Source organism: Gymnoscopelus braueri, assembly GCF_963280865.1.
Source record: "Gymnoscopelus braueri genome assembly, chromosome: 1".
Classification (NCBI taxonomy): domain Eukaryota; kingdom Metazoa; phylum Chordata; class Actinopteri; order Myctophiformes; family Myctophidae; genus Gymnoscopelus; species Gymnoscopelus braueri.
The window spans coordinates 57785150-57929328 of record NC_137603.1 but is presented as its reverse complement, the minus strand read 5'-3'; the positions used below and the strand labels follow the sequence as shown (position 1 = coordinate 57929328).

The 144179-nt window shown below is 40.9% G+C and overlaps 5 protein-coding genes across 6 annotated transcripts; 4 read left to right on the top strand and 1 right to left on the bottom strand.

Moving 5' to 3' along the window:
* The first annotated feature begins 1386 nt into the window (after positions 1–1386).
* On the top strand, positions 1387–49079 carry LOC308083061 (aminopeptidase N-like). The gene is made up of 22 exons (XM_080425189.1): positions 1387–1571; positions 2548–2644; positions 21775–22709; positions 23360–23502; positions 29441–29580; positions 30421–30547; positions 31038–31192; positions 35048–35161; positions 35650–35793; positions 36554–36619; positions 37334–37399; positions 37602–37777; positions 38120–38196; positions 40872–41008; positions 42193–42248; positions 42459–42606; positions 43402–43493; positions 44813–44923; positions 45589–45756; positions 46547–46687; positions 47620–47701; positions 48533–49079. Exons 3-22 carry the CDS (start codon positions 22087–22089, stop codon positions 48683–48685), a joined length of 2919 nt encoding a protein of 972 aa, XP_080281315.1. The 5' UTR covers positions 1387–1571; positions 2548–2644; positions 21775–22086; the 3' UTR covers positions 48686–49079.
* Positions 49080–57997: 8918 nt separating this feature from the next.
* Positions 57998–111196, top strand: LOC308083051 (aminopeptidase N-like). 2 transcript variants are annotated; one of them, XM_080425172.1, is made up of 20 exons: positions 57998–59458; positions 65971–66113; positions 67412–67551; positions 68773–68899; positions 69828–69982; positions 70895–71008; positions 72192–72335; positions 72685–72750; positions 72977–73042; positions 74217–74395; positions 75180–75259; positions 76065–76201; positions 77015–77070; positions 77438–77585; positions 78339–78430; positions 79021–79131; positions 79267–79434; positions 79980–80120; positions 81701–81782; positions 111035–111196. In XM_080425172.1, exons 1-20 carry the CDS (start codon positions 58839–58841, stop codon positions 111188–111190), a joined length of 2925 nt encoding a protein of 974 aa, XP_080281298.1. In that variant the 5' UTR covers positions 57998–58838; the 3' UTR covers positions 111191–111196. The 2 variants fall into 2 exon arrangements, with proteins under 2 accessions (XP_080281298.1, XP_080281299.1); XM_080425173.1 differs by lacking the exon at positions 111035–111196 and adding an exon at positions 82460–82764.
* On the top strand, positions 86101–109182 carry LOC308081813 (aminopeptidase Ey-like; the record flags this gene model as incomplete). Its single annotated transcript, XM_080423437.1, has 14 exons — positions 86101–86696; positions 89688–89830; positions 92502–92641; positions 93508–93634; positions 94893–95044; positions 97067–97180; positions 98811–98954; positions 99357–99422; positions 100389–100567; positions 101442–101521; positions 102412–102530; positions 107650–107705; positions 108648–108795; positions 109162–109182. The coding sequence occupies 14 exons, from the start codon at positions 86101–86103 to the stop codon at positions 109180–109182; spliced, it is 2085 nt and encodes a 694-aa protein (XP_080279563.1).
* Positions 104269–105184, top strand: LOC308083070 (beta-1,3-galactosyltransferase 4-like; the record flags this gene model as incomplete). The annotated part of the gene is made up of 1 exon (XM_080425200.1): positions 104269–105184. Exon 1 carries the CDS (start codon positions 104387–104389, stop codon positions 105182–105184), a length of 798 nt encoding a protein of 265 aa, XP_080281326.1. The 5' UTR covers positions 104269–104386.
* A 1375-nt stretch (positions 111197–112571) lies between the features above and the next one.
* On the bottom strand, positions 112572–128318 carry khk (ketohexokinase). The gene is made up of 8 exons (XM_080424501.1): positions 128138–128318; positions 127283–127399; positions 125196–125330; positions 120079–120151; positions 115378–115524; positions 114212–114300; positions 113617–113774; positions 112572–112931 (listed from the first exon to the last, which is right to left on the bottom strand). The coding sequence occupies exons 1-8, from the start codon at positions 128227–128229 to the stop codon at positions 112828–112830; spliced, it is 915 nt and encodes a 304-aa protein (XP_080280627.1). The 5' UTR covers positions 128230–128318; the 3' UTR covers positions 112572–112827.
* Positions 128319–144179: the final 15861 nt, after the last annotated feature.

Genomic DNA, 144179 nt, shown 5'->3' with positions numbered 1-144179 from the left:
AGAAATGAGCGTCAAAGTGTCAAAGACATTCCTTGGTCATTTATAACTTAATAAAGTTTTTAGAATTGAGTTTGATATACTATACATTTGTACTATAAGAGTACAAAGACTTGAAACAGGCCTGTGTCACGAGTTATTGGAAAGCTTATATAAACACGGTAATAAGCTTTACAATCCTCACTTATACATTATTTTCCTTTGAGACAGAATGTTCTCAAAGCTGAGAGGGAGAAAGACCATAGGAAACTAAGAGGGAGAGTGCTTAACGTGTTTAAAATACAAATTTACATTGATTTTGACTATGGTTGGCTATATGGTATATCATGCAATTTGTGTCACTATACAATATATCTTAAGTATCATAGATGACAGTCAAAAAGTGCCCAGACATTCACCCATGCAATGTGAAAAAGGACAACCAAAAATAATGACACTGTCATTTTTGGATTTGTGGCCATATTATCAACTTTTCTCCTCTCTTTGACCAGTGGTTCTTAACTGGTTTCACACTGATGGGATGTGGACTTGGCCTTGACCATGGGACCACAATATCAAGTAAGTCACCGTATAGTCAGTTCCTCTCTTTGTCCTTGAGTCTTGAGTCAGTGTCAGATCATCTTGTGACCCACCTTTGGGACATAAAAAGCTGTGTACAATGAAGAGAAACAGACTAAACCCTCCTTATAAGCAAAACAAATGGAACACAATAAGTGAGCAGGACTCCTTGTGGTGTCGGCTGGTGTTTGGTCATGCTTTGTTGTCCTGTAACATTGTATTAGCAAAAGTTGTGTCAGCGATGGGACTGACCTCATGCAGGCCTGAGCCACTTGGCCACCACCGGTCAGCTGGTCATTCCCTGTGAAGCCCTGTTACTGTACTGTCATATTTAATATGTAGGTGTCTGTCTGTCTGTCTGTCTCTCTATCTGACCGACATGATCCTTCTGTACATTCTGTACCATTAAGCATCTTCTCCTGTGAGCTCTCCCTTCACTCACAATGAGTTCACTGCTGTGTTGATACAGCCACATTCTTTCAATGACCTCTAAAACACACACACACGCACGCACGCACGCACGCACGCACGCACGCACGCACGCACGCACGCACGCACGCATGCATGCACACACGCACACGCACACTCCCCCATCCACCCCTCCTACAGCTGAAGTTCAAGGAAGGTTTAATTTTGTGTGAAATAGAGAGGATTTTTATTCTTCACTCCCCATGTCACATCCTTCACTCATACACTGCTCCCTCCCTCCCTCCCTCCATCGGGAGGAGAAACCTGCGGTAGCCCCACCACCACTCTCCTCCTCCGCCCTTCATCTCCTTCTCTCTCCCCGCCCTCCCTCCCTGCTTAGCAGATGGAAAACTGTGTGTTTCACATCAGCTGGGATCATTACAGGGCTCCGAACCTGAGCCCGCTCTGCTCACACACACACACACACACACACACACACACACACACACACACACACACACACACACACACTCATACACACACGCCTCTCACTCACACACACGCCTTTGTACGAACCACTGCATTGGACTTCCATCTCCAAAGACTCGGTATGTACACTTTCCTGTCTTTGTGAATACAAAAAAAAGAGTTTGCCACGGGGGAGAATGAAAAAGAAAGCCACCTCATCACAGGAAAAGTTGAAGTAGAGCTGGAGACATGAGTATGTACTGTAGACGTTTAGGGTTTATAACCCCTTTTTAGGCTAACTATGGAAAATATAACAGTTACCAAGTTACAGGCTTTCCATAATTATTGCTTGTGTTGATGTGTAACTGTAAGTCCACTGTGGGAATTCTATATATATACGGTAGCGTATATGAATTGGAGCCTCACTGCGTTGCATGCTTCTTTTTGTTGTGCAGTTTGTGGTTTCCTGCTGAGAGTTGATTTGAGTCAGTCAGCTAGCTTTTAACCCATTTAGACCGGGAAAGAATCTGTGTCATTTTTAGATTTCTTTGGGCTATTCAAAAATAGCAGATCTGCCGCGCTATGAGCTTGTAGATCTGCTATTTATTTATTTTTTAATCTTGAAAATGTGTGCAAATCTTTGATTATATACATACATTTTTAACTCAAATCTTTGCGTCTGGGGGTCCCTGGAACAAAATATTTTCAGATGGGGGTCCGCGGCCAAATACATATCATTTTGGGAGGTCCTTGACATGAAAAAGTTTAAGAACCACTGATATTTGGTAACAATATTTAGTAAAAAAAGAAAAAAAGTTAGGATTTAGAAGCCATTTGTATAATCCCCAGAAGCAATAAGATTTGAGTTACAAATGTTCGCTTAAAAATATATATATTGAAAGATTTGCACACATTTTCAAAAATAGCAGATCTACAAGCTCGTAGCGCGGCACCGAGTGCCGTGCTACGAGCTTGTAGATCTGCTATTTTTGAATAGCCAAAGGAATCTAAAAATGACACACAGATGCGTTCCCCGGTCTTAATGGGTTAAAGGTTTGGTATGTTGAGTGGGTCATTTTACGTTTGTTTGTTTGTTGTTTTGTTTTACCGTGAAAGGGACAATGGCATCACTGGCAAGTTGCATGACTCAAGTTGACGGACATCCTGATGTACAAGGATGATGTACTTGATGTGACATCTGCAGAGGTTTAAGGTATGTCGTCTTTTTCCTGTTATGCCATTTGATACCTCTAACAATGTGATTTTAGTGTGGAAAAGTAACAAGCACTGTCATCCAGTTGCATACCTCTCCTTTATTTGGCATTCAATCAGAGTGGAACTGATGTGTGCCAGACAGACTGCTGCTGCAAAAGGTTCAATGTATAACCATTCCCTGAGTATTACTTGATGTCAGTGCCAGTGGTGTAAAGTAACTAAGTACATTTACTCAAGTACTGTACTTAGGTACACTTTTGAGGCAGTTTTACTTTACTGGAGTATTTACATTTTTCTGTATTTTATACTTCCACTCCGTTACATTTCAGAGGACAATATTGTACTTTTTACTCGACTACATTATTTGAAAACTTTAGTTTCTAGTTACTTTGATTTTGATTATTATTACAAAACATACATTAACCACTTCAGCCTTAATTTATACTTCGGCTATTTGAAAATAGCCGACCTACAAGCCACAACATGTCACATCGCGACACGTTGTGGGCTTGTAGATCTGTTATTTTCAAAAGATTTGTAGGCCTATGCATTTTGAAAACTTGTGAAATGGGACATTCTGCAGCACAATTAGTACTTTTACTTTTGGTACTTTAAGTACATTTTGATGCCAATACGTTTGTTCTTTTACTTAAGTAAATCTTGAAAACCGAACTTTTACTTGTAACAGACAATCTTTAAATGTTGTGGTATTGAGACTTTTACGTAAGTAAAAAATGTAAGTACTTCTTCCATCACTGCTTGATGTGAGTGAGTGAGTCAGTCAGTCAGTCAGTCAGTCAGTCAGTCAGTCAGTCAGTCAGCTGCAGATGAGTGATAACTGACGGCAGGAAGTGAAACTTCCCTTATATTTGATTAGGAGTGTATCCTCATTACTTGCCAAGACACATGCCTCATGTTGGAGTTCCTGTTTCCCCCTCTGGGCAGTCTTTTGTGATCAGTTGTTTTCCTTTATTGACATTCAGCAAAACATAAATGAATAACATTGTCAGTGTCCATTACGGACACATAATGGTGTTATGATTCTACGGTATCTGGCGTGACCTGCTTAACCTTATCTGTACATGTGTTGATTCTCTGTCATCTGCCTGTACAGATGCTTGAGATGTCATGGTCACTGATTTATCACAGTATGATAGATACGACATGCAGCTGTTGAAGAACAACCTCGTCTACATAGTAAAAACATCATGATCCACTCAATCCTTATCTGTTTCAATGGTGCATCATGATTCACTACATAAAGGCTGAACAGATCATAACAAAATGGTTACAAAAAGGAAGAAAGGAAAGGGGAAAAAGGGAGAAAATCACACAAAAAACAGCCATCCCACTTAAAATCCCTGCCACAAACGTTCCCTGGGATCCAGGCCCACTACCTGACAGGCAATAATTCTAAAATGCATTTAAGGTTAAGCTGTTAAAACAGGGAAAGCATCTGTGCCATTTTAGATTTTAGCTATACAATATATGAGTGTGTGTGTGTCAGGATTGTTAAAAAATAGCAGATATTCGTGCCGCACTATGAGCTTGCAGATCTGCTATTTTTGAAAAATCGTGAAGATTTGTGCAAATCTTTGAATATATATATATTTTTTACTTTTTTTCCCTTGCTTCTGGGGGTCCCTGGAACAACATATTTTGAGATGGGGGAGGGGTCCGCTGCCAAATACATATCATTTTGGGGGTCCTTGACATGAAAAAGTTTGAGCACCACTGATATAACAAGTTTATCAAGTAACTGTTAGGATTCATCTCTATCATTGACTCCTTCACCCCCCTTGTGGGTGTGGGTGCGAGAACATTTTTGACATGGTACACCAAGGCCTGGAGCACCATGGCAACACCATGGCACTGACCATAAAAAAAGGTCTTTCTTGTGCAATCGAAGGCCTTCAGTTACAGTACATTGTAACGAAAGAACTGTGGCTTGAGAATTTCAGATTTTGGGCACTATCTGAGATTCAAGCAGCCTCCTTACGTTGTTTGAGAACAGCCTGGATTTGATGGAGCCCGTCTTATCGCTATGCACTAGTTTCCTCATGTGGCCCCTATTCATATGGAGTGTCTTTATAATAGGCTATATATACAGCAGCCATATTGGAAGGAAATTGGGCCTCTTCCTTACTTCCTTCACAGGTGTTACCAATGATACTAATGAAGGCTCTGTTCCATTTTGTGTAGCACAGTGGTTCTCAAACGTTTTAATTGCAAGGACGCCCATAACACTGAGAGTGTACACACCCGTAAGGGGCCATTTGGAACCCCCTCAAGGAACCATGAGGGTCCCTGGACCACACTTTGAGACCCACTGGTGTTTCCAGTGAGCCAACATGCACAACATCAGCCCCCTGACTCTGTTTGACCAGAATGGAACAGAGCCTTAATTAGTATTATTGGTAACACCTGTTAAGAAGTAAGAAGAGGCCTGATTTCTTTCCAATATGGCTGCTGTGCATAGAGCCTCTGTATGGCAGGGGTCGGGAAGTAAGTTTGACCTCTGGCCTAAGCCATTAGATCACCGTTTCCCAATCAGTGGGTCGGGACCAAATTGTGGGTCGCTCGCGGATCCATTTTTGTGGGTCGCGAGTGAATAAAACTTAAAGGTGTGTGGTGTAACTACAGATAGAAATGTGTGTGTAATCAAATGTTACAGGTGCAGATAGAAATGCTTGTGCAATAATTTTGTTCAGGTCCCATTTTATGTGGCACTTTGAGGATATTTATTTAATCAAAAAAGTTCAAGAAGAAAATTGTATCTGGAGACAGTCAGTCATACTAGTTTTTTTCATGGTTCAAGGTCTCTTCTTAGAACAGAGAGAAACAGTGTCTTTGTTTAAGGCATGTGTTGAAACACAGTTTTGGTTTGTTGACTCTAAGGAGGAATGTTGACAGTGAAAACATTCATAGAAGAATGGAAAGAGAACTGTATGTCCATCCTACCCGGTTTCATCATTTGCCGGGCCAGATATGGCGGGCCACTTCTGGCCCACGGGCCGCCTGTTGCCTACCACTGCTTATGGTAAACATGAATGCACCTATTAAACTACAGTGTATGAAATTGAGAAACCCGCTATAGGGACATGTACAATGCATGGGTAAATCACCAGGCCCAGATGGAATTCCACCCGAGTGACCCAGCAAAGTGTGCTAGTAATAGGCTCTCACTCCTAAATTAGTCCATGAGCCAGAGCCCCAAAATTGAGCAATGATTATCGATAGAGTGGGCAAAACCAAACCTATATGAAATTGTTCATAGGGTCAATACGAGTAAATAAATATATGATAACCTTTCCACAGGAGCAGCTTTTTCATGGTTATCACACATTTTGTTATTTTCCCCATACGTACATGACAGGTGAAAAAATGACAAAATTAAAAGAATAGTTATCATAATGAAACTTCCCCAGTTGATTACTTACATGAAGACAATGATTTATTGTATTACAAGTTTTCTGAAATTGTATATTTAAATATGCAAATTAGGCATTTAGTCCATGAGCCAGAGCCCCAAAATTGAGCCAGATATTGAATATTCCCTCGTTAAAAACCTTTGACTCCAACATCTTAACAAAATGAAATAAGAATGTTGACTCTGGCTTTGTCCAATGTTCCAATGTTGATTCTGGAAAGTTATGCAAATTCAGGCATATTTTCCTAATGCCTAATTTGCATATTTAAATATACAATTTCAGAAAACTTGTAATACGATAAATCATTGTCTTCGTGTAAGTAATCAACTCAGTTTCATTATGATAACTCTTTTTTAAATTTTGAATTTTTTTCACCTGTCATGTACGTATGGGAAAAATAACAAAATGTGTGATAACCATGAAAAAGCTGCTCCTGTGGAGAGGTTATCATATATTTATTTACTCGTATTGACCCTATGAACAATTTAATATAGGTATGGTTTTGCCCACTCTTTCGATAATGAAATCTTGTCTGGCTCATGGACTAAATGCAGACTCAGAGCTTTTTGCTTGTGAGGGGTGTTTGTGATTCAAGTTACTAATGTCATGGATGTCAATTGTTTAAAAGCTAAATAAATGACAATGGTACTGGAGCCACCCGTTAAAACATCCATCTTCCTCTACATCCTCTACAGAGTTTAAGTGCCTCAGTTTGCCAACTGCAAATGTTCGCTATGTACTGATCCACTTTTTATAACATTGGACTATGAACAACATTGCTGCCTGCATTACATTTTGCATATATGGGTATACCAGTTACCCAGCTGGGCTGGGTAAAGGTTTTGTGTGTACTGTTTACATTCACATCTGTGCATGAGTTTCTAAAGAGTTAGAGAAGCAACATCACTGCCAATTTGGAAGGTTGTCAGAGCTAAGCCTGGAGCATGCAGTCCCGAGAGGAAATGTCCCTTGTAGCATGTTGGCAATAAATGATGATGGACTAGACCAGGGGTAGTATAGGCAACACAGGTGCCAACATTGGCACAGGGAACCGTGATCACTGGCACACTGGCATAAGTGTGAGAGAGAGGTTTTTTATATTAAACTTTCAAAAAAAGTTTAGTCAGTTAAATTAAGTCCCCTTGCATGCATACATACAGTATAGTCTGAGTGGGGAGGGACTAGGGAGATAGGTGGGTTATTGCTCTGAGTCTAATGATCATTACATCCTGATGTGAAAGAAAATATTCCATGTATATGGACAATCAAAATCAGTTGGAAATATTCAACTTTGATGTCGTGTCATAATGACATTTAATGTTGACATGGCATGGCACTCTGACGATCAAGAAAATGAAAACACAGCATTTCATGTAAAAAAAAGGATGCCGACCCCTGGACTAGACTTTGTCTGGATGTGCTGATGTTAGTGTAGCCTCGGTCCCAGCCTTTACTCATCTCCGAGGAGAAAAGCCTTTTCTAAGTGATCCTGGGCGCTACACTCCCCTCACCAGCCTAGGGAGCCCAGGGCCGAGCTCATGCCTCCTTAAATGCATGAGAGCCAACTGACCTTCTTGTCACCTGACAGGGGGGGGAAGTTTCACTGCATAATGAGTAAAAATACTCTTTATGCAGAAAGTCCCATTTCACAAGTTTTCAAATGTATGAAATGAATAAAAATCCTTAGAAAATAGCAGATCTACAAGCTCAAAACGCGTCGCTTTGTGACGAGTTGTGAGCTTGTAGATCGGCTATTTTCAAATTGCCAAAGTATAGAGGTCTGAAGTGGTTTGTAATAATAATCAAAATCTACAAAGTAACTAAAGTTTTCAAATAATTATAGTGGAGTAAAAGTACAATATTTACCTCTGAGATGTAGTGGAGTAGAAGTAAAATTATTGAAAATTGGAAATACTCCAGTAAAGTACACCTCAAAAGTCTACTTACATATAAGTAGAGTACATGTACTTAGTTACTTTCCACCACTGATTGTGTGTCATTTTACATACAGTACAAGTTGTTGAATGAATGCAAATTGGCAGAAATGTATTCTACATCTGTTGCTAACCATCCCCCAACTTATTTTATTTATGTATTTCTTCTGGGGAGACATTTCTCAGAACGTGTGTGTGTGTGACCGATCCATGGCTGTGTGGTTTCTGTAGAGTTGCCTGGGAAAGGGATGCGGTTTAGTCCGATTTATTTTGGTTACAGTACATCAGTTCATCCTGGACACACAGTGTTATTGCTTAGAAACAGGGGTCTTCAACGTTTTTCCAGGCCAAGGACCCCCTAGCTGAGAGCGAGAGATGAAGCAGGGACCCCTACTACATGTTGTATAAGATGGCGTTGCAGATTAAACTTTTTCATAGATTGGACAACGCTGGACAGCGCTCCACATGTCCAAGACTCTTCTCCCTCTTCCTCTCCTCTCCTGGTAGAGGAAGTCTGTCTGTCTGTCTGTCTGTCTGTCTGTCTGTCTGTCTGTGTCTCTCTCTCAGTACAGTGACTCAGTATTTTTGCTATCTTCCTGATTCCTTTACCTCTCTCCTACATCGTACCCCTTAATTTTCCCCTTTACTGTCCATCCCCTCCCCCTCAAATCTTTCATTCTCCTCCTACTCCTTTCTCTCCCTTTGCTCTCATACGTTTCCCTCCATCTTTTCCTCCTACCCATTATCCTTTATCTCTCTTCTATCTTTCTTTCCTTCCTCTCCTCTCACTCCTCTCCCATCCCCTTGTGTTTTAACGCATGTCAACCAGTAAAGTAGAAATACCTCCACAATAGTATTGATTTTGACAGCAAATTTTGATTCAGTTTTAGTCTTTTGAATACAATTCCATTTAGTTTTAGTCACATTTTAGTCATCTGAAATGTTTTAGTGTTAGTCTTAGTCGACTAAATACCATAAGATTATAGTCGACTAAATCTAGAGTTGATTTAGTCGACTAAAATGTATTTTGGCGGTGCCTTGATGGCGTCGTAATGGCTGATTTTGCACTTGGTTGCATGCTGAAAATAGACAATCTACAAGCTCCGAGCTACGAGCTCGTAGATCTGCTATTTTCAGAGCGCAACACACGAGAGCAACCATACATAAAATGACTTGTCTTTTAGTTCTACTGGATCTCTTCTCCACTCGTCCCTGTCTAACATTTTAGTCTAGTTTTTATTTGTTTAAGAAATTGTCAATATATTTAATCTTAGTTTTAGTCATCATAGCTTAGTTTATATGTAGTTTTTATTTAGTTTTCGTCAGTGAAAAAGGTTAGTCGCCGAAAATTTTTCGGCATAGTTTGCTCAGTGTCTCCACAAGAGCATGGAAATCGCTAGTAATCACTTTTATCAGAGGCATATGGATACTGGATCAGGAGCAGTGCGATGCATTGGGGAGCGCGGAAGTCATTACTCCTGTTCTCAACTCCCAGTTTGACCGTTACTGAGTTCTTGGCTCCGCATGGTCCATTAATATGTCACTCTTATTCCTGGAACTGCTCCACATCCATCGGGCGTGGGATACATTTCTCCCTGGAAAAGACGAAGAACTGACACTGCTTTCTGTGTGTTTTAAAGAGCATGGATCATGATTATTGTCTTTTTTATGGCGTGGCTCTGCAGTAGGCTACTTTAACCATAGAAGAGGGTTAACCAGGGTTTCTCAAACATTTTCTTGTCATGAACCCCCAAATTAATATGCATTTATCCCCTAACCCCCATCTGACAATGTTTAGTGCCATGGATCCCGTACCAGATTTGCGTTGTTAGAATGTTTAAAAAATATTCCAAATATTCCACATTTTATTTCAAGATTTTTTGGAAAATAGCCGATCTACAAGCTCACAACGCGTCACATTGCGACAAGGTGTGATGTATACAGTATATATGTTTAAAGTGCTCATGTGGCCTATAGTCGCTTCTTTTGGGCTTGTTTTACTAGACCTGGTTGCTTATTTCTCTCACAGAATCTGGCAACACTACAGGCATAGCCACATCAAGTCTGAGGTCATGCCGTTCCCATGTGGAATTCAGATATTCCACAATTCTTATTGTTTTATTTTTAGTGAACCGTAAATGGTTCTGAATGACGTATGATCTATTTCAGCACTAGCAACACGTTTTGCCAGATAGGAGGAGACACATAAAATTGATTTGAAGCCATTTGTGTCAACAATACACATGTTCTGCTTTTTGAAGGTCAAGGTACTGTATAGGGCCGAGCCAGAGTGCAAAGAAAGGTCATCAGAATTCATGACACGGAGGGGCATACAGTACCAGTAGCTGACTAGTCTGGGAGACTTCGCCTCAGATCCTGGACAGCAGGGGCGCGGCCACTGCGTTCTGATTCAAATCAACAGCCAATGAAGAAAAGGGGGCGGGATCCACATGCAGTGGGTGTTGCATGTAAATAGGAGCGACAGGAAGCAATTTCTCCTTGAGAAATTGCGGCCGCCATTGTTGTGTACTGCTGTTTGCCTCTCGTCGGACTGTTTAGACGAGTTGCACAGCTTTCAGACCGGTAAGAGGCGTGTCCGCTCAGATTCTGAGCGTAAGTTACATCCCGCGCGCAAATACCAGGGCTCTGGCCCAGAAGTATGCGAGAGCTGGCGAAAACTTCTGGGAACTCAGATTAGTAGCTGACTGGATAATGCACAGACCCAATGTCCCTCCCTGGTTCATTTATACACAAAAAATGCCTAAAAATATGAATTGCTATAGAGTACCGAAGTCCTGACGTCACTCCCACTACCAGCAAATCTTAGATCAGGTCATATAAGAACTGTGTTACAAAAATAAACAAACCACCCCGGCGATTTTGTCTGGTATGTGACTCTGTGTTGAACGTATGATATTGAACGTCTGTGTTTGGAGAATTAGAATCAGAATCTTTGGATAAATTAGTACTTTTTGACTGTCAATTAATGCTGGGGTGGTTTGTTCATTTTTGGAACATTGTTCTTATATGACGCGATCTAAGATTCCCCCTATGGGAATTCCTATACAAAGAACAACGCAGTGACCCAGGGGTATAGCGCCCTCTAGCGGCAGTGATATCAGTTTTCGGTGCTATTGATATCTGCCTCTGAACTGTAATACTTTTGTCAGGACAGGAGAAGCTCAGTTTCATTACTTCGGTTTGGCTTTGTAGGACAGACTGGCTGGCAGTGGTGGAAAAAGTACTCAAATGTTTTACTTAAATAAAAGTACCAATACTGCAAAATAGAAATACTCTGTAACAAGTAAAAGTCCAGAATAAAAAAAATACGTGAGTAAAAGTACAAAAGTATTGGCAATTTTGGCATCAAAACAGCCTAGGTAAAAAATAGGGCTAAAGTGGTTAATGTATGTTTCATAATATCATAATTTATATCTGAAAAGTAACTAGTAACTAAAGTTTTCAAATAATTGTAGTGGAGTAAAAGTACAATATTTGCCTCTGAGATGTAGCGGAGTAGAAGTAAAAGTATAGACAATGGGAAATACTCCAGTAAAGTAAAAAGTAAAGTAGCCTACAGTACTTAGTTACTTTACACCACCGCTAGCTGGGAACTTTTTTCTCCCGTCAGTTGAGCCCACGTACTTACATTCAGCTCACAGATTAAGTAGAGTTATTATTACACCAACAACACAAGATTGATTTATTCCGCAGTGTAAACAGTTTATTGTTTGAGAATGGATGAACCTTGGGACGACTGTTCTTTTACAGCACATTCATGCCAATAATCACTGTCCATAAACATAGTTGTGCTTCATTAATCCTTTCAGATAAACAGTTCTATATTATCTCCAGGGGTCCCCTGGAGATAATATACAAGCTCATAGCTTGTCACTTTGTGCCGCTACGAGCTTGTAGATCTGCTATTTTTTTTAAATCGTATAAAAAAAATCTAATCTTTGAATATATTTATACATTTTTTGATGCAAACATTTTTTACTCAAATCTTTGCTTCTGGGTGTCCCTGGAACATGTTTTGAGATGGGGGGTCCGTGGCTAAAATGGTAACGCCAGGTTAGGTCCAATCTGGTGCATATGCTAATGTTCCATGGTGCTATATCATGAGTTATTGCTTATAATGGACTCCTTATAGAATGTATTTTGTGAGTGAAGTGTCCCTTTAACGTGCACAGTGTTGTGCTGGTAATGGTTACAGAAGAGCTGTGATAGTGAAGTTCACAGATAGTGGTTCCTGTACGGTACGGATAGAAGGCCACAGGTTCATATTCCTCACGTTTATGACCCACACGTGTGAGTGATTACACACAAACCCCAAGGCTTTTCACATAGTGATCGTTGTCCTGTGTCAGAATGACGTCTTCTTAAGTCTGCCACACCAGTGGTTCTCAAACTTTTTCTGGTTGCAGATGCCCATCTCAATATATTTTGTGCCAGGAATCTCTAGAAGCAAAGATTTGAGTTTAAAATATATATTCAAAGATTTGCACACATTTTCACGATAAAAAAAAAATAGCAGAGCTTGTACATGTGCTATTTTTGAATTGCACATGTACAAAAAAGTATAAAAAATGGTTAAACTTATGCAGATGCTGGGGACCCCCTGGAACGTCCCCAAGGACCCCTGGGAGTTCCCGGACCCCACTTTGAGAACCAATGTGCTACATTTCACACAAAATATTTGTCCGGAGAATCTAACAGTGACTACAACCGTAGAATGGGCTTCAAACACAAGATTAAAATATAGCTGCAAGCAGCAATAAGCGGTTTCGAGGGATAAGGCAGAGGCAGGAAGAGGCAGGCAGAGAGAGAGAGAGCGAGAGAGAGAGAGAGAGTGAGAGAGAGTGAGAGAGAGAGAGAGAGAGAGAGAGAGAGAGAGAGAGAGAGAGAGAGAGAGAGAGAGAGGGGCAGTGAGAGGCAGTGACAGAGAGAGAGAGAGAGAGAGAGAGTGAGAGAGAGAGAGAGAGAGAGAGAGAGAGAGAGTGAGAGAGAGAGAGAGAGAGAGAGAGTGAGAGGCAGTGACAGAGAGAGAGAGAGAGAGAGAGAGAGAGAGAGAGAGGCAGAGAGAGAGAGAGAGGCAGTTAGAGAGAGAGAGGCAGAGAGAGGGAGAAGAAGTGTACATGCATTAATTAACAAAGTCATGTATGTAAAGGATATGGATAATTCCTTTAACGGTCCATTCATGAAAAGTTTCCAATGAGGGCCTGTAAGCAATTAGAGGTTAAGAGTCTTGCTCACGGACAAATTTCATTTCATTGACACATTTGCTGGCCTGGCCTGGAATCGTACCTGGGGCAACCAGGGCCTCTGGCTCCCTAGGCGGGCTCACTAACCACTCAGCTATGGCCGCAGTACTGACTGAGCCATTGGATAGACAGAATTGGATTTCATGTGTGGTAAGTTATCATACAGCATGGGTTGCTTATTATATACATACAAGCTCATAACTGCATATGAGTAATCTGGTTCCCAGGTGTATAGATGGTTGTTACAGGTATAGACTCATTTGTTTGTTAATGTTGCTACCCTTTAAATGGCCATGGCCAATAGCGTGGTAAAACTAAACATTATTTCAAAGAAAAAGCCACCAGGCCACTAATGAGTTGTGAGTGAAGACAGGTGTGATTGGTGATGAGTGAGAGCAGGTGAGAGGGGTGGATCCAATCCATGGGAATAGAGAAGAAGTGAACATGCATTAATTAACAAAGTCATGATTTTTGTTCAGTAAATTATATTTGGACTGGTTAAATTGGGGTTTGAACCAGGGACCTACAGACTTGCGGGTAGACAGTGTAAAGGATAATTCCTTTAACAGGTCTGTTCATGAAAGTCCTTGCGGTCTTGTTTCCAATGAGGGCCTGTGAGCAATTAGGGGTTAAGAGTCTTGCTCAGGGACAAATTTCATTTCATTGACACATTTGCTGGCCTGGCTTGGAATCGTACCTGGGGCAACCAGGGCCTCTGGCTCCCTAGGCGGGCTCACTAACCACTCAGCTAAAGCTATGGCCATACTGACTGAGCCATTGGATTGACAGAATTCGATTTCATATGTGGTAAGTTATCATACAGCATGGGTTGCTTATTATATACATACAAGCTCATAACGCGTGACATTGTAGATCGACTGTATGTGGTTACTGTAGGTGTTGTATTAATAATTACATCTGCAAAGTAACAAGTAACTAAAGCTGTCATCTGCTGTAATTGTAGTAGAGTAGAAGTAACACAAATGGAAAGTAAAGTAAAAGTACCTAAAAATTGTACTGTGCATTGTAAGCACTGGCAATGGTACTTGAGTAAATGTACATAGTTACTTTTCACCACCATTGAGGAGCCAATGACTGACAGGCTAGGTATCACCAGGTGCACTGATTGCTAGAGTGCAGAGGAACATGGGTTGATATTAATGGTGTTAACTCAAAATGTATATATCACACAGCTTAGATTTTTTTATTAAATCGGAGAGTGATGTAAAAAAAATCTGTAGTGTAAAAGTTGCACGTTCATCAAATGTCAATGTATAAATTTTCTTGTGTCTGGGTAGCTCAGTTGGAAGAGCTCTTGACTGTGAACCGCAAGGTCATGGGATCGAATCCTGGCAAAAGCGATACTGTTTCGCTAACTGCTGTAGATCACTGGTTCACAAAACATTTACCAATAAAGTTTTTTTTTGTCTCCTCGGAATGGAAACTAGTGAAAATAGTCGATCTACAAGCTCACAACACATTGCTATCTGAAAAGTTGTGAGATTGTAGATCGGCTACAAGAAAGTATGTCATACATAAAAAACAACTACTCTCAAAAAAGCATTTCATGTTATTGTTTAAAAATTGCACATGTCTGAATTAACAGGGTCATGTTTTGTACAATGCAATTTAAATGTAAACTCTAATGAGTGAGGTTTGAACCGGGGACCTTCGGCACATGAGGCTCACACTCTACTGATCAAGCTATTCAATCCACAGCCTCAGACAGTGAGAAAGGAGAATCCAACAAAACAAAAGGGCGAATGAAGTACGTCATACATTGAAAATAACTACTTTCAAATAAGCATTTCCTGTTATCTTTAACAATTGCACATGTATTCATTGATCCAGTCATGTTGTGTGCAATGCAACTATAATGAAGTCTACATGAGGTGGGATTTGAACCGGCAACCCCGTGGTTTCAAGGCAGATGATTAAGCCATTGGACCAACAGACCTGAACTGGTGAAAAGGGAGTTCACACAGATGACACACTTTCACGCAAATTGCAAATTGCAAATTGCAAAAACTGCTCAAAATTGCAGACAATCTAAGGGCGGAGCTTACTGGTCAACGTGATAGATGTGTTCCTCATGAGTCAAGGCACATGTGTAAGCAGGTTTAATGGCTGTCGGCCAAACGAGGCATGACTTTTGCCTGTTTAAAGTTTGCATTTTCAAAAAATTGCTATAGCGCCCCCCTTTGACCAATTGGAGTAAGATTGGTTTCAGTGATACTTGGAATGACCCTCTACATTATTGCAAAGTTTCAAACAAATATGAGTCTGCATGAACGTGTTAGGGGCAGACAAATAATTGTCATAAAACTGCAATATTAATTGGCTCATAAAAGCTTAATGTTTTCACTTAGAAAAAAATCCAAACCATGTTTTTGTCGGCATAGGTCCAAAGTACATGTGTAGACAGTTTCGTGCAGATTGCTCAAAAATCCCAGGAGGAGATAGATTTTAACTGCTTTTCATATAATTCAAAATGGTGGGAGATCTAAAGGTCAAAGGTCAAAATGTGAAAGTTGTTAGGCATGAGGAGACGCATGTGTGTATCGAAGTTTCATGGCTGTAGGTCAAACAGGGCATGAGTTGTACCTGTTCAAAGTTGGCATATTTCAATTGAGTGCTACAGCGCCACCCTTTGGCCAATGGTTGTCAGTTTCGGGTCTTCGCCGTTTGGCATAGCCCTCTACCATATTGCCGAGTTTCGTAAAAAGCGACCACGCGGTTGGGCCAGAACTGAAAAAACGGCGGAAGAAACGGTAGAGTTTCAATAAGGCTTCGAGCCTGATAGGCCTCGAAACCTTAAAAAAGGATATACTGTATATATTAAAAGAACCAATATTAAGGAATTATTAGAGTCAGAGCCATAGTGGACAGACATTCCTGTGATCCTACAAGGATCATGAAAGTAAATAGTCATAGTACTTGAGACCTCTGTCTCTGGACCCACGTGTAGGTTTTGCAGACCCTGGGGAGTAATTCCACCCAAGCCTCAAATGTTGTATGTGTAACACAGTTCTTATGAGGGAGGCCTCGTTCACGGCCTCCCTCTCAATGAAATAAAGATGCTCCCAGTACTCTCCTTTCTTTTGAACGCAAAAACACTCTCCGTACAACAGGGAAAGTCACCTGGGCCCCCTTGGTGTAATCTTTTCTACCAGAAATATGTGACTTATTGCGGCCCCCCAAGAATAACATTCCCACACAGAAGTTGATCTGGCTTTCTGCTGGCGCAGCACTGCGGGACACTCCTCTGTGTTGTATTGTCTTGCCTTCTTCACCTCTCTGTCCTGTCATGTCGATCATAGCAGAAAGTCGTAGGCCTCCCTCACACAGTTAAAACACTTGTTTTATGGCTGCCTTATCTATGCCTTACGTGAGGCATAAGGCCATTTCAATTAATTCCCTATGGAAGTCACATGGTTTGATAAAACTGACTAGCCTCACGGCTCTATCGCTCTACCCCCGCCCTCCCCTAAGGCAAGTCAGTTTTATCAAACCATGTGACTTCCATAGGGAATTAATTGAAATGGCCTTATGCCTCACGTAAGGCATAAGGCAGCCACAAAACACTTGTTTTAACTGTGTGAGGGAGGCCTGAGACAGCATTGTGTAGTTGTTGTTAGGGAAACAGCTTCTCTTGCTATCATTGCCTTTCTTCACCACAATTACATTCACATTACACACACAGTATTTGGCAATTAACTGTTTTGTAGAGTCACATCAAGCCTAGTAGCTTGTACGTTTTGTTTCACCTCTGTTGAGGCTCCGAGTGTGATCTATGTTCCCTGGGTTCTATGTTCCCCGCTTACCTAACCCTAAGGTAAGTGGGGAACATAGAGCATAGGGATGACCGACCCCGATACGAAAAGGTGACATATCTCCATGTGGGTTTTGGAGGTCCCAGAAGTCAATACACTCTAGCTGCTAGAATCTAGCAAGATACAGTAACAAACAACACTGATCATAGGATACCTTTTTGGACTTCCTAACACTCCAGAACGTTTTAATTTTTTTATTGATCATAGGACATTTGTGAGATCTGATGTTCACGTGGAGAGACTGCGCCCGCCCCCTTAGGTGACCATGTGTGTGGGTGGGCGAGCCGTGGAATTTGCTAATTTGCTCTTTAAGCACTCCTCACACTTGGCTGGAGTCCAAACTAACTGGACTCTGAGCTGGGTGTTACTGCACACCAGAGATCTCTCTCTCTCTCTCTCTCTCTCTCTCTCTCTCTCTCTCTCTCTCTCTCTCTCTCTCTCTCTCTCTCTCTCTCTCTCTCGTCGATTCACAACAACGTATTACAACATGTAAAAAATTACAGTTTTAGTATCTATTCAGCATGCCAATGGTTCAGTGTAAATGTGGAAAGGCTAGCCGACGGCACAAGGCTCCAAAGAGTAGAAAATACCCAAGCAAGTACATGTTTGGGTATTTTATTACCTCAAAATTCATCAGGCAGTGCATGGTGACAAATACAAAAAATAACACTGTCCAAAAATGAAGTTACAAAATAGGACATAGGGAATAAAATAACCACTTGAAAGCTACATTTAAGTGAAGCAACAAATCAGGAACTCAAGAAACTTCTAACAGGCTACACCTTCCATGAAGGTCCTGGCAAGCTCTCCCCTTGCTGTTGACCCTTAACTAGCCTCAAGCCAACTGAACCCCTTCACCTGTAGCATGCCTGCCTCTTAAACAGGTTGGATGTACTGTACTTAACTACACTTTGGAGGATTTTTTTTTACTTTACTGGAGTATTTCCCATTGCCTATACTTTTACTTCTACTCAGCTACATCTGAGATGCCTCTTAAATCAGTAAGTGGTAACCAATTAACTCAAACCTGGCTAACTAAGGCCCAAGAGTTATCTTACACACATTATTATTATTCATAAAGTCAACTGTTTCCCCGGCGCCAATTCACAAAGTAAAAAATAAGACAAAGCCATAATACAAACATATTAACAAACACCCCTCCTCCTCTTCAGTGCTTGGCCCCTTCCAATCAACAGGATTGCCAGAACTGCAGAGGAGAGACAGGTGACCATCAAACGATTCAATTTACTTCACACAGTGACAATGAACAAACATGTTAAAACCCCTTTCAGTCCTTGTGTGTTACTTAAAAATGTCATTTGTACAAATATATGAAACATGCAACACAATTGCAATTAGTCATTTGACTCAGCTGGTGGTGTACTGTATGTGCAAGGTCCTTGATTGTGTGTACAGTGCACGGCTGCCCCGTGACAGTAAACACTTATTCCATGTATCTATGTATTTATATCTACAGCAGATGTCATAGAAGTAGTTTGAAACACCCCCAGGCTCCTACATACTAGATGGTACAGTATCTTCTTGATAGGATATGGCATATTCTAGGTAAGGGGATTTCAACAGGGGGTCCATGACCCCTAGGGGGTCCTCAGAGATACTGCAGGGGGGCCGCCAAATCTTTGTGTGATAGGGACTTTATTTTCTTATTTTTACATTAACCACTTGAACCCTCGCATCCCTATTCTGGGGGGAACATTAGCCGAAAAGAGCAGATCTACAAGCTCACAACGCGTCGCAGACACGTTGTGAGCTTGTAGATTGGCTATTTTCAGCGAGGAGGTTTGGTGTACAGGGAAAAAAGAGCAGACCCAGTACAGAGCCAAAGGTCAAGTTTACTAAGTATTGAGGGTTTAAGTCGTTAAATGTCTGAAAACACACATTTAACATGAATCCAATATGAAGTGGGGGTCCCTGCTTCATCTGTTTCTCAGCTAAGGGGTCCTGGGCCTGAAAAACGTTGAAGACCCCTATAGGTAGTTACCTGCAGCAGGGACCTAGGTTGCCAGGTAGGCCTACAGTAGTCTATAGCCTTATACAGGTTGTTGTAGACAGTAGGTGTTGGTTATAGCATGTAAATAAGATCACGAATGGTGAAATACATTCCTCTTATCTCATGTTTTCTCATTGTGATAACTCCAGTCATTGTAAAGTGCTTATTTCCAAGCAGCTGATTCATTTTTTATCAGTAGTACTTGATAGGGAAGTGTGACATTTAAAACAATAAATCTGTTGCCTCTCCGTCTTCTCATTACTGTACATGCACTGTGGATTACCAACTATAAAATTCATTGACGTAGCTTTATTGATTCCGCTTTAAAGTTTTATCACTGTAGATATGATTCACATATTCCAGTACATCCTATCTACCTTTATACAGGCAGAGGGAAATTCACTTGAAATAAAGTTAATAAATACTGATATCTCTAAGATACTTGACTTATAGACTCCGTTATAGAGTTTATTCCAGGTGACTCACTAGCATCATTGATCAACGCTCTTCTGTGAGCATGTGAGCTTCTATCAGCATTTCAAACAAACCTAAAAGTTGGTTTCGTCCCTCTTCTCTGCTTGCCAAAGAGCTGTCACTGGCATCTTTAGGGCCCGAAGCGAGCAGCACCAACGTTGCAAAGCCCTATTGTAATGTAAGGAATTATTATTTGCAAAATTAGTTGTATTTTTGTGGGGCTAAAGGCGCTTGAAAAGGTGTGAAACTTTTTCACACAAATCAGAAGTGGTGAAAACAAATATTGTATGGGTTTTCTTGACATGGGTGTGGAAAAATTACTTGATAGTGCCCCCTAAAAATGTCAAAAAGTAAGCTCCTCATTACGATTTCACTTGGATGTACCAAATTCAGTAGGCACATGTACTGCAAGTGGAAACCATATGTCCAAAACTGTTACTTTTCACTTTCACTTAAAACTATTCATGACAAACTCTCTGACCACCCGAAAGGGCTCAACAATGAATTATTACTGAATGGAATGCTATAATTGACATTCCAAAGAAAAATGTGTCCTTCCATGTTTTTCTCCTTCTTGGCCTATTCTGTGCGTGTTAGTACCAAATTAATTCAGTGCTTTTAATTGTATTTTCCACTCTGACAAACATTGGGAGTAGGACAGACATAGTGACGGTTGTCTCTTAACAATTGTATTTGTATTTGTATTGTATTGTTCACTTTCTTGTATTTATGTGGCATGAATCCCCCCCCCCCCTACATTATTGTTATTTTGTATTTTCAATGATGCATTAGGACAGTGGTTCTCAAACCTTTGAATTTCAAGGACTCCCCTTAACTCTGACAGTGTACAAATGGAACCAAATGGACCCGTGGACCCTAACAGGTCCATTTGGTTCCATTTGTACACTGTCAGAGTTACAGACTTGTAAGGGTCCATTTAGAACCCCTTCAAAGAACCCTGAGAGTCCCTGGACCCCACTTTGAGAATCACTGCATTAGGATATCAGAGGCACTTGTGTATGTACCTGTCCTTTAAGGTCACGTGACCATTGTCAGCACAAGCTGTTTCCTATTTTGATTATCACATAGTGGTTTCTGATTGGATGTCTATACCTGTCTGAAATGTATTTAGTGATGTTGTCAGCCTAATTGAATCATGCCTGAGGATGGTCTACGCGACCGAAACGTTGTTGTTGCATCAATAAAACTTCTCTTGAACGTGCAAGTGACAGTGTGTGCGGGTATATCTCTCCTAGATTAATCTCATACTGTTTTTCGCTTACGCACGTCTGCTCTGAAACTGTCTGTCTTTTTCACTTAAAACAATTCAAAAATAGCACATCTACAAGCTCACAACGCGTCACATGTGAGCTTGTAGATCAGCAATTTTTGCTACTTTTGTGTGACACTAAAGTATGACAAGTCACCGGCTTCGAATGCTATCAATGCATTGAATGTTGAACGTTTTATCAGACCATTGAATGGGCGAGTAGGCGACGAGTAGGCGCTATACGGACCTACCCGCGATTTGTCAGACCATTCATTGGGTGTAATCAGGAGCTACTGACCTACTTGGAGGCGGAGCAGTCCCCACAACAAGATTTACGATTCTGTGCCTATCGGTACCTAACTCCAACGGCGCTGAGTAGTAGGCTCAGGCGAATGTCACACCGTTCAGGACGGCAACTCGGTCGCTTTAGCTCCCTCAGTGGTCCTTCACGGGGTTCCAGTTCGCCTGAGACTGCGCGCCTCCGTCATGGTCCGAAACCAAAACCAAAACCGAAACTGAACTATTTAAGTCATCTCCGTTGGTAGGTCAGTATGTCTTGATAACACCCAATGAATGGTCTGATAAATCGCGGGTAGGTCAGTATGTCGCCTACTTCGCCCATTCAATGGTCTAATAATAGGTGATAATGTCCCATTCAATGCATTGATCAGGTGGACAAGTAGGGCATTCATTTACGAAAAAAAAATGAAATATGGAGATACAAGGTTTCTGCCCGACAGCAATTATCCACCTCAGATGCACTTGTATCCACATGTGAGTGTAGTCATGCATTTTATTCTGTTCTGCTTACGGAAACATAAAGGATTGTTGCTTTCTTTACACTGAAGTAGATGAAAGGTTCCGGGTTTCTCCGGCTGACTGAAGTCTCCTCTCTTTCCATCTGTTCCCAGGTATCATGGGAAACGATGGTCTGCCATGCAAGCTCAGCCATCATCAATACGCCTCCAGAAACTAATTTCTGCTTAGCTGAACCCGAGGATCAAATGCCAGCAGTCCCTCCCCTCTAGGGTCTCCCTCTCAGCGTTCTAAAAGTCTAAAATAACAACAAAAAAACACAGAGTAGACTTCTCACCCAGTCTTAAATAATAACTCACCAATTAACTGAGGAGAGAGAGAGAGAGAGAGAGAAGAGACCATCAGTATCTTGGCTGTCCTGCAGTCCCTTCTTCAGCTTTCGGCACTAACCTTCTCCTCTAGCTGCCATGGGGATGGGGTACTATGTCAGCAAAAGCATGGCAATGGCACTACTGCTGTTGGCGGCCATTGCCGTGGTCGTGATCATGGCGCTGTCGGCGGTCTACGACCGAGAGAGAGGCAGGAACGCAGCGCTTGAAGCAGCGGTAGGGGGCAACAGCGTTCCTACAGCCACCACTTCAACCGCGTCCGCTGCCTCCACCGCCTCCTCCGGCCCCAAGGAACCCTGGGAGCTGTACCGACTTCCGATCGCCCTGTCTCCAGTCTCCTACAACGTGACCCTGTGGCCTCGCCTGGAGCCCGACCCCGAGGGCATGTACGTCTTCAGCGGCCGCTCCACGGTGCTCTTCACCTGCCTGAGAGAGACCGACCTCATCCTCATCCACTCCAACAAGCTCAACCTCACGGACTTCCAGGGACTCCCGGCGAGGCTGACCGGCGTCAACGGAACCTCGGCGCCGATCATCCTGAGGTCCTGGCTGGTGGCGAAGACGGAGTACCTGGTGATCCAGCTGGACGGCGGGCTGCGGGCCGGGAGGTCGTACGTTCTCCACACGGAGTTCAGGGGAGAGTTGGCCGACGACCTGGCAGGGTTCTACAGGAGTGAGTACGTGGAGGACGGCGTTAAGAAGTAAGTACTGGGATGGTGACCAGAAACGGCTTGACATAATGACACAGTTACTGTGATCCATGATGTGACCCATGATCTTGTTGCATTTAGTTTAGTTCCATCTCCTTTTTTATTATTATGTTGTTGTTGTATTTTTGCTTTGTTTAGACCCTCCAGAAAAACATGATTATGCGATCGCATAATTTACCGCATAATCAGCAAAATGGCGCATAGTTATGCAGGGGTAATTTATTTTCAAAAAGGCTGCATCACATCGCATCGCATTATATGCGCATCGCATCGCATAATATGCTCATCGCATCCCATAGCATCACATAATATATGCATCGCATCGCATAGCATCGCATAATATGCGCATCGCAACGCATACATACGCATACAACGCAACTTTCCGCATCTTCACCTTCACGGAATTTCACCGCATAAAATCACATAAAAACCCTGCATATTTCATCGCAAAATCTAAGATTTTAGCCCGCATAATCAAGGATTTTAGCCCGCGTTTTTCTGGAGGGTCATTTGTTGTGTTATTTGTTGACATATTTTGTTGTTATGGTTTGTTTTGTGTTCTGAAAAAAAACAACTAAAGAACAATGGGTGACACTATATGTTATCTAACTGGTTCAAAATGGTTTTGTTTTTTTCTTCAGAGTTGTCGCCACTTCTCAGATGCAGGCAACATATGCCAGGAAGGCCTTCCCCTGCTTTGATGAGCCGGCCATGAAAGCTGTGTTTAACGTGGTCCTCATTCACGACCGTGGTACTGTGGCTCTCTCCAACAGCATGGACATAGGTTGGTTCCTCAGTGCCTTATAGGTTCACAGGTTCGGGATTTGTAGTGTTCCCCCCCATCCAGTTATTACACTGGCCCGGGGCTCAGTCCGAAGATAGAGAAAAGACGTAGGCAAGAGAAAAACATAGGACAAGACAAAGAAGACTCAGTCACACTGTCAGTCAGTCACAACAGGAGGGAGTAGTGGCTAAACGCACGCACACGCACGCACGCGCACGCACACGCACGCACACGCACACGCACACACGCACACACACACACACACACACACACACACACACACACACACACACACACACACACACACACACAAAACAACAAGTGAACCTTGGAGTCCTCTACAGTGCAGAGTCGGGTCTTAAGCATGTTTTTTAAAGTCCCAAAAGCTGGGGGCAGCTTTGATCCTCATAGGGTGTTTGTTCCACAACTTAGGTGCCAACACAACAAAGGCACGGTCGCCCGTTCTTACTGTGCTAGACCGTGGAGTCTTCCTGTACAGCTGACTGTCAGATCATCTGAGTGACCTGGTACTGTGAGATTGGTCTATGAGTTCCGCAACACACACACACACACACACACACACACACACACACACACACACACACACACACACACACACACACACACACACACACACACACACACACACACAAAACAACAAGTGAACCTTGGAGTCCTCTACAGTGCAAAGTCGGGTCTTAAGCATGTTTTTTAAAGTCCCAAAAGCTGGGGGCAGCTTTGATCCTCATAGGGAGTTTGTTCCACAACTTAGGTGCCAACACAACAAAGGCACGGTCGCCCGTTCTTACTGTGCTAGACCGTGGAGTCTTCCTGTACAGCTGACTGTCAGATCATCTGAGTGACCTGGTACTGTGAGATTGGTCTATGAGTTCCGCAATATAGGGAGGTACAAGACCGTTACGGGCTTTGAACACAAACAAGAGTCTTAAACGTCACTCTACTTTCTCTACTTTTCCCTAGAGGGAAGGGGTGTTTTTCATTAGCCCAATTCCAATACCAGAATCTCTGCTCACTCCACACTCGGTCCTCCAGCTTAACCTGGAAATAGTTTTGTCCCAATTTGACATTTGCTTTTGGAGGAGGCGAGACCGGAGAACGAGTGAGCTCTCCAAGCTGCTTGGAGCATCAAACAGCGAGTGTAGGCTTCAGCCTGTTCTCATCATAGACATACAAAGGTAGACGCCTCCTCCGGCTCTGAGGCGTCTGTATCTCGGGCGCGCACCAGCTTCCGCCCTCCCTCGGGAAGTTTCTGCTTGCGTCACAGAAGGGGACGTTCGGTAGGCCAATCAGAGGCCTACCGAACATCCCCTTCTGTGACACGCGCGGAAACTTCCCGAGGGAGGGCGGAAGCAATACAAGGTATTGCGATACGTAGGTCGTTCCAATGAACTGCAGAGGCCAATGAGGTATATTCTATATCTATGGTTCTCATCCTCTCGCCGGAAGTGTTGACAATCTGTTCTGTTATTGGATGGACCGTCTCCTTGGGCTATGGGAGGGAAACCATGTCTGGGGAGATGGGGTCTAAAAAAAAGCAAAGCAGTTGCTGTGTCTTAGACTTCAAAGGGATGTTTTAGAGACGGCGAAACTTTGTTCTGCGTGCTCATATAGTAAAGTGTAAACATAACGTGCAGAGACACTGAGGTACATGTATATATATCATTCAGAAACAGTGATGTCAGTGATCAAAGCTACTGAAGTAACAAATTCAATAATGAGTTCATCTTTATTTATACAATCGTGCTGTTTGTTGTGCATTGTGTGGGAGAATTCATGTCAAACACCTCATAAGAGAAATACAGCTCGCATCTAATATACAACATGACATGCAGGAGTAGCGAGTGATTGAGTGAGTGAGCAAGAATTGGAATGTGGCTGTCAGTCCAGCCGGCTTGATTCCTCCGGACTCGCATCTAATCCTCTCCTCTAACTTCCTTCACAGGTGTTACCAATGACACTAATGAAGGCTCTGTTCCATTTAAGGCAGGTACAGACTGCAAGAGCTTTAAGTGGTCGGGGGGTCATCTGATCGTTAAGCATTACACACTGCAGGAGTTTATTTCTTGAAATCGGCTGTCATAATATCGTTGTGGTCTTAACAACAGGATTGATCCCCGACAAGGGCTGACACACTGTAGGATAGTTCACTAGAATGCTATCTCCAGAGTCAGACCCAATACATACATTTGAGTTTATTCCAATTCATTTTAATCGACGTATCCCGTGATATGCCTCTCTCCCTCTCCCTCTCCCCCCTCTCTCGCTCTTTCTCTCTCTCTCTCTCTCCCTCTCTCTCTCGCACGTAAAGTGCGCAGTAGCCGTCAGTGACAGCGTTGCCATGTCCGCTTATTATAAGCGACTTTGGGCTTGTTTTTCTGTAGAGTTGCTTGTAAATATTGGTTGTTGCGGGGTGCATTTTTTGGGCTTATTTGTGTAGTTGCTTATTTGGCCTTGTTTCCTAATGTTGTTTAAACCAGTGGTTTTAACAACACATAATATGTATTTGTCCACAGACCCCCCTTCTGTAAATATGTTGTGCCATCATAGATCCCCATACAAGATTTGTGTGGATTTGGAAAATATTCCACAATTTTCTCAAGATTTTTATTTGCGACGCGTTGTGAGCTTGTAGATCGGCTATTTTCAAATATCCAATGTATTTGTAAATAGGTTTAAAGTGCTCAAGTGGCATTTTCTTGGGCTTGTTTTCATAGACCTGGTTGCTTATTTCTCTCGCAACATCTGGCAACGCTGTTCATAACAGCGTGCACATGCTGCACACGCACACACACACACACACACAGAGCTCGCTCTTGCTCCCACTCTCTGTCTGTCTCTCTCTCTCTCTCTCTCTCTCTCTGTACAATTCCTCTAAAATAAACAGCCCACCAGGCTCGCCCACTCTCTCATTTTGTTTTATAATGTTAACTTAATACAGGACTGGACGGTAATATTGCGGTAGGGACTGTTTGTTGTGGTCAGATCCAGCGACGCTCCCCTGGCCACGGTGGCTGTAATGTGCTCTCATTGGCTGTAGCGTGGATCTTCTCGCAGACCCTTTCATAATGTATGATACTGTCCGATCTCCTGTCTGGGACAGAGCTGAATATCTAACATGGTAGTTATCTGAAAACGGTCGGAAAGCCGTCGCAGAGCGGATAATCGCGGCCACATCGTCTCGCGGAACCTTTCACACAGAGCGAGCATTATCTCGCAGATCAAAGGCCGATCTGCGTCAGATCGGGAGGTTTTGTCGCCGAGCGCCAAAAAATGTCGGCGACAGCAATATCGGACCCAATCTCCTGCAATGTGTACGGGCCCTTAGTGTAGCACAGTGGTTCTTTTTAAATTGAAGGACCCCCATAACTCTTACTCTTAGAACGTACAAGTGTGTGTGTGTGTGTGTGTGTGTGTGTGTGTGTGTGTGTGTGTGCGTGTGTGTGTGTGTGGTCTGAAATTCTTTATTAGGAATAACCCCTCCCCTTGAGATGAACCATCTCGTTTTCAAAGGGGTCCGCACATACAAAATACACTGTGTGTGTGTGTGTGTGTGTGTGTGTGTGTGTGTGTGTGTGTGTGTGTGTGTGTGTGTGTGTGTGTGTGTGTGTGCGTGCGTGCGTGCGTGCGTGCGTGCGTGCGTGTGTGTGTGTGCGTGTGCGTGCACATATTGGTCAAAAACACTAGATAAAAAGTAGCTCAAAAAGTGTGACATGAGAGATTGTACAACCAGGTGCAGTTAAATAATTAATAGTTAATAGTTAATAGTTAAAAGACTTGCCCAAAACCTACAGTAGCATATGGCTGGACAGAGTGTGAAACACTGGAGAGCTTTTAATTTGAGACGGAGACGAGAAGCCTTTTTTCAGGTTTTTTATGTTATCTCTGTAGAGCAAGAGTGTCAAACATATTTTAGGTTGTGGTACTTTACGTATTGGTCAAAATGCGACTTTGTGCAGGTCGGGTCACTTTTGTGTGTGCGTGCATGTTCCCAACAGTGAAGGCATGAAGGCTGTCATAGTATTCGTGCACAGCATAAAAAAAACATGGGTAACATTCGTAGGCTACTTATTTCAGGTTTAGGACTTTAGCATGAATGTGTTCTACAATATATTACATTTTTATGTCATACTTTCTGAGGTGTGTACAGTAGCTTTCCACCATCAGTATCCTGTTATGTTAATATGTTATAATAATAATTAGATGCCTGATGTTTGTCATCAAGACATTTTATACAAATTGGACAATTCCCAGTAGAAACCATGCCAGCTTAATACCTTCCCGGCCGAACACACATACATTTTAATTATAGCCTGCCAAAGAACACATTCAGATGAGAAAATAACATTTCTTGTGGAAACGTTCTTAAATACACTTTTAAGGTGATATCATAATATGCATGCTCAGTGATTAATGAATTAATTAATGAGGTTGAATGTGTGGGTGTAGGATGGTTGATGGCTGATGAGTATTCACACCTGGCAAGAGTCAAACTAATTATAGACTCAAAGAAGCTAGGTGTGACTGCACAGCTCACACACCTACTGCAGTACAAAATCAGCCATCTCCTCCACACAATGACAGAGCAGGGGCCTATGTCATGACTTGTCACGTTAATTAGTTAGGCCAGGTGTGACTGCTTAAATGAGCCCTCACCCACCCTACGTAAGATAGAAAACTTGTAATGACAGAGGCTCTCTCTGTGTGTGTCATTAGCTCGAAGCACAATACGTGTGTAGTATTAGTGACACAAGAGGGCTTTGTGATTCATAGCTCTGAGTCTAATTAGTTTGACTGAGGCCAGGTGTCACTGCTTGAATCATTTCGCCCTGCAGTGAGCGTTGCTGCTGTTAATTAATACTCCTGCTGCACGTCTAATGTAGTGGTAGTATGTGCCAGTGAGTCACTATATCCAACTTTGAAAGAAACCCAGGTGACAGTTTCATACCGTCGTAGGCTATACCTAGATTTACTAGTAAGTGGTGGTACGTAATTATAAGTAGAAAAAAAGCCAAGTAAAGTTGTTACATAAAGTCACAACTTTATGTCATCCAAGAATAGTCAAGATTTCCGCTCTTTGCTAATTGGGGGGCGTGCTCAAACGTCTACAACGTTTGAGCACGCGACCAAGTAGCACAACCACCGGTATCAGTTATTAGCCTAGAGGGCTGTGGGCCCTGTATTGTTAGGCCACCTGGCTGACCAATGGTGTAACTTCACATCACTCAATGACCAAGGAAACTACATTTAATAAGAAAAGGATGCGCTGGACACAGGGTATGCGCCGTGACGCTTTACGGGTGTTAAACTCACACCGGAAGTTCGGTGAAATAACAGTGGGGTCTATGAGACCCGGCTGGACAGCTTATGAACAAACACTATTTCTGAACGATTGTGACCTTTGTAATCGGCTCAGGTATATTATAGAAGACATATCACAGGTTGTTTTCTAATCACTTGCTTTTCGATTTTATTGAGGCATTTTATTGAGGCATCTAATCAGCAGCAGGTGTTGTTTCTGGCTCGGAGGTATAGCAAGATTTGGTTGCCAGACAGCAAATGGTGGACAGTCTCGAGAAAATGACGTTGGCGACCTTTCCTTAAATTTAGTTTCCTTTATCAGTGACTCCGTCAGTCAGTCAAAGACATTTGTGTTAATAGAGCATAGCAGTGGTGGCCATTTTGTGGTTCCACCGATAGAAAGCCCATTAATTTTTCCCATAGAGATTTCCGAAAATATTTAAATGGGTATTTATTAAATATAGTATACAATATAATTAAATATTCAAATAATAGTTGGTAATAGTTGCAGACAATGAATATGAATCCAGCCTTCTCATGACCGTCTCTCTCTCTCACTGATCCCACTTTTGTCTCTCTGTCTGTCTGTCTGTCTGTCTTTATGTCTCTATTGATGTAGACACTGTCGACAAGGTCATCGATGGCGTTGCTGTCACCGTGACCACATTCGAACCCACAAAGAAAATGTCCACATACCTCCTGGCGTTCATTGTTTGTGACTTTAGTTACATTGGATCCGTGCGTGACAATGACGTGACGGTAAGATGTGAAGCCTTTTTATAGGGGTCATGTACATGTATGCATCTAAGTCATAGGACTTCAACAGGGAGTCCAGGACCCCCTAGGTGGTCCTCAGAGTTACTACAGGGGGGTCTACGAATCATTGTGTGATTGCAACTTTTTCTTTTTTTTACTTTAGCATCCCTATTCGGGGAACATTAGCCGAAAATAGCAGATCGGCTATTTCTTGCAAAGAGATTTGGTTTAGAGGGGAAAAAGAGCAGACCAAGTACAGAGCCAACGGTCAAGTTTACTTAGTATTGACTATTGAGGCTTTGAGTGGTTAATGTCCACCACAGATGATAGTGCTGTCAAATAAGTCTATGAATCTATCTATGAAATCTATGAAAGTTTAATCTGAAACATAATTGTATACAATATGTAGTAGTGGGGGTCCCTGCTTCATCTCTCCCTTAGCTAAGGGGCCCTTGGCCTGAAAAACGTTGAAGAACCCTGATCTAAGTTATGTCAAACTTTTGTTTGACATAACTTAGATTCAGGCAAACTGAATGTTCTTCACAACAAAACAATGACCACGATCAAATGTCTATACAAGTAAAAGAATACAAAATCACAATTAGTCAATACTAGTCCAACCCGGTCGACACATCCGTGGGGGGATATGTGCACATGATCTGGCAACCCGGGAGGCAGTTCGTCCCATAGCTCGCGGGGCCATCCCACAGCTGGGCAGCCCCGTAACCATGGCGATGGTCTCACCACCCTACCTACTACTACAGAGCATTGGCAAATTATAGGAGGATAGCCTCGCTTTGGTTCCATTATTGGCTGATAAAATGTCTAAATAATTCTTTACAGGTCAGGATCTGGGCTCGTAGGAAGGCTATTGACGAGGGACAGGGGAGCTATGCTCTCAATGTCACTGGACCCATTTTGAAATTCTATGAGAGTTACTACAATGTACCTTACCCACTCTCCAAATCAGGTAGGCTGTCACAACACCACATAACACATGTCTTATAGACACCTTTTAATTCCTTATAGTAGACTACCATAAAGTTTGTTTTTAGCATGCAATACCTTGCTCTATTCAGTTCAATTCAACAGCTGTTACTGGCATGAAATGTGCTGCCAAAGCCAGTGAATATACATGAAGTATTACCAACTTCCAACTCCAACTTCTGGTTTATTGTAACATCACAAGTTTACAGGTGTAAAGTCTTGACACCATATTGATATAACTTATACAATTGGGATGGTTGTATTTTGTCTCTCTGCTCTTCTATTGAGACATTTAGATCGTGTCAAAGGTCATGTCTCACCTAGACAGAGGACCTGACACAGATTTTTACCTGAAAGTCAAGATATTTCAGTTTTCCTTTTTTTTATTGTGTTATTGAGGGAACACAGACAGCGATCGAAGTCAAATTCCTTGTATATAATTCAGTTGTAATGTTCTAATCTCTCTTCTCCAGATCAGATAGCTCTCCCAGACTTCAACGCTGGGGCGATGGAGAACTGGGGTCTGGTGACCTATAGAGAGACAGCCCTGCTGTACGACCCCATCAAGTCCTCCACTGGGAACAAGGAGAGAGTCATCACTGTGGTCGCACATGAACTCGCTCATATGGTAGGCCACGCTTCTTTTTAAAGATTTGTTTTTGCTTGTTTAATTGTGTTTTATGGCAGATTCTCAGGTGCTGACATCATCATCTACCTTTTTACATTATATTTTGTCCACAGAATCTATCGTCTCTGTCGGGCTACGTTTCGAGCTTGTAGATCTGCTACTTTTGATACTTTAGAGTGGCGCTGAAGTATGATCAAGAACGGCGTTAATTTACGCAAAAACACAAAAAAATAGAATATGGAGATTCTGCCCGACAGCAACGATATATTTTCCAACATATATATTGTCAACAAATGCATATATATATTTTTCTCTATTGGAAAGCACACATCATACCATGTACTATATAGTCTGTTCTGTCTCTGCTGGTTTTCCGATGCAGTGATGCTGTAAATGTATATAGTCAATAGCTCTGAGCCATGAACTGTCATCACTCCCCCAACACAGTGGTCCTTAAAGGGAAAGACCACTTTGGTAGAGGTTTGGGTTGTGTAGTTACCTTGCCATGATGTAAGAAATCTAAAATAATTGCTCCATTGACTAGAAATTGATAATTCAAAATATGCTCCTCATTGACTTACATTGTACGGTGAAACACCTCTCAAAGTCACTCTTTTAGCACATAAACGAACGCAAAGAAAGCTGATTCAGACAACATAGAACATCACCAAACCCAGTACTGTTTTTTATTTTTTTTAAATTACAACTTCCTACTGATTTTATTATTTGAAGATCCGGATCCGTGGATCCAGTCCGGGTTTTCTTCTTAATAAATATAGCAAAATCAACATTAAGTTAAGTTAAAAAAAACAAACAGTACTGGGTTTTGTGTTCTATTGTATATTGTCTGAATCAGCTTTGTTTGTGTTTGTTTATGTGCTAAAAGAGTGACTTTGAGAGCTGTTTTACCGTACAATGTAAGTCAATGAGGAGCATATTTTGAATTATCAATTTCTAATCAATGGAGCAATTATTTTTTATTTCTTGTGGATTTCTTTGGAGTTACATCATAGCAAGGTAACTACACAACCCACACCTCTACCAAAGTGGTCTTGCCCTTTAAAAGTCACATTTATTTGGGGAAATTGCATTACTCAGTAAAATAGTCTTTTTACACACCTATACTTAGACTGCCCCAACGCTCCTGATTTCGTGTATAGAGGGGCGGGTGTATAGAGCCGGCGAGAGACTGCGCCTGATCCCATTGGTTCACCGATCTGTCCGTCAACCCCCGCCCCGTTAACACAACATTACGAGCGACGCCCACTGCACTCTGGTTGGTTGGGAAGTGAAACACTTCCTCATACCGAGTACACCGACGGGCTGGGCCAGGCTTTTATTTTTTAGCAAAACTAAACAATAAAAGCCTGGAGATCGAGTCTAACCTATACTTAAAGGGACAGGTGTGTAGGAGTAGGCAGTCAAAAGCAAGAATACCGCACACTGTCTTCACTTACAACAAAATGTTTTAATGCAGAAACGTTTCGGTCACTCGGACCTTCATCTTTATATGTCTGCTGTCGGGCAGAAACCAGCTATGTCCAAAATATTAACTTTTCAGGAAATTAAAAAAACAAAACAAAACACTGCCTCATCAAAGTTGGTATGGTGACATTGTCAGATACTTAAATGTGTCCTTATATTATCATTACTCACCCAAATACCGCTCAAGTGGAGTTAGGATTTTTTTTTTTACCATTAATGTGGAGATTATTATTTTTTTTGCGTGAAGACACTGTGCAGGATTCATTTTTTAGCTTTTCTCAGGAAATTGCACAACAAAAGAACTGAAATGAAACTTTGCCCATTGTCTGGGATTGTGCTAATTGGAAACAAAGCTTCTTTAACATTCCTTCAGGCTGCATGAGGGTCCGGGAACTACTGAATGACGCATTAAATGAATGCCAGATCTTGCTATTTTTTTGACAGAAGTTATACAACCCATAGAGATTACAGCTCCAAACCATCTTGACTGCTCCTAAAGGAGTAGTTCATCCAAAACATTACTTATTTTCTATCAATTACACACCTCATGAAGCCTTGAATTCATGGAGATTTCTAGTTTTTGTCGCATTCCTAAGCAATAATCTGATGACATCAGTCAATAGGAGACTCAGTAGGAGACTTTTTTAGACTCTTTTGAGTCTCCTACCGGAGACTACATCAAATGATTGGCTTAGGAATGCGACACGAATTCAAGGCTTTATGGGGTGTGTAATTGATAGAAAACTAGAAAAAGTGCTCCTCGGAGCACAGGTCTCCGCCAGGTCAGGTAGGTTAGTGTGGGCCAGCAATGTTCGGAATTCGCCAATCAGGCTGGAATGTGAAATATCGGACAGATCCGTCTCGATCACTTGACTTAAGACTTAATATGTACCGATTTGCATGATGTTTGGACAACATTTGTAGGAGTAATATAAAACAAATAATGTTTTGCAAAAATCCTCCTGGTAGCGCTATAATAGGGGAATGTTGAAAGGGTGGCATTTGTTCCTCAACCTAGTGTGAATGTGCATGCAAAGTCTCACTCTCACCGCAATCGGATGCTGCGTTCATGATTTGGGGAATTTTGTTCAAAACTGACCACTCCTGCAAACTTCAGATGTCAATCTTAGCCAATCAGGATGGAATATGAAAAATCTAACAGATCCGTCTTGATCACGTGACTATAGAGATCACGTGTACCGATTTACCGAAGGAGTAATATCCAAAAATGTGTTTTCAAAAGTCGGCTTCCTGGTGGTGCTATAAAAGGCAGATGTGAAAAATGCTGGGCAAAGATTTTTCCTTGGCCTCTAGGGAGTGTGCATACAAAGTTTTACACAGATCAGTGCAGTTATAGGTAAAAACACGAATCGGCCTGCTATAGCGCCACCATGAGGCTGATTTGAAAATTTTGCATTTCTTCCTCGGCCTAGTGAGAATGTGTGTGCAAAATTTCACGGAAATGGCACGCTGTGTTCATGAATTGAGGCATTTTGTTCAAAACGGAGCACTCCTGCAAACTTTGGAAGCCATTCTTAGCCAATCAGGATGGAATATGAAAAATCTGAAAGACTCGTTTGGTTTAATGACTATAGAGCATCGCAGTTCCCGCCCCTTCCGGGTTCCACCGCAAAATACTCAATGCATTTTTCCCATTGACATTTCCAAAAATATTTATATATATTAATTTAAGCCTCGAATCAAGCCATCATGACATGACATGAATCATGACCATAAAACGTTTGATTCTGTGATTATTTTTTTTTGGAAAACGGCAAAACAAAGGGTTTTTATTAAATATAGTATATCATATAATTAAATATAAAATAAAAAAAAATCACAGAAAAAAACGTTTTATGGTCATGATTCATGTCATGTCATGATGGCTTGATTCGAGGCTTAAATTAATAGATATAAATATTTTTGCAAATGTCAATGGGAAAAATGCATTGAGTTTTTCCTTCCGGCACCAGGAAAAACCAGGAAGTGGGCGGGAACTGCGATGCTCTATACACGAATCCACAGAGCGCTTCCCTGTAGGTATGGCTCCGCCCCCTTTAGGTAGCGCCGCCATTACTGCGGTGTCAATATCACCGCACTCAGCGTAGTAGCAACTGACTGATATTGACACCGCAGTAATGGCGGCGCTACCTAAAGGGGGCGGAGCCATACCTACAGGGAAGCGCTCTGTGGATTCGTGTATAGAGATACTGTGTACCGATTTGCGTGACGTTTTGGACAAAATCTGTAGCAGTACTGTCAAAAAAAAATGTTTTGAAAATAACGGCCTCCTGGTGGCCCTATAACAGGCCCATGTGATTTTAAAAAAATATATTTTAATTTGAATCTACCATCTATTGTGTTTTTCAGTGGTTTGGTAACCTGGTGACTCTGAGGTGGTGGAATGACCTGTGGCTGAACGAAGGCTTTGCCTCCTACGTAGAATACCTGGGAGCCGACCACGCTGAACCTACCTGGAACATCGTAAGCACCAACACCTGCTCTAGCACAGTGTTTCCCAAACAGTGGGTCGGGACCCATTTGTGGGTGGCCCGAACTCCTCTAGTATGATAAAGTTCGCAGTTTATAAGTGCGTGTACCAAACAGTCTATTAAAGTGCATATTATGGCATTTAGTAACCATTTGAAACCATTTGGGCGGTGGTGTAAAGTAACTAAGTACATATACTCAAGTATTGTACTTAAGTACAATTTTGAGGTATTTTTTTTACCTTACTGGAGTATTTCCAATTTTCAGTATTTACTTCTACTCCACTACATCTCAGAGGCAAATATTATGCTTTCACTTGTCGCAGAGTATTTCTACATTGCAGTATAACCCTTAAGTGAGGACTTTTTCCACCACTGCATTTGGGTAGCTAGCAGCAGCAGGGCAAAGGGAATGTATTTCATTTGACTAAAACAACAAAAACTAATATTTGTATTTATTTGTATATACAATAATAATAACAGAAGGAGCAGATCATTCTGAATGACGTCCACAAGGTGTTTGCTGTGGACGCTCTGGCCTCGTCTCACCCACTGTCCCGTAAAGAGGAGGAGGTCAACACTCCGGAGCAGATCAGTGAGATGTTTAACACCATCTCCTATAGCAAGGTAATCCATTTATGAACCACTATAAGACGTGCTCCCCTGATGAGCATTAAGGTCCTTAAAGTCCTTACTCACCCAGAGCATTTTATTTAGGCAGTTGATGGGACTTTACCACTGTATATTAAATCTCCGCTGGAATGGAATCCTGTAACATATAGGACACGCTCCAATGACTGGCTCACCTTAAAGGTCCCCAAAGTAAAGAGTGAAATGGGAAAAACAGCCTTTTGTTTTAGTACCCCAATCACTTGGAATGACCTACAGCTTAAATTAAAGATCTGTTCTCCCATAACATACGGTCAATTTAAATCTTTGATTGCAAACCTACCCACAAATGTCTGGAACTGCTTTTAAACTTGTGTTTAAGATAGGGGAAAGTTTCTGTTTTGTTTTGTTTAATCATTGATGTGAATATTGATGTGAATATGAAATTGTACTGTGATGTATCTCGACAACACTGCAAATGAGGGCAACCTCAATGTCTTTCGAGAATAAATAAAGGTTTGAATTCATTTGTGTGATTAATTCACCCGGCAGTATGTATAATTAAACTATTGTTTTTGTCATGATGAGCACATCCACACAGAGTGAGAATATGTCGTAGCGATAAAGCAATGCAATTGCTATTAACCATGAATGAAGGCATCGACCTCTATGAAAAATCAACTATAGGCATCAACTATTATGCATAATTTGATGCGAAGAATTTGCTGACATATTTCCGTATGATGTATTTTTGTCTTGCTCCTGGTGTGTTTCCCAGGGTGCAGCGGTGCTGAGGATGTTGTCAGAGTTTCTCACAGAGCCTGTGTTTGCTAGAGGACTCAGTGTGAGTATAATACATCTTCTAAAAAGAAAAAAGAAGAAATAAATAGGAAAGTGCTTTGAAAACATCACTAATTACATTTTTTCCACCAGTCAGTGTTTAGATTTTACATCAACAATTATACCATTACATTTGATTAACCCATTTAGACCGGGAAAGAATCTGTGTCATCATTTCTTTGGGCTATTCAAAAAATAGCAGATATACAAGCTGTGAGCTTGTAGATCTGCAATTTATTTTTGTTGAAAAATCGTGAAAATTTGTGCAAATCTTTTAATATATATATTTTTTAAGCAAATATTTGTAAAATATTTTGTTCCAGGGACCCCCCAGAAGCAAATATTTGAGTTACAAATGTTTGCTTTGAAAATATATATATATTGAAAGATTTGCACAAAATTTCACGAGTTTTCAAAAATAGCAGATCTACAAGCTCATAGCACGGCACCGAGTGCCGTGCTATGAGCTTGTATATCTGCTATTTTCTAATAGCCCAAGAAATCTAAAAGGACAGAGATGTGTCCCTCGGATTGAATGGATTAAATACCAGATACTACTCTATTAGACATACTAGCCACTTTTATAGCTGCAATACTTTGATGGTACAATTGATCAATTTTGAAATAGCATGATGTACACATCCTTGGCTGCAGACTCTGTGTTGTTTTATGACAGTTCCAAATGGCTGATGAGTATCTTGTCACTTTGCCTCTGCAGTCCTACCTGAATCACTATGCCTTCAGTAACACAGTATATACAGACCTATGGGATCACCTCCAAAAGGTAGGTCTCAATTCGGTCTCAAAAGCTGAATTTGAAGAAATGTAAAGAAATACATTAAATAAATGTCTTCATAGATTTATGCTACAATTGATTTGATTTGTGTGTATGTACGCTTAAAAACTATTTACTGTATCGGTTTCTATACCTGCATGTACTGCATTGTGTAGTATTCATCTATCCACTCATCACTTATTGTTCACAGGCAGTAGACGACACCCCAGGCATGCGTCTTCCTCACACAGTCCAGGACATCATGAACCGCTGGACTCTTCAGATGGGTTTCCCAGTCGTGACCTTTGACACCCGGACAGGACACATCACACAGAGACACTTCTTGTTGGACCCAGACTCTCCAGTAGAGAGGCCCTCTGAGTTCAAGTAGAGAAACACTGTTTCAATTATCATCATTACAATTTGATTTGATTGATTTGTGGATTTGTGGGCGCGGTGAGAAATGTTCAACTCTGTTAAACAGATTCATATTTCGTCCTATAACTAGACTCACAAGTTGGTCTCTAAATCGGTTTTCAAAGCAGTATGGCATGTACAAATGTAATTATGTCTGCATCACAACTGAACTTGTTTTGTGTGTGTGTGTGTGTGTGTGTGCGCGTGTGTGCATGTGCGTGTGCGTGTGTGTGTGTGTGTGTGTGTGTGCGTGTGTGTGTGTGTGCGTGTGTGTGTGTGCGTGTGTGTGTGTAACTGTGTGTACACACACAGTTACACCTGGTTCGTTCCTATTAAATGGATGAAGACAGGGGTGGAGCAAGAGCAACACTGGCTACTTCAGGAAACGGGTACAATGAATTTTGAATCATTTTGGTAATCTTTTAACACAAATCTTCTCTTCTGGGGGTCCCTGGCACAAAACCATTTCAGATAGGGGTCCGCAGCCCAATACATTGGGGTTCTTGACATGGAAAAAGTTTGAGAACCACTGCTCTATGCCATGGGTTCAAATCCAGCTCTGAAGTGTTATTGCATCTCATTCCCCTTCTCTCTTCACTCTCTGTCTGATCTCTATACTGTAGTCTCTAATGCATTGATCTCTATTCTGTAGTCTCTAATGCATTGATCTCTATTCTGTAGTCTCTAATGCATTGATCTCTATTCTGTAGTCTCTAATGCATTGATCTCTATTCTGTAGTCTCTAATGCATTGATCTCTATTCTGTAGTCTCTAATGCATTGATCTCTATTCTGTAGTCTCTAATGCATTGATCTCTATTCTGTAGTCTCTAATGCATTGATCTCTATTCTGTAGTCTCTAATGCATTGATCTCTATTCTGTAGTCTCTAATGCATTGATCTCTATTCTGTAGTCTCTAATGCATTGATCTCTATTCTGTAGTCTCTAATGCATTGATCTCTATTCTGTAGTCTCTAATGCAGTGGTTCTCAGACGTTTTCATTTCAAGGACCCCCAGTTGGATGCATTCGGCCTCGAACCCCCATTTGATAACATTTTCTATCTCTGGGATTGCAATCTACACTATAAAATCCTAATTCTGAGAGTGTACAAATGGAACCAAATGTAAGGGTTCATTTGGTTCCATGTTATCAGCTATTTCCTCTTTTTCACAGTCCAGCTTTCCTTTTCTCTTATCTTTATCTACTTTACCCCTATCATAACGTACCTTTATCTATTTTACCCCTATCATAACGTACCTTTATCTACTTTACCCCAATCATAACGTACCTTTATCTATTTTACCCCTATCATAACGTACCTTTATCTACTTTACCCCTATCATAACGTACCTTTATCTATTTTACCCCTATCATAACGTACCTTTATCTACTTTACCCCTATCATAACGTACCTTTATCTATTTTACCCCTATCATAACGTACCTTTATCTATTTTACCCCTATCATAACGTAAGGTAAACACATTTTTATGTGCAAAACAATACAAGGAAAAGGTGAATCTCCCGAAGGTGAAGGAAAAGTTGAATCTCTATTTGAAAGATAGATAGATTTATTTATTTATTTAAATTTTTGGGGCTTTTCTGGCCTTATTTGGATAATACTCCCCATAGCAATTAGAACTGCAGACTCACTCCCAATCTTCTGCCGTAATCTGAAGACTCACCTCTTTAGACTCCATCTCAGCCCGTAGCACTTGCCCCAGCCTGACGACTTTGCAGGATTATGCAAAGGCTAAAATGTAACTTAGATAGCATGTTATGTAGACAGATGCCAGGTCATTGTTGACCTGGCATCCTATAGTGTGTATAGTTTCAATGTAGGCTGATGATAGGTTCTTGGTTTACGTATGTATTAGTTATTATTAGATTATTGGTTTACTTATGTATTACTTTATTATTAGATTACTATTTTTATGCATTTGATGTATTATGTGTGTGTATTATGATGTATACACACCCGCAAATTACCGTTAAGCTACTTCATAGCCTTTATGTGGTATTTGCCTTGACCACTAGGCCATCAGTGCCCCCAGACAGATTTGTTTTATGGGGTGAGACTGGGGTGCATTTTAATGGCAGGTGCAGATGTAGTTCAGCTAAATCTAATAAGCTGTCTGAACATGAATCCAGATAGTAGACTTGTGTTAATGATAGGTGTACAGAAGGGCCTCTGTGACTAATGATAGCTCAAAGTAATTGGTATCTTCTACAGCAATGGTTCTCAACCTGTGGGTCAGGATCCCCACGGGGGTCCCCAAATATTTTTTTTGGGGGTCCCCAGATGATTAGCTAATGTGTAACATTGTTTTCTCACTCAACAGTAAAAAAAAACATCAGACAGTGTATATTTAAGTGACAATTTAAGGACTTTTAAGACCTTTAACACCTCTAAAATGAAAAAAACTAAAAAACCAATAATAGGACCATTGCTACGTCAAAAGTAACCAACAGACTATACAATAAAAAATTGTCAAACATTTGCCAAATTGTCAAATATTACTTAAAGGTTAGGGTAAGTGATATTTTTTGCAATTTTTTTTTTTTAGTTAAAAAGGTTAAAGTACTATATTCTGATAGTAATCATTTCTACAGAGCGTTTGTTCGGTCACAGGGGTCTCTCCAGCTCTTTAGTAAACAGAATATAGTACATTTTCAGGTAGGTGACAACATTTAAGCCAATCAGGAGAGAGCACTGAAAATGCATTTTCTGTTTAATAAAGAGATGGAGAGACTTGGGAGACTCCTTTTACTGAACAAACACTCTATAGCAATGAGTACTATCAGAATATAGAGCTATTTAACACTTATTTTAACCAAAGTAAATCACTTACCCTACCTTTAAGAAAGACGAAAATTGTGAAAATAGCCGGATTACAAGCCGGACTTGTAGTTTTCACAATATTTAGAGTCAAACTAAATGTAATGCCTCAACTCCTAAAATTCCAAGTGCTTGTCAGGGGGGTCCCCAGTTCAAATATGATTATTTTGGGGGGTCGCGGCCAGAAAAGTTTTATCGTTTTTGTATTTATTTTTTCTTCCCAGATGTCCATGGTCCGATGAGAGCGTGGGGAGCAGCAGACTGGGTGCTGGCCAACAGTAATGTCTCCGGTTACTATAGGGTTAACTATGACCTGGACAACTGGGAACGCCTGCTCCACCTGCTCAACACCGACCACCAGGTCAGAACCAGAGACTATAAAAACAAATATGGACCAAGGGAGCCCCATTGGTTTCTGCAGACCAAAAAAACCTGCATTTTATGATAAAAGCATGAAATCTGGCACACACAAAATATACACATTTTCCTTAATTACAGAATCAGCCAATAACTTGTGCAGACGTGGTGCCCCCAGGTGGCGGCCAGAGTGGCCATGGCCTCCTTGACAAAATTACTGACCACCTCAATGGCCACCGTTGCCAGTCACAGACTTCTGTGTAATAGTCAATGGAAGAATCACCCTGGAAAACAATCTGGCATTTTTTAGATAAAGTACTTCATGTGTTGTTTCCATTTGATTTGTATGTACTTAATCTATTTCTACTGTATGCCAATCTATCAGGGGTCATCGACATGCTGGCTTGTAGTGGACATTTTTTATCAAAATATATGTTTGCCATGGACATACAAAATGAGTAGACAAACACTAAGAGCTATCCCTAAATGACCATTACAGGACTAACTGTGAGAGTAATGGGGGTCCTTGAAAATAAAACGTTTGAGAACAACTGTCCTATAGTGGACTCCTAATGTGCCATGCACAGTGTCATAGTAAATCAATGTCATACACATTCTGAAAAAAAACCTGGAGACTGACATTCAGTAATTGGGTCTTATGATCAAAATTATAATGTTATTTAAAAACAAAATCTAGAATTTGCCATGGACCAGGCCAAGTCTTGCCACGGACTCATTTGTCAGTGTACGGACATATTGATGACCTATTAAAGTCACTGTTTAGTCATAAACATTGAGTAATAAGCATAACTTGGGCACCGGCCTACTCGGGAACGATGCAAGTTGGGAAAATCATTGCATCAGTTGTAGACAAATTGTTTGCATTTGCGAAGCTCGAACAGAGCCATGCCCATGAAATATAGGTAGAAAGAGAAGGTAAGAGCATGTAAAAGACATTGATTAGACTGCAAAATGGCGTAAATCACTATCAACAGAAGAACACGTTTATTTGAATTGATATCTATTCATTATTATAAAATGTTTTGCTGTTACACAGGCAACGGTGTAAGTGAGAGTATGAAAGTATCTACACTGTAAATCCTAACATGCTGCTTCAGGCAAAAATATTGAGTGGACCTAACAAAATTTTTATCAGCCTGTTAATTAATAATCAATTAAAATCTTCAGGTGATACCAGTGATCAACAGAGCTCAGATAGTGGACGATGCCTTCAACCTGGCCAGGTGAACCAGCTTTTCACTTTCATATTAGTGTTTCCCATGATGGCACAGCCTTTTCACTTTCATGTTAGTGTTTCCCCTGATGGCACAGCCTTTTCACTTTCATGTTAGTGTTTCCCATGATGGCACAGCCTTTTCACTTTCATCCTAGTATTTACCATCCTATAATAATATGCAAATATTGAGATCGATGTTGTTTATTTGGTTCTATAGAGCCAAAATAATCAACACAACGTTAGCCCTGAGAACAACCAAATACCTGTTTGATGAGAGAGACTACATCCCCTGGGAGTCTGCCCTGAGGAGCCTCAGCTACTACATACTGATGTTTGACAGGACCGAGGTCTATGGAGCTTTACAGGTTTGTACAGTACTACTGTATTTGATAACTGCCTATTTTATAAAGTAGATGTAGATCTGCTAGTTTCAAAAGATTTTTTAAAACTTGGGACATTCTGCATAACGAGTACTTTTACTTTTGGTACTTTAAGTACATTGTGATGCCAATACTTTTGTACTTTTACTCAAGTACATTTTTTATTCCGGACTTTTAGTATTTCTACATTGCAGTATTGATAGTTTTACTTAAGTAAAAAATGTGAGTACTTTTTCCACCACTGCTATGATACTCAATGTTTGATCAGGCTGAGGAGCTTTAATGGGCAATACTACTATTTGTGTTAGTACTAATAACATGTGTTAAGAAACTTTTAACGTACTGTAAATGAATAGTTCACCCAAAAAAATACTTATTTTCTATCAATTACACACCCCATGAAGCCTTGAATTCATGGAGATGTTTTGGTTTTTGTCTCATTCCTAAGCCAATAATTTGATGTCCGGCGGAAAGATGCTAATGTCTCCGGTAGGAGACTCAAAGTTGACTCTTTGTGTCTCCTACCGGAGCCGCCGTCGGTCATCAAATTATTGGCTTAGGAATGCGACCAAACCCAAAAAATCATCTCCATGAATTCAAGTCTCCATGTGGTGTGTAATTGATAGAAAAAATATCATTTTGGGGGTGAACTATTCCCTTTAGATTGACTGTTTCCGCGAACTTAATTAAAAGTTGACTCGACCATTCTGTCGCTGGTCAGGAGTTTTGTGGGAAATGAGCAAAGAAGATATTGTGAGTTAGTTTGTTTGTTTGTTGTAGGCTTACCTCAAGAAACAAATAAGACCTCTCTTTGAGCACTTTAAGACAGTGACAGAAAACTGGACCAAAGTACCAGAGGAACACAATGACCAGTAAAACACACACACACACACACACACACACACACACACACACACACACACACACACACACACACACACACACACACACACACACACACGCACACACACGCACACACACGTATACACGCACATGCACACACACACACACACACACACACACACACACACACACACACACACACACACACACACACACACACACACACACACACACACACACACACACACACACACACCTCTACAAGAACAAATATTCTGTATATACTGTACACATTCAAATACACATACTAACATAGTGTGCATATTAGTGTTGATTTTGACAACAAATCTTCCTTCAGTTTTAGTAATAGTCTTTTGAATCAGATTCCATTTAGTTTTAGTCATATTTTAGTCATCTGAAATGTTTTAGTTTTAGTCTAGTTTTAGTCGACTAAATATCATAAGATTATAGTCGACTAAATCTACAGTTGATTTAGTCGACTAAAATGTATTTTGGTGGTGACTTGATGGTGTCGTAATGGCTGATTTTACACTTGGTTGCATACTGAAAATAGCCGATCTACAAGACGCGTTGTGAGCGCAAACCAAACATAAAATGACGTGTCTTTTAGTTCTACTGGATCTCTTCTCCACTAGGTCCCTCCCTGACATTTTAGTCTAGTTTTTATTTGTTGACGAAATTGTCAATATATTTAGTCTCAGTTTCAGTCATAATAAATGAGTTTTTATTTAGTTTTTATTTAGTTTTCGTCAGTAAAAAAAGGTAGACGACGAACACTTTTCGTCATGGTTTTAGTCAAAGAAATCAACACTGGTGCATATACAGTACACACATACATAATGTGTACTGTATATACTGTACACATTGCAGACACACACGTTGCACACACACACACACACACACACACACACACACACACACACACACACACACACACACACACACACACACACACACACACACACACGTTGTATGACAAGTTGTCATGTACTGTATTGAAGATGTGGTTCTAATATCGTTGCTGTCAGTAAGAAACCGCTGATCTCCATATTTAAACTTTTTCGTAAATTAACGCCCTACTTGGTCATACTACAGTGTCATACAAAAGTAGTAAAAATATAGCCGACTTACCAGCCGACTTAATAAGACTTAATTAAGTCGACTCAAAACGTGTCGCTTCGCGCCGCGTTTTGAGTTTGTAGATCTTGGCTATTTTTTATACTGTATTTCTTTTATTTGAGTTCTGAAGAGTAACAGTTACACCCGACAGCAACGATATATGTAACTGACAGCTATACTGTAAATGGTCTTGTGTTTGTCCTGTCAGGTATAATGAGATCAATGCAATAGGAATGGCCTGCAGCATGGGAGTGGAGGGCTGCAGAGAACTCACCAAGAGCTGGTTCAAACAGTGGATGGACAACCCACAACACAACCCGTACAGTATTTAACTCAACCTCTATTTATACAGCATTGGTATGGAAAATCAATATGCTTCACATGGAATGCATATGAAACAGTAAAAAAATATATATTTTCTTTTTGTTTTTGTTGAATTTCTGAGTATGGCGCCCCGGAGAGGCCATTGACAGAAAATACAATCTCTTTCCCTCTAATTATTTTAATTTGAGGGAACGAGATAGTATTTCGAAGCCGCAAAATAGTATTTCATGGCCACGAGTTATTTATTTTTTCTGTCAATTGCCTCCAGGGCTCCGGGGCCCCCGTACCTGAGCCAATAATTCAATATTTGCTTATACGCTGCTTTGGAGACCAATGCAAAACTATATAAAATAATAATATAAACTCCAAAACAACTGTGTCAATCACTGATGATCCAGGTTCAAAGAGAATGTTTTAAACATGGTTTTGCTCTTGTTAAGATTGGTCTTCTATTAACTTCAATTAGTCAAATTAATTAATTAATCAAGTCGGATTATTGGCAACTTTTTAATGTAGGATGGCAATACAGTTACTGGCTGATTAGTCAATCAATAGTTTTTCGAGTTGGTTGGTTGGTTTACTTAAGTGGTTAATTAATTAAGTAATTAAGTACTTCATGAACTGACAGATTAATTTTTGTTTGTCATTGTGCTGACTTAGCATCCACCCCAACCTGAAGTACACGGTGTACTGCAGTGCCATCGCGTACGGCGGTGTGGAGGAGTGGGACTTTGCCTGGAGGATGTTCCAGAACGCCACCGTGGCAACGGAGGCTGCCAAACTCCGCTCGGCCCTATCCTGTGCTAAATCCCCCTGGCTGCTCAACAGGTACTCAGAAAAAAAAAAAACGTATTTATGGTACTTATATAGCCAGTGAAGCGTACTCACATTTTGTTACTTAAGTACAAGTATAAATACTGCAATGTAGAAATACTCTGTTACAAGTAAACGTCTGGTATTAAAAAAATGGTATGGTAAAAAAATAAAATAAAATTATACTAAGTATACTAAAGTAAAAGTAAATATATTGCAGAATGTCCCATTTCACAAGTTTTAAAATGTATTAAAAAATATTTTGAAAATAGCAGATCTACAAGCTCACAACATGTCGCTTTGCGACGCGTTGTGAGCTTGTATATCGGCTATTTTCAAATTGCCAAAGTATAGGGCTGAAGTGGTGCATGTTTTTTAACAATAATCTAAATCTACAAAGTAACTAGTTACTAAAGTTTTCAAATAATTGTAGTGGAGTAAAAAGTACAATATTTGCCTCTGAGGTGTTAGTGGAGTAGAAGTAAAAGTATTGAAAGTTGCTCCAGAAAATTACTCATTCACTCAATCACTCACCTCAATAAGTACAGTATACTTGAGTACATGTACTTAGTTACTTTACACAACTGCATATACCACAGTACAAAAGCACGATTCACTTCAATAACATGTACTATGTTATCACAATAGTTTATGTTTTATAGTTATTCATTTGTAAAAGACAGACATCACTAATGGCATGAGCAAAAATTATGATTAAGTAGCCTACTACAACACCTTTTTGTGCTTATAAGCTAATAATAAAATGTTGCTGTACATATAAGCCAACATATTGTCTGACTCCCAGGTATCTGGAGTACTGCCTGGACCCCACAAAGATCCGTAAGCAGGATGCCAGCTCCACCATCCAGGGAATTGCTGGGAACGTGGTGGCCATGCCTCTGGCCTGGAACTTCATCAGAGCCCGGTGGAGCTACCTCTTCCAACAGTAAGCCTTCCTCCACTGTAAGGTTTTTGTAGCCTCGCGTAGCCAGACTATATCACTGCGTGGATATGCTTCTATGAGGATGTTGTTTTTCCAAGGGGAAGGAATCAAAACAATGGCTCTCGACGCAATTGGTTAGACCTACAACCAACTACCAATTACAGTCTCCCATATTTGAATACTGGGCCCTGATTAGTCACCCCAGACTTCGGGAGCAGGAAATGGATTCACAACGGAGCGGTGCCAGACCCAAATTCCAGAGGGCAATTTTTTTTTTGCACTGGCAGATTTGTCTGGTCCCAGGCTAAGGTTTTTGCACGTAGCCAATTCTCTTAGGTATACCTGGGATTCTCAACCTGTGGCTCAGGACCCCCAGGGGGGTCCCTAACTGATTTTAGACCGTCCCCAGATGATTAGCTTAATGTGCAACATTGTTTTCTCACTCAATAGTAAACAAACCAACATACAGTATAAGTGTAAAACATGGTATCTGGCTGCACATTTCTTAAGTTACAATTTAAGGACTTTTTAAGACCCTTTTAATACCAAATTGGCCAAATTGTCAAATTATTATTATGGAAATAGCCGATCTACTTGTAATTTGTCTATTATCACTATATTTATCTGTGGAACCGCGTCAAACTAATTGCACTGTCTACAATTCCAAGTGCTTGTCAGGGTGGGGGTCCACCGAAAAGAGACGATCTGACATTTTCTTCCGATGTTTGCCACAGAATAGGGACGCTATATGGTTCAAGTGGTTAAACTGTCTTCCTCTCAGGGTTCCAAACCCAGCGTTTCAAAGTTTTCCTTCACTGATAGAGGTTTGGAAAGCAGAACCACTCCAGATACTGATATTGATGTACTAAGAAACGATTTCTTTGGAATAAATCTGTCTGTCTGTCTGTCTGTCTGTCTGTCTGTCTGTCTGTCAGGTATGGCAGAGGATCCTTCTCCTTCTCTAATCTCATCAATGGAATAACAAGAAGATTCAACACAGAGTTTGAGCTCAAGGAGGTACGTATGTAGCTTGATCAGAATAACAATGCAGGTTTATGATACAAAAATCAGGGCACAGCGGTGGATGACTGGACAGGGTGTCAGTGATGTAGGGTTCATTGGTAAAGGAGTTCAAAGATCTCTGGTTTTGACGTCATAGAGCACTCTAATCTCTGTTAATTTACAGTCTGACTAGATACAGTGCTCATTAAAGGGATATTTCACTTTCAAACATGTCTGGGGTCATTTTAGCGTCTACTCAGGCTTTTGTGTTTCACTCCAGGCAGTTTTTAAGTTGCTTGATTCAGTATTCAGATATTTAATATTCATTTTTATCAGACACGCCCCTTTTCTATACAAACCCACTGTAACTTCAAACTCAATTTTAACCATGTTAGATTACGGTAATTGAATATTAGCCTTCTAATTCGTGAGAGGTCCATGCTTTTTCATTTTTTCCAGAATCTGATTCATCTGACCACCACTGTATATGGTCCTGGTTGTAACTGTGTGTACTGTATGAAAAATAAAATAAGATAAGACAACTTCAAGGCTTAATCTTCTGTCCTACAAAAAATATTGGATTTAGTAGATAGTGTATCATAGTAATAGTAGTATATATATGTTTTTTGTTCATATGAAATGCAAATCTATGAACAAAACACAAAGTAGTTAGGCTACTGCTGATTTCGTCTGTAGGACACAACAAGCATTATTTATCCAAAAATCATTCTGTAATGGCATGTTTATTTTAAGGAAAGAAAGTAATTTTCCTCTCTCTCTCTCTCTCTCTCTCTCTCTCTCTCTCTCTCTCTCTCTCTCTCTCTCTCTCTCTCTCTCTCTCCACAGCTGAAGCAGTTCAAAGAGGAGAACCTAAGTGTTGGGTTCGGCTCAGCGACCATGGCCCTGGAGCAGGCCATAGAGAAGACCACAGCCAACATTAGATGGCTGTCAGAGAACAAAGCACAAGTACTGCGGTGGTTAACTGATGAAACCACATGATCGAAACCTCACACTGTGCTGCTCATTGTCTAGGACAAATCACACTTACGAAACGGAAATAATTCTGCCTGTCCGACAAAACTTCAGCCATTTGTCTTGGTGACAATTCTTTTTTGTTTTTTGTTGTTGTACCATGTTTTTCTTTTAAACTTTTGTAAACAAGGGAAAGTTGGCTGAACATTGACATCAGGAACAGCTTAGAACAGCTTGTTCTTTGCATCATACAGTTAGTTACTCAAGTACACACATTCACACCCATGGGAGTCTTCTGCTGTTGACCACTGGGAACTATCCAGTACAACAACCACAGTCTTCTACAGATGGCCAATGGGAACTGCTCAATACAACCTCAGTCTTCTACAGTTGGCCAATGGGAACTGCCCAATACAACCACAGTCTTCTACAGTTGGGAACCATCAAATACGTACGTGTCAGAACAGCTCCACAGCAGTGATTTCTTAGGTGCTTTGATCAAGGACATCTGTTTCAACAGTTTCCATTTGCTTTTTCTACCCCTGATTTTCCCAAACTTAAGGCCATTTCTCTAACCTCTAGCTCTGTGAGGCTCAGACACTTTCATGTCTCATTACATATCGTCCTCAGACCAGCCCTCCATCATGGACCCCCAAATGTATTAGTATTTGGCCACTGACCAGCATTTGATGTTCTCCCATGAGAGAACATGTGCTATGTTAAAATTATTATTCATATTTATTTTTTGAATGTTAAAAAATAGCATATATGGCATACATGGGCAACTGGCGGCCCGGGGCCACATGCGGCCCCCACCTTCACTTAATGCGGCCCACAGGTTAAAGGTTCTATGACATTCATTTTCACTTTTTTTATTTTTTATGTTTTTTTTGGGGTTTTATGACCTCAATTACACCCAAAAAATCTGAACTTTGAACATTCAGTGGATTTTCTGTGGTCTGGGGTTTTCTGAATAATTAGGCTGAAAAGTAATCTGAGCTTGGCCCTTCGGCAGTGAAGTCACAGCCCATTAATCCCGCCCACTCTCCTCCTCGCCCCTCCCCTCCCCTATCCTTTCCTTTGGGGGGGGGGGGGGGGGGGGGGGCGGAGCAGAGGCGATGATTGACAGGCAAAATCCCTCAACAGCGACACCCGCAGGCAAAGATTTATTTTTTCATTGCAGTTGAAAAGGCTTTCGAAATGTGAGAGAAAAACACCTGCCATGGATCAATGGAGTGGAATTTGTTAATTTTGTTAAAACTTTTTATTCACGTTTGAAGGACCATGACAAATACTTTTTATGTGTGGTAAAACTGAACGTCATGAAACCTTTAATATCGGATACTGATTTCAGCTTTACAATTCCTTTTTTATGTCCAATGTATTTGTATTTAAGTTCATAAAGTTAACATAAGTATAACTAAATGCATTTGAAATTAAATAGAAATGTTACTTTTCAGGTTTCCAATTCAAAAATAGCAAAAATAGCAGATCTACAAGCTCAAAACGCGCCGCACTGCGGCGCGTTTTGAGCTTGTAGATCGTCTACTTTTGTGTGACATAGAATGCCGAAAAAAAGTTAGCATATGGAGATAAGAGGTGTCTGCTCGACAATATATGCAATGTGGCCTTCTGGAGTGAGTGTGGAAATATATTGGCCCTCTCCAAAGTTGCCCACCCCTGATAGAGGGCCTATCGTACGTACCTATAGGGCGTAGAGCCTTCGTCCTACTCCCACCCAACACTCCCTGCTGACAGGCTCCGCCCCGCCCCCAGCCTGTAGGAGTATGTGCAGTGACAAATACCACCCTCCAATTGTGTTCCTGTAGACGCTCGATAAAGCCAGACGCACCACGGTGGATTTCGAACCCACAACCTCCGCGGTGGCGGGCAGGCACTTTACCACCGAGCGGTGGGATGTTTTTTTAACCATCATGGTTTTGGAAACAGAAGTTTGTCGAAATCTTGTGAAAACACCATGCTCTCTTACATCAATACTGATGTTCTGTTGTTTTGTGCAGATTGTGTGCATTGGACCTTGATGTATCACATATGTGTGCGTGCGTGTGTGTGTGCGTGTGTGTGTGTGTGTGTGTGTGTGTGTGTGTGTGTGTGTGTGTGTGTGTGTGTGTGTGTGTGTGTGTGTGTGTGTGTGTGTGTGTGTGTGTGTGTGTGTGTGTGTGTGTGTGTGTGTGTGTGTGTGTGCGCGCGCGTGTGCGTGTCAGTGTGAACATGTGTGTTTTTATACAGATTGTGTCTGTGTGTGTATTCATTTCCCAGTGTTTCTCTAGTGGACAATCCTTATGAGTAAATTATGTAAAAAAAAAAAGAATGAATGATATTGAATAAAGTGAGACTATGCGATTTTTATTCTTTCTCAAATTACTGCTGTTTTGATATTGGTCTTAAAACGTATGTTGATGACATAATGCTCTAATATGAATTGATGGAATCCTTTAACAGTCCTATCAACCCAAAGAGCATTAACGTACGGTATATTCACCCACTCGGCGCTTCATGGCTCATGAATGAGGAGCATCAGCATTGACACAAACCATTTAGTGCGGTTTGGTTTGGTTTAGCTGCACTTAATACAGAATGTGGAGAAGGAAAGTGATTTGTTAAAAAGACTGAGAAAAAAACAACGGATTTTGTGTAATTGAGTCTCTGTCGGTGGAAAATCTGTCCGAAACAGCTTTTCAAATTCAAAAGTAGCAAACGTAGCAGATCTACAAGCTCAAAACGCATCTTTTTGATGCTTTTGTGGACGCTGTAGTATGAATTTAATTAATTCAGTATGAATAAAATATATAAAATATAATATATAATCAAATAAAATATGGAGATAAGATTACTGCCCGACAGCAACGATATCTAAACATAGAGAAAACCAAATGGAATATAATCAAAATGCAGAAGATGAATCACAGTCAGGAGTGAGAAGTAAGTGAGTAGAAGTCAGGAGTGTGTTAGTCAGCAAAACCACCAGCTCTTTAGAGTTATTTTTACTTAGCTGTCATTATGACTATGAGGATGGTTCCAGACTGAGTTCTTGGTAATTTGTGCTTACATTACATCACCACCCTACCATATGAGTGCTGCTAAACACTGGTATTCCACTCCTTCATCATATTGCATCTCCTTGTACTGTATGTGTCTACCAGTGGTGGAAGAATTACTCAATGTTTTTTACTTAAGTAAAAGTATCAGTACTGCAATGTAGAAATACATTATGTTACAATTAATTTGGAATAAAAAAAGTACTTAAAAGTACAAAAATATCTATATAAAAATGTACTTAAAGTATCAAAAGTAGAAAGTACTGCAGAAGCAGAATGTCCCATTTCACAACTTTTCAAATGTAGAAAATGTGTAAAAAAGCTTTTGAAAATAGCAGATCTACAAGCTCACAATGCGTCGCATCACAACGCATTGTGAGTACTGTAGAGCGGCTATTTTCAAATGGCTGAAATGTATTTAGGGCTGAAGTGGTTAATGTATGTTTTGTAATAATAAAACAAATCAGCAAAGTAACTAGTAACTATAAAGTTTTCAAATAATTGTAGTGGCATAAAAGTATAATATTTTCCTCTGAGATGTAGTGGAGTAGAAGTAAAAGTACTGAAAATTGTATATACTCCAGTAAAGTAAAAATGTCTCAAAATACATAAGTACAGTACTTGAGTAAATGTACTTAGTTACTTTAGTTAACACCACTGTGTCTACAGCACCTTCCACTATACTGTGTGTATCTCTGAGACAGCAGCATGGCCCTGGCAACTATACATGCTCATTCCTTATAATTTGCTCCAGAAAAGAGCATCAGCTAATTGCGGTTCAGGTTCAAGTCCTCCTGATGCAGCAATTGTGTCCTGCCAAAGTGCAAAGCCTTATACTGTGTATCGTTGCTGTCGGGCAGAAACCTCTTATCTCCATATTCTAACTTCTTGTGTTGTTTTTATTTGGTAAATTAACGCCCTACTTGATCATATTACGGCATCACACAAAAGCATCAAAAGTAGCAGATTCAGTTTCCACTCAACAGAGATAATATCTCTGCTGTCCGGCAGAAACCAGTCCAAAATGTTCATTTTTCAGGAAATGAAAAAAACAAAACAAAAATTGAAGTTAGGAGGTTTTGTCCATCATTGATAAGAACAGCTGATGGACCTCAAAGCTCACAATGAGGTTGGAGGTCAAAAGGGGGTGGAGCCTGGAGTCAGCAAAACCAGCTAACTCCACCCCCCCTTTGGTGGAGTTTGCTGGTTTAGCAGAAAGTTTGAGGATTCAATGGAGTTAGCTGCTTTTGTCAGAAGCGCTGGTTTAGGTGTTCAATTGCACTGATTTATGGAAAAAAATGCAAAAGCGGAAAAATGGAGTTGGTTTCTGCCGGACAGCAACGATATATATTATACACTGAGACTGTCAATCTCCGGAAACCAACACATCTTTAACAAATTATAAAATAGCCAGAAGTCGTTCTACAGTAGCCTACATATCAAAGTCTATTGAATATTGAAAACATACATTTAAGATCATTTCAAGTCTAGATAAGAAGGTGGTGTGGTGAACATCACACCAATGTGTTGCATTCCAGAGTGGTAACGTGATGTGTCTTGATCTCTATGTAATAAGCCATGAATAGCCGGTCTCATCATGAGAATTTCACAATGTGATTTGCGGGAGTTTTGCTTACACACCCCATTCATATACTGTGAAGAGAACTGGAGAGCTCACACGCCCTTGCTAATAGATTTAAGGTCAGCTATTGCACTATTCGCTTTTATATACTGCGCTATGTTACTTAAAGCTGCACTTAATGTAACTTTTCTTTAATGAATAAAATGTAATGTTGTCCAATCTGTATGGTAGAGCATGTTGACACAATATGAATTTATACAATTGGGGTGGCTGTATTTTGTCTCCCTGCTCTTCTATTGAGACATTTAGATCGTGTCAAAGGTCATGTCTCACCTAGACACAGGATCTGACACAAGTTTTGACCTGATGGTCAAGATTAATTTTATCCCCTGAGCAAGCAGGCAGGCTCTATTAGCTCAAAAATGTCAGCAGATAACCGGGTTCAAATCCGGGGTAGAAGAGGAAAGTTACATGCTAAATACCATTTGATAATTAAATAATCTGCTCAAGTTCGTCCAGTAGCAAATAAGGATGAAGAGTATGAAAAGTTGAACAATAAAAAAGTTATCGTTCATATGCCTTAGTGTCCTCCAGGTCAGTGGTTCTCAAAGTGGGGCTCGGGGACCCCCAGGGGTCCTTGGGCCAGCAAAATGTGGCTGTTCAAAAATAGCAGATATACAAGCTCACAGCACGTCACTTTGTGCCGCGCTGCGAGCTTGCACATGTGCAATTTTTGAAAAAAAAGAATCTCGAAAGTATTGGAAAATGTTGCATAAATTAGATTTTCGAAACTCTTCTGGGGGTCCCGGGCACATCATTTTTGAGATCCGCAGCCAAATACAAAGCATTTTTGGGGGTCCATGACATGAAAAAGTTTGAGAACCACTGCTCCAGGTGTCTAAGCATGGAGTGGGAGATACTAGCAACTGCATCATCATCAGTGCTCCTTCCTTGTTTATGAGCAAGCTGCCAAAGGGTCTAACCCTGGTTTACCTCAGTTTTCAGTAGACAATATATTTTTAAAAACATTTCATCACAATTGAGGTCAGTACGTGTGACAGGCCTATAATCAATGTTCTCAACTGGGAAAGACTTCTTTTGGACTGGAGTAATAACAGTTTTTTTCCTCCTATATTGCAGTGGTTCTCAACCTGTGGGTCGGGACCCTCAGGGGGGTCCCCACATGATTTTGGGGGGGGGTCCCCAGAGAACAGTGAAGTGATAATATAAGGACTTTTCAGACCTTTTTAATACCTAAAATAAATAAATAAATAACGAAAAGAAAAAAGACCATTACTGCATCAAAATTCTTCTATATTCTATAAAAACTGATCAAATATTGGCCAAATTGCCAATAATATAAGAAAGAGGTATACATTGTGAAAATAGCAGATCTGCAAGCTCACAACGCCTCGCAAAGAGCTTGTAGATCGCAAAGAGCTCGTAGATCTGCTATTCTCACTATTTGTCTGTGGAACCAAGTCAAACTAAATGTAATGCCTCAACTCCTACAATTCCAATTACCTGTCAGGGTGGGGGGTCCCCAGTTCCAATATGATTCTTTTGGGGGTCAAGGCTTGAAAAGGTTGAGAACCACTGCTATATAGTGCAGGGACAGTGTGCGAGTATAGTGAGCACTATTCAGATGCAGGTTTTTAAAAAGCAGGCAGAAATCCTACCCGTTCCACTGGATCTTCTTAGTGCATAGCTGACGGAACAGTGACAGTGTTGCCATGTCCACTTATTGTAAGCGACTTTGGGCTTCTTTGTCTGTAAAGTCGCTTGTAAATACTGGTAGTTGCGGCTTGTAGTTTTTTGGGCTTGTTTCTAAAGTGTAGTTGCTTATTTGGGCTTGCTTCCACTTGTTTTTAAATTATTATTTAAAAGTAGGGTAAGTGATTTACTTTGGTTAAAATAAGTGTTAAATAGCTCTTCTGATAGTACTCATTGCTATGGAGTGTTTGTTCAGTAAAAGGAGTCTCCCCTGTCTCTTCAGCTCTTTATTTAACAGAAAATGCATGTTCAGTGCTCTCTCCTGATTGGCACCTACTTGAAAATGTACTATACTCTGTACTAAAGAGTTGAAGAGACCCCTGTGTCTGAACAAACGCTCTGTAGCAATGATTACTATCAGAATATAGTACTTTAATCTTTTTAACAAAACAAACAACAACAAAAAAAAAAAATATATATATATATATATATATATATATATATATATATATATATATATATATATATATATATATATATTATATCACTCACCCTACCTTTAAACCAGTGGTTCTGAAATATTTTCATGTCATGGACCCCAAAATTAATATGTATTTGTCCCTAACCCCCATCTAAAAATGTTTTGTGCCAGGGAGCCCCGTACCAGATTTGTGTTGTTTGAAAAAAGCAGATCCTAGACCTGGTTGCTTATTTCTCTCACAAAATCAGGCAACAATGAACAGAGACTGCACCTTGTGGCTATCCATCTCAGGGCTTTACAAAGGGGGCTTTCATCTGGAGAAAGCTGATCAAGGATCAGCATAATAAGGCATCCAAATGCTTGTTATGACCCTGGCTGTAAATGTCAAGAAGAACAGAGCCATACAATGTGTGATAGAACATGTTACTGCTCAACACTACAGTAAACTGTATACAGTGACTGACCCTCTAACAAATTGCCCACATTTCGCACATTGCCCACACACGGAAAAAAAATTCAATTCACCCAGTGCCAATTGAAATGCTGGGCGCTACTCTCCCTCTGCCAGCCTAGGGAGAGCCCAGAACTGAGCTCATGCCTCCTTCAATGCATGAGGAGCTAGCAAGCCGCTTCTTATCACCTGACAGGGGGGAGTTTCCCAGGTAGGACGTAGCGCGTGGAAGGAACACGTTATTCCAACCAGTTCCTTTCCCCTCCATCAGGCGCCCCGGCTGACCAGGGGGAGGCAGTATACAGACCAGGATTACTGCATGATTTTTTGTGAGGGTACCTATCCCAGGGGACACGGGGAGAACATGCAAACTCCACACAGAAAGGCCCTTTTCGCCAACCCCACCTACGGTATGGGCACTGATGACGCGGAGGAGAGAACACGGCCCCAGCGCCCACAGCGTCCCCGGCGGGAATCGAACCCAGGAAGTTACGGCAGGCGCCACCGTGCACCCAAGGTTAAGTTTTCTAAGTATTGAGGGTTAACTGTCTGAAAATACACCTTAACATGAATACAACACAACACTACACATACTGTACACAATGACACATAGCATGAAATACTAATATCTCCATTTTATTTTACTTCCCTGTCTCTTTGCACGCATTGCTCTGCTTTTCTAAAAAAAAAATCCTTGTCAATTAGTTTCTTTTCCTCAAAAATGTCACCATAACACGCAACTGTTAATGTCTGTCTGTCTGTCTGTCTTTCTGTCTGTCTGTCTGTCTGTCTGCCTACCTATTTGCTTACACATCACCAGCTTGCTACTGAAGTCGTATGCAATATTTGTATGTGGATTCTATCATTTAGTCTGCTTTACAACGTGAAGTATTTCATATTCCATTTCTCTGATGTGAAATAAAAGTTGTGATTGTTTTATAGACACTAAAGTCATGAGAACAAGATAGCACAGCATGTCATATGAACTGGGTTTTGGCACTGAAAGAAAGCAGACTCTGTGCTACATTAGCGCTCCCATGCGCATCTGCTCCCTTTCATACAGTGAGTGTGTGGTTCTACTATCTCCACTAATTTGCATTGCAAGTTCTTATCAACGGGAAAAAAGGGAGATCCTGTCTCAGTCCGAGTGAAATGTTTGTGGCTGCCAGAGTCAATACTTTTCAAGCTGTTCTTCTGAACTTAATGCATAGATTCATGTGTCACTTGGGTGAGTCTGTGAATAGCATCATTGTCAGTATAAGTAACCCTGTGAAGAGCATCCCTAGAAGATACTCTTCTAGCCTTAGGAGACATTGTCTCAAAAGCCTGTATTTATAACTGTCCCAAATGCCCTGTCTAGCATGTTTGTTTGGACAGTTTTTTACTTATGTACCTTGTTGTATGTTTTTCTATAGACCATGAGTCTGCCATAAAGACATTCATTCATTCATTCATTCATTCATGAATCGGCTGCCTGCTCCTACACACCTGTCCCAGGTGTGCTTTTTTCAAAAAGTTCTTATTAACAAAATATTAAGCATGTCATGTCACTGTAACACTGTACCTGAACATGGCAAAAAAATTGAAAAACGTGTTTAATGTAGTTTCACACTGCATGTGGAAAACCTTGTTTCATATCTATGTATATCTATGTATTTGTGTTTCAGAATCCACTGTGAAGAATGGCAGGGAGAAGGGGTGCGTGTGTGTGTGTGTGCGTGTGAGTCACACACACACACACACACACGCACGCACGCACACACACACACACACACACACACACACACACACACACACACACACACACACACACACACACACACACACACACACACACACACACACACACACACACACACACACACACACACACACACACACACACACACACACACACACACACACAGGCACACAGGCACTCCAAACATGCACACGAGTACACTTAACATTTGGGCCCTCCCAGTCCCAGATATTCCCGAGTCTGCAAAGTTTACAGACCAGAGTAAACAGAAAGGATTCCACCTTCCTCCTGAACGGACTAAACTACCTCCTCTCTGTCTCATTCATCCACTATGAAGGCTTCAAGTTACCTAGTTGCTTTATAAACTGAAGTACATTGAATGCAGCTTTCTAGGAAGTGTAATTAAACACAGATGCGTTACAGACAGATATCTATGGAACTAACTGGCTGCAGGGGAAATCTCTTGAAGAATCTGACCCACTGAAGAAGAATGAGGACTGGGACACAGAATGGGTGAAATACTCCTCTGGAAAGCCCGGGATTTATTTTTGACCAGCTGAAGTTTGTATAATCCCTACAATGGCTTTCAAAGAGTTTGGTTTTAAAGAGTTTAGTTTTAAGATGAGCCATTCCAGGGGTATAAAGTTCACACAGATAGGACATTGCTCTTATCACATTGATTTTTTTCCCCCTCTATTTTTTTACAACACCTGTTTTTGAACTTTCTGCCCGTCGTCACAACCAAGGGGGATGACCTGGGTTGTTTGTTATCTGCCGGACGTAAATCAGTGTCCATAAATATGCAGTGGATTCCTCCTCCTCTCCCTTTCTGCTCTCTGGCTGTCACTCTGGCAAGATCTAGAGGGCAACAACATCAGAGTGGCTTTGAAGCTTCTCCATTCTGACACCTGAGGTTGACTCCTGCGACTTCTAGCGAAGGCTGAGATGACAGAGTGTTGTTCGCAGTAAGTCTAAAGCGCTCCCTCCCATTCTTTTGATAAAGACTTTGACTAATGATTAGCCACCTGTGGCTCTGACAGCAGCAGTGAGTGTGACCCTATCTGGATGAAAGCTGTTGTTGGAGAACTTTCCCTGAGACAAAGCTTTGTATAGTCGTTATTATTACTCTCCAACTGACCGCATCATCATCATCATGGGTAAAGGCTTCTACGTCAGCAAGGTGGTGGCGTTGGTCGCCGCCGTCACCGCCGTGGCGGCTGTGTCCGCCATCATCGCACTCTCTGTGGTCTACACTCAGGAGAAGGCCAAGAACGAGAACGTGGAACCCACCACACCTGCCACCACCGCTGCGCCTGCCACCACTAACACTCCCTCCACCACCCCCTCCGGCCCCAAGGAACCCTGGGAGCTGTACCGTCTTCCGACCGCCCTGTCGCCGTTCTCCTACGACGTGACCCTGTGGCCTCGACTGGTGCCCGATGACAAGGGCATGTACGTCTTCAGCGGCCTCTCCACGGTGTTCTTCACCTGCCTGAGAGAGACCGACCTCATCCTCATCCACTCCAACAAGCTCAACCTCACACAGCTGGGCGGGACGACGCATCTGGCCGAGCTGACGGGACTGGACGGAGCCACGGCGCCGGGCATCAGCAGGACCTGGCTGGAGGTCCCCACTCAGTACCTGGTGGTCCAGCTGACAAGTAAACTGGAGGTGGGGAAGTCCTACCGGATGTTTACAGAGTTTATCGGAGAGCTGGCCGACGACCTGGGGGGATTCTATAGGAGCGAGTACATGGAGGATGGAACTAAGAAGTAAGTACGGTATATGTTACAGTTATCTTCTTTGGTATGGCTTGCTTTGGTTTAGTCCGTTTGGGGAAGTGTATTCAGGCATTTATTTTCAGAATATCGTTTTTTTGTGACTTTTTTGTCCAATGTTGTTGTTTAGCTTAGTTTTAGTTTGGTTCAGGTGATTTATAGCTTACAATATACGGCAGTTGTAGCAGCAGCAGTAGTTGTAGTATCAGTAGTCATAGTAGTCTGACTGAATGAAGTTCTGTGGAATCCCATTAACTGAAAATAAATCATGCTCTCTCTCTCTCTCTCTCTCTCTCTCTCTCTCTCTCCCCCCCCCCCCTCTCTGTCTTGAGAATAATAACTTACAAAATGCTCAGTTAAACTGTCTACTCTTAGTAGTAGCCTAATTGTAGTGGTAGCAGCAGAACAGTAGTAATAGTAGTAGTATTATTGTGGTAATGGTAGTGTTGGTAGTAATAGTAGTTGTAGTCTGTAGTGGCATACACAATCCAATTTTTTTTTTGCCAGTGATGGAATCAAACTTTTCTGTGGGTAAAAGAAGAAAACAAACAAAAAAACATCAAAAACACAACAAGAATTAGACTGAATGAAGTTCTGTGGAATCTCATTAAAGCTGCACTATGTAACTTTCCTCTTCTACCCCAGATTTGAACCCAGATCTCTGTGCAAGTGCTGACATTTTTACCAACAAGCTAATGGAGCCAGCCTGCTTGCTCAGGGGATACATTTACTCTCGACCTTCAGGTCAAAACTTGTGTCAGATCCTTTGTGAGACATAACCTTTGACACGATCTAAATGTCTCAATAGAAGAGCAGGGGGACAAAATACAACCACCCCAATTGTATAAGCTATATTGTGTTAACATACTCTACCATACACATTGGACAAAATGTATTTTTATTCATAAGAAAAGTTACATAGTGAGGCTTTAACTGAAAACAAATCATGCTCTCTCTCTCTCTCTCTCTCTCTCTCTCTCTCTCTCTCTCTCTCTCTCTCTCTCTCTCTCTCTCTCTCTCTCTCTCTTTCTCTCTCTCTCTCTCTCTCTCTCTCTCTGTCTTGAGAACAATATAAACTTACAACATGCTCAGCTAAACTGAACTATAAAGCAGTGACGGTTAATGTGTAGTGCAAGTAACTTTGGCCACAGGACACTTTTTTCTAAGCCATATAATCCATGGCTAATTTAAGGACGTGAACTTGCAACACACTTATCTTAAAGTGAACTTGCAACACACTTATCTTAAATATACAATAATAACTACATCGCTATAAAAGTTAATAAACTAAAGATGTGTGTGGTTTAACTGCAAACTGATAGAGCTGTGTGTAATCAAACCTTACAGATGCAGATATAAATGCTTGTGTAATCATTCTGTGCAGACCAGACCACATCCTTGATTGTGGCACTTAGGACATAGTTCATTGAAGTTAAAAAAGAACATTTTATCTGGAGACAGACAGTTATAGTAGGCTATTCCTTCTTTTTCGAACAGAGATAAACAAGCTCTTTCAAGGTCTCTTCTTAGATACATAGACAACTGGTGTATTGTTTAAGCCTTAAACAGCTACAGCAGTTCTCTCTGCCTTAAACTTTAAGGCATGTGAAACACTTTCCCATGAGAGCATGTGAACCTTTTCATCCAAAGGTCTAAAGAGGAATGTTGACGGTGAAAACAGCTTTCAAAGAAAAATGGAAAACTAAAGTATGCGTTCATGCTACCCGTTATCGTCAATGCAAAGCTGCAAAGCCACATCCTACCCAATCTGGGAACCCATCTGCAAAATGTGCTGCTGAATCTGTCTTGAGAGATTACGTCCTACCTATTGGTTGCCTTATCACCTACTCACTGCCTGATTTGTGATGTGGCGTGCCATTCACTCTCAACATAAATTAGATAAAAGTATAATAAGCGTTCTTTTTTTTGGGGGGCTTTTATGCCTTTATTTGGACAGGACAGTAGGCTGAAAGGAAATGGGGAGAGAGATGGGGGGGAGACATAGCAAATGTCGTCAGGAACGGGAGTTGAACCCGCGACACGCTGTCATGCTGGATTACCAGCTTATGTGGTATGCACCTGGACTGCTAGGCCAGCGAACGCCCCATTATAAGCATTCTTTAGATGAGGTAGATTCTCTATTTGGACATTATAGCCTTATGTGCATGGGCTGGACATCTTGTGGTGCAGGACACTATAAAAAAAGACTTTAATCTATCTATCTATCTATCTATCTATCTATCTATCTATGCACATATGTGAAATGTGTCCTCTGCATTTACCCATCCTATCAGTGTTGCCATGTCTGCTTATTATAAGCGACTTTGGCCTTGTTAGTTCAGTTAAGTCACTTGTAAATATTCTTAGTTGCGGGTTGATTGATTGATTGAATACTTTATTAACAGTTTGCAATTAGTACAGAGGTATGATTTACAACGATTGTTCAAAGGATAACACAAAAAGCCCTAGGGGCTTGTTTCCATTCAGGTCCTGTGTATTCAATTCATCAAGAATTTGGTCTTGCTTCCTAAATGTTGTTTAAACCAGTGTTTCCCAAACATTTTCATGTCAAGAGCCCCCAAATTAATATGTATTTGTCCGCAGTCCCCCTCATCTGAACATATTTTGTGCCCCACCATACAAGATTCGTGTTGTGAAAATGTTTCACAATATTAGAAATGTTTTGGAAATAACAGATTTACGAGCTCACTATGCATCGCGACACGTTGTGAGCTTGTAGATCGGCAATTTCCAAATATTCGATGCATATAGGTTTAAAGTGCTCATGTGGCCTATAATCTGGCAACACTGCATGGAGCAACATCTATACTAGGAGCAGTGAGCAGCCATTTGTAATGGATAAATTAGAATGCCAACCTGTTCTTCTATCATTTCTGTACTATCTAACTTTATCTGAACTAAGAAGGTTTAAACTCACAGCAGGGGTCTTTAGTCAACCACTCTACACATGAATGTGCTAAATGTAACTCACCTACAGCTGTAAATGGAACAGCTGATCTGAATCCTTCATGCTACTGTCACTGTCTCAGCTATGTGTATTTGTGTAGCTATGGTTGTGTCTCTCTTATATTTAGTCCATACCTTATAAGACCATTTAGAAAAGCCTCTTTGGTACAATGTGGAGTATAAAGAACTGTGGTAGAGGAGGTTTGAGAGGCTTGTGCCCCGAATGGGCTGTTGGTCAGGCCAGGAGGCCTGGCTCTGAATGATCTGTATGCTGTTGCTCTCTGCCTGAATCTTCCTAATAAATGATCAAAAACTTCACCTGAATGGAATATTATTATTCTATTACATTTGGCGCTGTGAGCAGGGTCAATATTTCATATTTCATAACTAATTATGATTATGGATACTTGATCAAAAGAACTTAAGGGTGAAGGATTTTTTTTGGGAAAAAGATTTTCTCAAAGCAGATCCGGACCAGATCCAGACGATGGAGGACAAAGAGGAGCACTACAGAAGCAAGCTATGCAGAATCAACTTCTGATGATCTTCAACAACTACACGATTGGAACCTCGCAGACAGATCTACTCTGTCTGTGATGATAAGGAGGAAACCACAAGTTTCAAGCCACAGAGGGAAGGAGCAGAGCATGCGTTTTCCACAGCAGAGCATGCATGGTCACCAGCCATGAGAGCAGCACCAACAATGTCACCATGCAGCAGCAGAGGTGACGAAATCGACACCATGTCAACAACCAAGAGACTTTGCCACAGCAGGAGGACCAAGCCACTGAGAGACATGCTGCACGTGAGAGGCACTGGACACTGGAACCACTAGCCTGTTTGGAGATCGCTGTCAGACACATAACCAAATGGACCCGTACGCCAAGTGAAGATGGAGGAAAGAGCCATGAAGACTGGAAAACTATATTCAATATCTAACTGAAAATATTTGTTCATACTGCCTAATCTCTGGCATATCAACGTCTGGGGTGAGATAAACTAGGTCGTGAAAAGCGAGCCATTCGTATCCAATCGATAAATACCTGTACTTTTGTGCAAAGTTGGTCGTGAAAATCGAGCCATTCGTATCCAATCGATAAATACCTGTACTCCGGTGCAAAGTTGGTGAAAGCCAAATTAGGATTAGGTCGTGAAAGACGAGCCGTCCGTGAAATTCGGTAAATACCTGTACGAACTGTACAAAGTCCTTAAAAGGAAACTGTAGGTCGTGTAAGACGAGCCGTCCGTGAAAGTCGGAAAATACCTGTACGTACGGTACAAAGTCCTTAGAAGGAAACTGTCAAAATCAATCCGTGAAAGGCGGTCCGAATTGGTAAATGAATCTGTATGGAGCCCTCAGTCTTGAGAAACAGAGATTTAACATACAAACAGAGATAGATTTGACATTATTGTGAGAGGCTTTCAAACCTAAAACAACCAGGTCTATTAGTCTGTAATATGTTTCATGTGATATGTTTGATATTTATCTGAATAAATTAATATAGGAATTTTAGATAAAAGCTGATATCTAAAAGAAAAAATTAGTCAACTGGGCATTGGCCATAAATGTGGAAATATTTGTTTTGACTGCATAGTCTCTGGCCTTTTAACGTTTAGAAGGGAGAGAAGTGTTTAGACACGCGTATCGCCCCAATTAGCCAGCGTGCTAAGGGCCCTTTGCCTTGAAAAACAGAGATTTAATGTCCAACCAGATAAAAGATTTCACATATACTAAATTCTAGAAAATGAGAGAGAGAGAGAGCTCTACAGAAATGGTTGAGTAAATATATAGCTATATCAACATGTAGGTAGGAAAATGTCTATTGATTTGGCATTCTATAAATCACCTGTCGTATGTACATGAATATGATTATTCATGTACAAAAAGAAAAAACTCTGGAATGTAATGGATAAATTAGAATGCCAACCTGTTCTTCTATCATTTCTGTACTATCTAACTTTATCTGAACTAAGAAGGTTTAAACTCACAGCAGGGGTCTTTAGTCAACCACTCTACACATGAATGTGCTAAATGTAACTCACCTACAGCTGTAAATGGAACAGCTGATCTGAATCCTTCATGCTACTGTCACTGTCTCAGCTATGTGTATTTGTGTAGCTATGGTTGTGTCTCTCTTATATTTAGTCCATACCTTATAAGACCATTTAGAAAAGCCTCTTTGGTACAATGTGGAGTATAAAGAACTGTGGTAGAGGAGGTTTGGGAGGGTTGTGCCCCGAATGGGCTGTTGGTCAGGCCAGGAGGCCTGGCTCTGAATGATCTGTATGCTGTTGCTCTCTGCCTGAATCTTCCTAATAAATGATCAAAAACTTCACCTGAATGGAATATTATTATTCTATTACACATTCTACGGCGCTTGGGGAGCAATTAGGGGTTAAGAGTCTAGCTCAAGGACACACATGGACCCATCGCTGGCCTGGCCTGGAATCTATCGGTCATATATTGTAAATGATTCACAAAATAATTTCTCCGGCCATATATTATCGCTGGCAGGCCAGTTCTGGCCCATATGGACCACCTGTAGTTGCCTCACACTGGTTTAATAGTTAAGTCTGCTGCCTCCAGACCAGTGTTGCCATGTCCGCTTATTACAAGCGACTTTGGGCTTGTTTTTAGAACTGGTTGCTTATTTCTCTCGCAAGATCTGGCAGCACTGCTCCAGACCTGTGTGTACCCATAGCTACATAGAATGGTATCCCATGCTATCATCTCTCTTCAGCCTACTCTTGCTGTCCCAGTATCCATACACAGTACAAACCAGTGGTTGTACTGGGTCGCTCCAGTGGTGATCAGCAGAGCAGTGGTTCCCAAACATTTCAGCTCGAGGCCCAAATGAGAAATTAGACGTTTGCCCGGGACCCAAACTAGTGAAAATAGCAGATCTAAAAGCTCACATTGTGTCGCTTCGCGTCGCGTTGTGAGCTCGTAGATCTGCTATTTTCGCGATTTATTTATGGAAATTATTAGATTGTTTAATTTCCTTCATGAGATAATTTAGAAAAACGTTGGAGTTGTTTTTAATTGATGAGAAGTTGGTGATTTATTTAGTTTAAACTTTTTTAAATCTTTTGAAATAACATATTTTGTAGGAATGTAGGAAACAAAGTAGCAAAGATGGGACCCGACCCACTGTTTGGGAAACAGGAATGAAACGAAAGGTGGAATCAATGTGAAGAAGAGCATTTTCAACATTAATCACAAGTTAAGATGAGAGCTAATTGTGTGGGTACCCTGGTGGCTTGGCAGTACGTATACAGGCAGGCCGCAGGCATCAATCTGGATTTGAGACTAACTTGGGATCCTGCGCTGCATGTTTAACTGCTCTCTCTCTCTCTCTCTCTCTCTCTCTCTCTCTCTCTCTCTCTCTCTCTCTCTCTCTCTCTCTCTCTCTCACACACACACACACACACACAGGCCTCTCAATTTCTGTCTCTCTTCTATGCTACAGTGTGTGATGAAGCAGAAACAAAATTCTGAATGTAATATACAGTAAAAATTGTTGTATTCTTTATTGCAGAGTATTGGCCACCACTCAGATGCAGCCCACAGATGCCAGGAAAGCCTTTCCCTGCTTTGATGAGCCCGCAATGAAAGCTGTCTTCCACATGACTCTGATCCACCCCCATGAAACCATAGCGCTAGGCAACGCCATGGACATCAGTAAGTTTGCATTTTCAGAGAGTTGCTGTTGTAGAGGGAAAAAGAGCAGACCAAGTACAGAGCTAACGACTAAATATTGAGGGTTTAAAAGGTTAACTATCTGAAAATACACATTAGCGTGAATCCAATTAACTATAAAAAGTTCAATCTGCAACACAATTGTATACAATATGTAGGGGGGGGGGGTCCCTGCTTCATCTCTCTCTCAGCTAAGGGGTCCTTGGCCTGATAAACGTTGAAGACCCCTGCTCTAGAGGTTTCACACATGCGCATTACTATGTGGTGGTATAGAGATGTGTTATTACACTCAACAACAGTGTTGAGCCTATAGACCCATGTGTCATATGCTGACATGGCAATCAGCTGACCAATTTGGCGGGTTATTTAAACACACCTCAGTCTCTGCTCTTCCTCCTGCTGTCAGTGTCCCTTACCTGGTCTGTTGAGATGCACCTGTTTGCTCCCACCGCCACCCGACCACCACCAGGGGGCTCTGAACGCCAAGATAAAATACAATATTCATACTTGTATTTACATAAATAAGATATTGGTTTCAATCTATTTGTCAGTTATCTGACTGAACTACATTAACATTTCAATAGTTTAGACCAGGGGTCTTCAACGTTTTCAGGTCAAGGACCCCCTAGCTGAGAGAGATGAAGCAGGGACCCCTACTATATTGTATAAAATTGTGTTTCTGATTAAACTTTTTCTTTTTTGCTTGGTCTGCTCCCCCCCCTCTACACCTATACTATACCAAAAATAGCCGATCTACAAGCTCAGAACTGCTATTTTTGGCTAATGTTCTCCTCAGAGAAGGGATGCTAGGGTTCAGGCAAGTGGTTAAGGTAAAACATTTTTATCATATCACAAAGATTTGGCGGCCCCCCTGTAGTAACTCTGAGGACCCCCTAGGGGTCCCGGACCCCCTGTTGAAGACCCCTGGTTTAGACATTCACCAAACAGCTTATTCTGGTATTCGTCCCTAACAAAATATTTTGAGATGGTGGCCAAGTACATATAATTTTGGGGGTCCTTGACATGAAAAAGTTGGAGCACCACTGACCCCCATCTCAAATTATTGTGTTGCAGGGGCCCCCAGAAGCAAAGATTTGAGTTGCAAATGTTCCCTTAAAAAAAAATATATATGATTTTTCAAAAGTAGCAGATCTGCAAGCTCACTCAGTGCGCCCCCATTGGGTATTTTTTATTAGGTACAGTAGTATTTACAGTAGTTTGAGACCATTTGTAATTGCTCTGCTCTATTCCTCTAACGTTGTGTCCTTATTTCCATACAGGGACGCTCAACGTTACTATGGAGGGTCAGAGTTTACTTCAGACCAATTTTGAGCCCACAGAGGTCATGTCCACCTACCTGCTGGCCTTCGTCGTTTGTGATTTCGGATTCATCAGCTCTCCACCAGGAGATGCTGTTCTGGTAAACTTACAAACATTGTGCAGTAGTATTTCTCTATTAAACCAGCTTAACTGGTTCTGCTCGACCAGCTAGTTAATTACCTTCACCTGGTGTGCCAGGTCTAAATTTGGCCATGGAAAGGCGAAAGGCGAGAACCACTATTGTAGCCTTATTGTGTATTATTGACGGTGTACTCAGTACACCGTCACTGTACTGTATAGAGGTACGTTTCCACCTCAACATGACAGCTATTCTTTCTCAATTTCACAGATAAACTACAGTAGCCGGGCACTCCTCTGAGCGCATATCTCCTCTTTATTATTATTTATATTATTGCAGCTGTCGGGTCGAGATGCGGCTACCTGTATGAGCAATAGACCATATTCACAAGGCGGCCATATTGCCATTAAGTCAATGAAATGCCACCCCAGTTGCCACAGCAACGCAATGTTAAATTCCAAAATGGCCACCGTGTGAATATGGACTATAAGCTGAAAAAGCTTTTGGAGGGGCGCTTTACAGGCCCCATAACATGCAATAGGCAGGGTATAGCAGATGTACATTTTGTTGTTCCACAGATAAAGCCCATTCATTTTTCCCATAGAGATTTCCGGAAAATATTTATATGAATTATTTTAAGCCTGGAACCAAGGCATCCAGGCTTCTGGTGAATCACCATAAACATTTGATTTTGTGTCAAATTGTTTTTGAATATTTAATTATATTATAAACTATTTTTGATTAAAAATAACTTATCTTTGCAGTTTTCAAATTTGTTTTGACACAGAATAAAATGTTTTATGGCTATGAATGACTCACCAGGAGCCTGGATGGCTTGGTTCCAGGCTTAAAATAATTAATATAAATATTTTTGGAAATCACAAAATGAATGGGCTTCTTATCGGTGGAACCACAAAATGGCTCCCACTGCTATGTACTATTGCAATAATTAGAATTACTGTATATTTTCAGATGAAATGCCCCTTCAGTATTTTGTTCAAAACTCAATATCGCCCTCTACTGGGCATTATGCAGATGACTGTATAACCTTGGTGAATAATGCTTTTCTAGTTGAAGACTTTACAAAAACTATTTGAAGAATTAGATATCTAACAATATTACTCTTAACATGTTGCTACAATATTGAGTGTATATAATGTATTTGAAAGGTCTGTTAAAAAGTTGGTACTGTAGATGGTGAAATAATTTTTAATAACATTTGCTTCATGGTTGTGTATTCAGATTAGGATATGGGCTCGGAAGAAGGCCATACTAGAGGGTCAAGGAGACTATGCGTTGAATAAGACAGGCCCCATATTGTCTTTCTTTGAAGGCTACTACAACTCCACTTATCCCTTGACAAAATCAGGTAAGAACTCTTGTTCTCTAAGTACTGCTAGTCTCACATGTCTAGTTAGGAGGATTCTTTCCAATATTGTAGACAAAACACTGCAAGAGCAATAGGTCTATAATTGTCAATGCTATTTGGGGGGATTATATCTCCACACTGGCCTTGGAACGCCCCGGGATCCCCCAGGAGGAAGTTGCTAATGTTGCTCTGGAAAGGGAAGTCTGGAAGTCTCTGTTGGAACTGTTACCCCCGCGACCCGATTCCGGATAAGCGGTTGATGGATGGATGGATGGATTTAGCTTCCCAGCCTTGTCCTTAAGGACAGGCACCAACAGTACAGACATAATGGATTCAGGAAGGACCGCTTTGGTCAGTTATGTCCAATCCAGCTTCCCTGTGTTAACAGCACTGCCAGTGACAGTCAGCTGGGGTACATTCTCAACATTAATCATCAGAGCAATTGGCATGATCAGAAGTGGCTAGCCCATACATGAGCTCTATATTATCCAGGGAGGCATGAGCATCTGCTGTAGACATTCAATGATCTAGCCAAGAAGTCGTATGCTCTGAGAGCGGGGATATCCCTCAGGTCCATCCGTGCGAGCGACTCTACAGGGCGGCGTGGTTCATAGTAGTGCCGGATAAAAGACCCAGCTGGCCACAGCTGCGGGTCATACATCTCTGCTATATCGTTACATTCAGCAGTGACACTAAAGGAGCTGAATCTACTTCGTGCTGCAGACTCGATTTTCCAGACATTGACATCCCGACCCAGCTTCTCTTTCAAATAGTCCCTGAGTGCGTTGACATCCAAGTTCAAATCAAACTTTGTTGCAAAGACACTAACCATATTATTACAAATATTGTATGTCCCCCCCCATTCTAGATTTGTGTTGTTGAAATGTAAAAACAAACATGGCAACACTGGTTTTCCTCCATGTTTCAGACCAGATCGCTCTGCCTGACTTTAGTGCTGGGGCGATGGAGAACTGGGGTCTGATCACCTACAGAGAGACAGCCCTCCTCTACAACCCGAGCATGTCCTCTAACGGAGACAAGGAATGGGTGGCTACAGTCATCGCCCATGAGCTGGCCCACATGGTACAGTATTTATGCTCCTTTGAAAGCGCCTTTAGTCCGAGTTAAATGAGCGTTGAGTGTGGTCAGGGGTCATCGCCATGCTGAACATTTTTGTCAAAATACTACAGTATGTTTGCCATGGACTTACAAAATGAGTAGACAAACACTAAGAGCTATCCCTAAATGACCATTACAGGTCTAACTCTGAGAGTAATGGGGGTCCTTGAAAATAAAACGTTTGAGAACAACTGTCCTATAGTGGACTCCTAATGTGCCATGCACAGTGTCATAGTAAATCAGTGCCATACACATCCTGAAGAAAACCTGGAGACTGACATTCAGTAATTGTGTCTTATGATCAAAATTATAATGTTATTTAAAAACTCAATCTAGAATTTGCCGAACATTGGTCAGTCTCAGCTCCATGCTTCTATTCTCAACCAATAACATATACTCACTTCATAATAGAGCACCTTATTTAAATGGGGAAGTTGCATTGCTCATTCCTTGCTTGCTGTTTGCTGCTGCTTTAAAACTTGCTGCTCACCTCACCACCTCAGCAACCACCTGTCGTTTTGGATCTACTTTTATGTACTGGGGATTCGGAGTCCCTATAGGTAGGGAGATGTAATGTGCTTTCTCAGAGTACCTAAAAGCAGATCCAATTCATTGCCAAACCAAAATAAATATATTGCTCATATTCAATAAAAATATTTGATCCATTCATGAGTTGTCCTGACTGAAAGAGCGCACGCACGCACGCACACACACGCGCACACACACACACACACACACACACACACACACACGCGCGCGCGCGCGCGCAAAGCGTCTTTGAGTACTTAGAAGAGCGCTATATAAATTCCAGGTATTATTATTATTATTATTGTCATTATGGTACATTTGTTCTAATCTAACCATGTTTGTCCTCAGTGGTTTGGGAATCTAGTGACAATGAGATGGTGGAATGACCTGTGGCTGAACGAGGGCTTTGCCACCTATGTCTCATATCTGGGAGCCGATTCTGCTGAACCGACATGGGGTGTTGTAAGTCCTGCTGTTTCTCATAAATATCACCTTATGAAAGTGACACATACCCAAAGTGCAACTGTTCTGTCAGGCCCCTAATGAATTGCAGTCCTTTGTAATTAATAAACATCATCATCATCATTGGTTATAATAACATGTGGGTTCAAAGGCAGTGGTCTTAACTACTCCACAGGGAAAACTAGCTCTAGTCCATAGCGTTAGGAGTTCTCCTTAACGCTATGCGACTGTACGTGTATTTTCCTCAGTTGAACGGGAGTTGCGGAGGCACGATGCCTACACTTCAGATAAACAATATATGTAACAATGTTCGCTACTCACAGAAACTCTCCTTCTACAGCACTGCCACCCAGGTTTGAACTAGCCTAACCCCTTCCCTCAAAAAGTACGGCTTTGCTGGGCTCTTTTAAAACAGCCCTGAAAATTCACCTTTCAGGAGGCCAAAAAAGGAGATAGTACTATTTTCCCGTTAGACAGACGACCCCCCCCCCTGTTCTTGTATATATAGCTTTTTATTTTACTTTTTACTTTTTTATTTTTTGTTGTACATACACTGTAGTGTTATCTTTTTCAGTTTTTTTTGTATTGATATTTGAACTGTGGTGCCACTATATATGTCTATGAACTGAATACCTAGGACCTTGTTGGAAACAAGACCGCAAGGACTTTTAGACAAAGTATTTTAAATGTAACTGTGCAGTTAATTTTTTTTGCCTAATACAATATTCAATCAATTAATCAATCAATCAATCAACAAAGACGGTTGTCGGTTGTTGAAAGCCTGAAGACTTTCAGACCCCCATTTTTTGTGCAAAATCTTGGTAAATAGAAAAACACCATTGACCAGATCTGTAGGTGGCGCACTGGAGTGAATAAAACATTTCTCCGTCCGATGGATTATTACATTTTCTAGCTAAAAAGTGGATTTTACCCAAGAGGTGGGGGTCTGAGAGTTTTCCCATCGTGGATAATAGGCTTTCAACACCCAAACTGTCTTTGTTTCTGCGAGTATAGCGAACGTATATAGTTTATTTTGACTGAAGTGTACACATTATGCACCCGTTCAAATGGCTGAAAATACACATACTGTACAGTCGCATAGCACTTAGGAGAACTCCTAACGCTATGGACCAGAGCGAAGGCAAAACCACAAACAGCAACGTGTGCTGCGTTGTCCCTCCAGAAATCTCTGATAGTTGTGGATGCGGTGCATGGCGTGATGGGGGTAGATGCCCTGGCTTCCTCTCATCCTCTGTCCTCTTTAGAGGATGAAATCCAGAGACCTGAACAAATCAGTGAACTCTTCGACTCCATCACCTACAGCAAGGTACACACACAATATTATCACAGACACACAAAACAGATACACTCTCTTCCTCTCTTTTTTTCATACTCATACACACTTGCACATACAGATATAGCCTGCAGACTCTTCTGTAAATTCTGCATCTGCATCAGACAGTTCTCTTTGAAAGTTAGAACATACAGTATATCTGTACATAAATAATACAAGAGATAAGTTAGATAAGAACAGGCCAGAGTAGATACTGTAAGTCATACTGTAAGAACAGGTCTCTATATAAGTTTAATAATTGCTGATCTGAAGGTCCATTACAGTGAGTATGAGTGTTTCTTCACAACTGAAAGATCTCTAAATAAGTGTATGTTGTTTCCAGGGGGCTGCAGTTCTCAGGATGCTCTCAGACTTCATCACGGAGGATGTGTTCTCCAAAGGACTCGGCGTGAGTATTATGGGACAAAGATTGAAACATGTCCGAAACAACATGCAACATAATCCTAACCCATTTCAACACCAATCTTTATACAGCAAGTTGCTGATTAGACAAAATACAGTTTTATAGTGACACTATATGCTTTAATATTGTGCTGCATTATATGTATTTTGTCCAGCTAATTTACTAAACGCTCACGCCTTTTTCCATATTAACATTGTTCATCTCTCCGCAGACTTACTTAGACATGTTCGGCTACAACAATACAGTCTATACAGACCTCTGGGAGCATCTACAAATGGTAACCCCTTTACGTAACAAAAAATAATTCAATTCAATTATTTGTTTTGTAGTGTTTTTTGTTTTTTTCAGTTTTCAACATAAATGTCATTAATGTTCATTGGCTGTGTTAGATATGTTGGACTGTAAGGTTTCTTGTTTTGTTTCATTAAACTGCAAATAACGCTCTAAAATCAATCATTTTGATATCTGCAAACAATTGCTAGACCATTGGTTTTGTTAGGTTTAAACCCATTAAAACCGGGTGTCATTTTAGATTTTCGCTATTATGGCAACATAGGTTTTCAGTAAACTCTTAGGATGTACAGTAGAACATTGGTTTAGAACAGTGGTTCTCAAAAATAGCAGATATACAAGCTCACAGCGCATCACTTCTTGCCGCGCAGAGAGCTTGTACATCTAACCCTTTTGAACAGTTTGGAAAAATCTTGAAAGTGTTTGAATTGTTTTTGTTTTTTTACACAAATCTTCTCTTCTGGGGGTCCCTGGCACAAAACATTTGTAGATGGGGGTCCACGGCCAAATACATATCATTTTGCGGGTCCTTGGCACGAAAATGTTTGAGAACTACTGGTTTAGAAGGCATTTGTAGTAGCACGGTACAGGAGTAGATTTATTTAAGGAGAAGCAACGTTTCGGTCACTGATGACACAGTGACCGAAACGTTGCTTCTCCTTAAAGGTTTCATGACATGCTGGTTTTACAAAACATTAAAGTCTTTATCATGGTCCTTCAAACGTGTATTAAAAGGTTTTAACTAAAAAAATCCACTCCAGTGAGCCATGGCAGGTTTTCTCTCTGTATTCTGAGGCCTTTTCAGCTGCAATGAAGGAAAAAAAACGATTTGCCTGCGGGTGTCGCTGTTGAGGGATTTTGCCTGTCAATCATCGCCTCTGCTCCTTCCCCTTAAAGGTGAAGGAGAGGAGAGGGGAGGGGCGGGGAGGAGGGGGGGCGGGATTAATACACTTTGACATCAAAGTCCACGGGCCAATCACAGCACTTTTCTGAGCCTAATTATTCAGATTTTTTTTTTCATGAAACCTTTAAATAAATCTACTCCTGCATGTACCGTGCAGTTCGGCAGTGTGCAGGCGTGTTCTTTTATTATTAAAAAGGGGACCCAAAAGCTGTTGAAGAGTGAATGATCTCCTGTTCTATTGTGAATGTACTACCAGGCAGTAGACAATACCTCTCCCAGCCTGGGGTTGCCCTACTCTGTGGAGGACATCATGAACCGCTGGATCCTCCAGATGGGGTTCCCGGTTGTGACCATCGACACCCGGACAGGACACATCACCCAGAAACACTTCCTGTTGGACCCAGACTCTCCAGTGGACAGACCCTCTCCCTTCAAGTAGGAATCAGTGATTGATCTTTTATAACACTGTTTCCCAAACAGTGGGTCGTGACCCATATGTGGGTCGTGGACCAATTTGTATGGGTTGCGAGAACTTGCGACTCACAATACCCCTTACATTTTTGTGTCCTAGATTTTGTATATTTCAAAAGTTTTTCAGAAGATTTTCAAAAGATTCCGAAAACATTCCACATTTTCACAAGTTAAAAAAAAATGCTTTTTTTTTTTTTTAAGAATTCCATCAAAATAATAATAATCTTTTTTAAAATGATTAATTAGAGGGGAAAAAATACTTTTAAGAAGTAGTAAAAATAGCCGATCTACAAGCTCACAACACGTCGCATTGTGAGCTTGCAGATTTGCTATATTTCACTAGTTTGGGTCCCTAGGAGACATCAAATTTCTCTTTTGGCTCTTGAGCTAAAACGTTTGGGAACCACTGTTTTATAATGTATGAATGTACAATATAGTTGCTGTCGGGCAGAAACCTATGATCTCCATATTCTAACTTTTTTGTGTTTTTTTCTTTTCTTAAATTAACGCCCCCACTTGATCACACTACAGCGTCACACAAAGGTATCAAAAGTAGCAGGTCTACAAGCTTCGCGACATGTTTGGAGTTTATTATAACTCAGTCAGAATTTTTAAACTTTATACCTGTATTTTATATAATGTTCCATAATACTGTATTATGTGCATAACTGTTAGATCATAACTGCTTATCTACTGTATGTATGCATTATGCACATGTATTAATGTACACTGTATGTGCTGTCCCTAGTTATGAGTGGATTGTACCCATTAAATGGATAAAGACTGGCGTAGTGCAAAAGCAGACCTATTGGCTCGACAAAAAAGAAGGTAAGACTTAATTCACAGGTAATATGTTCCACTTGTTCAGCATTTACGTTTTGATCTTTTTTGATCAAAACAAACTGAAGCGTGTGTGGCTGCTGACCTTATTATTTTACTCATGTTGATCTTCCGTTTGTCTTGCACCTGACACTGACATTATCTTATCTAATATTTAATTCACATGCAGAGAAAATGGCCTCATAGCTCTGTGCATACAATGTGGGTGATGTGATCTACATAGCTGCGCTTTCTCTACATAGCAGTGTCAATTTCGTCGACTTAAACTATGGCGAAAAATGTTCGTCGACTACCCTTTTTTCACTGATGAAAACTAAGTAAAAACTAAGCTATGATGACAAAGACTATGACTAAATATATTGACAATTTCGTCAACAAATAAAAACTAGACTAGTGGAGAAGAGAAGAACTAAGACAAGTAATTTTATGCTTGGCTGTCACATGCTTGGGTGTCACACTCCGAAAATAGCCGATATACAAGCTCACAACGCGAGATGTGTTGTGAGTCTATTGTCAGTAGCCGATATACAAATCAGGCACTTCGACGCCATCAAGGCACCGCCGAAATACATTTTAGTCGACTAAATCAACTGTAGATTTAGTTGACTAATATCTTAGAATAGAATAATCTAAGACCAAGACTAAAAGTGAAACTAAATGACTAAAATATGACAAAAACTAAATGGAATGTTATTCAAAAGACTATATGACTTCACTATATCAGAATCTGCTGTCAAAATGATCACTGCTCTACAGTTGTGTTTGTTGAAACTACAAATCTATTCCACATCAGACACCAACACAAACATGACGGCCGACAACAGCAATGACTGGATAGTGGCCAACATCGACACATCTGGCTTCTACAGAGTGAACTATGACTCCGACAACTGGGAGCGTCTGCTTAACACGCTGCAAACAAGCCCACAGGTACAGAAAACAACACACAGTGCTTCTATCACTTTGTATGTGTTTCAGCCCTGGTCCTTCACTGTTGTTGTTGTCCAGAGTGCAGTGCAGTGCAGTGTTCATTTTGACAGCATTTTTATATTGTCGGTGTCGGGCAGAAACCTCCTATCTCCATTTTCTAACTTTTTGTGTTTTTTTCGTAAATGAATGCCCTACTTGATCATACTACAGCGTCACACAAAAGTATCAATAGTAGCAGATCCACAAGCTCCAAACGCGGCGCTATTTTTGATACTTTTGGATTTGAATCCTGAAAAGTAACAGTTTTGGACATATATAGTTTTATAGTCATAGCTTTTGAATAAAATTCCATGTAGTTTTAGTCATATTTTTAGTCTTCTGAAATGTTTTACTTTTAGTCTAGTTTTAATTGAATATTATAAGTTAAATATTATAAGATTTTAGTCAACTAAATCTACAGCTGATTAAGTCGACGAAAATGTTATTTTGGCGGGCCTTGATGGGGTCGTAATGCCTGATTTATATTTAGCTGTGCGACACGTAGTGAGCTTGTAGATCGGTTATTTTCGGAGCGTGACACCCATGCACAGCCAAGCATAAAGTGACTTGTCTTAGTTCTACTGATCTCTTGTCCACTAGTCCCTCCCTAACATTTTCATCTAGTTTTTATTTGTTGACAAAATTGTCAGTATATTTTGTCATAGTCTTAGTTAACGAAATTAACTGTAACTGCAGTGTTACGGACTTTTAAAATATCTGCCAGTCTGCCAAACCTGACTTTGACTAATTATTATTATTATTATTTTATTTCAGCTAATCCCAGTAATCAACCGAGCTCAAATAATTGACGATGCTTTTAACCTCGTAAGGTGAGAACATAGATTCATAATGTTGTCACCACTGTGCCTTTGAAAGGTAAGAGTTCAACATCTGAATATATGAGTAAAAGTACAAAGTATAGGTATGAAAATATACTTAAGGTATATATATATAGGTCTGAAGTGGTTTCGTAATAATAATCAAATTCTAGAAAATAACTAGTAACTAAAGTTTTCAAATAATTATAGTGGAGTAAAAGTACAATATTAGACATAGAGATGTACCTAGTGGAGTAGAAGTAAAATGATTGAAAATACTCCAGTAAAGTAAACAAATATCTCAAAATTGTACTTAAGTACAATACTTGAGTAAATGTACTTAGTTACTTTCCACCACTGATGAGTTCTTTCTTTCCAGGGCAAAGATTTTGAACACAACGCTGGCCCTGAGAACCACCAAGTTCCTGGTTAACGAGAGAGAGTACATGCCCTGGACGACGGCCAGCCGTAACCTGGACTACTTCTACCTGATGTTTGACCGCAGTGAGGTCTACGGACCCATGCAGGTTGGTAATGCTCAACTATAGGGCATAGCAGTGGCGACCATTTGATGTAATTTTTCCCATAGAGATTTCCGAAAAATATTTATATTAATTATTTAAGCCTGGAACCAATAAGCGATCCCGCCTCCTGGTGAATCATGACCATAAAACATTTTATTCTGTGTCAGAAAATATTTGAAAACCACAAAAGAAAGGGTATTTATTGAATATTGTATATAATATAATTAAATATTCAAATATGTTTTTTACACAGCATCAAATGTTTTATGGTCATAATTCACCAGGAGCCTGGATGGCTTGGTTCCAGGCTTAAAATAATATATATAAATATTTTCGGAAATCTCTATGGGAAAAATGGGTTTTCTATCTGTGACACCATGCTATGCCCTATTATTGAGTGTAAACTTAATATTTACATTTCATTATTTCAATAGTTTTATTTCAGGGGAGAAGTCAAATGTAAAGATGTTAGCTTATGATAATTGCTCTATATTTAGCAGACTGACTCCATTAACTAATTAAAAATAACACTGTTTTATTGATCATAGACATTGTAAGTAAGGGTTCCAGATAAATAGTTAATAGGCTAGCCGCAACTATTGAATGAGAATTTATCTCATGCTGGTCATCAGTGACTCATTTATGAAATGGTAGATAGATATCTCTTCATGTAACTTTTCCCTGAGGCTTTTGTCTTTCTTTAATCAACATAACAAATAGAAAATGTTATAAATGTGAGGCTTTTTCATTCACCAGGCTTACATTAAGAAACAGGTCACTCCTCTGTTCCAATACTTCGAAACCCTCACAGCCAATTGGACCAACATCCCCGAGAGACATACTGACCAGTAAGGATATTTACTTGCAAAAATTATACAGCTTTTCTATACAGGTATACTATATCGTTGCTGTCGGGCAGAAACAGCTTATATAGTTTTTTTCGTAAATTAACGCCCTACTTGATCACACATCACACAAAGGCATCAAAAGTAGCAGATCCGCAAGCTTGTAAATCCGCTACTTAAACTACTTCTGAATCTGAATCCTGAAGAGTAACAGTTTTGGACATATGAGGTTTCCACCCGACAGAGGCGATATACTATATGAAAAAAAAAAAAAGTTAACATCATATAATTGTTACATGTTGCCAATTACTGTAGATACATAAAAAATACCTTCCAGTTTTTATTCACTCGGTTAATTCAGTGTTGTAGTTTATACAAATATTCTCGAATTCTTGATGTTTACAGTGCTGTTACAGTCAAACATTGCAGTAAGATCTGCTACTTTTGATGCTTTTGTGTGACGCTGTAGCGTGATCAAGTAGGGCGTTAATTTATGAAAACCCCCCCCCCCCCCCCAAAAGCAAAGAAAATGGAGATGTGAGGTTTCTGTGTGTGAAGTTTTGCTCATTCCCTCAGTGATCTTCCCTTTGCAGGTACAACCAGGTGAACGCCATCTCCCTGGCCTGTAGCACCGGAGTGGAGGGATGTAAGGAGCTGGTAACTGGCTGGTTCAGACAGTGGATGAATGACCCCACCACAAACCCGTATGTTTCCTTTAAATTCCAAATATTTTTACTGAAGCTTCTCTAGCTCAACCCTTTTCCCTTCTTACTATTTATTGTCATCAAGCCTGACTCCCTCCTACAGCAGTGATTCTCAAACCATCTATATATCCACAGCATCCACCCCAACCTGAGGAATACGGTGTACTGCAGTGCCATAGCAGCAGGGGGCGTGGAGGAGTGGGACTTTGCCTGGTCCATGTACAAAAGCGCCCCCATCGCCTCCGAGGCGGACAAGCTGATGTATGCTCTGTCCTGCACCCAGCAGCCATGGCTGCTCAACAGGTCTGTCTGCACAGCATAACGGACTGAGTGAACTGAAGGGTTTTTGATTGATTGAATGCTTTATTAGAAATGTAAACAGCACGTGGTGCAGTAAGACATTCAAACTAAAAGGATATTTTAGCCAATTTAGTAAGAAACCAGTCCTTTCATTTTGGTGGCAGAGCAGTGGAATGAGACAACTTTCCCATGTTTGTTCTAGGGGATGTCAACTATTCAATATTCAATTTGTGCTATTTGAATTACTGTTTGTGTTTGCTCTTGTCAGTGTGTTCTTGCACTATACAGAAAACTGCTTTGTATGGTCCACGTTTGCATTATTGTCTATATCCTGTTCTTTGTTGTGGTGCACTGGTGACCAAAGTTTCCTACCGTGTACAACAATACAATACTAATCTAATTAGTATTATTCCTAATGGCATTACTAGCAACAGCATTATCATTGTCCACTTGCTTTTTGTACAGAGAGTCTTCACTATTTTTTATGGTGCACACAGAGAGAACAGTTTTGACTTGACCTTTGACCTCTGTGGGTTATGTATTTGCAGATATCTGGATTACTGTCTGGATCCAGAGAAGATTCGTAAGCAGGACGCCACCTATACCATCGTCTACATATCCAGTAACGCCATCGGACAACCTCTGGCCTGGGACTTCCTCAGAGCAAAATGGGACCATATCTTCAATGAGTGAGTATACTGACCTATGGGTCCATATCTTCAATGAGTGAGTATACAGTAGGGACCATATATACTGACCTATGGGTCCATATCTTCAATGAGTGAGTATACAGTAGGGACCATATCTTCAATGAGTGAGTATACAGTAGGGTCCATATCTTCAATGAGTGAGGAGTATACAGTAGGGTCCATATCTTCAATGAGTGAGTTTACTGACATATGGGTCCATATATTCAATGAGTGAGTATAGGGTCCACATCTTCAATGAGTGAGTATAGGGTCCACATCTTCAATGAGTGAGTATACTGACACACACTATATCCATATCCATATCTTCAATGAGTGAGTGAGCCCTAGGGGTCCTTGAAGGAGTTCTAGGAGGTCCCCAGCTATAATAAATGATTGATAGTTAGGAACCAAATGGAACCTTACGTGTCTGTAACTCAGAGAGTGTGCAAATGGTCCATTTGGTTCCATTTGCACACTCTCTGAGTTATGGGGTCATTGGCCTAATTGCATAACAAACTGGGGGTCCTTGAAATTAAAACGCTTGACAAAAAGAAACAGAATTGGACAGGCCTGGGAGGGACTTCCTCAGAGCAAACTGGGACCATATCTTCAATGAGTGAGTATAGGGTCCACATCTTCAATGAGCGAGTATCTCACTCACTCACTCATCCCATGGCCTAGGGGGCCGTAGGGGTGTCATGATGGATGCTTGGGCAGTCAGGGATCTCCAGCGCTCACGATCTTCTGCTGTGCGTAGCAGGGTTTGGAAGCTGCAGCCAGTCCATTCCTTGATGTTGTCCATCCAGGACTTTCTCTGCCTGCCTCTTCTCCGCTTCCCCTCCACTGTCCCCTGTAAGATGGTCTTTGACAGGGAGGTATGTCTTGTGACATGACCATACCAGGCCAGTTTGCGACGTTTTACTGTTGAGAGTAGGGGCTCCTGTTCTCCAGCATGGGTGGTGACTAACTGTCTAACATAGTCATTTGTCCGGTGTTCTTTATATGAAATATGTAGCATTCTTCTATAGCACTTGCTTTCAAAGGACTGTACCCTGCGCTCAGTGTCCGCTGTGAGTGTCCAGCTCTCACAGCCATAGAGTAGGGTGGAGAGTACAAGTGACTTGTAAAGTCTGACCTTCACTGAGAAGCTGATGGTGTTACTTTTCCAAATACTGGCCAGTCTCGTCATGGCTGATGTTGCAATGCCAATTCTTGCTTTTATCTCTTTTGTGGAGCGAGTATAGGGGTCCATATATATCTTCTACTGATGTGCAGGTCAGGTTTAAAGGAAAGTCCTTTAAATTGCTTTCCAGAGAATGCACGTGCACGAGAGAGAGATAAAGTGTGTTTTGGTGGGGTTTCTTCTTAGAGTGGCACCAATTTTTTTTAAATAAAATAATAATGAAATAACAGCGTAACCGTTAGAATTTACCGGTTACCAATTTCTTAACGGTTACCGGTTAAAACGGTTAACCATGACCGGATGGCCATGGTTGCATTTGTTACGTGAACACTGGTGGCTAATGCAGTGATTAGCAGGTTTTAACAACCTTTATGCTTTTTGCTTTCCCTTGTGACAGCTATGGAGGTGGAGCCATTTCCTTTGGCAGCCTGATCAACGGAGTGACCAAACGCTTCTCCTCTGAGTTTGAGTACAAACAGGTATAGCCGCTTTATTTAGAGTAGAAATAAAAAACAACAATGTGCTCTCTCAAGTAGCAAAACATGTTTCTTTTTCTAATGAGTCAAATGTTGAAGTAAATTATAAATGTATTTATTAAGATTACATTTATTTTTAGCATGATGGCCCATATGGTAGGAGTCTATCTCCTGTTTCTGTAGCACTAGCACGCAGATACACACGAGCAATGTTCGAATCCAGGTTGTGTTATTAGCACACATAGCTTAGCTCAAACAGCTTAAACATCAACTCATACCCGGGTTGCGCAACGGAGCAGAGCGTTGGGTCCGCTGACCCCCACGAAGCATTCTCTGGGGGTCCGGCCTGCCTCACGGCTGCGGACAAAAACTTCTCTCTGTGAATCACAACGTGTGGAGCTGCACCGTGTGTGTGTGTGTGTGTGTGTGTGTGTGTGTGTGTGTGTTTGTGTTGTAAATGACACAGCTAGGCAGACATCTACTCATAGGAACGCCTTGCCCACACACACATAACTAAAAGTCTGCAAATATTTTCAGTGCGCACATCCCCGGGTATGGACTATAGTTATTCTTATTTTGTGGAATAATCCCACTGTAGAATGCTGCTATCTATATATTCTGATGGACCTCAATATACTGTAGTCATGTTCATTGACATTCCTTCATCTTTTGCCACACAGTTGCTTCAGTTTAAAGAGGACAACGCGGAAGGTGGATTTGGTTCAGCAACCACAGCCCTGGACCAGGCTCTAGAAAGGACTAAGGCTAACATTGACTGGGTAGCCATAAACAAAGACCAGGTCCTCACATGGTTCATGACTAATTAACTTGTTTATTAATCCAAAAGACACACATAATACTGCCTTGTCTGTAAATCTGACTGTCTGATATACAATTTAACGCACAAATATTTTGTATAATCTATTTTATTTAAAGATGAAACCAGCCGTTTATTTTCACATGTTTTTTAATGTGACGTGTTTGAAGTTGGAGGCTTTTAAAGAAATGTATTTTAAAATAAAAAAAAGTTATGTTTGATAATCGTTGTAATGTCATTTGTTCAATGGAGAAGAATGATAATGATAATGAATTTTATGTGCTGCACAGAGCAAGATTAAAAACAACAAACAGCAAAGCAAAACATGAAATTAGAAAAACAACATTACAGTGTATACATACAATCATATAAAAAATCACACCCTGTGTGAAGTGGGCGGTGTCTTGCTAGCTAATCACAATACTGAATGGAGTCAACCAATCATGTACAAAAGATAAATACATTTATTGAAACACTCTTTATGATGGACGAAACCATAACTTTAAAAAAACAAAACTTTGTTTTTTTTAAAGTTATGGTTTCTTATATAGGCTATGCACATGTGTCATGTGACACTGGCCAATCACAGTCCTGAATAGATTGTGATTGGCCAATCACAGCGCAGGATAATTGTACAAATTTCCAAACCTCACTTATAAAAAACACTTAGTGTAGAGCAGTGTCTATCAACCTTTTTTGTGCCAAGGCACACCTGGCATAGCCAAAAGATCCCAGGGCACACCTAGATATACGGTATATATATATATATAATTATATATATATATATATACGGTATATATATATACAGACACACTAGGGGTGTGCCGATACACTCATTTCACGATACGATACACATTTTTTTATTATGAAAATATATGAGGGAGAAAAAAATCAAATGCAAACAAATATTTATGTTTTTGCATTATTCAGACATGCAAACTTGTAGCTTTTCAGCTTCCACTAGCCGTTTTGAATCCAAATAGGGCAATAGTGTGACACCTGACCCGAAAAAAAAACAGCAATTTATTTTTTTTCAACCTTCTTCAAACGGCGCGGCACACCTCAGCAGTAGCCCCGGACCAAAATTGGGACGTTTGCCAGGGTTGATAGACACTGGTGTAGAGGTAGGTTTTCAGAAGTGACTTAAACAGAGGCACGGATGGTGCTGCTAACCTTAGCTGCACCGGCAGTGCGTTCTACAGCGTAGGTGCCCGAGCGGCGAAGGCCCGGTCAACCTGGGTTACTGGGTGAGTATACGGGACCTCAAGGTGGGCCTTATTTGAGGATCTAAGAATGTGCTCAGACTTAGGGGGGGACAGCATTTCAGAGATATAAGTAGCTAGGGGCCAAACCATGCAGGGCTTTATAAGTAGTAAGTACAATTTTAAAATCACTCCTGGAGCTCATGGCAGCCAGTGAAGGGCAGCTAGTAAGAAGGGAAGTCCGCACTGATCTGTAGCTCCCAGTAGAAAAGTTTTTATTAAGGCGACGTTTTGACCCGTGTGGGTCTTCGACAGGTCTCATCACAACACACAAAAGTAGGCGTGTTAAATACAAAAAGCAGGGACGAGTCACAATCAACAACAGCTGTTTTGCAATAGTAGACAATTTGACACAGCCACCCGATCGACAAGGCTCAGGATGAGACCATATTCACACGGCGGTCATTTTGGAATTTAACATTGAAAATGCCACCACGTTGCCGTGGCAACTGGGTGGCATTTCATTGACTTAATGGCAATATGGCCGCCGTGTGAATATGGTCTGACTAGTGTCAAGCCGAGGACTTGTAGAAATTATTAAGCGGCGCAGTAAAGCCAACTGTCATCAAGAGGAGAGCAATTCCATGTAAAGATCGGCAGAGTTACTGTAGGAGCTGTGGTACTGCCCATAGCTGGGCCCTTAGTTTGAAGGTAAAAGTCATTTTTGAATTTGAAGTAGTTAGTAGTGAGAACGAGTTCAGTGAGTTCACTTATACAGTTTGTCCGAAGGATCCCTTTGTCTGAGAAAATAGTTGACAGCCGGTCTGCCAACCAAAGGAACCTTCTGTGGGATTTGTGAATCAGTATAAATAACTGGAATAATAATAATATGTTTTCATATAACTCACTCAATGTCTCGTTTATGAAAAGAGGAGTAGCCTCCCAATGGCTTCCCGCAGCTGTCTCCTCTCTAACGTTGGAGCCAGCTTTTGCCTCAAGGGGCGACACGATTTTTTCCTCCTTGACCAAAACAGCCTATACAACCCTCCTGCTGGGCTCCGCCACGGAGCTCTACAGGGCGGCAGGGGACACTCCGACCCGGGAGACAATGGCTGAGATCCCCCAAATCTTCAATGGAATCCTGGTGCTTATTGAAACCGCAATCCAAGCCGCGGGGCGCGCCATGGCTACGCATGTTGTCCAGGAGAGAGATAGGTGGCTCAACCTCTCTGAAACCTCTGAACAAGAGAAAAGGGAGATCCTGAACCGAAAAGTGTCACCCGCCGGCCTCTTCGAGGGCACGGTGGCGGACAGAAACGTTGTACTCGCAATACATTTCTTTTTTTGTTGTTGCTGTAAGTGAAGACAATGTGCGGGATCTACCTTTTTTTCCTGTCTCTCAGTGCGAGTGAAATGTTTGTGGCTGCCAGAGTCAATGCTTTCAAGCTGTTCTTTGGAACTTAATGAATAGATCATTGTCTGTATAAGTAACCCTGTGAAGAGCAGCACTAGATACTGTCCCAAATGCCCTGTCTAACATGTTTGTTTGGACTGTTTTTTATCTATGTTCCTTGTTGTATGTTATTGTATGATTTTATATTGACCATTAGTCTTCATTCATGTATTGGCTGCCTCCTCCTACGCACCTGTCCCAGGTGTACTGTACCTGAATATGGCAAAAAAAAAAGAACAGTGTTTAATGTAGTTTCACACTGCATTTCACACTGCATTAAACAAATATCTATGTATATCTATGTATTTCTGTTTCAGAATCCACACTGAAGAATGGCAGGGAGAGTGTGTGTGTGTGTGTGTGTGCGTGCGTGCGTGCATGAGTGAGAGAGAGTCACACACATGATACAGCTTTCTAGGAAGGGAAATAAAAGACAGATGAGTTACAACCAAATGTCTATGGAGCTAATGGCAGCAGGGTAAATCTCTAGAAGAATCTGACCCACTGAAGAAGACTGAGGACCGGGAACACAGAATGGGTGAAATACTACAATAACTGTTAAAGAGTTTTGTTTTAAGATGAGCCATTCAAGGGGTATAAAGTTCACACAGATAGGTCATTGCTCTTATCACATTGATTTTCTTATACTATACCACAACATCTGTTTTTGAACTTTCTGCCCGTCGTCACAACCCAGGGGGAGGACCTTATTTGTTATCTGGATCCGGATGTAAATCAGTGTCCATAACTATGCAGTGGATTCCTCCTCCTCTCCCTTCCCTGAGAAGCTAAGCTTTGTATTGTTGTCATTTGGTTGGAGAAAATCTCCAACAGACCATCATCATGTCTATGAGTAAAGGCTTCTACGTCAGCAAGGTGGTGGCATTGGTCGCCGCCGTCGCCGCCGTGGCGGCCGTCATCATCATCATCGCGCTCTCTGTGGTCTACTCTCAGGAGAAGTCCAAGAACGAGAACGTGAAACCCACCTCCACCGCCGCACCTCCCTCCACCACCCCCTCCGGCCCCAAGGAACCCTGGGAGCTGTACCGCCTTCCGACCGCCCTGTCGCCGGTCTCCTACGACGTGACCCTGTGGCCTCGCCTGGTGCCCGACGACAAGGGCATGTACGTCTTCGGCGGCCACTCCGCGGTGCTCTTCACCTGCCTGAGAGAGACCGACCTCATCCTCATCCACTCCAACAAGCTCAACCTCACACAGCTGGGCGGGACGACGCATCTGGCCGAGCTGACGGGACTGGACGGAGCCACGGCGCCGGGCATCAGCAGGACCTGGCTGGAGGTCCCCACTCAGTACCTGGTGGTCCAGCTGACAAGTAAACTGGAGGTGGGGAAGTCCTATCGGTTGTTCACAGAGTTTATCGGAGAGCTGGCCGACGACCTGGCGGGATTCTATAGGAGCGAGTACATGGAGGATGGAACTAAGAAGTAAGTAGTACTATATCGTCTCTGTCGGGCAGAAACCTCTTATCTCCATATTTTAACAGTTTTTGTAAATTAATGCCCTATTCAATCACACAAAAGTCTGGTTTAGTCCGTTTGGGGAAGTGTATTTAGGGCATTTATTTTCTTAATATTGTTTTAAGCAAATCTCTGTCAGATTTTGCTGTTTAGCTTAGTTTTAAGTTTGGTTTAGTTTCAGGTGATTTATAGCTTACAATATACGGTAGTTGTAGCAGCAGCAGCAGTAGTTGTAGTATATAGTCATAGTAGTCTGACTGAATGAAGTTATGTGGAATCCCATTAACTGAAAATAAATCATGCATGCTCTCTCTCTCTCTCTCTCCCCCTCTCTGTCTTGAGAACAATAACAACTTACAAAATGCTCAGCTAAACTGAGTTCTCTTAGTAATTGTAGTGGTAGCAGCAGAACAGTAGTAATAGTAGTATCATTGTATGGTAGTCTTGGTAGTAATAGTAGTTAGTCTGTAGTGGCATACACAATAACATTTTTGCCAGTGAATCAAAGTTTTATGTGGGTTTAAAACAAAACATCAAAATAAGAATTAGACTGAATGAATCTCTCTCTCTCTCTCTCTCTCTCTCTCTCTCTCTCTCGCTCTCTCTCTCTCTCTCTCTCTCTCTCTCTCTCGCTCTCTCTCTCTCTCTCTCTCTCTGCAACATGCTCAGCTAAACTGACTGTTAAGGTGTAGTGCAAGGACAGCAAGTAACCTTTTCTAACCCATATAATTATGGCCAATTGAAGGACGGGAACTTGCTACACACTTATCCTATTCATACAATAATAACTATATTTCTCTAAAAGTTAATAAACTAAAGATTTGCCAGGTTTAACTGCGTACTGATAGAGGTGTGTAATCAAACCTTACAGATGCAGACATAAATGCTTGTTTAATCAGTGCAGACCAGACCACGTCCTTGATTCTGGCACCTAGGAGGACATATACCTGTAGTTCATTGAAAAGTTAAAAAAAATAACATTTTATCTGGAGACAGACAGTTATAGTAGGCTATTCCTTCCTTCTTTTCGAACAGATTTTACAAGCTTCTCAGCTTTGAAGTTTTCTTTCAAAGCCTGCCTGGGATCCAAAATAATGAAAATAGCAGATCTACAAGCTCACAAAGCGTTGCTTCGCACTGCGTTGCAAGCTTATAGATCTGCTATTTTAACAACTTCTTAAACTTTTTTTTATTTTTTATGGAAATTATTTGATTTTTAGTTTTTATTTCTGAACTGTTTTTTGAAAAATTTTGGAATTGTTTCTTGATTGATGAAACGTTGTGACTTTTTTGTTGAAACGTTTTTTTGAATCTTTTGAAATATACATATATATTTTTTTGTGGAAAACAAAAAAAGGGCATTTTGAGTTTGCGATCCATAAAAATTGGTCCGCGACCAAAACAGCTGTTTGGGTCAGTGGTTTAAGGCATGTGAAATACTTTCCCATGAGAGCATGATGTGAACATTTTCATCCAAAAGTCTAAAGAGGAATGTTGATGGTGAAAACAGAGCTTTCAAAGAAAACTTGAAACTAGAGTTAAGTGTTCATGCTACCCGGTATCATCAATGCAAAGCCACATCCGGTGGTGGAAAAAGTACTCAGATATTGTACTTGAGTAAAAGTATCAATATCACAATGTAGAAATACTCTGTTACAAGTAAAAGTCAGGTGTTCAAAATGTCACTTGAGTAAAAGTATAAAAGTATTGGCATCAAAACATACTCAAAGTAGGCTACCAAAAGTAAATGCAGAATGTGTCACAGTCAGACTTTGTCATTGATTGTAGTGTCTTGTATTTCTATGTATTTTGTTCCCTAGTCTAGTATTCTTGGTTCTATGTTTCTGCTTGCCCCAGCTGTATCTGATTTGTAATCACCCCTCATGTGTATCTGTCTTGTTCCCTAGTCAGTCCTTGTTGAGTCATTGTATCCTGTCACATGTTTTATGGCGGATTCAGACTATGGTCCCAGGTGCGGACCACAGATGTTGTGCGGGATTCTGCAATGTGAGGGCGGATTCAGTATTTCTCCTACGGAACACTAACAACATTTCTCCCATGGAACATGAAGGTTATAGACAAGCTTTTTGCTAGTGTACTTACAACAGTTGCTCAATTACACAATATTGAACATGTGAAACCTCTTCAGCACATTTGTTTGAAGTATTTGATAGATTTCCAGTGATTGTTTCCAGTGAACACATTAGAAAGCGAACTCACAGATGTAAATCCCTGCCGACTACATTTGATTGGGTAAAGCGAGGCTTGCTCCCTGATCTAAGGCCGGCCCACTTGTAGGCCAACGTTCACACCTTCTGAATCGCCCTCCCGACAGATGCAGTAGCGCAGCTCGGAATCTGTTCTTGAGAGATTAGTGTTCGTGGGATACCATTTGTAGCTGTCCCAGAGATTGGTTGAATTTTGTGGTATGTTATTTTATTATTTTTCTGAAACTGTGATAATTGTGAAAATATTTCTTATTTTTGTATTTGTATGGTGTCTTCTACTGTTGTCTGCATTGTGGCCTGCTGTAGGCTGTAGGGGCAGATATCACGTGACACTAATCACTAGAAAATAGCAGATTTGTAAGCTTTCGTGCAGCGTTGTGCGCTTGTAGATCTGCTATTTTTTTTAAATTGTGGAAATGTGTGCAAATCTTTGAATGTATATACGGTATATATTTTTCAAGCGAACTTTTTACCCCCATCTCAAGCACGAAGTAACACGCTATGAGCTTGCATATCTGCTATTTTTGAATAGCTGAAGTATAAAATAATGTCTCTCTTTCTCTCTCCGGCCTCTCAATTTCTTTTCTATGCTACATTATGCGATGAACCAGAAATAAAATTCTGAACATAATTAGAGTAAAATCGCGTGTCAATGTAATTCAGAAACACTTTCACAGTTAAATGAACACATGATTTTGTTGTGTACTATATACATTATTCTTTATTGCAGAGTATTGGCCGCCACTCAGATGCAGCCCACAGACGCCAGGAAAGCCTTTCCCTGCTTTGATGAGCCCGCTATGAAAGCTGTCTTCCACGTGACTCTGATCCACCCCCATGAAACTGTAGCGCTAGGCAACGCCAATGACATCAGTAAGTTAGCATTTTGAATCCTCAGTTAAAATGATGCATATGTGAGCTAGTTCAGGCAGATCCCTCAGGGGTCTTCAACAGGGGTTCCGGGAGGACCCCTAGGGGTCCTCAGAGTTACTACAGGGGATCCGCCAAATCTTCAGATCTACAAGCTCACACCGCCTCGTGCTGTGAGGCGTTGTGAGCTTGTAGATCGGCTATTTCCGGAGAGTTGCTGTAGAGGGAAAAAGAGCAGACTAAGTACAGAGCCAACGACAAGTTGACTAAATATTGAGGATTTAAAAGGTTAACTATCTGAAAATACACATTAGCATGAATCCAACTATCAATGAAAAGTTTAATCTGCAACACAGTTGTATACAATATGTGGGGGGGGGGTCCCTGCTTCATCTCTATCTCAGCTAAGGGGTCCTTGGGGGTCCTTGGTCTCATAAACGTCGAAGACCCCTGCTCTAGAGGTTTCACACATGCGCATTACTATGTGGGTGTATACGGATATGTTATTACACTCTATAACACTGTGGAGCCAAGACGCTGACGTGGCAATCAGCCGACCAATTTGGCGGGTTATTTAAACACGCTTTGATACACGCTGAGGAAGGCTTGACGCAGAAACGCGTCTTTGTATGCTGTGTTTGTCCGTCCATATGAAAAGTACCAGTAGGAAGGACTTCGGAGTGCTGGCTATTGCTTTATTACTGGGTTATTTAAACACAGCTCAGTCTCTGCTCTTCCTACTGCTGTCAGTGTCCCTTACCTGGTCTGTTGAGATGCACCTGTTTGCTCCCACCGCCACCCCAGCACCACCAGGGGGCTCTGAACGCCAAGATAAAATATATTCATGCTTGTATTTACATTCTATGAATAAAATATTGGTTTCAATCTATTCGTGAGTTATCTCATGAATAGATTGAAAAACATTTAGATATTCACCAAACAGCTTATTCTGGTATTCCTCTGTTTTTACTTCAGAGTATCCCTAGGCCTAGAATAAGCTTTCATTCCATATTTTCCAGCATTGCAAACATCTGATGATAAGGAATAGGAGGGTCAGGTGGAGAGACCTGACCCTCCTGACACTCCTGTGAAAAATTGCAGATCTACAAGCTCACAACACCTTGCGCTACGAGGCGTTGTGAGCTTGTAGATCGGCTATTTTCAGCAAAGATATTTGGTGTAGAGGGGAAAAAAAGCAAACCAAGTACAGAGTGAAAGGTCAAGTTTACTATATTGTGGTTAAATTAACATGAAGTCACTGCTTCTTGCTCAATCATTGTAAGTTGATGAGAACGTTGACTAAAAGCGAATGTAATATTTTGCATTAATGTTTGTCAGCGTAAGAGTTTCACTGTTAAATGGGAAAAGAAGACATCAACAAAAGTGTGGCATTCTGACACCAAACCCTCTCTATCTATTTGACTTGTTCTGGCACATGTCCACTATTGTCCTTATTTTGGTACTGAAACTGTTATATAATCATTCTAAGAGTGCAAGCCCTACTGTCTGTTCAGACCCTTGTACTCACTTGATAGTATTTTAACTACCTTACTCGCTTGCTTAGTATAAAACAACCTTAAACAACCTTTTCATCATGATCTGTGTGCATGGGGATCGCATCTTAAACAAGCTCAGTGCTTAATGAGTCTTCCAGTTTAGTAGACCTTGTATTGTGAATTTGTACTTCCATGTACTGTTGTTCTCATGTCTTACTAAATAAAGTACATCAATCAAACAATCAATTTAAAGGTAGGGTAAGTGATTTGCGTTGGTTAAAATAATTGTTAAATAGCTCTATATTCTGATAGTACTCATTGCTATAGAGTGTTTGTTCAGTATTAGGAGTCTCCTTGTCTCTCCACCTCTTTATTAAACAGAAAATGCATTTTCGTTTCAGTTTCAGTTTCATTTCCAATTTTATCCAACCAGGACAGAGAACTCAATCAGGATACAGATTAAACAAGTGAAATTGGAAGTGATGACACTAAGAAATGAGCATGCAAAATTGGAACTGGAACACTATACAAATTAAGCTTAAAAATGGGTACTTTCTCCTGATTGGCTGAGATTTTGACACCTACCGAAAAAAATATTTTCTGAGCTGGAGAGACATCTGTTACTGAAAAAACACTCTATAGGAATGATTACAATCAGAATATAGTATTTTAACCTTTTAACAAAATACTTTTTGTTTTAACCCAAAAATATCACTTACCCTACCTTTAACACCTGAAATATAAGATAATAGACATACAAATGTAAACAGTTCTGTTGTCCTGAAGGTGAAAGTCACAATTGTATATGATTGAGGTTATTGAGGCTATCTTTATTTGATTTTTCTTTCTTTCTTCTTTTAAATATACTTTTTGGGCTTTTCAACCTTTATTGGATAGTACAGTGAAGAATGACAGTAAACAGGACAATAGGGACATTGAGCGACATGCAGCAAAGGTTGTCAGGCTTGGGAATCAAACCAGCATCTCATTGTTAGGCTGCATTAGAGTATATAATAATATAGTATACATATGGTAATATATAATGGGGTATGCGCCTTAACCTCTAGGTCATCAGTGCCCCATTGGCTATCTTTAATTAGTTACTACAGTAGTTTGAGACCTTCTGTAATAACTTCTCTACTCTATTTCTCTGACATTGTGTCCTTATTTCCATACAGTGACGGTCAACGTTACTATGGAGGGTCAGAGTTTACTTCAGACCAGTTTTGAGCCCACCGAGGTCATGTCCACCTACCTGCTGGCCTTCGTCGTTTGTGATTTTGGACACATCAGCTCTCCACCAGGAGATGCTGTTCTGGTAAACTTACAAACATCGTGCAGTAGTATTTCTCAGCTCTGTTCCTAATGCTAGTTCTCTATTATACAACAGGTAGTTCCGATGAAGCAATCTGATTGGTTGAAGTAGGCTCTCGACCTGTGCCTTCAAACGAGCATGACTAGCACACCTAATCAAAATATAGAAATCAGCTGGGCTGATCAGACGGAGTCTCGCAGAGCAGAGCCGGCTTATGTGGCTAGGTTAGCGGTTAGCATTGGAGGTTTGCAGCCGTAGTAGCCAGTCTTAATTTTGAGAGCAAATTCTGATTTAGTCTTTTGAACAACACATAATTTAGTTTTAGTCCTATTTTAGTCCTCTTAAGTTGTTTAGCTAATAACAGTTAAGTTTGGTTTCTCTATGTGTCCAGTGTGAGAAATGTTGTCTGGCGTGGCTGAGTAAACAGATTTAGATGGTAACTGTTGTATAATCGCAATATTACACTCGAGGGTGTGCTTTATCAAGATTATTGGCACTTCAGTGAAGCTTGCGGAACTCGGCTCTGCCTCGTTCCTGACCGCATCACTGGTGTCGTTTAACATTGCTTAATTAAACCACAGCTATTTAACTGGTTCTATACCAGCTACTGCTGCTAGTTAAATGCCCCTTCAGTATTTTGTTCAAAACTCAATGCCGCCAGCTACTGGGTATTATACAGATGAGTGTATAACCTTGGTGAATAACGCAGTTGTAGTTGAAGACTTTACACAAACTATTTGAAGAATCAGATTTCTCACTATATTACTCTTAACGTGTTGCTACAATATTTACATTATATAATGTCTTTGAAAGATCTGTTAAAAGGTTGTTACATTTGGTGATATACAGCTTCATGGTTGTGTATTCAGATTAGGATATGGGCTCGGAAGAAGGCCATACTAGAGGGTCAAGGAGACTACGCGCTGAATAAGACAGGCCCCATACTGTCTTTCTTTGAAGGCTACTACAACTCCACTTATCCCTTGACAAAATCAGGTAAGAACTCTCGTTTTCTAAGTACTGCTAGTCTCACATTGCAAAATGATCGGAGTGAAGCATTGAGAGACTTATGAATCAAAATACCAACTGTAACACTTAACATCAACAGAACATGCAGGGGTCATCGTCATGCTGGCTTGTGTTGGACATTTTGGCCACAGACATTCAAAATGAGTGGACAATAATATTACCAGAAACGCATAAAGAGCTAGCCATGAATGACCATAAAAGGTCTGTTACTCTGAGAGTGTACAAATGGAACCAAATGGACCCGTCCTGGCAACTAAAACATTTAAGAACCACTTGTGTCCTAGTGGACTCCTAATATGCCATAGTGACGTAGTAAATCAGTGTCATATACATATTCTGACGAAAACCTGGAGACTGACAATTCGTTATTGGGTCTTATGATCAAAATAAGAACACCACGGACGAGACCAAGTCTTTGCCACGGACACATTTGTCCATGTACGGACATATTGATGACCACTGAGAACATGGTCTACTGTACGTTTCAAAATACGCAGAGTGTTCGCAACCTCTTAAAGGTAGGGTAAGTGATATTTTTTGGTTAAAACAAAAAGTATTTTTTTTAAAGGTTAAAATACTATATTCTGATCGTAATCATTGCTATAGAGTGTTTGTTCAGTAACAGGAGTCTCCCTGTCTCTCCAGCTCTTTAATAAACAGAAAATACATTTTTCGGTAGGTGTCAAAATCTCAGCCAATCAGGAGAAAGTACCCATTTTTAAGCTTAATTTGTATAGTTTTCAGTTCCAATTTTGCATGCTCATTTCTTAGTGTCATCACTTCCAATTTCACTTGTTTAATCTGTATCCTGATTGAGTTCTCTGTCCTGGTTGGATAAAATTGGAAATGAAACTACAAAAAAAAAAAAAAAAACTACAAAATACATTTTCTGTTTTATAAAGAGCTGGAGAGACATGGAGACTCTTTATATGGACAGGACACTCTATAGTAACGAGCACTATCAGAACATAGACCCATTTTGCAATTATTTGAAACTTTGCAAATCACTTACACTACCTTTAATAGTTTCCTAACAATAAAGAAAGATAACTTTCTTTATTGCTTTTCAGAAGAAATGTCACAATGTGCTTCACACACAATACAATTATAGCAGAAAAGGACAAAATACATGTCAAAGTCCTGAAGTAGCTAGTGCTTTAAAAGGCGATGCTGAGGAGGCCGGAGCACTGAGCTCTACTCATTCATGTTTTTCTCCATGTTTCAGACCAGATCGCTCTGCCTGACTTCAGTGCTGGGGCGATGGAGAACTGGGGTCTGATCACCTACAGAGAGACAGCCCTCCTCTACAACCCCATGTCCTCTAACCTGGACAGGGAGGCGGTGGCTTCAGTCATCTCTCATGAGCTGGCCCACATGGTACAGAATATGCTCCTTTGAAAATGTGGTGGGTATTGTGAGAGAAATAAGCAACCATGTCAAGGAAAACAATCCCAAAAGAAGCGACTGTTATAGGCCACATGAGCACGTTAAACCTGTAGTTTAAAACATATTTGAAAACAGCAAAAAAGTGTATTTATGAATATAGTAATATAATTCAAATGTTTTATGGTGATGATTCACCAGGAGCCTGGATGGCTTGGTTCCAGGCTTAAAATAATGTATATAAATATTTTTTTGAAATCTCTATGGGGGAAAAAAAAGATATCCCACGATTTTTGTAACCAATTTTTTTCACCCAGTGCCAATTGCCTACACTGTAATCCTTTTTTTTTATTGAATATTTTATTAGGCAAAAAAATGTAAAACAGCACAGTTATACATTTAAAATACTTTGTCTAACAGGTCCGTTCATAAAAGTCCTTGCGGACTTGTTTCCAATGAGGGCCTTGGTATTCAATTCATAGGCATATATAGTGGCACCACAGTTCAAATATCATTACAAAAAAACATCAAAAAAAATAACACTATATGTACCAAAAAAAAAAAAAAAGGGGGAAAAAAATATGTACAAGAACAGGGGGGGGGGGGGGGTCTGCTGTCTAACGGGAAAATGGTACTACCTCCTCTTTTGGCCTCCTGAAAGGTGATTTTTTAAGGCTCTTTTAAATGAGCCCAGCGAACTGCATTTTTTGAGGGATGGAGTTAGACTATTCCAATCCTGGGTGGCAGTGCTGTAGAAGGAGAATTTGCCCATGTTTGTTTTATGGGTGGGTGGTACCAAATTGTTGTTAACGCTCCCTCTGGGCGCTACTCTCCCTCTGCCAGCCTAGGGAAAGGCCATAACTGCTCATGCTTCCTTCAATGCATGAGGAGTGAGCAGGCCGCTTCATATCACCTGACAGGGAGGAGTTTCCCCGGTAGGACGTAATTCGTGGAAGGAACACGTTATTCCAACCAGTTCCTTTCCCCTCCATCAGGCGCCCCGGCTGACCAGGGGGAGGCAGTATAGAGACGAGGATTACTGCATGTTTTTTGTGAGGGTACCTACCCTAGGGCAGTGTTTATCAACCTTTTTTGTGCCAAGGCACACCTGGCATAGCCAAAAGATCCCAGGGCACACCTAGATACGGTATATATATATATATATAATTATAATTATATATATATATATATACGGTATATATATATATACACACACACTAGGGGTGTGCCGATACACTAATTTCACGAAACGATACGATATTGGGCACACAACTTCGATACGCACTTTTTTTATTATGAAAATATATGGGGGAGAAAAAAAGCAAATGCAAACAAATATTTCTGTTTTTGCATTATTCAGACATGCAAACTTGTAGCATGTTGTCACCCTTTTCACCTCGGGGCTGTTTGCATGCCTGATTATTATTATTGTAAAAAAAAAAAAAAAAAAAAAAATGGTATTATATTTTTTCAAACCTTCTTCAAACGGCGCGGCACACCTCAGCAGTAGCCCCGGCCCAAAATTGGGACGTTTGCCAGGGTTGATAAACACTGCCCTAGGGGACATGGGGAGAACATGCACACTCCACACAGAAAGGCCCTTTCACCAATCCCACCTAGGGTGGCACTGATGACGCTGAGGAGAGAACACGCTCCCAGCGCCCACAGCGTCCCCGGCGGGAATCGAACCCAGGACCTTCTAGCTGTGAGGCAACAGTGCTACCGACTGCGCCACCGTGCTCCCATTAATGGGGTTTATATCGGTGGCACCACAAAATGGCCGCCACTGCTATGCCCTATACTGTACATCGGCTATTTGAAAATAGCCGATCTAAAAGCTCACAGCGTGTTGCAATGTGACACAACCTGCAACTACTTACAAGCAACTTTACTGAAAAATAAGTGGACATGGGAACACTGAGTCCAACTTAGAGAGTAAGAAAGGAACAAAAGGAGTAAAAAAAACCATTGTCATTATGGTACATTTGTTCTAATCTAACCATGTTTTGTCCTCAGTGGTTTGGGAATCTAGTGACAGTGAGATGGTGGAATGACATATGGCTGAACGAGGGCTTTGCCACCTATTTCTCATATCTGGGAGCCGATTCTGCTGAACCAACATGGGGTCTTGTAAGTCCTGCTGTTTCTAAGTCTCATAAATATTACCTTACATACCCAAAATGGAACTTTTCTGCTGTCAGGCGTCAGTGGGGCGTCAATCTTAGCCAATCAGGATGGAATATGAAAAATCAAACTGATCCGTCTTAATCACATGACTATAGAGATCATGTGTACCGATTTGCGTGAAATTTGGATAATAATAATATATTAATATAATATAAAAAAAAATGTTTTCCACAAGTCGGCCTCCTGGTGGCGCTATAAAAGGCAAATGTGAAAAATGCAGCGCAAAGGTTTTTCCATGGCCTCTGGAGAAACTTTGTATGCACACTGTGCATACAAAGTTTTACACAGATCGGTGCAGTTATAGGTAAAAACACAAATAGGCCTGTTATAGCGCCACCATGAGGCTATGTTGAAATAAATCAAGTGGTATTTCTTCCTCGGCCTAATGGGAATGTGTGTGCAAAATTTCACGGAAATTGCATGCCGTGTTCATGATTTGAGGCATTTTGTTCAAAACGGAGTACTCCTGCAAACTTTGGAAGCCAATTTTAGCCAATCAGGATGGAATATGAAAAATCTGAAAGACTTGTTTCGTTTAATGACTATAGAGATACTTTGTACCGATTTGTGGGATTCTTGGACAAAATCTGTAGGAGTACTGTCAAAAAATGAGTTTTGCACAAATCGGCCTTCTCCTGGTGGCGCTATAAAAGGCCCATGTGAAAAATGTGGGGCAGAGGTTCTGAATTGGCATCCAGGGAGTGTGTGTGCACAGTTTCGCTGCGATCAAGTCAACGGTGCCAGAGATTAGCTGTACACAGACAGAATGACGGACGGACACACGGACACACATACACAAACACGGACGGACACACAGGGGGCAAAACGTATATTGTTTTTATTGTCTCCGCCATGCCTTTCGGCCTGGCGGAGACAATAAAAACAATATACGTTCACTACTAGCAGAAACAAAGACGTTTGTAGGTTGTTGAAAGCCTACTCTCCACGGTGGGAGGACTTTTAGACCCCCACCTTTTGTGTAAAATCCACCGCACGCAGAAATATTATATTTACTCCAGAGCGCCACCTACAGATCTGGTCAATGGTATTTTTCTATTGACCAGATCTGTAGGTGGCGCACTGGAGTAAATACAAAATGTCTCCGTCCGGTGGGTTATTTAATTATGCACAAGTGGAGGCCTGAGTGTTTTCCCATGCGGAGAACAGGCTTTCAAACACCCAATCCGTCTTTGTTTCTGCGAGTAGTTTATTTTGACTGAGGCGTAGACATAGTGCACCCGTTCAAATGGGGAAAACCCACGTACTGTACAGTCGCGTAGCATAGGATAACTCATAATGCTATGGATCAGCACTAAGGGGTAGCCATAACTGAGTGATTAGTGAGCCCGCCTGCCCTGGTGATCCTAAGCCTCTGGTTGTCCCAGGTTCGATGCCAAGGCCAGCAATGTGTCGATCGATGTGTCTCTCTGAACAAGACACTTAACCCCTACTTGCAGAGGACAAATTTCACGTATGTGCAAATAAACAGTGACAAAAAAAAGGCCCAAGGAGTGGGGCCCAAAATTATTGTTATAAGGCATGAACAGCAACTCTTGCTGTGTTGTCCCCCCAGAAATCTCTGGTAGTTGAGTACGAGGTGCATGGTGCGATGATGATGGATGCCGTGGCTTCCTCTCATCCTCTGTCCTCTAAAGAGGAGGACATCCAGAGACCTGAACAAATCATTGAACTGTTCGACACCATCACCTTCAACAAGGTACACACACACACACACACACACACACACACACACACACATTTTTGTCACACTGTCACAGATAAACTCTCTTCCTCTCTTTTTTCATAGCCTACTCATACACACTTGCACATACAGATATAGCCTACACAAGAGTCTGACGTGGTTAACTTCACGAAAGCCTCTGAGAAAGGCACTGGAACATTCCGTTCTGAAGGTCCATTACAGTGAGTATGAGTGTTTCTTTACAATTGAAAGATCTCTAAATAAGTTCAAAATACTGTTTTATAGTGACACTATAGCATGCTTTAATATTGTGCTGCATTATATGTATTTTGTCCAAAACAAGAGCTTGAAATAAAGTAACACATTTTCTAAACTCTCACAGCTTTTTCCATATTGACATTGTCCATCTCTCCGCAGACTTACTTAGACATGTTCAGCTACAGCAACACAGTCTATACAGACCTCTGGGAGCATCTACAAATGGTAAGCCCTTTTCATAACAAAATAAATAAAATAATCAATTATGTGTTTGTGGTGTTTTTTTCAATGTCATTAATGTTCATTGGCTGTGTTAGACGTGATGGACTGAAAGGTTTCTTGTTTTGTTTCATTAAACTGAACATAACACTGGAACATCAAGGATTTGATTTCTGCAAACAGGCCATTGGTTTTGTTAGGTTTAATAGGAAGGTATAACCGTATGTTTTTGATGTACTGTAACAGTAAAATGTGTGTGGAATATGTACAGGCCTGTCACAATGACTACATAATCGTCTATCGCAATATTTGACATAATGGCAATTATTTATCATCATAATTGTTTCTATGTTGAGAAAAGTTCATACATTTTTTACATTTTTAATTTTTTTTTGGAAATAGCAGATCTACAAGCTCACTGAGCTTGTAGATCGGCTATTTCCAAGTATAACATATAAAATATGGTGTATTTTGCCGATAATATACAATATTTATTTTGATTATTGGCATCTTTATTGGTCATTGTCAGTCATTTCTTTGTGTATTTAAGTTTTTTGTCATATCTGGCCCGTTCAATTTATTTGTTTACAAAGCCTAAAAGCCACACAATTAACTCATTAATCGCAATTATTTGTGTGACAATTAATCGGCAAGTAAAATGTCATAATCGTAACAGCCCTAAATATGTATTTAAGTGGAAGCATTTTGAATAAGTAGGACCCAGAAGATGTTGAAGAGTCCATCCATCCATCCATCTTCAACCGCTTATCCAGAACCGGGTCACGGGGGTAACAATTCCAACAGAGAGCTCCAGACTGTCCAAGGCAACATTAGCAACTTCCTCCTGGTATGGGGGATCCCGAGGCGTTGCAAGGCCAGTGTGGAGATATAATACCCCCCATCTGGTCCTTGGTCTGTTGAAGAGTGAATTCTAATTCTATTTTCTATGTTGTACTGTGAATGTACTACCAGGCAGTAGACGGTGCCTCTCCCAGCCTGGGGTTGCCCTACTCTGTGGAGGACATCATGAACCGCTGGATTCTCCAGATGGGATTTCCGGTTGTGACCATCGACACCCGGACAGGACATATCACCCAGAAACACTTCCTGTTGGACCCAGACTCTCCAGTGGACAGACCCTCTCCGTTCGAGTAGGAATCAGTGTTTGATCTTGTTAAAATATTCGCTTTAAATACTATATATATTCAAAGATTGATTGATTCAATGATTTAAAAAAAATCACACCCAGTGTGAAGTGGGCGGTGTGGTCACAGTGGTCATCACAGTGATGGAAGTTCACTTAAAGAAAAGTAATATTGTGGACCAACCATTGTACACCCCTAACTTAAAAAAAACCATAAATGTGTTTTCTTTAAGTGCATAGTCCTATTTATAGGGCTATGCACATGTGTCATGTTTCACTAGCCAATCACAGTCCTGAATAGACTGTGATTGGCCAATCACGGTGCAGGGTTAGGGGGGTACACTGGTGGCCAATCACAGCGCAGGGTTGGGGGGATGCAAAATCCAAACCTCACATATAGGGGCGGTTTCACCGCCCAAAAATAGCAGATCTACAAGTTCATAGAGCGGCACGAAGTGATCTGCTAATAGCCAAAGTATAAAATATGGTTAAAGTGGTTAAAATGATTGTGACGCTATCAACTCATTTTGCTGGGGACCCCCCGGTACCCCCCAAGGACCCCTTGAGAACCAATGTTATAATGTATAATGTATAATGTGTGTGTGTGTGTGTGTGTGTGTGTGTGTGTGTGTGTGTGTGTGTGTGTGTGTGTGTGTGTGTGTGTGTGTGTGTGTGTGTGTGCGCGCGTGATTGTTTAATTGTACTGGATTATAACTCAGTCTGAGTTTTAGTTTAGGAAAAAGTTTCAGAATTTTAAAACGTTATACCTGTATAATGTTCCATAAACTATATGCACAACTGTTAGATAACTGCTTATCTATGTATGCATATGCTCATGTATTAATGTACATCATGTACTGTATGTGCTGTCCTGTCCCTAGTTATGAGTGGATTGTACCCATTCAATGGATAAAGAGTGGTGCAGTGCAAAAGCAGACCTATTGGCTCGATAAGAAAGAAGGTAAGACTTAATTCACGTAAATGGAACAATAATATCTGCACGCTGGTAATAGGTTCCACTTCTTCAACGTTTTGATATTTTTTTAAGCTTTTCTGCCTTTATTGATAGTACACAGTAGAGAGAGACAGGGAGTTACACGTAGCAAAGGTCGTCGGGCCCGGGAATAGAGCCTGCGACTCTCTGTTAGGCTGCATTAGAGCCTATATGGTATGCGCCTTAACCGCTAGGCCAGCGTCTGACACTGAAGTGGATGTGCATGCAACCATCTCCCTTATCTAATATTTAATCTAAACTCATGCACAGAAAATGGCCTCAGTGCTTACAATGTGGGTGATGTCATCTACATAGGAACCTGCGCTTTCTCTACAGCAGTGTTGATTCCGTCGACTAAAACCATGACGAAAAATGTTCTCAGACTATCTTTTGTCACAAATTAAAACTAAATAAAAACGAAATAAAAACTAAGCTATGATGATAATGACTATATATTGACAATTTCGTCAACCAACAAAAACTAGACGGAAATGTTAGCGAGGACTATAGTGGAGAAGAGATCCAGTAGAACTAAGACAAGTGGTTTTATGCTTGGCTGCGCTTGGGTGTCATGCTCCAATCTAGCCGATCTAGATCTTGTAAATCGGCTATTTTCGGTAACCGATATACAAATCAGGCATTTCGACGCCATCAAGGCCTGCCGAAATAAATCTGTAGTCAACTGTAGATTTAGTTGACTAAAATCTTACAATATTTAGTCTAAGACTAAGACTAAAAGTAAAACATTTCCAGATGACTAAAACTAAAAAACTACATTTTATTCAAAAGACTATATGACTAAAACTAAAAAGTCAAAGTAAAAAAAAAATTGAAAATACAAATCTATTCCACATCAGATACCAACATAAACATGACACGCGGCAACAGCAATGACTGGATAGTGGCCAACATCGACACATCTGGCGACACATCTGACTGGGAGCGACTGCTTTACACACTGCAAACAAACCCACAGGTACAGAAAAAAAATACACCTTTACAGTATTTGTTTCAGCCCTGGTCCTTCACTGTTGTTGTCCAGAGTGCAGTGCAATGTTCATTTTGACAGCACATTTGTATCGTTGCTGTCGGGCAGAAACTTCCTATCTCCATATTCTAACTTTTTGTGTTTTTTGGTGAATTAATGCCCTACTTGATCATGCTACAGCGTCACACAAAAGCATCAAAAGTAGCAGATCTGCAAGCTCGAAACGCAGCAGCAGTGAAGCGACGCGTTTTTGAGGAAAATAAATGAAAATAAATCCTTTTCCTGGGCTCCTTTCCCTCCACCCTTAGTCTGTGGTTCCAATTTGTTGTAATTAAATAGCACAAAAAGCCGCTCTACAAGCTCACAACGCGTAGTGTTGTGACATGTTGTGAGCTTGTAGATATTCTCAAAAAAAATTTTTACAATAATTTGGAAAATTATTGAATTATGAAGTTATTCATTCTGCTCGACAGAGGTGGACAAAGTACTCAACCCCAGTACTTGAGTAAGAGTACAGATACTCCTGGTCAAATTTACTCCACTACAAGTAAAAGTAGCTCAGTCAAAATGTTACGCAAGTAAGAGTAAAAAAGTAATTATTTTTAAATATACTTAAGTATTCAAAAGTACATGCTTTTAAAAATACTTAAAGTACAAGTAAAAGTACAAATCCTTTGAAGTCCTCGACTACCTCAAGCACTGTCCCGCAATGATGTCCTCTGTGTTAAATACCGATACTTTGGTTTTCTTGGCATAGAGCTTGAGACAGATCTTCCTGCACTCCATTTCTACTGCCAGAAGTAGTTCCCTTACATTCTCTGCTTTGTCCGAGACTCAGGCAATGTCATCTGCATAGTAGATGTCAGTAATCATGATGGGAGTTACTAGCTTATCAATCAATCAATCAATAAAACTTTATTTATAGAGCACATTTTCACACAACCTTAGTTGACCAAAGTGCTGCACAGGTAAAAGCAAAGCAATACATCAAATCAAAGAACAAAAACACATAACATATATAAAACACATAACATGTATGCATTTAGGAGACACAGACACAGACCGAGATTGTGCATTGACACCTATGTACACAGAAGTTAGGAAACGTTAGATAGGAGTTAAAATAGGTTTTAGTAAGGACTTAAAAATCTCGATGGACAGATCTGATGTGGGGGGAGATTGTTCCACAGCTCTGGGGCCGCCACCGCAAAAGCGCGGTCAGCTTAGTCTTCCTCGGGACCAGCGTGAACCCCAGTACTTTGGTGATAAAGAAAATCTATTTGGTACAAATTCTCAGTTCCAGGGCCATCAACTGTGACCTCTTTGTCAAGATACAATAATATTCAGCTTCAAAGATTAGGACATGGAGCTAACTTTAAACTGAGACCGTCTGTTCGTTTTGATTACAGTGATTACACATCTTTTTTCACCAGCTCATAAGATAAGAGGATGTGGTCACAAAGAGGAAGTTTTCATTATGTACCCACACCCACAACCGATAACTTCACCAAAACAAGATGACGCCGACATGCTTCTCCAAAAGTGGACACGTCTCCACTGCTTCTCCAAAAGTGGACACAGCCACTTTTGGAGAAGTACACTTGACAGCTGTGGAGACGACGAAGAAATAAACTAAGATTAATCAGTGAGTTTGCGTGGGCTGGCCTGCAACGGCAATTGTGGAGGTTGTGGAGGGGAGGGTCATGTTGGGACGGGTGCTTTCGGGGCTTACGCGCCGATTGCGACGGAGGTTTGGGATTTTGCCTTTTGTCGTTGCTGCAATAGTGGTTGCTGCCTTGCTAGCGCTGCTCTTTGTGGACTGGATTGAATTATGGGTCACTGCTATGTACATGAACACAGTGGTGGAGCCACATGCGGGTAGCATTCCTCCCCAGGGTGTCCCTCCGACGAGACCGGAGGAGTTCTTGCTCATGCCCAGTCCTCTGGTTTGTCAGCGTGCAGAGCCTTATCTCCTCATTATGGTCGCGTCTGCACCTGCCAATCAGAGAGCCCGCGGGGCTATCCGGGAGAGTTGGGGAGGGGAGGTTGAGGCGAGGGGTCTCCGGGTCATGACTCTGTTCATGGTTGGCGAGGTGTCCGACCCCGGCCTGGCCGAGCTGTTGACCGAGGAGGCACGGGAGCACGGAGACCTGATCCAGGGCCGTTTTCTGGACAGCTATTCCAACCTCACCCTCAAGACTCTGGGCATAATGGGCTGGGCCCGTCGCTTCTGTCCCCAGGCCAACTTCATGGCCAAAGTGGACGACGATGTGTTTTTTAACCCTGACGCTCTGCTGCGCTTCCTGAACAGGGGCCGTGACCCCTTCGAACAAGGAGACCTGTACCTCGGCCGGGTGCACGCTAGGGATGCTCCGACCCGTGACCCGGACAGCAAGCACTACCTCCCTTCCGGGGCGTACCCTCTCGATGTCTTCCCAGATTACTGCGGCGGCACAGCCTATGTCCTCTCTCGCTCTGCCTTCCTAAAAATCTCCCTGGCGGCCGCTGCCACACCCGTGTCCACCCCTCTGCCCCCCGAGGATGTGTTCGTTGGGCTGTGTGCCCGTGCAGCTGGACTGCTGCCCACGAACAGCCCGCTGTTCTCTGGAGGACCAACCGTGCCCTACGGGCGTTGCTGCTAATCATATTTAACTCCCCCCCCCCCCACAAAAAAAAGCATGTGGGCAGTGGTGGACAGTAACGGAGTAAATGTACTTGAGTACTGTACTTAAGTACAGACTCTGAGGATCTGTACTTTACTTGAGTATTAGATTAGTTTGATACTTATTATTTTGGCATAAGGACTTACTTGAGTACATTTCCAAGACAAATATTTTACTTTTACATTTCTAGGAAGGCTGTAAAGTACTGAGTACTTCTAGGTTGGCTGTTTCTTTTTTCCACATGCTGCTCTCACACTAGCCGTGTTTCTGGCTTCCCCCTCCGCCTCTTTGTTACATCTTGTATGGGTGTATCCGAGTAGTGGTTCTACAAGCAAGCACATCAGTGCAAGCAGTGGTTTCAGAGTTATTTCTCTGAAACAAGAGTTACAAGGTTCTATAAATTCATTGTGAAAACATTACAGCAATTCATTGATACAAAAAATGAAGAAATGTACTTTTGTATGTACTTGCATTTTATCATGTTGTGTATGTGAATATTTGAATTCCACTTGATTCACCTTTAGTGGAAGAACAGCACTACAGCTGGCTCCCTCCTTTCCTGTGCTCCCTTGTGCCTGTATTTAAAAAGAGAGGGTTCTTTAACCCCCCTCCTGATATATTTTTGGGGGTGGGTGTGAAAATGTATTTGACTTGTTGTTCAAATTAAAATGATTTTCAGTTTTATGTTGGTATTTATTTTAGTTAAAAAGAACATGTTTGTTTTCATCATGTATGTTTTCATACTCTGCACCCCAGTATTGTCAAGTTGGTTGGTTGGAAGGGGATCCGATTTGATAAGCTTGGCTTGGCTTTACTTGTACTTTGAGTATTTTTAAAAGCATGTACTGTAAAACACTGTAAAATAATAATAATGACACGAGATCTATTTAAGAGGCGCTGTGTAACTTTTTTTTTAATGAATAAAATGTAATTTTGTACAATCTGTATGGTAGAGTATGTTAATGCAATATAACGTATACAATTGGGGCAGTTATATTTTGTCTCCCTGCTCTTCTATTGAAACCTTCAACCTACCACATGCCTTGCAAACAACACCTGCCTCTCTGCAACTGCCATCTCTGCAGGCATGGATGCCGATTTATGTTGTGGGTAGGGTACTCAACAAGTCACACACACATCAACCAAGTTTTAACCCCTTAATCAGAAATACCTGATGAATGTCAGTTGGCAATACACTACTTTTGCTGTAAGTGAAGACGGTGTGCGCGATCACCATTCGTTCCTGTCTCATGCACTGGCTGCCTGCTCCTATACAATTTGATAATTGGCTGATGATGAAACCATAACTGGCATAAGGACTTGGTAGATTACAGGGAGAGAGTTTGAATGACAGAAATCTGTTCACAATAACACACAGTATCAGAGCGGGTACATCATGCATTGCATCCTGTGCACGTTACGAAGCATCACACAATATATAGTCATCCGACCGACACATCCTGTGGTTGAGAACCACTGCTTTAATACAGTGAATATCATTGTAACATGATCAAAAAAAAAAAGAAGATGTGATATGATATTTTTGCCATATTGCCCACCCCTATGAATAGTTATATCAGCATGCCCATATATGGCATTTACTGATGACATTACATTACATTACATTACAGTCATTTAGCAGACGCTTTTATCCAAAGCGACTTACAATAAGTGCATTCAACATAGGTAGGGAACGAAACTACTAATCACCAGAAGTCTTAAGTGCATTTCCTGCATAAACAAGCAACCAAGAGTATGTTCCTTTCACTGCCCTATAGGCTAGCACCAGGGTTTTAAACTGAATGCGAGCCGCTACGGGGAGCCAGTGCAGAGAACGGAGAAGGATAGTTGTGTGGGAGAACTTGGGGCGGTTGAACACCAGACGGGATCTCCATATATGTGAATAAAAGGGACAAGGACAGACAAATACAGAGATCTCCATTAATGGCTATAAAAGGGACAAGGACTGACAGACACACCGATCTCCACATAATGGGCATATCAGTCACATCTGCGGTGACACGTAGGTGTCGAACTCTAGACGTGAGGGCCGCGTAGCGCCCCCGAACTTCTAGTCATCTAAAGTCCCAGTTGAGAAGCTTGTATGTGAAAAAGTGAAGCCTCCATGAGCCAATGAATATTGTAGAGGGCAAGGCTTCATAAACAAAAAATTTGTATTTTAATCCTGAAAAGTAACAGTTTTGGACGTTTCCACCTGACAGAGACCATATAGTTTTATGGTCATAGGCTTTTTAATCAAACTAGACCATACCCGGTGAAGTGCGCAGGCGAAAGTAGTTGCAAACGTGGGGTTATTGCACGTCCTGTCACACGTCCCGTCCCGGCCCGAAACTAACACTGCAGTGTCAACAGACTTTAAAAATGTCTGCCAGTCTGCCAAACCACATTGACTTTGACTAATTATTATTATGATTTTATTTCAGCAAATCCCACTAATCAACCGAGCTCAAATTATCGACGATGCTTTTAACCTTGCAAGGTGAGAACATGGTTATATAATACTGTTGTCACCATTGTGCAGTGATGGAAGAAGTTCTATTGTTTTTTTTACTTAAGTAAAAGCATCAATACCCTATTGTAGAAATAGTCTGTTACAAGTACAAGTCCGGTATTAAAAATTTACTTGAGTAAAAGTACAAAAGTATTGGCATCAAATTATACTTAAAGTACCAAAAGTAAAAGTACTCATTATGTAGATTGTAGAAGGTCCGATTTCACAAGTTTTCAAATGTATAAAATGTATAAAAATCCTTTGAAAATAGCAGATCTACAAGCTCACAACAAGTCTCAAAGCCATGCGTTGTACTGTAGCTCGGCTATTTTCAAATGGTAGTAGTAACTAGTAACTAAAGTTTTCAAATAATTATAGCGGTGTAAAAGTACAATATTTGCCTGTGAGATGTAGTGGAGTAGAAGTAAAATTATTGAAAATTGGAAATACTCCAGTAAAGTAAAAAATCACACCCTGTGTGAAGTGGGCGGTGTCTTGCTAGCTAATCACAATACTGAATGGAGTCAACCAATCATGTACAAAAGATAAATATATTTATTGAAACACTCTTTATGATGGACGAAAGCATAACTTGAAAAAAACCAATATTTGGTTGCTTATATAGGGCTATGCACATGTGTCATGTGACACTGGCCAATCACAGTCCTGAATAGACTGTGATTGGCCAATCACAGCGCAGGATAATTCTACAAATTTCCTGGGCCCAGATCACAGCGCAGGAAAATGTACATTTTTCCAAATCTCACTTATAGGGGCGGTTTCACCGCCCAAAAATACCTCACAATTGTACTTAAGTACAGTACTTCAGTAAATGTACTTACAGTACAGTAGTTACTTTCCACCACTGCCATTGTGCCTTTGAAAGGTAAGAGTTCAACATAATGAATGAGTACATCTTCTTCTTTCCAGGGCAAATATTGTGAACATAACGCTGGCCCTGAGAACCACCAAGTTCCTGGTCAACGAGACAGAATGCATGCCCTGGCAGACGGCCCACATTAACCTGGGCTACTTCTACATGATGTTTGACCGCAGTGAAGTTCACGGACCCATGCAGGTTGGTAAACAATGCTCAACTATTATTGTCTCCGCCAGGCCGAAAGGCATGGCGAGAGAGTATGTTTTGCACCCCGTCCGTCCGTCCGTCCGTCCGTCTGTCTGTCTGTCTGTCTTTCTGTCCGTCCGTCCGTCCCTCTGTGACCAGCTAATCTCTGGCACCGTTGGCTTGATTGCAGCGAAACTGTGCACACACACTCCCTGGATGTCGATTCAGAACCTCTTTACATGGGCCTGTAATAGCGCCACCAGGAGGCCGCTTTTTGCAAAACACATTTTTTGACAGTACTCCTACAGATTTTGTCCAAACGTCACGCAAATCGGTAAACAGTGTCTCTATAGTCATTAAACGAAAAGTGTCTTTCAGATTATTCATATTCCATCCTGATTGGCTAAAAATGGCTTCCAAAGTTTGCAGGAGTGCTCTGTTTTGAACAAAATGCCTCAAATCATGTACACAGCATGCAATTTCCGTGAAATTTTGCACGCACATTCCCACTATGCCGAGGAAGACATTTTATTCAACATTTTTAAATCAGCCTCATGGTGGCGCTATAACAGGCCGATTCGTGTTTTACCTATAATTGCACCGATCTGTGTAAAACTTTGTATGCGCACTCCCTAGAGGCCAAGGAAAAACCTTTGCCCTGCATTTTTCACATCTGCCTTTTATAGTGCCACCAGGAGGCCGACTTACTGTATGTAAAACATTTTTTTTAATATTACTCCTTCCCATTTTATCCAAATGTCATGCAAATCGGTACACATTATCTCTGGACTCAAGTGATTAAGATGGTTCCGTCAGATTTTTCATATTCCATCCTGATTGACGAATTCCGAACATTGCTCGCCCACAATAACCTACCTGACCTGGCGGAGACCTGTGCTCCTCGCCTAGTTTATAGTAAAATAGTGCCGGTGCTTCTGTAATGATACAAATTGATATATCCATGGATAAATTTTTCAAAACAGCATGTGCTCTTTACTCTCAAGTGGCAATTTCTTTTTTCTTTTCCTAATGAGTCAACTTTTCAACTTAATTGATATCTATTTATTTAGATTACATTTATTTTTAGTATGCAATTATTATTCATTTTTTAAATAATCATACTATAATGCTGCTATACATCGTTGCTGTCGGGTGGAAACCTCATTATGTCCAAAACTTTTACTTTTCAGGATTCAAATTCAAAAGTAGCAGATCTGTAAGCTCGAAACGTGGCGCGTTTTCAGCTTTGGAATTGTGTGACGCTGAAGCATAGGCGAATTTTAGGGGGCGGCATGGGGGGCACTTGCCCCCCCGGTGGCCGGACGTTTTTTTTTTTCCCAATATATTTTAAAGGTAGGGTAAGTGATTTTCTTTGGTTAAAATAAGTGTTAAATAGCTCTATATTCTGATAGTACTCATTGCTATAGAGTGTTTGTTCAGTAAAAGGAGTCTCCTTGTCTCTCCAGCTCTTTATAAAACAGAAAATGCATTTTTGTTTCAGTTTCAGTTTCATTTCCAATTTTATCCAATCAGGATAGAGTACTCAATCAGGATATAGATTAAACAAGTGAAATTGGAAGTGATGACACTAAGAAATGAGCAGGCAAAATTGGAACTGGAACACTATAAAAATGAAGCTTCAAAATGGGTACTTTCTCCTGATTGGCTGAGATTTTGACACCTACCGGAAAATGTATTTTCTGTTTATTAAAGAGCTGGAGAGACGGGGAGACTCCTGAACAAACACTCTATAGCAATGATTACTATCAGAATATACTGCTTTAACCTTTTAACAAAATACTTTTTGTTTTAACCAAAAAATATCACTTACCCTACCTAAGTATATGCAGAATATATGCTTCATATATGCCATATTCAGGTTCATATATGTGCATATATGTGGATATATAGGAAATATATGTCTCTTCTATGTCCACATGTATACCACATATACATATATAGAGACATATATGCAGGCGGACAATTTCGTATATGTCACATATACTATATAATAAACATATATGTTGCATATATAAAAACATATATGTTCATATATTTTCTTTGCCCCCCCCTGGTGGCAGAGGCAAAAATAGCCTATGCGCTGAAGTATGATCAAGTAAGGCGTTCATTTACGAAAAAACACAAAAGGTTTAAATATGGAGATAAGAGGTTTCTGCCCGACAGCGACGATATTCTGATGTACACCTCTATACTACAGTCATGTTCATTCCTTCATCTTTTTGCCATGCAGTTGCTTCAGTTTAAAGAGGACAACGCAGAACGCAGTGGATTTGGTTCAGCAACCAAAGACCTGGATGAGGCTCTAGAAAGGACTAAGGCTAACATTGACTGGGTAGCCACGAACAAAGCCCAGGTCCTGAAATGGTTCACTGACGAGGCTGCATAACTCATTCATTAACCCATTAAGACCTGAGGCCGATTCTACAAAATGTCAGTTGACAGTTTTTTGGTTCAGTGGTTCTCAAACTTGTTCATGTCAAGGACCCCCAAAATGATATGTATTTGGCCGCGGACCCTCATCTCAAAATATTTCCTTCCAGGGACCCCCAGAAGCAAAGATTTGAGTTACAAATGTTCGCTTTAAAATATATATATTGAAAGATTAGCAGAAATTGTCACGATTTTTCAAAAATAGCCAAAGATCTGCTATTTTTGAATAGCCAAAGATCTGCTATTTTTGAATAGTCAAAGATCTAAAATGACACAGGTGCGTTCCAGGTCTTAATGGGTCAATACAAAACACCCACATACTACCTTGTCTGTAAATATGACTGTCTGAAATACAATTTAACATGTAAAGCAAAAATACATTTGTATTGCATTTTATTTAAAGATAAACCAGACGTTTTATTTTCTTTTTTTTAATGTGACGTGTTTGAAGTTGGAGGCTTTTAAAGAAATGTATTTTAAACATTTGAAAGTATTTTATGGATAAAGTTTGATAATGGTTGTTGTCATGTAATGTTGCCATTTGACAATCAAACAATGGAAAAAACTGGCCAGCATCACAACAAACAACTTAACGTTCAAAATCTGTCTGTACATAGATGACATATTATTTCTATATGATACAAATCAATCACTCAATGAAGTTATCAAATTCATCAATGCCTATGGCTTGCTAACCTTTGTGACTGATTGGAATAAATCAACTAATAAATCGACTGTTTTAGCACTGTGTCAGCATGGTTGGAAGGCTACACCTCACAATCGCCCCTTCTCCCTCACCACAGGCAATATCACATATAGGTATAAAAAATATCTCCAAGAGTCAAGAAGACTGTCGGATTCCATCTCATCTCAACTTCTCAGTGGATGGCTTGACATAACATTTTGCTGATCAAAATTTGGTAATTGAACCAAGCAGGAGAAAACATCTCAACTTTTATAAGCATTTCATCAGTTGTACATCTTTCTCCATCACACCCCAAAACAAAGTGCACCATTTTTAGCTACTGCCTTCATAATTGTAGGAAGAGGAAGATAAACATTTGTGGGGCGTCCATTTTTTCCAAGTAAGCTCAACAGCTTTACCTGTCAGGTGTTTAGTTTAGTTCAAGGGTTCCCAAACATTTCAGGCCGCGACCCCCCAAAATAATCATATTTGAACTGGGGACCCCCCACCATGACAAGCACTTGGAATTGTAGGCATTACATTTAGTTTGACTCGGTTCCACATATAAATATTGCGAAAATAGCCGAACTACAAGCTCACAGCGCCTCGCAGTGCGAGGCGCTGTGAGCTTGCAGATCGACTATTTTCACAAAATTTGCCTCTTCCTTACGCAATATTTGACAATTTGGCCAATTTAGTATTAAAAGGTCTTAAAAGTCCTTAAATTGTCACTTTAGAAATGTGCAGATACCCTGTATACACTTATACTGTTGGTTTGTTTACTGTTGAGTGAGAAAACAATGTTGCACATTAAGCTAATCAACTGGGAACCCCCCCAAAATAATTTGGGGTACCTCTTCCTCTGTCTCTTCAATATTCCTTCCTTTATACAATTTTCCACCTGTTTGTCACTTATCACTTTGCCTCGTCACGATTCCATCATAACCGTGGATGCCGCACTTCCTTCCGGCCACCTCACAACCATAGGTCAGGGCTTCCTGTAAACTTCCCCCTTCAGAAAAAGCGAGAGGAGGTCGGGTATTATTAATGTTTCTTCCATAATCCAAGTTAAATCTCTAAGCCCATGTACTATACTGTATGTATGTGTGTGTTGGATGGCTTGCCCTCTCTATCATATAGACCAGGGGGGTCTTCAACGTTTTTCAGGCCAAGGACCCCTTAGCTGAGACTGAGAGAGATGAAGCAGGAACCCCCCCCCCCCCACTACATATTGTATAAAATGTTGTTGCAGATTAAATATTTTCATAGATTTCATAGATAGACGTGTTTGACAGCACTGTCATTGTGTAGTGTTTTCAGACAACCGCTTAAACCCTCAATACGTAGAAAACTTGGTCTGCTTTTTTCCCCCTCGCACCAAACCTCTTTGCCGAAAATAGCCGACCTACAAGCGCTGCGAGGCGTTATGAGCTTGTAGATCTGCTATTTTTGGCTAATGTTCCCCTCAGAGTATGGATGCTAGGTGGTCCAAGTGGTTAATGTAAAAAAAAGAAAGAAAAAAGTTTCGTATCACGAAGGAATTGGCGGCCCCCAGTAGTAACTCTGTGGACCCCCTAGGGCTCCGGAACCCCCCGTTGAAGACCCCTAATATAGTCCAAGCAGGTGAATCCAGGCAAACCCTTTCAGAAAGAGTGAATCAGAAACTCTTTCCAGCCCCACTAGAATGAATATCTCACCATTAGACAGAGTATAGATGACTGCGGCGTTGAAGGTGTCCCCTGCTCCCAGTGTGTCGACCAGCGCTTCAGGGGGAAAGGCGTCCGAGTGGACGACCGAGCCGTCAGGACCCATGGCGTCAGCACCTTTCTCTGCCCAGGCACAAATCAGAATGGCCCTACAGGCACCAGGATGTATCAGAATCAGACTTTATTGTCACATCACAGGGTTTACAGGTGTAAAACAGTGGGTGAAATTCGTTTTTGTGCATCGTCTTTGTTATATCCATAAGAGAAAGGGGGGAAGAAGAAGAAGGCGGGGCAAGGGGTCAATAAAAACAACTTAAAAACAACAAGTTGTTGCGATGCGACGCGTTGTGAGCTTGTAGATCTGCTATCCTTATTACTTCTAAAGTTTTTTTTACATGTATTTTTTTATGGAATAAAAAAAAAGAATTAAATAAGAAATTGAAAATCTTTTGAAATATATATATATATTTTAAATAAGAAGTGAAAAAAGGGATGTTTACTTGCGAGTCGCGACCCATAAAAATGGGTCCGCCCACCCGGGAGCGAAACACCTGGAAAAGAGAGAGTCCAGTTGAGAAGCACTCACCCTTTCTTCACCCTGCCGTGGAGGCCCCTGACCGCCGCCTCGGCCGAGTGGAACCCAAAGTGCACGGCCACGTCCTTACTCACAAACACCTGGTTACGGGAGAAAAAAGAGAATTGAATGCAATAAAAAAGGATAGTGGAGGGCATTTACATCAGGCATTGTGACATACCATATTCACTAAGTATGCTGTGAATATGAATTTATAATCATTACATTATTAAGTGTTTGGAACAATTTACAGTAAGCAAGGTAAATACGAGGTAATACATCAAAAGCATAGAAATAGTAATCTAGGATCACAGTCTAAACAGTATAATATATATTTGAATCTGTACATTGAAACTATACAAACTATAGGATGCCATCCTACAAAGTATTAGCCTGATTATCAGACTGAAGCTGCGTGGAGCTTCAGTCTGAAATTGGCTCCAGTGTTGGTGATTACAAGGGGGAGGGGATTAGAAATTCCCTAAACCAATCCTAAGGGATCCCCACGCCCACCTCCGCCTCTCATTGGGCAATGCATTTTGTACCGGAGAAGTCCTAGGTTCACATTTACAAGTCCAGACCAAGAGGCAGTCCACTCAGAGAGTGGGAGGGGTCTATGGTATGGAACCAGGCTAACAAAGTATAGGATGCCAGGTTCATTTGTTGACCTGGGGTGACTTGGATGGATATTGTTTTGTTTTTGTCGCATTCCTAATAATTTGATGATCAGTGGACCGGTAGGCCTAGGCAGCGGTTCCGGTAGGAGACACAAAGGAGACTCTTTGTGTCTCCTACCTGAACCACTGCCGGTCATCAAATAATTGGCTTAGAAATTAAACAAAAACAAAAAAATATCAATGAATTCAAGTCTCCATGGGGTGACTAATCGATAGGAAAAAAAGTCATTTTGGGAGTTAACTATCCCTTTAAATTACATTTTAGCCTTTGCATAAGCCTGCAAGATCATCAAGGCTAGGGCAAGTGCTACGGGCTAACATGGAGTCTGAAAAGGTGAGTCTTCAGATTACGGCGGAAGATTAGGAGTGAGTCTGCAGTTCTAACTGCAATAGGGATTTTGCATACCAAGTGTGTCAATAATTGCTGTGAATACGAATGTATGTTTTTAATCAACATTATTAAGTGTTTGCAACAGTGAGTGTGGTTGAGAGGACTCGTACCACGTCTCCGTGGGGAAACAGCTGATACAGAGGCTCTCTCGTCTTCTCTATCTCCACAGAAATAGTGATTTTGTGTTGCTGTGGCAATGAGTTATTATACAGCGCCACCTGCTGGATCATCTGCACCTGCTCCTCTGCATTACGGCCCTGAGAACATACAGTTCGGATCATAAAATGGTTATTAAATGTTTTATTTCGCACAAAAACAAGCTTTCTCTGGCCGTATGACGGACCTTAACACCAACACATGGAATGAGTTATAAAAGACCTGAATGAATAGCCTGGTTCCAGACGAATCTGCCTTTGCAAAATTGCATCGCACTTTAGCCCTCGGCAGATTAGGTCTGGCCCCCCTCCATAGAGATTCCATTTCTCTCCCTCCGCAGTTGTGCGGAACCAACCAGGGCCCAGTATCCAAATGTGGGCGGGCTTATCACCATATTTGGAGCAATGACGTACAAGGAAGCACTGCTCTGATTGGTTCGTGAACAAGGAAGCACTGCTCTGATTGGTTTAGATCTAACCAATAGAGTCCGTTTGGATCTTTTTGTAACCGCCCCTTGGAAAAAAATCTATCGTTGATAGGGACCAGAATAATATCCACGCAGTGTGTCGTGTGATATTGTCTGGCCACGCGAGGCTACTGAATGAACCCTTGGTCACCCTACAGTATGTCTCCTTTGATTGATTGATTGAATACTTTATTAGTCAGAAATGTAAAACAGCACAAGGTACACTCAGACATTTAGGCTAAAAGGATAACACAAACAAGTCCTGGGGTCTTCTTGTGGTCCAATGTATTCAACATAGCATAAAGAATAACACACTAATGCATGTCATCAACAAATACAGAACACTCTAAAACACTGAACAAAGGAGAAAAGAGGAAAAGGGAAAAACGTCAGCTGTGAATGACACCTCCTTTCTAATGGGAAATGGCATTGTTTATTCTTGTGAACACATAACAAAGAGCACGCACATTCAGAAAAAGAGCACACAAGGGAGTAGGCTACTTGAATCTTCTAGTACAGTGGTTTTCAATCTTTTTCATGCCAAGGACCCCTACATTGATATACATCTGAAAATGTTTTGTGCCAGGGTCCCCCGAAGTAAAAGATTTGAGTTAAAATGTATGTAATGTATAAGATTTTTCAAAAATAGCAGATCTACAAGCTCATAGCACGGCACTCTGTGCCGCGCTATGAGCTTGTATATCTGCTATTTTTGAATAGCCAAAACTAAGTGGTTAAAATGATTCTGACGCTATGTTAACACATTTTGCTGGGGACCCCCTGGTACTCCCGCAAGGACCACTGGTGGTCCCCGGACCACTGGTTGAAAACAACTGTTCTAGTACTATCTGAAGGTTTGGGCTATTACTCTGTCAAAATGAAACACCAGTACCATCTTCAGCACTGAAATCCTTATTTGTACAGCTATCAATCCAGGTACTGCATATACTTTGTTCAGGGCTGGATTAAGAGCAAAGATGCCCTGGGGCTACACCTAATCAAAGGGACCCCTCAAATTGACCACAGAATATTTTCAGAGGCTCTCTCTCATGTCTGGCAATTCTAAGTGGAAAAACTAAGTAGCTCAGTTCAGCCATAAAATGTTCCAGACAATCAAGATGATGCTTCAGGAGCACAGCATGGAGGTGTAATGAAATTGGCTGTTGAGCTCAACAACCTTTTGTCAAAATTGAGGACTGTAACGTTAATCTGATTTAGTTAGGTATGATTAATTAGTAATACATTGTTTTGTGGAAACAAAGGCTATTTCTACTAACCTGATACAAAGGACAACATCAAGGCAAAATGTACAGGAAACCATGGCACAAGATAAAGAGGCTATATAGTGATATGCACATAAACACAAAACACACATGCACACATACACACAATTTACAGTAGTCTAGAATAATAACCAGTAACTGATAGAGTTTTGTAGATAGTTAAGTACAGTAGGTGTGCACTGAAGTCAATCTCCAATCTATTAATTCCAGGAATCTGTGTTAATAGACACACACACACAAGCACGCGAGTGCACACGCACACACGCATGCGTGTCCGTATTTACCCAAATAATATGGAGATGCCTGACGCAGTGTTGATTTTGACACCACATTTTGATTTAGTGTTAGTCATAGTCTTTTGAATAAAATTCCATTTAGTTTTAGTCATATTTTAGTCATCTGAAATGTTTTGGTTTTTGTCTAGTTTTAGTCGACTAAATATCATGAGATTTTAGTCGACTAAATATCATGAGATTTTAGTCGACTAAATATCATGAGATTTTAGTCGACTAAATCTACAGTTGATTTAGTCGACTAAAATGTATTTTGGCGGTGCCTTGATTTTACACTTGGTTGCATGCTGAAAATAGCAGATCTACAAGCTCACAACGCGTCGCAGTTTTACTGGATCCACTAGTCCCTCACTAACATTTTAGTCTAGTTTTTATTTGTTGACGAAACTGTCAATATATTTAGTCTTAGTTTTAGTCATCATAGTTAGTTTTTATTTGTCTTTTATTTAGTTTTCGTCAGCGAAAAAAGGTAGTCGACCAACATTTCTCGTCACTGTTTTACTCGACGAAATCAACACTGGCCTGACGTCACAGTACTGACATAGTGCTGTTGACTGATGTCATACAGTGTCCTCCAAGTACTCTTATAACAGCACTGCGATAAGTACTCCAACAAAGGGTAGTGCACTAGAATTTTGGAGACATTCAAAATGTCACAACATGAGGTCAGAACTGTGTCTGACCACAGATGATGTCGGAGCTGTGATGTTACCGGCAACATAAAAGAAGGGGGCGGAGAGTTCACTTCAACAATTTGCAGAGTGCTGGTTTGATATTGTTTAAGTGGATCCTAAGAGAATCATAGAGACAGATCGTTTAGATTGATATATTGCATAATTGACTCAACGACTCACATTGTTTAAACATGCAGATTTTTGTGAAGACCCTGACTGGCAAGACCATCACCCTGGAGGTTGAGCCAAGTGACAACATTGAGAATGTCAAGGCCAAAATCCAGGACAAAGAAGACATTCCCCCTGATCAGCAGAGGCTGATCTTTGCTGGCAAGCAACTGGAAGATGGACGCACCCTGTCTGACTACAACATCCAGAAGGAGTCCACCCTCCACCTTGTGCTGCGCCTTAGGGGAGGAATGCAGATCTTCGTCAAGACCCTGACTGGCAAGACCATCACCCTGGAGGTTGAGCCAAGTGACAACATTGAGAATGTCAAGGCCAAAATCCAGGACAAGGAAGGCATTCCCCCTGATCAGCAGAGGCTGATCTTTGCTGGCAAGCAACTGGAAGATGGACGCACCCTGTCTGACTACAACATCCAGAAGGAGTCCACCCTCCACCTTGTGCTGCGTCTGAGGGGAGGGCAGTAAATGATTCTATAACCCTAAATGTGTCAATATTGTTCTATTGGCGCTCCCCTAGAGTTAGTGTCGAAGTGTCCTTGAGCAAGACGCTGAACCCCTAATTGCTCCCGATGAGCAGGTTGGTGCCTTGCATGGTTTCCTCCGCCATCGGTGTATGATTGTGTGTGTGAATGCGTTAATGGCACAATCAATGTAAAGCGCTTTGGATAAAAGCGCTATATAAATGCACCATTTACCATTTATTGGATATGGCTTACAAAGATTTAAAATAGCTGAGGCCTGGGAAAAGATGTCAGGACCAACCTGACAATTAATCAATTACATGAACTAAATTGGGAGAAAATTAATAAAATGAAATCTCCATGTGATTCGGAGAAGATTCCCATGGCCAACAGCGCAGTGGGTATTGGCCCCCCAAACAATCTAGAAAAAATATTTAAAAAAAGGGCAGGTCGGATGGCTCACCAAAATAAGAGCGCATACCATGATGACAAACAGTTATCTTTGGTTGTCTTTGAACTTCTAAACCGGAGTCAGCTGCGTTAAGGACTACATATTTATGGTACTATGCACTCTAACTCGGTGGCCCACCTAGGTGTCCAACTAAAAACATTTTTTGCATTTCAAAATCCCAAAAATTCAAAATCCATCCACTAAATTGCAGTCTGGTCAATTGGCGTTGAGGAGTGAATCAAAGTTTCCCGGTCTAGTGGTGATATTTTATTTTCTGCCCAAAAAGTGTTTTTTACACAAAAGGCTGCAGTTCTGAGAGGCTTCCCACTGCACTGCGGAGAGAAGACTTTCAACACACAAAACAATCTTTGTTTCAGTGAGGAGCAAATTTATATTCTTTTTTTCCCTTTTTTTAACTACAGTTTAGACATCGGTATGTCACATCATACATAAAAAAAAACTTGGACAACTCACTAACGCTATGGACCAGAGCTAAATAAACAAAATTGTTAATAGGCCGAGCACCAGTAGAAAATACACAGGGGGTACAATTACACAAAAACTTGATGATGTAAAACAACTAAACTTTTTTTTTTCTTTCTCATGTGCAACTTGTTGGATTCAAAGAGATGAAGAAATACTTTCTGAAAGTACTTTCTGGATTTCATTTCCGTATGATTCCTCTTATGTTTATTCTTGTGAAGATATAACACGGAAGAGCACGCACATCCACTCCCAAGGAAAGACAAAAGAAAAACGTGAAGGTTTCCTGTGCACCTCAAAAGATAAGTGTTTTACTGTTGTTGGCCATCCAGAGTTGCCCAGTAGAAACTACTCACCTCCCAGTGAATCCATTTGTACTGACTGAGATCCACCTTGGAGAAATCTGCTGCTGACACATCTGGTAGGTTCCTGGTGGGGGGAGACATTTTCAATGTAAAAAAAAAATAGCAGGTGTACAAGCTTGCAGCACGGCACAAAGTGACAGGCTGTGAGCTTGTAGATCTGCTATTTTTGAATAGCCAAAGTATAAAATATGGTTAAAGTAGTTAAAATGATTTTGACACTGTATTAACTAATTATGCTGGGGACCCCCTGGAACAATTTTCAATTACAATTTAGGCATCTAGCAGATACTCTTAATCCAGAGCGATTTACAGTAAGCAAGGTAAATACGAGGTAATACATCAAATGCATAGAAATAGTCATCTAGGATCATAGGTAAACTAAGAACCTATCATCAGTCTAAACAGTATAATATTTTTAAAAAGAAATCTGTACATTGAAACTATACACACACTATAATATGTCAGGTCTACAAACAAACCTGTATCTGGGGGTCCCCGGACCCCACTTTGAGAACCACTGAATTACAGGATGTCAGCGCTTCACACTGATCATGGTTGACATTTTTCCTGATTTTCAACCAAAAATATGATTCAATGATTCATTGTCCAACCAAACCAAAAAGAATAGTATAACTTAATGGGATGGAATATACAGTAACAGAAGAGAACAGAATGCAACACAACAGGACAAAGAGAAGCCAAAGTGAACAACACAAGAAGAACTGAACAGAACGGAAAAAACATGCTGCTTTGTATTAATTACTGTACAACTTCCTTAAACCATGAACCCCAAAACAATCAGATAGACATGGGGAGTCTGCTTTGATTACACATCGCCACACCTCATGATTCTTAGTGCTGCACTGATTTATTTTCATGTTTCTGGCATTACTGGCAGACAGACAATTTGTCATGAAGGAACTGTGGCAATAAAACAAATTATGTATTTTTGACCAGTGCTGAATCTGCTACCACATCAATGTTAATGTAATGGCCATTATGGTGGTATATCATTAGACATGCAGTGATCATCAGTTGGATCAATTGAAAGTGATCAGTAGAATTACTCCCACACCACTACAGAGGGACTGCTACTGTGTTGGGTAATGGGTACTAGCTAGTCTGTTTCTGCACCTACACTGTCTTTGGCTGCCCTAGGCCTGCTATAATGTTGGTCAGTCAATCCACTCTCTTCGCCAGAGTTTAAGCTTCGAGAGAGCATGTTGGTTGCCAGCATGCAACTAAAATGCTATTTTGGCTAACTACACTAAACCTATCTACTAGTAATTAGTAACTAACTAAGTGTTTATGCTAGCCCTCATATTAACTAGGGAAAGCTCTGCAAAAGACTCCGTGTCCTTCTCTCTCTGATTTCTCCCATACTGATGATGAGAGGACAGGAGGAGGGGTTGTCGCTGATACTGATAGCTCCAATGTGAGCGAGCAGTTTATTGGATGACAGAAATGTTTCCTCTTCTCAAGCCATGCAGAGACCCGTCAGCCTGGTGGGGAGAAATGTCCTCCTCCTCTGGATCTGCCTAATCTGTGTGTTTGAGGACTGAGGAGTGGTGTGTAAAAAAGAAAATCACAATCCTCAGTCATGAGCTTTTGGATAAGGGTAAAGCCTTCACCGCTATTAAGGTTTACCTGACAGCCATATCAGCCTGTCATGTGGTATTTGCAGACATGACCCAGGGTCTGCCAAGTATCTAAGTGCCTGGTCCCGTCGTGGGATTTGTCCTTAGTGCTGGATGCACTTTTCCAGCCACCATTTGAACCTCTGGATCAACTGGATATGAAGGTGTTATCTTTTGAAACAGTGCTACTGCTCGTCTTCATTTCGGCAAAGCGGCTCAGTGGTAGTCATGGACACTCTCAGTGTTCTCAGAGTGTAGACAGTTTGCACAGGGTAGTCTAAAGTGACGATTAAATGAAAAAAACCTTTAAAATAAAATAACAAACTCAAAATATTTAATGAAAAGGTATAAAACACTGGTTGAAATTAAACCAAAGCTGCGAACACTAATATTGTGCACGTTTTAAAACGTTAACGTCATTGCTTTCATGACTATAATTTGGGAACGTTATTGCTTTTGTACGTGTTTAGATTAGAGCATGTGCTTATTGTAATTGGAGTATTTTTTAACTAGGTAGATATATAGAAAGGCCTAACCGAAAACCTGCATACAATGCAACGGTTTCATGTTTTAATAATTGATACATTGTTTTTTTTGTATTGTCCCTGTCAAATAAACATATCGTCTCTGTCGGGTGGAAACCTCATTATGTCCAAAACAGTTACTTTTCAGGCAAAATATAGCAGAAGTAGCAGATCTACAAGTTGGCAGATCTGGTTCTTATGAAACTGTCTGATACTGTGACGCTGTAGTATGATCAAGTAGGGCATTCATTTACGAAAAAACACAAAAATGTGTTATGGCGAGATAAGAGGTTTCTGCCCGACAGCAACGATATACATTTAAAAAATCTAATTATCCCCAAACCCCCCTCTGTAGTGTGTATTTCCTTGAATTTGAAGGCTTTCAACCCTCCTCACTTTAATCTGGCCATGCCAGGCTACCTCCTCACCACCAGTGGTGACTCCGCCTAGTGGAGAGCATTGTACATGTACTGTATATTGGATCCAAATCCTCAGGAAGTCTGATCAGTCGTTTGTTTCATGGGCAAAGCCTCCTAATAGCAAAAGCAATGTCTCTCCTACTGGATTGTATAACTCAAAGTCCACTGCCAATAAAACGTACATCGTAGCGCGTGGGTGGAGCAGTGGTAAAGTAGCTGCCCACCACCACAGAAGTCGTGGGTTCAAATCCACCGTGGTGCATCCGGCTTTGTCGAGCGTCTACTAGAACACAATTGGCCCGTGTTCGGGGGAGGGAAGTCGGGGCGGGGAGATAATTGGCACTGCACATAATCCTACGAGCTGATGCGGCACCTGTCAGCAGGGAGTGTTGGGCGGGGGGAGTAGCACGAAAACTCTATGTCCTCCCGGTGTGGGCTCCTCACTGGTAGGTTAGTCAGTAGGATACATCAGCAGTGACAACACAGATTTGTGTGTGGGGAGGAATCAATTGGCTAATTGACTAATTGGGGAGATAAATGGGTAAAAAGTAAAAAATATATATAAATAAAACTTACATCGTTGGCCAGGGAATCAAACATGTGACCTTTCAGCAACAGGACTGTCTTTCTGACTTTCTCTCTCCCTCATTTCTCTGCAGTGGTTCAGCTCTCTCCATTAGACCCCAACATGAAATCATCATGTAATGCTCCATGATGATCGTGACGTTTATGGAGCCATTCCACACCAGGATCAAACAGTATTTATACATAGTTGTGTGTGTTTTAACTGCCATTGAGTGCCATATGGGTGGGGTTTACCCCATAGTTTATCATTTTGTTTCCTCTCCATGTACACAATTGGTTTAAAATTTTTATCATTTAGTCAAGCCAAATCTCATTTTAGATGTTAGGAAAAAAAGTGATTTTCACTTACCTATGGCTTTCCTACAGTATAACTTAATGTTTTGCAAAATGTGTGTATCTCACCCCCAGAGGCAATACACTGCACTTTTAAAACAAAGCACAAGTATTTGTAAAGTACTATTTGACGCCAGGTCTGATCCAGTGTTGCCAGGTCTGCTTCTTGGGCTTGTTTTTCCTGTAAAGTCGCTTGTAAATATTGGTAGTTGCGGGTTGCTTTTTGGGGGGAGGGCTTGTTTCTGAAGTGTACTTGCTTATTTGGGCATCCTTCCTAATGTTGTTTAAACCAGTGTTTCTCAAACATTGTCATGTCAAGGACAAACATTGTCACCCTAACCCCCCCAAATTAATATATTTTTGTCTGCGGACCCCACATCTAAAGATATTTTGTGCCAGGGATCCCCAAAAAGATTGGTGTTGTTAAAATAAATTCTAAACATTAAACAAATTTAAAGATTCTTTCAAGATTCTTTTTGAAAATAGCAGATCTACAAACTCACAGAGCTTGTAGATCGGCTATTTTCAAATAAATGATTTACGTAATAGGGCTCAAGTGGTAAAACTGGTCGCTTCTTTTGGGCTTGTTTTCATAGACATGGTCGCTTGTTTCACTCGCAAACTCTGGCAACACTGGTCTGATCCCTTCATCCCATCGGCTCTGTCTGTCTTACATGTCAGAGAGCAGGACGGTACGTGAGCCGGTGGTGGGACACACCACGCAACAGGCACAGGGGGTCTCGCCCACCTGCTGCCAGGCCACGGCAGAGATGTCCACCCCTCGCCTGGAGAAATCCCCAACAATGAAACTATAGCAAGACAGGCAAAGAGAAGAAAAAAAAGAGCAAGAGACAAGATTGAAAGAGTGGAAGAATGTAAAAGGAGAGGAAGGAATTGAGCTGTTCATCAGATCTGAGTTCTCGTGCATAAAGCAGCACATGGATCCGTTGTGTAAGAGATGTCGGTATAATAAAACATATTGTCACTGTCGGGTGGAAACCATGTCCAAAACTGTTACTTTTCAGGATTCAAATTCAAAAGTAGCAGATCTACAAGCGCAGCGTTTCGAGTTTGCGGATCTGCTACTTTTGATGCTTTTGTGTGATGCTGCAGTGTGATCAAGTAGGGCGTTAATTTACGAAAAAACACAGAAAGTTAGAATATGGAGATAAGAGCGTTCTGCCCGACAGCAACGATATCCTTATAAAACAATGAATAAAACCTCATTATCATCAGGAGCATTTCAATGATGATGATGATGATGATGATGGAGATTGTACAGATTCCAAACAGTACTTATCCCAAGCCAGCAGGGGAAGGAAGAGGAGGTGAAGTAAGAAGGTTATCGCTGGGAGACAGAAGTATAAGAACACCATTTACCTAGAAAGGGACCAAGTGTGTTAGTATGGCTCCATCTAGAGGGCACGGTGGGGACCACCACAACACCAGTGGAGCAGAATAACCAAGGACTAATAGCTGGAACAACTCAAGATTTTAAAACATGCAAAAAAAGGACACACGTTAGCACGAGCACAAATGAAGAACGAAAGAACACATGACCTGCACCCCTTGCACATTTGGATTTCTACACACACACACAAAACACAGACCTGTTCATGTGTAGGATAGTACGACTGCCTGTGGTGACGTTGCTGATAACGACGGATGCTGGGAAGGAGCACTGAGCATGCTCAGACAGGAGAGAGATGTCGATGTCGTACTTCTGGAAGTCATTGAGAACAAAGCTACACGAACACACAACAACCACATCAGACAGACAGACAGACAGACAGACAGACAGACAGACAGACACAGAGAGAATAGGGACAGGGAGAGACGGAGGAGAGAGGAAAGGACAGAACATCAGAAGGAAAAAGAAAGACAGAAACAAGGGCAGAAGAGAGTAAAGAAACCGTAGCAAGGTAGAAAGAGGGAGACATTGGAGTAGAGAAAACACAATGATACAGAAAGCGGGTAAATAAATATTGAAGACATCAGATCTCCACCACGATCCTTCAGGAAATGTTCAAAAGAAGAGATAAGATAGGTTGGAGTGAACACTGTGAGACTGTGGCTGCTTGGAGAGAAGTGGAATAATGATCAATCATTATAATCTCCTGAGTGTCCAAAGTCATATCAAATCAAAATGAATATCAGAATCAATATGGAGATATATGTACATCCATCAACCTGTAAGGGTCACCTCAACGCTATAGTCTCGCGAGCCAGACTGTTGCCTCCCACAATTTTCAAACGCTTGCGTCATACAGGCTGGAGCACGGAAGCTTGGCAAATGATCAAGCGATGAAGCGGATGTGACGCCTCCTCGCCACTTCCGTTTCGTCTTTACAGTCGTGCAAATTTATCTGAATATAAAGCAAAATCATCAAAGCATATATAGCTTGCTGCATAGCGGAAATTATTCTTTTTTATGTAAAGATATTTTAAGATATATTTTCATGAACAGAAATGACGAACAAATGACAGCTTCCCGTCTCGGATTTCGGGAGGTGTAGTTCCAGACTACTACTGTATATAGCATTCAGAGATTGTGGAATAGTTGTCTGGCTACGCGAGACTACCTCAACACTAACAGGCAATGTAGGATATTGGCCGTGGGGATTAGTCACCACTGTCAGAAGATGTGTACAGTATGTATATAGCCTACTGTATAAACTGTCACATGAAATTTCAAATGCGATGTTGTGATGCTGATTTAGAACTATATTCTGTGGACCTGCAGGACAGAGTCCAGAGAAAATGTCTCTATGGAGACATGTTATCTTATCATGGGGAGATTAAGAGGACAGCTGATAATAGTAATAATGTGTAGCCTAGCTATATTCGTAATGTGTTGGACTGATTAAAATAACAAAGCAGATTATTAGGCCAACCTTTTCCAATGTGACTGTGAGTTAGTAGTAGGGTTGGGATCATTTTGGATTTTAACGATTCCCTCTTACCGGTCCGCTTCCAAATGGACCCTTACAGGTCTGTAACTCTGAGAGTGTACAAATGGAACCAAATGGACCTGTACGGGTCCACTTGGTTCCATTTCTACACTCTCAGAGTTATGGTGACCATTGGAAATTTAAAAGTTTGAGAACCGCCGGCATTGTAATTGTATAGCAGACGTGAAGTCCACCACATTCCAGCTCTGACAGTGCAGGGGTTGACACTAACGGTTGCCCGACTGCCCGTGGCAAGTAAATAAAAAGTTCGGGCAGGTGGAGTTTGCTTTCAGGTTTCCCCGACGGGCAAGTTCGTTTGAGTGGGGAGTTCCGTCTTTTGTTCGCTATAAACACAACACAAGATGTCTGTGGAATTTAAAATAAGTCATATTGTATAGCTATTGAGAAATTTGGCACAAATATTGATGTATGTCCATATCTTACAGCCCCAGAATTAGCAATTAAAGAAATAAAATCAAATAAAAACATGTTAAAATGAACGGTAATTCCAATTTTACCTATCACGATTGACTTTTCGGGCAAGTGGGCATGACCTTTGGGCAAGCAAGAACATGACCTGTACTTGCCCGATGGGCAAGTGCCTGTGTGACCTTACTGTCAACCAGTGCAGTGTGATAAAAACCGGTTCCGGTTCCTCAATGTTGGATCTGGTTCCTCGCCGGTTCCGGACCCTATACTACCAACCCTAGTTAGTAGTATTTAATTGCTGTTTAACCTATACTCACTCTGCCACAGGCCCGGGAGCTAGGGACCCCATGAACGCGCACGGAGCCCCGAGAAGCGACAGCACGGTGCAGGAGTTGGACGCGTTCCCACCTCGCTGCCAGCGCTGGGATGAACACCTATAGAGCAGCAACACATATGAATGAATGCCAGGGATTTATTACTGAATGAACCACTACAATGGCAGTGTAAATCCTAACCACACAAGGCCAGCTGGACAGTATTGTACACTGAAACTGCTGACATACTGAATTTTGTGGAGACTATTAAATTACTTTTATGTCTTTTGACATGAACTATAGACATTTCCCCACATGAAATAACAGTTATGCCAGTTTATCTGAGCTCTATTTCAGTATTTTCATAGCCATAATAACTAATAATGAGGTCTTGTTTTCCCAAGACAGTGCAGTAGGTAATGGTATAGGCTATTACTATGGCTATTACTCACAACAAATAGCTGTGCCACAGCGACCTCTAGAGTCACAGAATTCAGTAGGTCAACAATTTCGGTATACACCTGTGTTCATGATTTATCAAGTTTGTCGTTGTCAGTGGTAGTGGTAATGCAGTCAGGAAACAGTCAGTGCACAAAACTAAGCATAAAGATCCTGCGGAGTGGCTTTCACGAAGGGCCATGCAATGCATAGCATCGCCTTTGCAAAAATGAATAAAAATAATCAAATAAAACAGTCCCTATTATAACAGTTCATCACATTCCGAGTCGTTGCCATACTAATTGTTGCTCATGCAGTTCATTGACTGACGGTTACAGATGCAACCAGTGAAGCAGCTGTTGTTTCAACAGCACATTATTACATTATTATTATGATTATTATTTAGTCGTCCAAACAGACCTGCTGTCCGTGTCCTCTTCCGGGTATCTGTCCACCACGTTAATGATGTCCAGACACACCAGACCGATGCTGAGGATCTTCTTGTCGCCCATGTTCTCTGTGTTGTACGACACTGACACTGGACATCCGAATTCTTTGGACTTTGGACAAGAGACCTGTCATTATCTGTGTCTTTAGCATAGCAAGGGTTCGGCTTTGTTGTACGGAAATGACCGAGCTCACCCGAAGGTATCCCTGATCCATGACTGTCAGTCATGAATGAACTTCAACATAGTGTTTGCACTTGCTTTCTTTTTGGCCCGTACATCTACATAAACGTTCATATTTCAAACATAAAGTGCTTACCCCATGACCACGGATGTTAGAATTTTGTACGGGCCCTCAGAAGTACCTGTATCTCCGGTATTGTTCAATGCAAATTATTTTAATCCGATTGGTGGCCATTTTCTCCATATTTTCAACTTCGTGGCCCTATCGGTTGGGAGGTGTATTGCACTCTGAACCAACCAACTAAGTATATTTTCTCAAGTACAGTACTTTAGTAAAATGTTGAGGTATTATTTAGGCTGCAATTATTTCCAATATTTTCCATACCTTTACTTCTACTCCACTACATCAGAGGCAAATCATTTTGCACTCCACTTCAATTTGAAAACTTTAGTTACTAGTTGATTGATTGATTGATGTACTTTTATTTAGTAAGAAGACATGCGAATAACAGTACATGGAAGTACAAAATCACAATACAAGGTCTACTAAACTGGAAGACTCATTAAGCACTGAGCTTGTTTAAGATGAGAACCACATGCACACAAATCATGATGACATATAAGAGACAGACAGATATACACACTACTATACAGAATGTCATACAATCAGCTTACAGGTTACTGGTATGAAAAGTGAAAAAAATATATAAAAAAGAAGAAAATGAAAAAGGGGGGGGGGGAATATGTAGATTTGTATTAATATTACAAAACATACATTAATCACTTCAGCCATATACTTTGGCTATTTGTAAATAGCCGATCTACAAGCTCACAACGTGTTGCATCGCAATTAAACGTTTTGTGAGCTTGTATTTTATACGTTTTCAAACTTGTGAAATGGGACATTCTGCACAATGAGTACTTTTAATACTTTTGGTACTTTAAGTATATTTTGATGCCAATTCTTACTTTTACTCAAGTAAATTCAGAATATCAGCTTTAAACATGTAACAGAGTGTATTTCTACATTTTGTAGGCTAGTGTATTTTTGTCTGTCATTAAATGTGTGTTTAAATGTTCCTCTTAACAGACCTTGTATTGAACTGTACTTCCCTGTGCTTGTCTTTGCAAACTGTTAAGAAAGCATTCAATCAATCAATCAATCAATCAATCACTTAATACAAAAATGGAATACTTCTATCATCACTGATGGTGTTGATACTTATCACCGTGTATTGTGTTTGATTATTCATCACGCTGATAAAGAGACATGAAGATACGGTTGACAGACTATTCCGTAAAAATAATACGATTTTGGAAAAAAAATCTTTCATTCATTTATTACTAGTTTTTTTTCTTATTTTTTAATAATAATAATAATAATGATAATAATAATAAAAAGATTATGGCCAGTTTTTACAAGTCTTTTTTTTTTTTTTTTTTACCAAGATGTAAATACATCGCCAAGTTACAAGTTCAAAATCATCTAGAGAAAAGTCAAACTTACACAGATCAATGGATCAGTATGTTCAGAGACCCAGTGCATTTTCTTTTTTTTTAAACAAGAGCACAAACATTGTGTTTTCCAAAGAAAAACAGACAGACAGTAGACTATCATTGTGAAAGAGTGACATACATGCTATCATCTGGTTTATAAGCACACTGTGTCGAGACCCAGCTTATCTCGATATCACCAATAAGGATATTGGTTAATGAAAGGCCATAGTCAGTCCAATAATTAGCACACCACAAGCCTGAGACATTTCACACTTTCTGTAAGCTATATAGCACACCTTAGGCTACTGGTTCTCAACCTTTTCGGGCCATGACCCCCCAAAATAATCATATTTGAACTGGGGACCCCCCCACCCTGACAAGTACTTGGAATTGTTGGAGTTGAGGCATTCCTACATTTAGTTTGACTCGGTTCCACAGATACATATTGTGAAAATAGCAGATTTAGTATTTTCAAAATGTTTGCCTCTTTCTTATATTATTAGTATAGTTTGTTGATTACTTTTGATGCAGTTGTGGTCTTTTTCTTTTCTTTCTTTTTTTTCTTTTCTTTTTTCTTAAAAGTCCTTAAATTGTAACTTCTGGGGACCCCTCAAAATCATGTGGACCCACAGGTTGAGGACCACTGCCTTAGGCCATGAGATATTATCGGTATGAATACAATTGTTTACAATGAAATGCTTTTGACTTAAGTCAATACAGCACAAACCCAAAAGTTATGAGCTTGTGACTGAACATGTGCTTACAAGACAGTACAGGGTCAGACTATATCAAACAATGGTAAGGCACCACATACATGCTCTGATCATGTTCATAAGCACACCGAAGATCAAACAAACGGCTTGTAAAAGTGTAAACTATGAACTTTAATAACAGTCTCCTTTTCTTCTCCATTATACTCTAGAGGTACAGTACAGTATATGGTAATGCTTTTGAAATAAGTCACCAGTGGGTATATTACAAAATATGTACATTACTAACAGAATGTTTCAGATTTAAACTGGAATCTCTTGCCTAATCTCACTGCAAACAATAAGCCCAACTCTATTATTCAATTTCAGTCAACCAGTTAATGGAATAGACTTTGGAATAAGTTTGCCAACTTAACTTCACTACCATAATAGCCCACAAGAGGGAGCAATGACCCCAGACTAGGGACTAGCCTATTAAGAGTGATATTCTTCAAGTGTTCCTCAAAAATGTATGCTTGGCCACAAAACCTCATATTCCATGTGTGTAAAAGAGGACCCGTATTCCTTACACGTGAGGGGTAGTGTATCATGAAATTATTTTACATTTCTACTGTGGGTACAACAGCTTAAAAAGCTGTTGGTGCTCACGTATTAATTGTTTAAGTGCTACAGTCATGCCACAAGTAAGACTAGGGGGGGGGGGGACCATGTTCAATATTTGCAATTTTCATTAAAGTACCTAGCCCGTTTATCATCTGTATTAAGACAGGTGAATGGGTTTTCAAAGTCTTCCAAATTTTGTTCTACGGCTGTCCTCCAAGGAACTCTTGCAGGAAATAGAGCGAGTACATTATACTTCATTTGGGCGTGCATCTCGTTTGTAAATTCCTCCAGATCACAGACGACTGATGCGACTACATTACTTGCTGCACCACTCCCTTGTAGTTTTGCAACGATAGCTGCACATGTGTTTTTGATGTTTCCTGATGGAAGAATTGACCCACTGGTCTCAAAATTTCCTGTATCTGACAAAGACTCGTCAACTAAAGAATTTGGTGCTGTAAATTCGTCAAAATCAATTCCTCCCGAAGGGCCATCAGGAGGAAGCAAATCACACCTCAGAGACGAATTACTCTCAAGGTAATTTTGAACCTGAAGACTAGTGTCTACATCCAGATTTCTAAATCCAGAATATGCGGTAAACTGTGTTCTACACGTTTCTTGTGCACGTATCAATCTGCTTTTTGGGTTGGGACAAAAGCCATGGTCGAATCTCAGATGTGTTAAGAGTGACTGACTATTTGTATACAACGCTTGACATTTAAAACAAGACAACATCCTAGAGTCGTTGTTCAGTAGTTTTGCCCGGAGCTCTTTCACTCTGGGGGATTCTTTTGTTTTTCCAACATCAATTTTGTAGATGGTCGTCTGAATAAAAGTGTAGAAGTTAAAGAGAGCATCGTCATACGCTAAATTAAATACAAAGTGAGCTTTGAAAAGCTCATCAAACGCACTGAGGGAACCAACCCCCTGACAGGGGATCAGCTTGTTGTTGACGGCTATGTAGAAGTTGTCAATCTGGCCTTGGCTTCTTCCCACAGCAAGGAGGTATGGCTGTCGTCCTCTTTTCCAAAGATGTTCATCAATGCTGCTACACGACTATGAAGAAAGCAAAACAAGCATTCCAATTACATTCTATTAGGTCCATGATGACACAAGCACTCACAGCTTACCCCTCTCACATGAAATAAAGCAAAATAAAATCTCATGACTGAAAATGTAATGATGATGTTTAAGGTATTATTGTTCTAAACCTTATGTTGCTGTCGTTCTACATACAGCCAACCAGGAGGAAGAAATCAAAGATTGAGGCTTTAACCTTTTGTGAGTTTCTGAGACCATTCATCTTTTATGGAAGATGTATTCTATTGCTAGTTTGACTACTTCAAATGCAAATTATTATTGTTTCGTGCGTGACATGTTTCCATAGAAGACATGCTGGCTTCTGTGTAATCCACCTGTTTCATCTCACCTTATGGTACACCACCAGCCTGTCGGCAGCTTCTGCAGCGCTGATCTTTGCAGCTCTCTTCCCTCCAGGTGGAGGCGGAAGGAGATGAATGAGCAAAAGCAGCGTGGCCATGTCACTGTCCCAATCTGAGGATGAGAAAAGGGCATCTGTTACTATATCCACATTATCCAGCAGCACTTTCCAGAGGGCATTTAAAGAAATTACAAGACCTGTTTTCACTTATGATGAGTTTGGCATTAGGCATGTAGGAAAACGTAACAGTATAATATCTTACTGGAAAGGTCTTCACTATCTGTTTCGTTTTTGGCTGACAACAGGAGCGAGCGCACAGGAGGAGTCAACGTCAGGCCCATGGCTTCTTCAATTATTCTGGGCTTGAATGCAGTGTCCCACCTTTCTAACAACCTAGAGGCCGTTTCAGCATTGAAGAGCAGTGTGAAGTCTTGGTTTATCTTTAAAAAAAAATACAAATGAAGACAATTATGTTCACAATCCACTACAATCCACTATCATAATAATACCCAACTCCTGACCAACTTACAAGTCCTTTGGTGTCTAGAAATCGGGGAAAGATTTTAAAAGCATCTGCTGTTCTGTCTGGGTCATGGACGAGTCCATGCCTGTGGTGGAAGGTCTCCTTCATCTTGAGGAAGATCTGAGCTTCATCGGAAGAGTGAGCGAGGAAGGCTATGTTCTCTCTCACGGCATCTTCATCGAGCTGGTGGTCCTCTGGGTTGGTAGACCTCTTCAGGGAAGGTCCTCCCAAGCCAGAGCAAGGGTCGCTCCTCTTGGTGGCGCGCTGAGACGTGTTCCTCTGCACTGTCTTGAGTCGCCATGCGAGGTAGCCAGTTCCACTCTCAGCGTCATAGAAGTGCTCCTGTAACATTTGGAAACAACATTTTAAAGGTTTAATGATCACTGAACAAAATAAAATCTCACAACTGAATTTTTCCCCCTAATATGCGTAAAAGGAGCCCCCCCCCCCCCACACACACACACACACTAGCGCTGTTTCATAAACAATTAGCACAATTGTCAAGAATTATGATGTTTTGGTAGCCATACAGCCAACCAGTTGAATAAATTGCAGTTTATGCTAAAGACGACCGTTCCAGCCCTGTCAAAAAAGGATAGTAATTTTGTATTTTAAAACATAATGCCTGACGCCAGAGGGTTAAACTAGTTTTCGCAGCGCGACGTGTTGTAGATGGCCTATTTTAGCTTGTAGATGGCCTATTTTCGGACCGTGGCATGCTTCCATAGAAGAAATACTGACTTCTATGGAATCTAAATGACTGAAATCAGTCGTGGTGACTGATAACTTTAATCCATGTAATCATGATAACTACCTGGTCAAAGCTACTGCATGTAACACATAGATTATACTTACATAGCCTTTCTTTGAGAACGGATCCCGCAGCAATGGGAAAAGTGACACCACACCAAGAGCATATTGCTCTCTCTGGTTCCGTGTGGGAATCCTCCTTGAAAAGCAAAAACAAGGAACGCGGGTTTAATACACATTATGTAATGCACTTGAATGTATTCAATTAGATTCAGTTCCAGAAGCATAACTTGCAGTCCTATAACTAAGTATAGATGATGATAATAGGTATTATTTGTGTATTATATTCAAAGATATGAAAAAATATAAAAAATACATAAACACAAGTGCCACACACACAGTACGCACGCACGCGCACCAGTGTTGATTTTGACGACTAAAACTATGACGAAAAATATTCGTCGATTACCTTTTTTCACTGACGAAAACTAAACAAAAACTATATAAAAACTAAGCTATGATGACTAAAACTATGACTATAAAATATATTGACAATTTCGTCAACAAATAAAAAGTAGACGTTAGGGAGGGACTAGTGGAGAAGAGATGCAGTAGAACTGAGACAAGTCATTTTATGCTTGGCTGAAAATAGACGATCTACAAGCTCACAACGTGTCCGGCACACAGCTAAGTATAAATCAGTGAATGGGCTTACCCATGCATCTCTATCATGTGCTCGACCAGTATGTTGACAAGAACTCGTCTCGTTTCACTCGATAACATATTCTTGGTGCTGTATTCAGCAAGAACGGCATCTCCTCCCGCTTTCTGCTTTAAGGCAGCTAGGACCACCTTCAAAAGGAGAGTAAAACGTTACGCAAAATTTACGCACACATGTACACATGCACGCACGCACGTGTAGGCCTGTCACAATTATTACATAATCGTCTAATCGCAATTATTTTATATAATCGCAATTATTTTTTGCATAATCGTCATAATCAATTCCATGTTAAAAAATGTCATATTTTCGAAAAATGTCAAAAATAGTGGAAATAGCAGATCTACAAGCTCAAAACGCGTCGCATATAGATCGGCTATTTCCACTATTAATGTTTATTTTTAAGTATAAAGTAATTAAATATGTGTTATTTGTCATATCATAATGACTTTTGTTCACGAAGGCTAAAAGACGAAGGCCAAACAGAAATTATTCTTTTATTCATACATTTTCAATGACAGAAACACAATTAAATCGTTAATCGCAATTATTTGAGTGACAACTAATCGTCAACTTAAGTGTGTAATCGTGACAGCCCTACACACGTCTGCGCACGCGCGCACACACACACACACACGCGCACGTGCACACACACAGAAAGAAAGAAAGAAAAACGTCCACTCTACCTCTTTAGCCTCAGCTGCTGACAGATCTACCATTAGTGTTTTGGATTTCTTGGGAAGACGCACTGGAGGTCTGTCCAGACCAATGGATGAAAGGCTGGACAGAGCATCTGGAGCCATGAAACCTAAAACACAGTCCACTAGGTCAGTGGTTCTCAAACATTTTCATGTCAAGGACCACCAAAATGATACACATCATCCCGCAAACCCCCATATGAAAAGATATGCCAGGGACCCCCAAAAGAGAAATTTTTTTTCTTTTGGGGGCTTTTTTATGCCTTTATTGATAGGATAGTAGGTTGACAGAAATGGGGAGAGATGGGGAGTGACATCACTAACATGCAGCAAAGGCCGTCGGGATCGGGACTCGAACCCGCGCCGTGCTCAAAAGAGACAATTTTAAGGCTATAGCAGAGATCCTGAACCATTTTAATTTCAAGGATCGCCAATTTGATATGCATTAGGCCATGGACCCCCATTTGATGGCATTTTTTATCTCTGGAACCAGAATATACACTGTGAAATCAATGTTAATCTAACTCTCAGACTGTAGAAACATTATGTGGTACATGCTCTGAGTTACAGACCCATAGGGTCCATTTAGTTCCTGACTATCAATCACTTGACTGGGGACCCCCTGGAACCCCCTCAAGGAGACCTGGGGGTCACCCGGACCCCACTTTGAGAACCACTGCATTAGGTGAGGAAAACACAACAAAATACAAGGTGTGGACACCAGAATAAATACCTTCATTGCGGTCTCTGATGGTTAGCATCATGTCAGGCTTTGCCTGAAGTAGTTCTTGCAAAACGTCCTCATCCACCTCAGTTTCGGAGTCATCATAAAAGTGCAGGATGGTCTCATGTGGTAGCCCAAACTTATTCTGAACTAAACACAAAGCATGGAAATTAAATCATGTCAGAATATAACATATTATTGTTATTAAAACAGAAAACACATAGAATCATATAATACTCACCCTCATTAATGAAGTCAGCATAAGTAAATCCATCCTGGAGCCTGAGGAATTTTTTGGAGTTCAGGAATTTAACCTTCACCAGCATGTTTCAAATCTGAAAGAGAACATGAGTATCGTCAATATTCACTGAGGCTAAAAACTGACAGTGACTTGACAATGTCACATTTAGTTTTAACTCTGAAACATATTTGGGTAACATGTAATCTCTCAAGATTGTTTGCCCTCTGTCATTGTAGTGGCAGTATGATAAATTCAAAATGTATACCAGTACTCTTTAATGTTATTTATATTCTTGTGGTAACCTGAACGCTCGCCCGAAAACACACTCGCCCTTGTTTCTTTTCACGGACCGCTCACCCCCAGCGGTTCTTGTATTTGTTTTACTGAAGTTAAGGTTAGGAATACGTTTAGGGTTAGGCATAAACTTAGGACTAATTTAGGGTTAGGCATAGTTTTACTGAGGTTAAATTTAGGGATAAGGTTAGGTTTAGGCATAGTTTTACTGAGGTTAAGTTTAGGAATAAGGTTAGTTTTAGGGCATAGTTTTACTGAGGTTACGTTTAGGAATACCTGGTGGCGACTGTTCCGAGGTCGCCGGATTTGACCTGGCGCGAGCGTGTTTTGGGGCGAGCGTTCTTGTATTTTTGTAACCACCACATTGTGTTTGGATCCTAAACTATACTGCTCAAAGAAATGTAGGGAACACTTTGATCCCTTAATTATTTCGAGTTTTCATGAACTGTGTACATACTGCTAACAAAAACTGCTCAAAAGAATTAAGGGATCATAGTGTTCCCTTCATTATTTTGAGCAGTGTATATAGACTGAAAGGTGACAGACTGCAATCTGTAGGCTTGTTGTTAGTACACTACATTTCCTATAGTTGACTTCATTGTTTTTGAAGATGTTCAAGAGATGAGAAGGGCCCTAGCAGCCACAGAGACTGGTTTATTCAGGGCCCAGAAATGTGTTGCTACACCTCTCTGTCAGGTTGCATGCATCATCACACAAGTCAGAAATATCACAAATATTCATCTCTCTAAACCTACTTTGTCACTTCAACATTAGAAGAACAATACAGGTAGGTGCATCATAAACTACCCAATTCATGTCAGAAGATAAGTAGCCTACCACCTGTGATCATGCATGGGGGGCTGATGTAAACAATGCATGTCCATTCAGAATCTAACTAACAATCATGTCCATCTAACAATAACGAGCATGCACTCAAACTAATTTCACCCATTGTTTTACACCTGTAAACCTGTGATGTGACAATAAAGTTGATTCTGATCTAGCTGCCACAGTAACATTAAGTTTGCACGGTATATGGCTTGCAAAGACACGTTATAACGGCGTTATTACCACATTAAAACACATGTTTTCCTTGTACATCTTGATTAATTTTACTCATCTGAATGTAACTTTCGCACTGTTGAGTCAAATCTCGCATACATGCATGCATATCACTGGTTGAACTCAGTCTCAGCTGTAGCTATAACTGTCCAATGTTTTGTGCACACATTGCACACTAATAGCACTAACATTCTTTGCACTATCGCCATCTTGAGCTGTCCGGCTGTAGCAGCTGAACCTCCTGCAAGTGGTAACAATGTGGATACAATGTTTCCATCGCTACCTTCTAGTAGAGCTCTGTTAGAACACCGTGTACCTTCCATCACATCAGCATCTTCCTCCTTCAGTTCCTGCTTCTTCTCCTCCTGCGTGTGCGTGGCGTGCGTGTGCGCGTGTCTCTCCTCATGGATGGTCTGCTGTCTGACACATGAGGAGACAAGGAGCGTGGAAAGAGAGCCGCTGGGTGGGAGGGGCCCAAAAAAAGAGCAGATCTACAAGCTAAACAACTGTTAGCTTGTAGATTAGCCAGGGATCCAAGACGGTCGTCTGTCATGACCGTCATGGATGAACTTCAACATAGTGTTTCTCCTTTTTTGGTCCGTACATCCACATAAACGTTCAAATTTAAAATATAAAGTGTTATTCTATGGCCATGGATGTTACAATTATGTACGGCCCCTCAGAAGTACCCGTATGTTCCATATTGTTCAATAAAAATAATTGTAATCAAATTCAATCTCATAAAGATATAATGTATCAGAGTGCAATACACCTCCCAACCGATAGGGTCACGTGGTTAAAGCATAAAGGAGAAAATGACCATCAATCGGATTAAAATGCTTTTTATTGAACAATACGGAAGATACAGGTACTTTTGAGGACCCGTACATAATTGTAACATCCGTGGCCATGGGTTAAGCACTTTATATTTGAAATTTGAACGTTTAGTAGATGTACGTACCAAAAAGAGAGAAAGTGCAAACAACAGGTTGAAGTTAATCCATGACTGACAGTCATGTATCAGGGTTATGCTCTTTTATGCAAAGCGAATGGATTTGGATTGGTGATTTACCGCCATCTTCTGGAGTATATTTTGGGACTTAATTAGGTAACAGGGTATAGGTGGGCACTAAGTGGGCACCTCGGTGTTAAATACAATTGGCTAGTTCTTTTCCCAAAATGTAAAGTAAAGTATATGATTAGAACATGCTTAAACATTCGACAATTAATATATATATATAAAATAATTCCCTTATTTCTACAATTGCTACAAATTTCTACGAAACCTGTATATCCAGTCATTTTTGGGGCATAAACAAGAAATTGAAACATGAAATTAAGTCTGATAATGAAGTACTGTGCATGTTCACATCATGTATACTTTACATTAAGACCATTCTATTTTGGACAAAATAACCAATTCTACATGGGGTGCCCAGATGTCCCTAGTGCCCACCTATCCCTTAATTATTATTATTAAATATATTTTTTAAACTACATATAGGATTATGTCATCACATCTCTTCTACATCCGCATAGTTCTGTCACATCCACACAATCAGTGGTGGAAAAAGTACTCACAGTGTTGAAGTGGTTAGTGTATGTTTTGTAATAATATTCCAAATCTACAAAAGTAAAAGTAATGAAATTTGGAAATTCTCCAGTAAAGTAAAAGAAAAAAAAAAAAATTGTACGAAATGTTACTTTCCACCGCACTGGTCTGTGTGTGTGTGTGTGTGTGTGTGTGTGTGTGTGTGTGTGTGTGTGTGTGTGTGTGTGTGTGTGTGTGTGTGTGTGTGTGTGTGTGTGTGTGAGTGTGTGTGTGTGTGTGTGTGTGTGTGTGTGTGTGTGTGTGTGTGTGTGTGTGTGTGTGTGTGTGTGTGCGCGCGTGTGCGCGTGTGCGTGTTTGTGCATGTGCTTGTACCCATTCAGATAGCTGATTCATCTGTGACTGATGAATCAGTGACAATGAGCAATGAGAGAGGACATCGTCTGCCTATACAGCTATCCAGGACATCTATAGCCTACACAAACAAACTATAGGGTCCTGTGTGTGTGTGTGTGTGTGTGTGTGTGTGTGTGTGTGTGTGTGTGTGTGTGTGTGTGTGTGTGTGTGTGTGTGTGCGTGTGCGTGTGCGTGCGTGCGTGCGTGCGTGTGTGTGTGTGTGCTTATTATCATACCAGCATGTGTCAGTCAGCAAGAGCAGGAAGATGGTGCACAAATCAGAATGATAGAGAGACAGTGAGTAAAAAATTGGTCTGAGCATGACTGAGCAGCACAAACTGTAAGCTATATACGTGCAAGACTGCACGTGCACGCACCTGTGTGTGTGTTTGTGAGAGAGAGAGAGAGGGGGGAGACAGACTGCCAAGAGCAGTTAGATCCTGTCTAAGGCCTTAGCTCAATCATTAATCACTTAAACACTACTACAGTATATACTACATTAACTGGAGTCCCCCAGGGGTCCATACTAGGCCCTCTTTTTCCCCTGTACACCAAATATATGTGTGGAGTGGAGTGGCGGCACCTTGCATAAACCTGCAAGGTCGTCAAGGCTAGGTCAAGTGCTACAGGTGGAGTGTGAAGAGCTGAGTCATCAGACTACTTTTCCCCTGGCTCCACTTTGAGGACCACTGGTGTACACAAATAGGCCTACCTCTTTAAATGTATTTTCATGTAGGCTTAGTGCACAAATTAACAACATTTTGATATAATTACAAACTGTTTTAGAATTGTGCTTTACAATAACTTACAATAATGGTTGTTTAGGCAGCAAGTAAAACACACAATAATGTGAAATAAAGATAAACAATACAATTCAAGCCAAGGCCAATAAAAGAAACATAAAATACATTTACAATATTTAGACAAAACACTGCTGCCACTGACAAATTCACAATCCTGACCACTAGAGGGTGAGATAATGTCACGTATGCCCCCCCTGCCAAAGAAGAGGAACATTGAGGAATGATCATTCAATTCAATTCAATTCAATGCAATCTTTAATAGCGGACTCAAGTCCATAGAAATACATTAAAACATGTTTTGTTTTTTTTAAACAAGACTATAAAATCATAAAATTAAATAATATATATATAATATATATAATAATTAAAAAGGTAAATACATAAGACTTAATCCACAGGCAGAACACACCAGCTGCAGCACTTCAGCCAGTGCACCCTCCCTTAGGCTGAATGTATGCACGAACAGCTCATTATGGGGCTAGAGCGCCACAATGATGCTGTTTGCACACAGTAAAATCTTGAGTGTTAATTTAACTCTGAGAAAGTATACGGGTCCATTTGGTTCCATATATTCTCTCTCAGAGTTATAGATGTGGATAAATTAACACTGAGGATCACGGGTCCATTTGGTTCCATTTATACTCTCTCAGAGTTACAAATGTGGATAAATTAACACTGAGGATTTTACTGTGCAGATACATCCAGCCGTTGCATGAACTTGAACATAACATTCCTTTGAAGTGCTTTAAAAGTCCTCACTCCTGCAGTGACACATATCTGACTAGCACTGCCCCCCCCCCCCCCCGGGTTTTGTATTCTCATTGCATCATTATTACGCAACTTGCAACCTTTGCATTCTAGATTTTTTTATAACATGACCACAGGTGAGCAGCATAGAGCGGTGTGCAATATGCCTTAAACAAGGACACTTTCACTTTAGTAGAACATACCTGATTAATGCTTAATTAGGTTTCTTAAATGTTGCATTTATATAACACTTTTATCCAAAGCACTTTACATAGATTGTGCATTACATTCACCCATTCACTCACACATTCATACACCGATGGCAGAGGAAACCATGCAAGGCACCAACCTGCTCATCGGGAGCAGTTAGGGGTTCAGTGTCTTGCTCAATGACACCTCGACGCTGATTCTGGGGAGCCCGGGATCGAACTGGTTCCCAGCCTGCCGCTCTACCGTTCATTCTACCCCTGAGCCACTGCCGTTTCTTAATGCATAATCTAGCAAAATGAGAGCCATAGTCCAGGCAGTTATTTGTGAGTAAATCTTACCACTTGAAACCTATAGTGTCACTCTTCTGGGGAGAACACTGAGCAAAGATAGCAGATCTACAAGCTCACAACTCATCCGACTGACTGACTCAGCGGTCAATGAAGTATATAGGGTTTAGGTGGTTAAATGGGAAGAAAGAATGGTCTGCTGCAGTGAGGATGTGACAGACATGACTGAGTGTGTGTGTGTGTGTGTGTGTGTGTGTGTGTGTGTGTGTGTGCGTGTGTGCGTGTGCGTGTGTGTGTGTGTGTGTGTGTGCGTGTGCGTGTGCGTGTGTGTGTGTGTGTGTGTGTGTGTGTGTGTGTGTGTGTGTGTGTGTGTGTGTGTGTGCGTGTGTGTGTGTGTGTGTGTGTGTGAGAGTGAGTTACTATCACACAGTGCAGACAATGGTGAGAGGAAACACATCCAGTAGGTGAGAAAGAAGAGAGAGAGAGTGGTAGAGAGGAGGTGGAGAGATGAGGATAGAGATAAAGCCTATCAAGGGAAGCTCTTACACACCATACCATGGACAGGAACTATAAAAGAGTCTACAGTAGAAGCCTTAAAATTGAACAAGTCAATCCTTTTCAAGATACTTTTTATATGCCTATATGGCAAAGTGAGAGGGAAAAGGGTATGGGGAATGTCTTGTTTTGTTTTTAATGTTCTCGTTTACTTAAACAATTATCTTGTATTCTTGTTGTTATGTTGGGTGTGAAGTCCTGTACGTGTTTGTATGTCCGTCTGTACGTATGGGGAGGAAAAAGAGAGAAAAATAAGCATTATGTACATTTTCCACAATGTCTAAGAACACCCTATTCTCTATTATGAATAAAAAGTGAAAGAAATGAACAAGTGGAGGCAGGCATGATGAGGAGGTATAATATTTGCAAACCAGTCGAGTGCTCCAGTATATTTTACTTTGGTAGTCTCTCCTGAAGTGCCCAGGTATTAAAAAAAGTATGTGTGTGTGGCAAGAGCGAGAGAGAGAGCTAAGCCTCAGCTGCTTCAGTTGAGCTGCCTGTAGGTTATTCAAGGCTAGTCCATTTGCCCGACAGTAGAAGACTGGTGTTAACTACTTAAACCCCTGCATCCGTATTGTGGGGAAAGCTTTCGAAAAAAAATTGCAGATCGACAAGCTTGTCGGTGGGCTATTTTCAGCGAAAGCTTTCCCCAAAATAACAGAAAACAGAAAATACACTAGCATAGAGCCCTGAGGAACTCCCCTTAACCACCAGGGTTTAAGTGATGTTAAACTGGCCACTTCCCAGTAGTCAACAGTAGGAGGCATTTGGCAAGTGTCTGGGAAAAACGTTACTGTTGAATAAAATTACGAATGTTTAAAGGATAGGTTGTTTTAGAATTTAATTAAAATGTATATATAATATTATTAGAATTGTGCATAGCACAACCTCACTGATATCCTTAGTACTGATTGTTACGACCCTGGGGTCTTTGCATAGGTCTATGGCATCATGTGTAACCGTTTCCCTGGTGTTAGGTGATCTGCTGGGAGTGATGTGTGACAGGTGTGTGAGCTGAGTGAGTGAGTGGCTGAGTGAATGATTGAGAAAGGAGGTGGTGACCAGGAGGTGATTGGTCCCAGGCTGGTGTTGGAGGAGGATAAAAGGCCAGTTATTCTCGATGCCAAGTGTCCTCTCTCTTCGCTCCCATTGTGGACTGCCAGCAACCACCATCACACATTCGCTGTATTATACCACTGCAGCAGTATTGCGATGCGTTGTGAGCTTGTAGATATGCTATTTTCAAACATTTTAGTACTTTTACTTTTACTTTTTAAGTACATTTTGATACCAATACTTTTTTACTTTAACTCAAGTACATTTTGATACCAATACTTTTTTACTTTAACTCAAGTACATTTTGAATTCCGGACTTTTACTTGTAACAGAGTATTTCTTCATTGCAGTATTGATACGTTTACTAAAGTAAAACATTTGAGTGCTTTTTCCACCACTGCACTGCAGTGATGAGATGATTTAACAGCTGGGTTTTCGTTAGGGTGCTGGGGGGGGGGGGCATTATTTTGGGTTTCCTTTTGCTTATGTTTTGAGGACTAAGGTTACTGATTGTATTTTGGTTTATTACGTTGGGAAGTTTAGTTAGGGTTGTATTGTTTCGTTTGATGTATTCTTTCATAACAATTCACCCACCCTGAAGAAAACAATAAAAAAAACATTGTCTGGCTAAAGCCCATTGATGTACTATGCAGCATCTTCTGAGTGGCCTTAAAAACAACCCAAAATGGAACAATTGTTTTAGACCCAAAACAATGATAGATCTCCTATTCAAATAGGGGAAACTCTGCTTTATATATTCACTTTTTCTATTCAGAACATGATTAAAGCAGCACTATGTAACTTTTCTCTTCTTCCCCGGATTTGAACCCAGTGTCCTAATTCCTGCACAAGTGCTGAAATCTTGACCGTCAGGTCAAGATTTGTCAGATCCTGTGTCTAGGTGAGACACGATCTAAATGTCTCAATAGAAGAGCAGGGAGACAAAATACAACCATCCCAATTGTA

What these genes read in the sequence shown, in the direction of transcription:
- khk (XM_080424501.1), bottom strand. Translation starts at nt 128,229, where the DNA reads ATGGGCGACAAGAAGATCCTCAGCATCGGTCTGGTGTGTCTGGACATC. An exon ending in TGTTTCCCCACGGAGACGTG is followed by an intron (nt 114,301 to 115,377) that starts GTACGAGTCCTC and finishes TCCCGTAACCAG; the next exon opens with GTGTTTGTGAGTAAGGACGT. An exon ending in CATCTATACTCTGTCTAATG is followed by an intron (nt 112,932 to 113,616) that starts GTGAGATATTCA and finishes CTTTTTCTGAAG; the next exon opens with GGGGAAGTTTACAGGAAGCC.
- LOC308083051 (XM_080425172.1), top strand. Translation starts at nt 58,839, where the DNA reads ATGGGTAAAGGCTTCTACGTCAGCAAGGTGGTGGCGTTGGTCGCCGCC. An exon ending in GATGCTTTTAACCTCGTAAG is followed by an intron (nt 77,071 to 77,437) that starts GTGAGAACATAG and finishes CTTTCTTTCCAG; the next exon opens with GGCAAAGATTTTGAACACAA. An exon ending in CCCGAGAGACATACTGACCA is followed by an intron (nt 78,431 to 79,020) that starts GTAAGGATATTT and finishes TTCCCTTTGCAG; the next exon opens with GTACAACCAGGTGAACGCCA.
- LOC308083061 (XM_080425189.1), top strand. Translation starts at nt 22,087, where the DNA reads ATGGGGATGGGGTACTATGTCAGCAAAAGCATGGCAATGGCACTACTG. An exon ending in TGCGTGACAATGACGTGACG is followed by an intron (nt 29,581 to 30,420) that starts GTAAGATGTGAA and finishes AATTCTTTACAG; the next exon opens with GTCAGGATCTGGGCTCGTAG. An exon ending in CTGAACCTACCTGGAACATC is followed by an intron (nt 35,162 to 35,649) that starts GTAAGCACCAAC and finishes TAATAATAACAG; the next exon opens with AAGGAGCAGATCATTCTGAA.